This window comes from Bufo gargarizans, chromosome 1 (assembly GCF_014858855.1).
Source record: "Bufo gargarizans isolate SCDJY-AF-19 chromosome 1, ASM1485885v1, whole genome shotgun sequence".
NCBI lineage: Eukaryota > Metazoa > Chordata > Amphibia > Anura > Bufonidae > Bufo > Bufo gargarizans.
Window position 1 is genome coordinate 230,579,391 of NC_058080.1, and position 144,179 is coordinate 230,723,569.

Consider the following 144,179-nt stretch of genomic DNA (forward strand, 5'->3'; position numbering starts at 1 on the left):
TGAGTACACCAAGCACTACATATTTAGCCCCAGATCACCACCCCATCAGCCCAATTAACCCCTTGATCACCCCTGTCAATCACTAGTGAAAGGGAAAAAAGTGAAAACGGTCACTTTTTTTCCACCAGTATTGACTGTTAGGTTTAGGTTAGTTTAGGCCCCTTTGGTAGGTAGTTAGCGCCCAGCCCACCGCAGTCACTGATTCGCTGATTAGCGTATCGCTAATTAGCATTTGTACTTTATAGTATCTGTAAGTGATCAGAACTGATCACAGTCAGATCTATAATAGTATTAGTGTCACCTTAGCTCGCCCTCCACCCAAAACGCAGCATTTGCCCGATCAGGCCTGATCAGTCGCCCACACGTGCGTTCACCCACACCCGCACTGCCGCAGTGACAAAATATATATATTTTTTTGATCACTGCACAATCACTACATAAGCGCAGCGGCGCAAAAAAAAAATAAAAAATCAGTTTTGATATTTTTTATCAATCGCAGCGGCTTCCTGTACTTCGTTTTTTTTTGTGTGTTTTTTTTTACCTTCTAGGCGGACCAAGCGATCAACCAGCTGCAGCACTGATGTGCATTCTGACAGAAGCATTGGGCTGCTGTCAGATTACACAAAAGTGAGTATGCGGCATTGCAAGACGAGATTTCTCCTCTGCAGTAAAAAAGATACGTTTGCTGAGGCTTATGAGCTGAGGGGCGGTGTTCATATGCTTTGGCAAACACTTTGTATATAAAAAAAAATATATATATAACAAATCCTACCCCACAGAAGGGGATACGATCGGATTACACAATTAAAAAAACGTGAAGCCTTCTGGATCCACAAAATGGACTGCTTGGAACCAAAGGGACTCAATAGGGACTATGACTTACAGTGCTTCACATGATTTTCTTGTATAATATGGATGTGTTATAATGAACAATATTAACACTGTAGTCATATGTATACATACTACCAATCTCTGATAACATATCTTTCTATTCTTTCCCTAGGTTGTATAATGATTATGTGGCTGTTTTGATATCCTTTTATTAATATAGATACCCTCCTATAGCTGTACAGTCGTCCCAAGAGTACTTAGAATGTCCCATATTATATGAGTACATACCCCCGCCATATAGTCATTCTGCATATCCAGACATAGTCACCAGCTAGATTCTTGGGCCATCACCTATACACATTTCACAACATATAGACTATTAGTGATTTCCTAGTATCCACACTAACACCATTCACAGTGGCTCCGCTTTAGACCGCAAGCGGTGGAACGCACCGCTTCCGAATGGAACGCATCGTACTTCCGGTTGTTCACCACGTCACATCCTCCCCAGCCTGGTGATGCGTGACACGCAACTAGTGGAACGCATCACCTCCCGCCCGGACAACTGTCTCTGGCCTTCCGCGTGGAGACATACACGCCCCCCTCGCTACATATAGGCGGGCTTTTCAAAGACAGCGCACCTCCGTCTTAGTGTGTGGCTACACACCATCAGCTCCATATAGCGCTATTACAACTAACGTACTTCCCGACTGCGGCAGTAGGTAAGCTCCTTCTCCAGATAGACAAAGGCAGCTAGAGCGCTTTTGCCAATTATATTGCGATTTATTGAAATAGTGCTAATACTTTTGTCCACCATGGCCCATAGCTCTATGAGTACCGTTACAACAAACCACCTCCTGCTTCATGTATGTTGTTAACTGCTTTTTCCCACTGTCTCTGATGCGGCATAGCAAGTAGATAGTATTGGATTTCTTAAATTTTTCCTTTTGTCTCTCCCTTTTATGTGCTCTTCTCTCTTTCTCGCACTATTTTCCTAAGGCCTCATGCACACGACAGTTTTTTTTCACGGCCCGCAAAAACTGGGTCCGTGGGTCCGTGATCCGTGACCGTTTTTTCGTCCGTGGGTCTTCCTTGATTTTTGGAGGATCCACGGACATTAAAAAAAAGTCGTTTTGGCGTCCGCCTGGCCGTGCGGAGCCAAACGGATCCGTCCTGAATTACAATGCAAGTCAATAGGGACGGATCCGTTTGAAGTTGACACAATATGGTGCCATTTCAAACGGATCCGTCCCCATTGACTTTCAATGTAAAGTCTGGAGTTCTGTTATACCATCGGATTGGAGTTTTCTCCAATCCGATGGTATATTTTAACTTGTAGCGTCCCCATCACCATGGGAACGCCTCTATGTTAGAATATACTGTCGGATATGAGCTACATCGTGAAACTCATTTCCGACAGTATATTCTAACACAGAGGCGTTCCCATGGTGATGGAGACGCTTCAGGTTAGAATATACAAAAAAACTGTGTACATGACTGCCCCCTGCTGCCTGGCAGGTGCTGCCAGGCAGCAGGGGGCAGACCCCCCCCCCTGTTTTTAACTCATTGGTGGCCAGTGGGCCCCCCCTCCCCTGTTGTTAACTCGTTGGTGGCCAGTGTGCGCACCCCCCTCCCTCCCTCTATTGTTTTAATACATTGGGGCCAGTGTGCGCGCGCCCCCCAACCCCCCCTCTATTATTTTAATACATTGGGGCCAGTGTGCGCGCGCCCCCACAACCCCCCCCCTCCCTCCCTCTATTGTTTTAATACATTGGGGCCAGTGTGCGCGCGCCCCCCCAACCCCCCCTCCCTCCCTCTCTCTATTGTTTTAATACATTGGGGCCAGTGTGCGCACCCCCCCAACCCCCCCCCCCCCCCCCTCCCTCCCTCTATTGTAATCATCATCGGTGGCAGCGGAGTAGAAGATTTTCATACTTACCTGCTTCTTGCTGCTGCGATGTCTGCGTCCGGCCGGGAGCTCCTCCTACTGGTAAGTGACAGCAATGCGCCGCACAGACCTGTCACTTACCAGTAGGAGGAGCTCCCGGCCGGACGCAGACATCGCAGCAGCAAGAAGCAGGTAAGTATGAAAATCTTCTACTCCGCTGCCACCGATGATGATTACAATAGAGGGAGGGAGGGGGGGGGGGGGGGGGTTGGGGGGGTGCGCACACTGGCCCCAATGTATTAAAACAATAGAGGGAGGGAGGGGGGGTTGGGGGGGCGCGCGCACACTGGCCCCAATGTATTAAAACAATAGAGGGAGGGAGGGGGGGTTGGGGGGGGGCGCGCACACTGGCCCCAATGTATTAAAACAATAGAGGGAGGGAGGGAGGGGGGTGCGCACACTGGCCACCAACGAGTTAACAACAGGGGAGGGGGGGGGCCGCACAATGATATTCAAACTGGGGAGGGGGGGGGGGGGGGTCTGCCCCCTGCTGCCTGGCAGCCCTGATCTCTTACAGGGGGATATGATGGGGTTAATTGTACTATCATATCCCCCTGTAAGAGATCGGGTGCTGCCAGGCAGCAGGGGGCAGTCTTGTACAAAGTTTGCAGTGTATTCTAACTAGAAGCGTCCCCATCACCATGGGAACGCTTCTGTGTTAGAATATACTGTCGGAAATGAGTTTTCACGAAGTGAAAACTTAGATCAGAAAAAGCTTTTATGCAGACGGATCTTCGGATCCGTCTGTATGAAACTAAAACCTACGGCCACGGATCACGGACACGGATGCCAATCTTGTGTGCATCCGTGTTCTTTCACGGACCCATTAACTTGAATGGGCCCGTGAACCGTTGGCCGTGAAAAAAATAGGACAGGTCATATTTTTTTCACGGCCAGGAAACACGGCTCACGGATGCGGCTGCCAAACGGTGCATTTTCCGTCAATGGGTCCGTGAAAAAAAACGGAAAACGGCACAACGGCCACGGGTGCACACAACGGTCGTGTGCATGAGGCCTAAGTAACATGTTCTGGATTGCAATATGTTGAATTGATTTGTGGGACATATGTGTTCCCTATTATCCTGTATCTACTATAGATATTTTGTACACCATGTGTTGGATACCTGATATGATTGTAATTGTCACCCTCCCTTTTGTATGGTTTTGCCACACAGTTTGATAAAGGCCAAAGTGGCCGAAACATCACATCACGAGGCCGCATTTTCCAATAAACGAAAAATTATTTGACGCAAATGCACATTGCTGGAGTTTTCAATTTTATTTACTACACGGGGTGGGAACCCGACTCCAAGCAGCAACCCTCCAGAGTGCCAGGAGGTGTATATTTTTTGGCAGAGATTTTTTCATCCACATACGAATAAAGAAATCTGTGCCGTTCATTTTTTCTTTCAGCCCAGAGGCTGAACGGAAAAAACAAACAAACAAACAAACAATCTCATTACCTGTATGCTCAATATAAAGAGAATAGCAGAAACTCCTAATGCTGGCCATACACCTAATGATTGCGGAGACCCTCAAATGCCAGGGCAGTACAAACACCCCACAAATTACCCCATTTTGGAAAGACACCCCAAGCTATTCGCCGAGGGGCATATTGAGTCCATGAAAGATTAAACTTTTTGTCCCAAGTTAGCGGAAAGGGAGACTTTGTGAGAAAAAAAATAATCAATTTCCGCTAACTTGTGCCCAAAAAAAAAATATATAAAATTCTATGAAGTCGCCATGTCCCTCACGGAATACCTTGGGGCGTCTTCTTTCCAAAATGGGTCACATGTGGGGTATTTATACTGCCCTGGCATTTTAGGAGCCCTAAAGCGTGAGAAGAAGTCTGGAATCCAAATGCCTAAAAATGCCCTCCTAAAAGGTACTCATTGGAATTTGGGCCCCTTTGCGTACCTAGGCTGCAAAAAAGTGTCACACATGTGGTATTGCCGTACTGAGAAGTAGGGCAATGTGGTTTGGGGTGTATTTTTACATATACCCATGCTGGGTGAGAGAAATATCTCTGTAAATTGACAACTTTAATTAAAAAAAATTATAAAAAAAAAAAGTTGCCATTTACAGAGATATTTCTCACACACAGTATGGATATATGTAAAAATACACCCCAAAACACATTTCCCTACTTCTTCTGAGTACGGCGATACCACATGTGAGACACTTTTTTGCAGCCTAGGTGCACAAAGGGGCCCAAATTCCAATGAGCACCTTTAGGATTTCACAGGGCATTTTTACACATTTGGATTCCAAACTAATTCTCACGCTTTAGGGCCCCTAAAATGCCAGGGCAGTATAAATACCCCACAAGTGACCCAATTTTTGGAAGAAGACACCCCAAGGTATTCCGTGAGGGGCATGGAGAGTTCATGTAAAATTTTATTTTTTGTCCCAAGTTAGTGGAATATGAGACTTTGTAAGAAAAAAAAATAAAGAAAAAATAATTTCCATTTCAGCTAACTTGTGACAAAAAATTAAAACTTCCATGAACCCACTATGCCCATCAGCGAAAACCTTAGGGTGTCTACTTTCCGAAATAGGGTCATTTGTGGGGTGTTTCTACTGTCTGGGCATTGTAGAATCTCAGGAAACATGACAGGTGCTCAGAAAGTCAAAGTGCGGTTTTTTTGCACCATAGTTTGTAAACACTATAACTTACCCAAACCAATAAATATACACTTATTGCATTTTTTTTATCAAAGACATGTAGAACAATAAATTTAGAGAAAAATTTATATAGAAATGTAGTTTTAATTTAAAAATTTTACAACAGAAAGTGAAAAATTACATTTTTTTGCAAAAATTTTGCTCATTTATAATTAATATAAAAAAGTAAAAATGTCAGCAGCAATGAAATGCCACCAAATGAAAGTTCTATTAGTGAGAAGAAAAAGAGGTAAAATTCATTTGGGTGGTAAGTTGTATGACCGAGCAATAAACCGTGAAAGTAGTGTAGTGCAGAATTGTAAAAAAGTGGTCTGGTCATTAAGGGGGTTTAAGCTAGGGGGGCTGAGGGGGTTAAAATGGAAAATCTGCCAAAAACTTGAAATTTTATCTGCATTTTCCATTAATTCTTGTGAAACACCTAAAGAGTTAACAAAGTTTGTAAAATCTGTTTTGAATACCTTGAGGGTGTAGTTTCTAAAATGGGGTCATTTTGGGTGGTTTTTATTATGCAAGCCTCAAAAAGTGACTTCAGACCTGAACTGGTCCTTAAAAAGTGGGTTTTGGAAATTCTGAAAAATTTCAGGATTTGCTTCTAAACTTCTAACCCTTCTAATGTCCCCAAAAAATTAAATCGCATTCACAAAATGATCCAAACATGAAGTAGGCATATGGGGAATGTAAAGTAATAACTATTCTGGAGGTATTTGAAGTAGAGAAATATAAACTTTTGGTAAATTTGGTATTTTTTATAAACTCATGACTCAATTTTACTACTGTCATGAAGTACAATATGTGACAAGTAAATAATCTCAGAATGGCCTGGATAAGTAAAAATGTTTCAGAGTTATGACCACACGTGAAATATGGCAGGAGGTTAAAGTCCAAACATCTGTCGTACATGTACAGCAGAGGTCAGAAGGGTTTAATTTGAAATGGCCTATTCATTGCATAGTAACACTTAGGCCTGCTTTGAAGTCTAAGGCTAGGTTCACATCTGCAACAATTTTTGTTTTTTATATTCAAGTATAGGGGAAAAATTGACGATTGACTATAATAGGGTTTGCCAAATTTTTGTTAGAGAAAATGCTGCTATACCATGTTGGCTTGCTTTTTTTTGCATCATCTCCGATGGAGGTACCCACCAGAACCCTGCCATAGATATGAACCTAGCCTAAACATTACATCTTGATCCACAATGCAATAAATTACAAAACAAATATATTGCACTAATAATTATTGTAACGGAACACCTGGCACCCCGACCGGGTACCTCCGTCGATAGATGCTCCCAGTGCTTTCCGAGGACTCCAAGCACTCCACCTGACACCGTACGCACTGCAGACCCCACGAACCGCCGCAGCTTGGTTGGGGTCTCACCGTCCTCCACCCACGCTGGACCCAAGACCGGGCTTCAGCTTCCAGTGGGTGAATCTCTCCTACATCCAGAGAGCAGGAACCATGAACAAGCTCTTACAAGAGCTTATACTCAGGGGAGTATTGTGATATAGCAATCCCCAAGAGTGTAGTTATCGTATTCCCCAAACATGAGCCAAAACTTCATGAAGGTATAAAAGCAGCCAATAACCACGTATAATACACAGACACTCCCACACAAAATCCTCCCCTCTGCCCGTGATAGAATTACCTCACACTGGGTGGATGCAATCATCACAGACAGGCGAATACACAATATCCTCTGTCCTGGAGACAACCGAGAAGCAATTCAATTATCTCTCAGGACAAAGGGACATCGCCAATACACACAGAGACAATGGAACAGACCTCCCTACTCAACGTATACAATGTCCAACACTTTCCAATACACAGACATTTAACATCCCACAGTGGCATGAATTAGACCAGGGGTTCAAGTTAGTCCAAGTCCTTTGTGAACAAATGAGGCCTGGCTGATGAGGGCCCATAATCCTGGGGCAAGAGGCTGGTAAACAGGCCCCTCCAAAACCCAGTGGCGAGGTTGGTTTCACCACAATTATTAATCGTCTTAGGACCCCCTGCCACAGCAGTCCATCAACATCAGTGTTTTTTTGCACTTTGGAAATGAAATGGTTATAGTGTGTGTATGCAGAAGCTCAAAAACAGCATTACCAGATTGCAAAGTGAGGATTTTAATATTTCCAGAGATAATAGCTTGCTGTACACTGACTGAAAGAAGAAATACCAAGACTTTCAGGAAAACATTTAGAAAATCAATGTAATAAGTTGTACAGATCTAAAGCTAAAATGTAAAAAAACACAACCACGCATGAACACATTGTGACATTAGGAGATTTATTTCTTATAAAGGAAAGCATGCTTTACATTATGTCATGTACCTGAACATATTAGGCCGGACTCTGTCAAGTGCAACACCTATCACTATGTTGAAGATCTAATACTGTGAAAAGCAGCTGAGAAAGTGAGCGAGCAGTAAGTAAAAAAAAAAAAAAATCCACAGAAAAGAATTCCGTAGAGTGAAATACGCATCGGATATCTGAAATGGAAAGGTCTCAGATGACTGGAAATTGCAGCTACTGGCTTTAATGCAAATTTTATTGAAAAGGAGTAGAATAGCAGTTACATATAAATATTAACGTCTGCCTTCAATGGAATGTATATATATTAGCACCTGGAATATTGCCCCAGACTACACGTCAGGCTAGTTTTACACAGCCATAATATGGGCACAATTTAGCATCCACAACACCCAGAATCTCCCCCCCCCCCCCCAGATTCTATTGGTTCAGTCTAACAACCATGGGTCTAGATATTGCAGATGTAAATGGTGATTAACATGCGAAGAAACTTTCCTATGAATGTTCATTCTCTATCATTGCTCCATGTAAATATCTGGCCAATCAGATGACAAATGCTGATATAAATGCTAATTTGTCGATGAGAATAATAGAAAAAAAAGAGCAATAATAAGTAGTGAACAATCCATCATGCGGCCATTCGTTTGGGCAATTGTCTGCCTGTGTAAAAGGTCCTTAAACCAGGATCGATCGACTTGCTGTATTGTCAGTGGCGCTCATTACAGGCAGAAATCTTTGTATAAAAGGATCCTAATACAGGGGCTAACGTGTTGCTATTTGAATGCTGTAACACAGATGTTATAGGACAGTAGGGGTGGGGGAGGGGAAATATACTTAGCAAATATATATAGTAACTGTTCTAGTATAATATCCAGCCTTTATACATGGTTGCATTCTTGGGAACAGTAACATTACTCATCATCCCCAGCACATAAAAGGAGGAGGGTATTTCTGTAGTCTCCAGATGTGTCACACTGCAGGAAAAGCATAACAATTATAAGGCATGGATGAATACAGTCTTCAATGAGTTACATAGAATCCACAGAAGAGGAAACACAACTGGTTTGCATCAAGTCAGCTAGTGGTTACTTCTGCTACATTACTGCTAACACTAACAAAAACAGTTGCCATAGTTTCCCCCTTTAGGCAAAACTATAAATATTAGATCTCAAAACAGACACAAAATAGGGAACCCATTTTAACAATTTTGGTGTCAGTTTGCATATTTAAAAAATAAAAAGCAATAGTTAAAAAAAAAAAAAAAAAAAAGGACTTAAAACTGTCTCCACAGTTTTCCCAACATAAAACTCAAAAAAATTCTCTAAAAACAAAAAAAATATATATATATATATATATATATATATATATATATATATATATATATATATATATATATAATTTAATAATAATAATAAATAATAATAATCCCTAAGTGTTATCCAAGTAAAAAAAATAAATAAAAATATTTGCAAAAATTATTTTGACAGTCCAACAAATAAAGTTAGGACCATTAAACCAGCACGTGGACTAAATCACCATAGGGTAGGTCATCAGTTATAAAGTCTCAGAAAACCCCTTTAAGTTTTCAAATAACTTTAAAAAAAAAAAAAAGTCAAACAGTAAAAGAAATGGATAATATTTTACCTTAATTGCCTGGAGAAGAGATTTCCCAAAATTCTTACGGAACTCCTTCCTAACGTCAAGCAAATCAATTTCACTCCTGGAAACCATAACTCTAATCAGGGTGCAATCATCAGTGCCAGCTCCCTGCAGCGGGTGAAATGGAGACCAAAATGAATATGATCAAATGAATATACAGGGAGTACATGCTCATCAGGGGGACAATAAATGTTATTCTTTGTATAACAAAAAGTTATACAATTTTCCATTATAGGAAACAGCTTTCATAACTGCACAGCAAGAAATCCTGTATCCATCACTTAAACAGAGCAGATTTCATTTCCCTGAAAGCATACATTAGCAGTGACTACTGAATACTGCATGCAGAGGTCCTGAAAACATTTTTAAACACAGACAGATTTTTGCTGAAACCATCTTTAAACACGCCAGAGTGGTGTTACCACTTCTGCACCTTGCTACTTTCTTTATTGGCCTAACCTCATGTCATCTTATGTATTTATCCCAGGTCCTCCACAATGTGCATTCCTATTTTGTTATGTTCACATGTAATGTGCCTGGTTCACTAGCAGGTGGCAGCAAACACAGCAGATCTATACTTAGAGAGAATAGAACTTGCCATTCCATTCTAACCCCCTGTGCAGGAAGGGTGGGGCAGAAGTTTTAGTCAGCATAGCTTAGCCCCAGCTAGGGGAAGGGTGTACAGGGAAATGTCTCTGCTGAATGTGCCCACACCAGCGAGAGCACCCTAAGCTCTGCTGGCCATGGAGGCCAAAGCTTTAAGCCTCAGAAGCCAGGAGAAAAGTTCCCTGGCATAACCTAGAGTCAGACTACAAAGTGAAGTGCAGCATACAGAAGAAGCAGAGTTATACAGCCAGCCTGTCAGTACAGCAGAGTTAGAGAGAAACAGATCTAGCAGAGTGGCGGTTGCCTGCCAGTTTCATGCTAAAGCCTGCTGGAACCAAGACAAAGCCTGTAAACCATTTTGGTGAAGAAGGTTTATGCAAAGTAAAGCTGCCATTGAACTTCATCTCAAGATCTGGACTCCAGTTATTCTTCTATCCCTCAATTATTCCCCCCATTTATTGCTTTGGAGCCAAAGCCTGGGGTCCAGCCGTATCCAGGTAGGATCACCGTGACACACAATGATATTTTAGGCTGCACTATACCACTCGTCATTCCTACACTTTGGTCCAGTTAGAGGTCCCTAGGGGGAGGCGCCCGTTGCACCATCTTCCTTTGTAGACGCCTATATCTTGTTTTTTTATTATTTATTTTACTTCCTTCTATAGCGCCGACATATTCTGCAGCGCTTTACAGACATCATCACTCACTACCCCCAGTGGGGCTCACAGGCTATATTACATGCAGAAAAATCTTACCACTGGACGGCAACAAAAACAATCTTTAATACATGAAGAAACCAAAATTTTCCTATATAGACAATAAAAAAATTAAAAAAAACACACCAAGAAGGAGGCGTTGTTGGAATCTTATGAAACTTATGTCGGCCACCTCTAGCCTGCATACAATAATATATAAGGTTGGGCATGGAGGCATAAAGGTTCCTCATGGTATCCTGCGGCACATTTTCCCACAGATGTTACAGCTGGGCCTGTAAATCCTGAACGCACATAGGTGACTAAAGTTGGCGTCCCAGCTAGTCCCATAAATGCTTAATTGTCAATAAATCTGGTGACGGGGCAGTTCATTAAAGTGTTGCAATCTGTCTGAGACATTCCTGGGAAACCCTTGCTGTGTGTGATTGAGCATTATGCCACCGAAAAGTTCCACTTGGAAGCCCTGCCATGAGAGGCAACACATGTGGCCGCAGGATGTCCTGCACTATAATCTCCCCTATAAACCTGCTTCTAACAATCCTGTCTTTAGGCCTCCTGCACACGACCGTGCCGTTTTTTTGTGGTCCGCAAACCGCGGATCCGCAAAAAATGGAAGGCGCCCGTGTTGCCTTCCGCAATTTGCGGAACGGAACCTGCAATATAAATGCCTATTCTTGTCTGCAAATCGCGGACAAGAATAGGAGGACTTGTTATATTTTTTTTTGCTGTGCCGCGGAACAGAGCCACTGACACGGAGTGCTGTCCGCATCTTTTGCGGCTCCATTGAAATGAATGGGTCCGCATCCTAGCCGCCAAAACGGCAGCTCAGATGCAGACCCAAACAGCGGCTGTGTGCATGAGGCCTTAATTGTATGACTTCTCCTGAAGGTTATCAACGGTTTTTCATCCACTAACCCCATCAAACCTGTATCTTTTTTCATAACGCAACTAGCTGACCGTGAAGTGCGGTTGTTCTTGACAGTCAACTCATTTAAATCTTCTAAAGAGAGCAAGAGAGTCCCAAAAGGATTAAGAGTATACAAGGATCCGTTGCAGTATGACAATGATGAAGAATTTATGAGAGAGTGGCAAAGTTTACCTGCACAATTTTCTTTGCAAATTATGGAACTGTTCTTAAAAAGAGATAATGGTTGAATATGAAAATTAAAAGAGGAGTTGATTAAAGCAAAATCTGAATTAAAAATAAGACCGAGTCCCAGTTAGAGTTTTAAAAAACGATTAAATTAAAAATTAAAATTGTGATACAGGCGGAGGTGAAAGGATAGAAAAAAGATAAGTTCTTACATGATAAACAAAACTATGATTCCGGGAACATTTTTGACTGGAATATGAAATGAAGAAGATACAACAGGAGAAGATTTATTAGTCAGCATAGAAATGGGGGTTGGACTACAGATTCGGACTCTAGTGTATCTGACGAGATAGGTCAGGTGGGGAAAATTTGTGAAAAATTAACTGAACACCCTTTAGACGAGCTACCCATAGGGGCCGCAAGGAAAATCAAAAGGAGTCAGGAAATCTTCTCGCCAGAGGAAACAGGTATCATGGAGACATTAATGTCTTCCGTGGTAGCCGATTCTCCTGGTGGTGAGGAAAAGGTTATAAATTTGACAGGATACGAACGGACTCCAGATTGTGTCTCAGTCCTCAATCGGGGACTGGGATACAGTCTGGTTGAACAGTTTGACCCCACAATCTTTGAAATTGATTTATACAAAGCTGTTCGAAAATTTTGTGTAAAATGTTCCATGATAAAACTCAGCCGGATATAAAAAAAAAAAAAAAAAAAAAAAAAAAAAAGGAAGGTGAGATACCATTGCAATTTAACCAATTAGCCTTTAATATTAACACTCCGTTCGATGAGAGTGAGGTATGACATTTAGAGTTCCTTACTGGAGCTAACTACGATAGTTCTATTGTAACAGATATGGAACATTTTTCAGGAGGTATTGGATCCACGTTTTGCCCCCCTGTATCAGCAGGTTTTACAAGAAAACCTTGAAGATATGTCACACACGAGTGACGGGTTATCACTTGGAGGTGCTCCCACTGACAGATAACACCCAATCTGACAGAAATGAAATTAAATAAAATAAATTGTAGTGGGGCACCCTCTGTAGTAATTAAACCAGTAGAATTTAATAGTAGTACATAAAAGATAGGTAAAATCTGAATGGTAACTTATACAGTTAATATGACATTAATAATAATGTATTTTAGATTGATGGACTGTCTATGTAATTTTATAACAAAGGATCCAAAAAACTAGGTGGGATGATGGTCAACCAAACTTACATTGATGTCAAATGTCCACAATATAAAAGTTGTATCAAATACGATCGATAACCGCCAATTGTCCTCTAAAATCCGAATCACTATGCCAGGCAATCTCCAATCTTAAGCGCAATCAAGCGCTGACAATAAACAGAGCGGCGTCCCGCTCACTTGTCTACAACAGCGGCGTCCCGCTGTATCCTCCAGATAATGCGATCGCTTACTTTGACAAACTGTAACAATCTTACCGGGAGGACTTTTGTGGATTATTTTTCCCCTTCACGGTATACCTCCTGTGTAGTTGTGAGTTCCGGTCTCAAGGGCTCAGTCGTCAGGAAATCTCGCGCCAACGCTGGTTATACAAGTGGCCCCGCAATGGATGATGATTTCCTCTATATGGCAGGTATTATCTGCACGACTTGATGTTTTTTTGGATAATGGATTCCAATCCTCCTCAGGTGATCAATATATGCTCGTCTTGATTCCGATGCTAGGGGATAGTACCAAACGCGTTTCAGGGTTTAAAAGAATGACCCCTTCATCAGTGGCTAACCACTTTTTGTGCAGGAGGCACTAATGTTTATTCTGGATAATAATGTCTTCAAGTTTGGAATGAACTGGCATAGACAAAAAGTGGGCACGGCGATGGGGACTCCGGTTTCGTGCACGTTTGCGAATTTATATCTAGCGAGGCTAGAAGATAAATGTATTTTTAACACCAGTAATCCGTACTTCAAGTACATTAAATTGTTTCTCCGGTTTGTGGACGATATTTTTATAGCTTGGTCCGGAACTGAAACACTGTGCAAGGAGTTTGTACAGTACCTGAATGATAAAAATTGCATGGGGGTCTGTGTCTACGATTTCTGGACGTTTCTGTTGTGGTATGTGGTGGAGAGTTAGTCACGGAGGGGTACTGCAAGCCTACGGCGACCAACTCTCTACTACACTACGACAGTTTTCACTCCTATGCTGTGAAAAAATCTGTGCTGTACGGGCAATTTATTAGATTAAGGTGCATCCATAGCGAATTTAGCCCGATGGCCAATTTGATACGAACAGCAATTTTTAAACATTGGGATATTTTGAAGAAAGATACAGGTTTGATGGGGTCAGTGGATGAAAAACCGTTGATAACCTTCAGGAGAAGTCATACAATTAAAGACAGGATTGTTAGAAGCAGGTTTATAGGGGAGAAAAGGAGCAACTGGTTACAGGAGAGGTTGCCTAAGGGCAACTACAAATGCGGCAGTTGCTCTTTTTGTAAGTACAATTCCCAAAAGAAAGTCTTAGAGATAGGTTCAATAACTCAAATAGTAACCAGTTTCAGAAGTTGTAGAAGCACATATGTGATCTACCTATTGATGTGCGGCTGTGGCTGCTTTTACATAGGAAAAACCATTAGGTGCTTGTTCGAAAAGATTAGGGAGCACTTTAATTCCATAAGAACAGGAAAGGGCTGTCGCAGATTAATTGATCATGCTAGAGAGGCGCATGGAGGAAGCGTAGAAGCTCTTCGGTTTGCCAGAGTGGAGGTAATCCCTTCCCCACCTCAGGGTGGGATAGACCGCCTTCTCTTGCAAAAGGAAGCAAAATGGATAATACGAACGGGAGCACTAGGTCAGTTAGGTCTGAATGACCAAAATGACTTAAAATGTGTTTTTGTAATAGCGTACTTGTGTTTGTTCATTGTTTTTAATTGACCTTTAGATTTGGTGCGTTTGGTTGTTTACGGTTTCTATGACAACTGGATGCATAGTATAAGAGTTCAGCACGTAGATTCGTGCTGACGTCGTGGCCTGAGGAAATGCTACTTTTTGTGCGCAAAACAGCCGTCGCCGCTGTATGTGAAATTGGCTAACTGCAACCCAGCCGTTTTGTATATTTGATATAATGAAATAAAAAAAGAAAAGAACCAGTGGTAAGTGCTGCCTATTTCTTCGTCTTGTTTTGGAAGATTTGGACGACTGTACTTTAAGGATTGTGCACCGCTGTGACTGGTTTATAAGGAGGTATCAGGAGATACTCGTGGAGCATTCGGGTTTTCTGGAAAGTATCGGCAGTGCCACCTGTAACTATCTTGTGGATTGAATGATCGGTAACACTATAACCCCCAGATCCATAAAAATTCAACACAGCAGATTAGATTTTTTTAACATATGTATCTGAAGTCAGCAACAGGGCCAGACAAACTGCTCATGCACACAAGTGTAATCGCTCAGTGCCCATGCTGCGGACAGCAAATAGCAGTCCGCAATGCATGGGCACCAGCCGTGTGCACTCCTTTTGCGAATGTGGACCCATTGACTTGAATGCGTCCACAAACTACATGTTCTTTCTTTTTGCGGAGCGGAGGCACGGACCCGAAAGTCCACGGGGGCGATTTGTAGTTCTTCCGATCCGTGCCTCTACTCTGCAAAAGGTGAAGTTCTATCCTCGGTCGTATCTTGCAGATTGCGGCCCCATTCAAGTCAATAGGTCCACATCCACAGCACAGAGTGCACACGGCCAGTGCCCGTATATTGCAGACCGGCCGTTTACCGTCCACAATATGGGCACTGAGCACTTGCACTTGTGTGCATGAGCCCTTACACTGACGTTTTCTCAGATAATGCAATTAATAACCAGTTGTCAGGCTACCAACGCTGACCACAATCAGAATGCTTCAAATACAGGATAGACAACACTGAAATTTATTTTTTATTTTAGATGAACTTGCCTTCATTGCTTGATGGAGAGTTTCTGCAAGATAGCCAGGAACGCTTCGGACACTCTTCACTGAAAACACAAAGCATTCACTTCAGGTTTGTTTTACAGACAGGGCCCTGGGCAAAATCAAAAGTGGGGCCCTACATCTTGTAATAATGTACTAACAACACCGTTACATTCTGTTGATTCCGGCCCTCCCTCACAGATTGACACCCCATGAAGCTCCTCACACAGATCTGCACCCTCATGACCCCAGAATACACCACATGCCCCCTCCCCTCACAGCAATCAGTTCCCCTCACTCAAGGCATCTGAGAGAGTTAAAAAAAAACAAAAAACAGAAGTGTGGGCATCCTCTTAAGGCGTGCTTCCCCCCAGCGGAGATTAGGGAAAGCACCCTGTCCTGAAAATGAGCCGCAGCCTGTACTACTGTACTAGGCATCAAGGCTCATTGTTAGCACTGAACTGTGATATAGTGATTTCTATACAGAATAATGGAGCCATTTCCATTATTCTGTATAAGTTGCAATCTGATGACTGCAAGTTGTGGTCCACTTGGAGACCTAGCAAAAAAGTACTGTAATAATAAAATAAAAAATCATCCCACTTTCACCAAAATAAAAATAAACAAAATAGAAAACAACATTATGAGCATCTCCGCATGCGAAAACGCCCATACTATTAAAATATAAAAAAAAGTTAGCCTATATGGTGAAAGGCTGATTCAACGTTTTTTCGTCACTTTATCTCCCAAGAAAATTGAATAAAAACACACCCCAAAATAGTCAAAAATGACAGATCATCCTGCAAAATATAAGCCCCCACACATCTTCGTAGACATAACTATAAAAAAAAATTATGAGGGTCAGAATATCGCAATAAGAAGAAGATAATTTTCTACAAAGTGAGTCCTGATGACCCTTACTGAGGCTGGGCTTGCTGCAGTGAGCGGGCCTAAAGACATCCTGAGCAGGGGTGCTGTTAGGGTTCCCAACAAAAAATAGTGGTTAAAGTTAAAAAGATTGGCGTGGATTAATACGGGTGTTATTTGATAATATTTTACATTTTGCTTTATTTCTTTTCAATAAAATCAAACCTTTCACTGTCAGGGACACCTTGAGAATTAAATTTTAATTTTGCCTTTATTTTTTAAATGCTTCTGTGGGGATTGGAACTCGCAACCATCTACATTCAAGACATCTTTATTGCTTAATTGCTCTTGCACCGAAGTTACACTCTTCTGAGTCCAGCCCCTCTCTGGCTGCTTTCTCACTGCCTGGCCCCATCAAAGCAGTCATGGAGGGGCTGGCCACAGAAAGGAGTGGACTGTACCAAAGGCCTAATTTGCATATTAAGAACACCGGAGCTGTGATGAACCACAGCTATGTATCTATGCAAACCAATTGATAGGGAGGTTGCTGGTAACATACTTCCTTTAGGGGTCATCACACTCTGTCACCAGAAAATGACTTGTTTAAATCAGATTTTTTTTTTCTGATTTTTCCACTTCACTATTTATATTTTATAAATCTACAGTCCTGCAGTTTTTACACTGGCCATCGGGCCTAATAATAAAAACACTTTTTTTTCTGTACAAATCACTTTTCAGTAGTCATCTCATTACCCTCATAGGCAAGATTACCATGAAAGATAAGGAAAATATAGATAACACAGGATCTACCATGACACCGATTTCTGGCAGGTAAATTATCTTCCTCTATATTCTGCTGCCCTTTATATCCAGTTATAAATAAAGCTAAAAATAATTTGCAGCTTTTTTAAAATTAGATTATCCTATTAAACTCAACAAGTATACGGTGATAACTGCAATGAGGTCAGTATAAGAGTTATTTATCAATGCCCAAAAGTCTTTTTCTATAACACGGGTCCTCAAATGAAAAGGATAACAATTTGGGATAAGGAAAAATGTGCTTAGATTGTATAACATCTAATAGCCTCTTCTGGCTGCTATAAAACTGCACATACAGATGCAGCAGAGCTAAACATGATGGTTAACGCGTTAAGTAAACAATGGCAAGAATATATTAATTGACTTTTTCAATGGCTTGTGAGGAGATAACACTGTGTCATGTATTATCAGAGTACAATTTTAGCTCGGCTACATCTATAATCTGTCAGTCAATCATAGAACTACCACCGGTTTTGTGCTAGAAATACAAAATTGATGGGAAAAAAAAAAAAAAAAAAAAAAAAAATCAGGAAAATAAATCATGATATACAAGAATGTACAGCAAGGAAGAAGACAACAAAACTATAGAGAATAGATTAGATGAAAAAAAAAAAAATTCCACAAGGGGCAAGAATAGGGATCTATTTCCACAAGGGGCTCTTTAGGAAGAGTGTAGATGTCAGTCTCTTCCCAATAAATATATTTTGAGCCTCTCTTTATATAAATATAGCTGTCCTATTCGGTACTCCCGTGACATCTCTTATGTGCCCATGACTAGAATACACCACTGCATTACGCTCCAGAGTTTAGAAAATCAGACGGGGCCACTTTAACATCATTGATTTTAATGTATTTTACTAAGTTTTATTAAATGTTTTATTCAGTCAGGTGTCCATGTTTAGGTCGTTTGTGCTCATGGAAAAAAAAAACTTTAGATAAAAAGGAAAAACACCACCTAGAAGAATTTCTTGATAGCTGTTGGTAAAGGTACAGTTTAGGCGGCAGTTTTAATTTTAATACCAAAACAGTACATTAAACAAAAAAGCATTGATCCCTACCTATGGCAAGAAGAATCTTTTGAAGGTGACTAGATGTCTCTCGCCCAATGCTTTCTTCAATCTGAAATCCAGAGAGGGTCATGTACTTATCAAACACTGAAAGAAAAAGAAAAATAATTCATTGTCTCTCATGCTAAGGTTATTTATACCCTGGAGTCAGATGTTATGAAGTCAATTCATGCAAAACACTGCTAACCAGTGTCAAAGGATTATAATCATACTTGCAGACTTTTAGAAAGCAAATCCGCAATTTGCGGATCCGGAAAACATTACATTCATGTGAATGTAGCCCAATTCCAAGCACCATGGATCTCTGCTTATTATACAATATTGCATAGAAACGTGAGGGAACAGTGAAAGGGCATTGACTACTACGCCACTATACAGTTTTCCCTCCTGAGCATTTTTGCTAAGTGTTCAGTCTTGATACACGTTCACACACTGTGCAGTCTGACATTCAGCATAAACCATTCCTGTCTTCCAAATAAGAGGACTATTCTTTGTAGTCTATTGGTCAACAGGTCGTACATATGTGATTGATAAAACAGGATTGTTTGGTAAAACTACAAGAATACAAACAACATGTATAAGTATTAAGCATAGCGTAGCATGTACTATAACATTACATTAACACTGAATCATATGGTAAAATGGCTGCCTGTACATAAGATTGCATGGCTAGCTAACAGTAATAACTCCCTGAGTAACAATTACAACTAGCTGAACAGCTCTGCAACACACAATATCCCTGAAACAAAGGTAGATATCTCACCAGATATGATTTTACAAGGATGGTGGAGTTTGAGAAGGATACATGCATAGGACAGCTCTGCTGATGTGTCCTGGAGACTTCTTTCCCAGAATGCTTTGCACTCCCACAATGCAATAGTATTGTAACAGGCAAACAAAGTGTAATACAACTTAACACCACTAGATGGTGCTATAACCATACTAAACACTTCAGAATTACCCTGACCCTGGCAGAATGAACTAGAATAATTTTCTAAACCTGCTGGGCAGAACAGCGACTGTTAAGGTGATACTGGGTAATCGGTGTGGACTGTCTTCTGTGAAGATCCACTGGTATTCAGAGTTTGTGTGGCTGGCAGATTCTCTTCGATTTAATTCTTGTGTTTTACCCGTTTCACTTAATGTGTCACTAAGGTCCCTTTCAAGCCAGCATAACGAATTAGGTCCGGATGCGTTCAGTGAAACTCGCACCATTTTGCAAGTTCAGTCAGTTTTTTCTGTGATTGCGTTCATGCTTTTTCTGCGCGTGTGCAATACGTTTTTCACGAGAATGATAAAAAACTGAAGGTTTACAAGCAACATCTCTTAGCAACCATCAGTGAAAAACGCATCGCACCGCACCTGCTTGTGGATGCAATGCATTTTTCACGCAGCTCCATTCACTTCTATGGGGCCAGGGCTACGTGAAAAACGCAGAATATATAACATGCTGCTATTTTCACGCAACGCAGAAGTGATGCGTGAAAAGCAACGCTCATGTACACAGACCTATTGAAATGAATGGGTCCGGATTCAGTACGGGGGCATTGCGTTCACGTCACACATTGGAGCCGCACGGAAAACTCGCTCGTGTGAAAAGGGGACTTATGGGTTGTTTGCCATCTTAGCTCCTTTGTTCCCCTAATGCAGCCCATTTCCCTTTATGCCTCTAGATCAGGGGTGCACAACGTTTCCTGGTTGGGGGCCACATTGCCAGACTGAACCAATGACGAGGGCCGCAATTAAAATTTAAAGCTGTATTAACAACTGAAATATTGTACTTATGGCATATTGAACACACATTATATACCATTAATGTCTAGTTGCACTTCTAGGACTCCCACCTATTGGGAGAAATACATGAAAAATACATGTGAGCAGCCACAAGACATAGGCATACATGTCGGTTACCAGATGGTTGGGGGCCGCACAGAATGGTATCAAGGGCCGCATGTGGCCCCCGGGCCGCAGGTTGTGCACCCCTGCTCTAGATCTTCAGAGGCAGTTGTTGGTGGGAGGGTGGGGTTCCTCACAAAAACTCAGGATTTCTCACAGTCATTCATTTGTATAGACACCTGATTAAGGAACACAAAAGTATTTAACATCACACAGGTCCATCCTCAAAAATCCCATAAGTATTCAGCTTTAAAAGGTCACAGAGTTTTCATAAAACTTTTGATGCGTCATAGAAACATCAAAAGTTTTGTTTGGTAGGGGTCAGAGTGCCTCTCGCTGCAGGGAACGGAATGGAGACTAGCCCAGCAAGGAGAGAGGGCACAGTATGTGAGCGCTTTTCTCTCCTCATTCTAGGGATTGCTCGTGTTCTTAGCACTCAGAGCCCCACCGATGAAAACTTTTGATATGTCTACATGACATCAAAAGTTTAATGAAAAGTCAGTGACCTTTTAAAGGTGGATGCATATGAAATTTTCACGGATTGAAGTGTCCTTGGGAAAATGCTCAGCTTTAAGTTGATTTGTCCTGTGAAAAGATGCAGCGTTGTTGGGGAATTTTGTGTTTTTAGGCAGTCCACATCAGAAATTAGGAAATCCCTTCCGAAGGTTCTGGAATTCTGGCAAAGGATACTATACTGTAAACATATTTAATTAAGGGCTTTTCTGTGCATTATACCCCCCCCCCCATTATTATTAAAACACTTCAATGGAAAGTATATTTAACTCTGAGGCTGTATATGGAGTGTAGCGCCATAGACTTCAATATGTTTTTAAAGGCAGAAGTGAACATTTTAACTATCAGTTGCCAGCAGTCTATGCTGGAAAAATTTCCTGTAGTTGGAAAGTCGTGGTGATTTCACACATGGAAAAGATTAAAATAGCTATACGAGTTTCCCGTATTACACATTTTCCACGTTGTTAGGAATAACATTTGGAATTAGATCATTTAGAAAAGTGATAGTTCTTCATAGTGAGATTGGGCTTTACCTTATTAAGAAAACTAACGTACATACTATGGAATCAATGTTGATTTGATGATATTTTTATTTCCCTTTATAATTGTATTTTATCTGGCATGCTCCCTGGTTTTCATGGAGGTATTACCATCATAATCATTTATGGCATAGCCAAAGTATGTCAAATGCTTCATGCATGGAGGACTCGCTTCTATCTGTCGATATGCCACACATATATATGATCTCTATAAATCTTTCCACTAGGAACTCCCTCATAAACCAGATAACATCCCCCAAAAAACATGGCGTGTCAACAAAAATACAGCTGTAATAAAAAGTAAAAAAAAAAAAAAAAAACAAACACTTTAAAAAAAGGGCCACTCGAACTGGGAAGCCCCTTTTTATATGTTCAGGATGGGTGCAAAGGATAAAAAAATAAAATAAATAATGACTGACTTTGTCACCTGCTCTCTTGTTCCAGTGCCAAGCTTCCTTTTCCTCTGCTCCCGGTCCCCTCTGGCTGTCTACCCACACTTCACCACTGCTGGGCAATTGTGGGCCTCAGTGCTGGCAGGGGAACTCGCCACTGGAACCAGAGGATAGGCGATTCCTCTTTTTATAATTTTTTTTAATAACCCTTGCTTCGAACATGCACTTGAAGAGTTGCAATTTGCGGACTGCACATGCCGCCATCATAGAAAACGCCTATTCTTGATTGCGGACAAGAATAGGATATGTCCTATTTTATTTTGCGTGGCCGCAGAACGGAACTAGGGATGTGGACAGCACACATGTGTCGTGTGAATGTAGCCTAATGAGATAAGAGTGCAGTACATTCCCACACCACGGATAAAAGGAAGGTTTTACTGTACAATAAAAATGTACAATGCTCTTGCTTTAACACTCTTGCATATGGAATAAAACATTCCTTTTAGCCACAGAGATGTAACATCTGGCATTTTTTTTTCTTCATTCATGGACAAAAGTCCCAAAAAGATATGTTTTCCATCGCCCAACTTCATTGAACATGTATGAGCAGTTTAAAACAATATGGACAAAAATGTGTATGGTCGTGTATAAAAAAACCATCGCTCAGCCATCAACCTACTTCTGTCTAATGTGTATGACCACCAACCTGAGGGAACAGTGTAAATGCATGGACTGCTACACCACCATATAATGTTCCATCTTGTTTATTTTTATTAATGGTGGCGAGTGACTGTTGGAAGGTTACCGAGGAACTGGTGTGCCACCACAGGTATGCACAAGACCACCCACATTATTCTTTAGTAATTACCTATGCTGCTTTATATACGGTAAGCAGCAAAGACGCTATCAAAACTATTAAACATACACCCCCAAAGCCCGGGCCCCTCCTATAGATCATACTTACCCCGCTCCCTGGTACCCACATCACTCCCTATTCCCACACAGCCGGCACTGCATCTCCAATGAGAGGCCATGACGGGGACGAGCCTCCCTAGAATTGTGGGGAGATGTAGCGGTGGCGTGTGGGGATCCATAGCGACACAGATGCTGGGGAGTGGGGTAAGTATAATCTATATGAGGGGCCCGGGTATTGGAGGACATGTTTTATAGTTTGGATAACCCCTTTAAGCTTTTTAGGAAAAGGATTAAAATAAGACAAATTCAAGAGTAAATTTGTTTTCAGCACATTGGCATGTAATTGATTATAACTATAACCATTGGTCTTACACTGTATAAAAGATGAGAGAACTCCGTGCCAGTGTTGTAGAAGTATACCTTTTAGCAGCCAATATATGTTAGCAATGACTCAAATTGCTTGATTCAATTTCCCATATATTCATAAGGCTGGAAATACCTCCAAATTCCCCTAAAAGCAATGCAGAGGCACTATACTGTGGCACGCAGAGTGGCTAAAGTTTAGTATACACTAGAGATCTTTGACTTTTGCCACAAACAAGCTGGTCAGATGCCAACTGAAGGTGGCCATCTTGAAAAAGTTAATCTGCTGTGTTGGTTTTGTTGAGGGTTTCTCCGGTCAATTCATTAACAATACTTAGAGATGTCCAGGTCATATGACAAATGTGCTGACCATCAATGGAGGCTCATTCTAACTTTTAGCACTATCCTCAGACAAAACTCTGGTGCAACGGTTCAGATAAACCTCTAGCATATGGCCATCTGAAACCTCTAGCATATGGCCAGCTTAAGCACTCTGCATGCTGCTACATTACTATTAGAGCAGAAAATGTTGGATCTACACGCCTAGACCTTAACCCTCATCATACGGATCGGGACATTAAGCTAAGCTGTTCATTTACAGACAGACAGTCATATTTAGCCAGGCGTGTAAGATTTTTCTTATATAAAACAGCATTTTGCAACACTACTCTATTTTGTAATAAATTAAAGGGGTCGTACAAACCAGCACTTGGATCTAAATTACTTTTGTAATTGCATGTAATTAAAATGTTAGCATAGCCACCGAGTCATTCAATAAAACGTATTTGTAGTGAAACCTGCTGTTTGTTATTCTTCTTATTTCTTTGACCTGCTTACTGAGATGGCCGCACATGCTCAGTTTCATCCTGATCTGTGAAAGGGAGAGAGCTGCAGCAGAATGGACACACCCCCCCGAGCTGCAGCAGAATGGACACCCCCCCCCCGAGCTGCAGCAGAATGGACACCCCCCCCCCCCCCGAGCTGCAGCAGAATGGACACCCCCCCCCCCCCCCGAGCTGCAGCAGAATGGACACCCCCCCCCCCCCCCGAGCTGCAGCAGAATGGACACCCCCCCCCCCCGAGCTGCAGCAGAATGGACACCCCCCCCCCCCCCCCCGAGCTGCAGCAGAATGGACACCCCCCCCCCCCCCCGCAGCAGAATGGACACCCCCCCCCCCCGAGCTGCAGCAGAATGGACACCCCCCCCCCCCCCGAGCTGCAGCAGAATGGACACCCCCCCCCCCGAGCTGCAGCAGAATGGACACCCCCCCCCCCCCCGAGCTGCAGCAGAATGGACACCCCCCCCCCCCCGAGCTGCAGCAGAATGGACACCCCCCCCCCCCCCCGAGCTGCAGCAGAATGGACACCCCCCCCCCCGAGCTGCAGCAGAATGGACACCCCCCCCCCCCCCCCGAGCTGCAGCAGAATGGACACCCCCCCCCCCCGAGCTGCAGCAGAATGGACACCCCCCCCCCCCGAGCTGCAGCAGAATGGACACCCCCCCCCCGAGCTGCAGCAGAATGGACACCCCCCCCCCCCCCGAGCTGCAGCAGAATGGACACCCCCCCCCCCCGAGCTGCAGCAGAATGGACACCCCCCCCCCCCCCGAGCTGCAGCAGAATGGACACCCCCCCCCGAGCTGCAGCAGAATGGACACACACCCCCCCCCCCCGAGCTGCAGCAGAATGGACACACACCCCCGAGCTGCAGCAGAATGGACGTTCCATTTGAGCTACCAACTTGGTATAAATCTAGCAGAACAATGAATGGGGAGATCTTTGGATCCATGGGAGGAACATGGCTGATTCTAGCTTTGTTAGTTAGAAAGAGATTGTCATGTACTAGATGAGGTCTGGATATTAAAAAAAGAAAAGAAAAAAAAAAACACACACATAAAATGCACAATGACAGCACAGAAGCTGGACTCATGTTCTAGAGGTCACAGTAAAACACATGAATGGTGATTTACCTTTCCTTAGGTGGGCATTGCTGCGTGTGCCCAATATTGTGATGAACTTTTCTTCATCTGTACCCCACTTAAGCTCACCAGCTTTAAATAAATCCTGGCAGAAAGGAATTAAATTCATTGAGATATCAGGTAGAAACAAGTATAAAGGACAAATTTAACGAATCACTTCAGGGAATGATTGCAAAATTCATGTTAGTCATGTCATCAGTCGAAGATCACACTGACCTGGGCATCCTGATCAGCCAGAGCATCATTCACTTTGGAGTCCGGGTCCCTGTTTGCCTGGAAAAGCATATGGAGGAACACAAATAAGTGTGATCACATGAAAAGAAATATCAATGATGCCACTTCAATAGTCTGCAGAATGGGAATACACTACAGGGTCAAAATCTATACAATGAAGAAGATTTACATCAAATACATTTTAAGGATGGCTGATTTATTTCAAAGGGAATCTGTGATCAGAGCACCCCACCCCCACCCCCCTGAATGACTAATGCATAGATAGACGAAACAGATTCCATAAATGTACTTCTTTCAGCTCATTTGCACTCCCCAGCAGTAAGCTCAGACATGGTCTATGAACTGTAAACTAATGCGGTATCTCGGAGTCCACTGCACTGAGAGCTTAGTAGTTTGGGATAATTAGCATACAGAGCATAGACCGTTTGCAGGATTATTGTGATGAATCAAAGCGAGTCGAAAGATAAGAAATGCATATATTGTGTGGGGCCACACGTTATACTAGATTGGGCCACACGTTATACTAGATTTGGAGGGGAGGGTCACGATGAAAGATTCACTTTAATAATGCATGACTTCACCTAAGTTATGTGGCATGGCGGGTTTACACAGCCCGATTGTCAGGGACAAACGTTCCTACATAAGAATGCTTGGTTCTAACAATCTGTCCAGCAAAACTACAACTTCCATCATGCCTGGACAGTCCAAAGTCATGCTGAGAGTTGTAGATTTGCAACAGCTGGATGGCCACAGGTTGGGCATACCTGCTCCAAAAGGTACCGATCACCTGATGACCGAGCAAAATGCTTTCTAATTGGGTGAAATAGTTGTTTGTCCAGGCAAATAAATTATCGTTAGTCGCATTCACATGCGTGGGGTGTGGGAAATTATCAGGAAGAAACCTGCTTATCTGTGGCGGAAAGAATAGCATTTACATGCACTGTATGGGGATGGGTGGACGACTGCAATCCCTCTTCCTCATACAGACTCAGGCTACTTTCACACTAGCGTTCGATCGGATCCGTTCTGAACGGATCCGCTCATATTAATGCAGACGGTGGCTCCGTTCAGAACGGATCCGTTTGCATTACCATGAACCCAAAAAATAAAAATAAATTTTTTTTTTTTTTTTTTTTGTTCATGATAGTGCCAACGGATCCGTTTTGACTTTACATTGAAAGTCAATGGGGGACGGATCCGTTTGAAAATTGAGCCATAGGCTCCTTTCACACTAGCGTCCGCTGGTCCGCTCGTGAGCTCCGTTTGAAGGGGCTCACGAGCGGACCCGAACGCAGCCGTCCAGCCCTGATGCAGTCTGAATGGAGCGGATCCGCTCAGACTGCATCAGTCTGGCGGCGCTCAGCCTCCGCTCCGCTCGCCTCCGCACGGACAGGCGGACAGCTGAACGCTGCTTGCAGCGTTCGGGTGTCCGCCTGGCCGTGCGGATCCGTCCAGACTTACAATGTAAGTCAATGGGGACGGATCCGTTTGAAGATGCCACAATATGGCTCAATCTTCAAGCGGATCCGTCCCCCATTGACTTTACATTGAAAGTCTGGACGGATCCGCACTAGGCCATTTTCACACTTAGCTTTTTTTAGCTAATATAATGCAGACGGATCCGTTCTGAACGGAGCCTCCGTCTGCATTATTACGATTGGATCCGTTCAGAACGGATCCGATCGAACGCTAGTGTGAAAGTAGCCATACTGTGTCAACTTCAAACGGATCCGTCCCCATTGACTTACATTGTAAGTCTGGACGGATCCGTTTGCCTCCGCACGGCCAGACGGACACCCGAACGCTGCAAGCAGCGTTCAGGTGTCCGCCTGCTGAGCGGAGCGGAGGACAAACGGTGCCAGACTGATGCATTCTGAGCGGATCCGTATCCACTCAGAATGCATTAGGGCTGGACGGATGCGTTCGGGGCCGCTTGTGAGAGCCTTCAAACGGAACTCACAAGTGGAGCCCCGAACGCTAATGTGAAAGTAGCCTCACTGATCACACAGCACAGTCTGCTGCCCAGAAACCAGGATTTATTCTGCTGCATGAAAGATCATTTCGCTCCATGAACTAGTGTTTTACTCATTTATCGGGTGATCGGCTGCACAATTACACGGGCAGATTATTGGGAATAAGTGTTAGTAGTCATGTTCATTCCCGATAATCAGCCTAAGAATCATGTATAAATGCGCCATATGCTACAACAGAGGAATTCCTTGTTTTCTACAGAATTAGGTAGGTTTGCATTACATAGATTTACCATTAAAAGTAAACCAGTCACAAGGAAGATGTGACATATGAAAGGAGATTAACATTCATCATCAGTGTTTTTTAATTTATATAGCATCAACACATTCCACAGCAGTGTACAGAGATGGTCATTGTTCACTTAGGCACCTGTTGGGTCTCAATCTAAATTCCATATTAATCTATTACAGTGTGTGTAGACTGCAGTGACGTACCTACCATAGAGGCAGGCCATGCAACTGCTATGGGGACTGGAGGAGGAGAACCTGGCATTACCCCGCTTTTCCTGTTCCCGACACTGCATTTTCTGGCAGCTGCCACTAGGGGGAAGCTTAGTTCAAGGAGATTTTTACAACTTCCATGGCATTCTTCTCAACTATGTAAAGTTATATGCACTGAGCTCCCCCTAGTGGTGGCTGCAGGCAGCCAGTTTTATAATATACTACATGAAATGAAGCAGAGCATTTATCAATGTATTTATACCAGTTGATTGTAATACACTGAGAAATATAATGCTCAGAATAAGCATAAAAGTCATTTAAAAGTCTTAATTAAACAAACAACAAAAAACACGTAGATTTATCTTGGGAGTCACATTAGGCGTTACCTTGGGAGTGTTTCCTATGGGGCCCTATGAGATCTGTTTGTGCCGATTTGTAGATGACATTGATTTAGATATACAGTATTTGCACATAATGTATAAAAACACAAAAATGAAACCATCTCTATAACTGGCTACCAATGCAAGTTTTTTTTTTAAGTTTCCCTGATTGGTGACTTTCCTATTAAAATTCTTTATTTTGCAAACTATAATCCAGTAGTAGCTGAAATACATTATAATCCTTTGTTGCATTTGAGGGAAATAAAAGCCCTGACAATCTGATTAACTACTTGCACAAACTTAGTAGCAACTATAAAAAAAATAAATAAAAAAAAACTATTTGAAAAGACTAACCTGGACAAGAACCACCAACATTCTCTGAAAGAAGCCAGATGTATCGCCAGTGATGCTATCTTCCAGCTCACACCCATACTCTACAGCAAAATAAAATATAAAAATATCATCCATAACAGGGTTTTCTTATGTCATAGATTCATGGGATAACCACAAGATATGCCAGAAGTGTCTGATGAATGTGGGTCCCACCACCACGTATCCTGCACTGTTCTGAGTCATCCTGTCATGTTAGATCCAGGCTGCGAGTTTACAAAAACAGCTCTAGAAGTGAATGGGAGTTATGAACAGGGCATAGCAGAGTGAGCTATGCCCTTTCCATATCTTTATTAAAGGGAACCTGTCACCGGGATTATGCAAATTAACCTGAGATGAGTCCTGACCCCGACTCATCTCACATACAGGACTGATCTCAGGTTAATTTGCATATGTAGCTATGGGGACTGGGTATTGCGGATGTGCTAGCAGCCCATGCCCTCAGCTCTATACCCAAAATCCAGATGACAGGTTCCCTTTAACTACACAAATAGCTGTAGTTGTAAGGATACATCTACAGTGGCATGCAAATGTTTGGGCACCCCTGGTCAAAAATTGCTGTTACTGTGAACAGTTATGTTGAAGATGAAATGATCTCCAAAAGGCAAAAAGTTAAAAAGAGGATCTGTTGCCACACAATGCTATGCAATCTGACAGCCCCATGTTGTAGAGCAGGAGGAGCTGAGCAGATTGATATATAGTTTTCTGGGAAAAGAGCCAGTAAAACTTGTAATTTATAAATTTGTATCTCTGCTTTTTTCCCCCACTTCCTGTGAACAACTATCAGTACAGGGGGGTGGTGTTATCAGAGATTGATAGCAGGGTATGTATAGGTGTGTTTACAGAGAGAGCTGTCAGTCACTGATAACCCCTCTCTCCTGTACCAATAGATCTTCACAGGAAGTGAAAACAGATATAAATGTGAACATTACAGGTTTTACTGAACCTTTTCCTACAGTAATATACATCAATCTGCTCAGCTTCTACTCTAAAACATGTTGCTTTCAGATTGCATTAGATTTTGTGGTGACAGGTCCTCTTTAAGTTCACACATTCACTTTGTAATTTAACATTTCACCATTTACATTTTTAAAATAGCAAAAAAAGGTAAAGGGTCTGAAGCAAAACGTTGGGCACCCTGCATGGTTAGTACTTAGTAGCAACCCCTTTGACAATCATAGCTTGTAAATAGTTTTTGTAGCCAGCTGCTTAGAAGAAACCATGGCTACCGTTTTTCGGACAAGTTAGGAGGAGTCTGGGAATTTATAAAGCTTTGAAACTTGGATCACCTGCCCTTTCCCCATGTGGATTGTGAACAAGCCTTAACTAACAGGCTATTTAAGGTCTGTGACTATGTGTGCTCAAATCTCCTTGGGTTCTTACTTCTGCAAGGTACTCCTTTCCTTTTTTCACTTTAAAATTGTACAAAACCAAAACTAACACACTGATATTGCTTAAAATGTTGAAAAACATGTTTCATCTTTAAATTTTGCCTTTTGGAGATCATTTCATCTTTAATATGTTTAACTGTTCACAGTAACAGTAATTTTGACCAGGGGTACCCAAACTTTTCCATGTTACTCTACGTTGGGTTTTCATGACTGAATTAGCTATAGTACATAGCTAGTGTGGGCACAGGTTACATGGGCACATTATAGAATTTATCACCACGCACCGATTTACCATGTTAGGTAAATGGTATATACTTCTATAGTCACTTATGGCTCTTTCAGTGAATTTTAATGTGGGAGATTACTTTTTTTACAAAGTTACCTATACCTTATTACTTGTATGTAATGTAATTGTACTCCCCCCCCCCCCCCACCCCCCGATTCCAGCTCCATAGAAGTTAACAGCAGCAAAATTAAATATTTGTATCTTCAGATGTGCCAGATATGCTGCGAATCATTGACCTATGTGAATGCATTTCAAAGACCTTATTAGGGCTACTGTCACACTAGCGTTTTTTACGGATCTGTCACGGATCTGCAAAAACGCTTCCGTTACAATAATACAACCACATGCATCCGTCAGAAACGGATCCAGTTGTATTATGTCTTCTATAGCCATGACGGATCAGTCTTAACCACCTCCCGACCGCCTAACGCACCGATGCGTCCGGGAGGTGGTTGATTTGTTCCTCCTGGACGCATCGGTGCGTCATCTCGCGAGATTGCATCGCGGGCCGGCATTTCGTAGCCAAGTATTTCGTCAGCAGCCTGCCGGCCACGATCATTGGCTGGCAGGTTGCTGATTTTTTAAAAATCCAATCAGCAGCCATTTAACCCCACATATTAGTAAATATGATGGGGTTATATGGCTGCTGTGCTCCTCTGCTCCTTCTTTTGGTCGGCTGGTTCCAGCAGAGGAGCACACATCACTGTGAGTACCCACTACACCACATACTAGCCCCAGATCACCCCAATTAACCCTTTGATCACTCCTTTGATCGCCCCTGTCAATCACTAGTGAAAGGAAAAAAGTGATCAGTGCAAACTGTCACTTTTTTTTCACTGGTATTGACCGTTAGGTTTCAGTATAGTTTAGGCCCCTTGGTAAGGTAGTTTAGGGATCGGTTAGCGCCCAGCCCACCGCACCGCAGTCCGTTATTCGCTGATTAGCGTATCGCTAATCAGCATTTGTACTTTTATAGTATCTGGAAGTGATCAAAACTGATCACGGTCAGATCTATAATAGTACTAGTGTCACTTTAGTTCTCCCTCCACCCAAAACGCAGTGTTTGCCCGATCAGGCCTGATCGGTCGCCCACACGTGCGTTCGCCCACGCCCGCCCCACCGCAGTGAAAAAAAAAATTTTTTTTTGATCGCTGCACATTCACTTTACACGCACTGCGGCGATAAAAAAAATCTGTTTTGATATTTTTTATCAACCGCAGCGGCCTCCGGTACTTCGCTAGCCTCCCATTTGTAAGACAGGCTTGCTTTTTTTTTCTTGGGTAGTCTCAGGGAATACCCCTAAATTTAGTTGCCCACATGTCTAACAGGGGGTATTCTTCTGAAGAGGCCTACAGGCTTCTGACCCAGTCGGATGAGGAGTGGGAACCCTCATCTGATGAATCCAGCGGGTCAGAATACGAACCTGTAGAAAGCAGTGGCTCTCTGACCCAAAGTTCGGACGAGGAGGCTGAGGTCCCTGATAGCAGCAGGCGTACCCGGCCCCGTGTCGCTAGACCACAGGTTGCGCAGGATCCGCTTCAAGAGCAGCAGAGTGGGGCTGGTGCTGTCGGATTACGTGGTGAGGCATACACCAGCAGCCCAGCCCTTCCTGGACCTAGTACCAGCACTGCCGTAGAACATGGTGAAGTAGCGAGCACCAGAAGGGCAGTTGAAGCTGGTACGGTGGCACGTGCAGTAGTGACCCCGTCGCAGCCACCGCAAAGACGTGCCCGTAGAGCCCCTAGAGTCCCTGAGGTGCTGGCAAACCCCGATTGGCAGTCCCCAACTTCAGCCGCACCTGTAGTTCCCCCTTTCACCGCCCAGTCTGGAGTTCGGGTTGAGACAGCTCAGATCGGTTCTGCCCTGGGATTTTTTGAGCTGTTCTTGACTGCGGAGCTCTTAGACTTAGTTGTGGCAGAGACAAACCGGTATGCCACACAATTTATAACCGCTAACCTGGGAAGCTTTTATGCCCAGCCTTTCCGGTGGAAACCAGTCCAAGTTTCCGAAATTAAAACTTTTCTGGGCCTCCTCCTCAACATGGGCCTGACAAAAAAGCATGAATTGCGGTCATATTGGTCCACGAACCCGATTCATCACATGCCCATGTTCTCTGCTGCTATGTCCAGGACACGATTTGAGACCATCCTGCGTTTCCTGCACTTTAGTGACAACACCGCCTCCCGTCCCAGAGGCCACCCTGCTTTTGACCGGCTCCACAAAATTCGGCCCCTCATAGACCATTTCAACCTGAAATTTGCAGATATTTATACCCCAGAGCAAAACATCTGCGTAGACGAGTCCCTTATACATTTTACCGGGCGCCTTGGCTTCAAACAATACATCCCAAGCAAGCGCGCCCGGTATGGGGTCAAATTGTATAAGCTCTGTGAAAGGGCCACAGGCTATACACACAAATTTCATGTCTATGAGGGAAAAGATCAGACCCTGGAGCCGATCGGTTGCCCTGACTACCTGGGGAGCAGTGGGAAGATAGTCTGGGACTTGGTGTCACCCTTATTCGGCAAGGGGTACCATCTTTATGTGGACAATTTTTACACAAGTGTGGCCCTCTTTAGGCATTTGTTTCTAGAACGGATTGGCGCCTGTGGTACCGCGCGAACTAGTCGCGCGGGCTTCCCCCAACAGCTCGTTAGCACCCGTCTTGCAAGGGGGCAGAGGGCCGCACTGTGTAACGAAGAACTGCTCGCGGTGAAATGGAGAGACAAGCGTGACGTTTACATGCTCTCCTCCATTCACGCAGACACGACAATACAAATTGAGCGAGCAACCCGTGTCATTGAAAAGCCCCTCTCAGTCCACGACTATAACCTCCACATGGGAGGGGTGGACTTCAATGACCAGATGTTGTCTCCGTATTTAGTTTCCCGCAGAACCAGACGCTGGTATAAGAAGGTGTCTGTATATTTAATTCAATTGGCTCTGTACAATAGTTTTGTTCTCTACAGTAAGGCTGGGAGAACTGGATCCTTCCTCAAATTTCAGGAAGAGATCATCGAGAACCTCCTGTATCCAGGAGGTTCCGTGGCCCCATCCACCAGTGTAGTTAGCCGTCTACACGAGCGACATTTCCCCAATTTCGTTGCTGGTACCTCAACCCACCCGTCACCCCGAAAAAGTGAGTGGAGTAAGGCGTGACACCCGCTATTTCTGTCCTGACTGTCCTGACCACCCTGCCCTATGCTTAGGGGAGTGTTTCCAAAAGTACCACACACAGGTACACCTAGCATAGGGATCATCTCACCAGGATAGGCACACAGGGCTATTAGGGCCCATTCACTCACAGCTGCTGCAAACGTCTTTCACATGGGACAAAGTGCATAATGCACTTCGCCACATCTTTGGGCGATTTGCGCTTTGCACATTGACCCATGGGGAAGGAGAGGTTTGTTCTATAAAAGGTAAAAAAAACAACAAAAAAAAAAAAAACACCAGTAAGCAAACACGTTAATGTTTAGTTCAAAAAGTTAAAGTTACATGTTCTGCTCCAAAGTTAATAAAATTATTGCGTTGTGGCCTGGTTTTTTCTTTTTTTTTGTCTTTTTACCTTCCAGGTGGACCAACCGATCTACTAGCTGCAGCACCGATGTGCATTCTGACAGAAGCATTGCGCTGCTGTCAGATTACACGCAAGTCTGTGTATGCGGCGCTGCAAGACGGGATTTTCTCCTCTGCAGTGACAGATACGTTTGCCAAGGCATACGAGCTGAGGAGGAGGCGGCGTTCCTATGCTTTGGCAAACACTTTGTATATATATATATATATATAAAAAAAAAAATATATATATATATATAAAATCCCGGCAATGATTTATTCATCCACATCGATTGATGCGAATGGAGAAATCTGGTTTGCCAGGGCATACGAGCTAAGTGGGTATGGATGTAGGGCGGAGCTCCTATGTCCTGGCAGACGCCTTTCCCCTCCATTTTTTTTTTTGGCAGAGATTTTTTCATCCACATTGATTGATGCGAATGAAGAAATCTGTGCCTTTCATTTTTTTTTCTTTCAGCCCAGAGGCTGAACGGAAAAAAAATAATCTCATTACCTGTATGCTCAATATAAGGAGAATAGCAGAAACTCCTAATGCTGACCATACATGTAATGATTGCGGAGACCCCCAAATGCCAGGGCAATACAAACACCCCACAACTGACCCCATTTTGGAAAGAAGACACCCCAAGGTATTTGCTGAGGGGCATATTGAGTCCATGAAAGATTGAAATTTTTGTCCTAAGTTAGCGGAAAGTGAGACTTTGTGAGAAAAAAAAAAAAAAAAAAAAATCTATTTCCGCTAACTTTTGCGAAAAAAAAAAAATAATTCTATGAACTTGCCAGGCCCCTCATTGGATACCTTGGGGTGTCTTCTTTCCAAAGTGGGGTCACATGTGGGGTATTTATACTGCCCTGGCTTTTTAGGGGCCCTAAAGCGTGAGAAGAAGTCTGGGATCCAAATGTCTAAAAATGCCCTCCTAAAAGGAATTTGGGCACCTTTGCCCACCTTGGCAGCAAAAAAGTGTGACACATCTGGTATCGCCGTACTCAGGAGAAGTTGGGGAATGTGTTTTGGGGTGTCATTTTACATATACCTATGCTGGGTGAGAAAAATATCTTGGTCAAATGCCAACTTTGTATAAAAAAAAAAAATGGGAAAAGTTGTCTTTTGCCAAGATATTTTTCTCACCCAGCATGGGTATATGTAAAATGACACCCCAAAACACATTGCCCAACTTCTCCTGAGTACGGCGATACCAGATGTGTGACACTTTTTTGCTGCCAAGGTGGGCAAAGGGGCACATATTCCAAAGTGCACCTTTCAGATTTCACCGGTCATTTTTTACACATTTTGATTGCAAAGTTCTTCTCACACATTTGGACCCCTAAATTGCCAGGGCAGTATAACTACCCCACAAGTGACCCCATTTTGGAAAGAAGACACCCCAAGGTATTCTGTGAGGGGCATGGTGAGTTCCTAGAATTTTTTATTTTTTGTCGCAAGTTAGTGCAATATGAGACTTTGTAAGAAAAAATCATCATCATTTTCCGCTAACTTGTGACAAAAAATAAAAAGTTCTATGAACTCACTATGCCCATCAGCGAATACCTTAGGGCAGGGATGTCAAACTCGTGGCCCTCCAGCTGTTGCAAAACTACAACTCCCATCATGCCTGGGCATACTACAGCTATCAGGGAATGATGGGAGTTGTAGTTTTGCAACATCTGGAGGGCCATGAGTTTGACATCCATGCCTTAGGGTGTCTACTTTCCAAAATGGGGTCATTTGTGGGGTTTTTCTACTGTTTGGGCATTGTAGAACCTCAGGAAACATGACAGGTGCTCAGAAAGTCAGAGCTGCTTCAAAAAGCGGAAATTCACATTTTTGTACCATAGTTTGTAAACGCTATAACTTTTACCCAAACCATTTTTTTTTTTTGCCCAAACATTTTTTTTTTATCAAAGACATGTAGAACAATAAATTTGGCGAAAAATTTATATATGGATGTCGTTTTTTTTTGCAAAATTTTACAGCTGAAAGTGAAAAATGTCATTTTTTGGCAAAAAAATCGTTACATTTTGATTAATAACAAAAAAAGTAAAAATGTCAGCAGCAATAAAATACCACCAAATGAAAGCTCCATTAGTGAGAAGAAAAGGAGGTAAAATTCATTTGGGTGGTAAGTTGCATGACCGAGCGATAAACGATGAAAGTAGTGTAGTGCCGAAGTGTAAAAAGTGGCCTGGTCATGAAGGGGGTTTCAGCTAGCGGGGCTGAAGTGGTTAAACACCATTGAAAGTCAATGGGGGACGGATCCGTTTTCTATTGTGCCAGATTGTGTCAGAGAGAATGTCTCCATTGACTTACATTGTGTGTCAGGACGGATCTGTTTGGCTCTGCATCGTCAGGCGGACAGCAAAACGCTGCAGGCACCGTTTTGGTATCCACCTCCAGAGCGGAATGGAGACTGAACGGAGGCAAACTGATGCATTCTGAGAGAATCCTTTTCCATTCAGAATACATTAGGGCAAAACTGATCCGTTTAGGACCGCTTGCGAGAGCTCATGACGGATCTCACAAACGGAAAGCAAAAACGCTAGTGTGAAAGTAGCCTAGCACATACATAGTGGAGAAATCGGGTATTTGACTGAATGATGAAATCACCTATTTAGTGCATACATAATATAGTGCTTTTGGTTGTAAAACCCCCTTAATCCATCATATACGTTTTGAGAGCTCAGAGTTGTAGAATTATGCTAAAATACTGAGATCATTTCTAACTAGGGGTGAGCGAACTTCATATTTTGAAGTTCGTGTTGGGGTATATGCTGAATTGCGTTATGGATTCCGTTACCAAGGACCATAACAGAATGCATAATGGAATTCCTTTAGTGGCATTCCGTAATTCATTCCGTCATAATGGAAGTCTATTGCCTGCATAACGGATCCATCCGGTTTCCGTTATACAGAAGAGGACTCCAGCATAACGTAAAACCGGACAGTGATAGAATGTCCAGCAGGGGTGTCTACTGCTGGAGCTCAGAAAGAAGAAGGACCTTGGTAACCTACCACATGGCAAAGTTAAAGGGGTTTTCATACTCCATATCTGTTTTTGACACTCCTGAGATGGGTTGTCATGTGACATCCTTCTTGCAATATTGTGACATGTGACTGCTGCAGCCAATCACTGGCCAGGCTTACAGCAATGAACTCAGTGGTGTGAAAAAATTACCTCTATAGCCAGTGACTGGCTGCAGTGGTCACATGTCGACAACAGTAGTCAGATGCCACAATGATACCATATTGCTAGAGCCTAGTAAACAAAGACCAGCAGGGGACCAGAGAAGCATCAGCATGGAAGCAGCAGGTGATTGGTAAGGAGAGTATTAATCTTTTTGCCATTTTACAGCATTGTCAGCTGTTTGCAAAGATTTCATGAGGCTGGAAACCCCATTTAAACCTTATAGTAAGCCCTGTAGTATATGACTATTCATTTATAACTTGAGGTACAGTAGGCCACTCTTTAGTCACTGCAAAAAAATAAACACACCACAATATGTGAAAGTTTGGTCAGTACCTTCTTTGTAGACTTTTTTGATGTGATTGATTTCAGCTGGGGTTCTTGAGGCAAGAATTTCAATGAGCACATTCTCATCAGTGCCAGCACCCTGGAAAACATGGAGATGTGCGTTAGGCTGAGGTTCCCCGGGGCTGCCACAATGCAGCTGCCATTGGCGTCAGAAACCCCACCTACTAGGGATGGCCAATAGCTGCACAAATATGAGGACAATTAACTTGCCAATTCATGCTTCCATTTGTCATTGCCATAGGACTAGGTTGCCACATCATGGAGACCCAGCCATAGACTTGGTGTATTTAAAAATATATTGGAGCCCCAGATGCATATATGTGACCGTGTATTCCTACAGGAACAATGAAACAAGGGTTTACAAATACAGATTTATTGAAACTGGTCCTTCCAAGCTGCAGTGTAGTCCTCCCATAATTTCAGCCTGACCTGTTGGTAATGCCATGTTGCCAAGGAGCCATAGACTTAGAGTGCTCGTCTTCACTTTAATAAGGCTTGCTATTGCTGCATAGAATACTAGGAATCGATTGGACAAAAAGATGCAGCGGTATTAGTCTGGCAATTCTCGGCATATTTGCCAGGTTTTGGCCAGATCTCTGCTTGACCCAAATAAATGGTTCCTGGACGGCAGCGCTCAGCAGTGGCCAGCCGGAACAGCTTGCCGAATCGGTCAACGCAAGCGTGAAACAAGCCTAGATAGTAGTTTCAAATACATAGCATAAGCTCAAGAGGTTTCTTACAAAGGCCCTCACTCAAAAAAGGAGATCATGGTTTTGGGAGTAGTTGGCTAAGCACCATATAATAATTGATCTTACTTCACTTCTCTAGACTGATCCCTTTAGAGAAATATTGAAAAACCATACAACAAAGAAAAGTTTTGGGTGTGATAATCCCTTAATATATAAATGTACAAGTACAGGTTACAACAAGTTCAGACACTGAGATTCATAGATTTGTAACCCTGAAGGAGGTGTAATATTATCTTTGTTTGTAGTTTTTTCTTTTCCAGATTTGACCGATTGGCGCTTCCCACATTACAAAATCCCACATTATATCTCAGATCTGTGCTGGAAACTAGTGCCAGATTTTAAAACGTTCCATCTTGATAGATGCCAGATTAAATGAAAGCCATTGTATTTTCATTCAGATGAGGAGTAAACCACTTACCTTGATAGCATGTCTAAGTTCATATGCATCATACAGTTTGGCTGGCATCATTAGTGCAACTATCACCTTCTCAAGTTTCCCAGTAAGTTCTGATTTCAGGTCACCAAGAAGATCCTGTTGTAGTATGAACACAATTTAACTACAATCATGCTAAAACCACATGAAAGAAAGACAATAGATTATGAAGAACAAACTCATCTGAAGCTCCCAGGGGTGGGATACAAATGTTTAACAACGGGTTCCCTAGTCAAAGCAGAGTCACGACACATTTACATACACCATAAATATTCAACACACACACACACACACCACTCAAACTTTATAAAGCCTAAGGAGCTAAACTATGGAATGAAAGCGCTCCAGCTGCCTCCGCCAGAGGCGGAAACACGGTTCTCTGATCCGGCTGTAATGTTAACAACCGGATCTGAAGAACGTGAGGGAACTGGCTGAATACCATGCCTGGAAGCGCCTCATAACATACGGTATACCCAGGGGTGGGATTCAAATGTTTAACAACAGGTTCCCTAGTCAACGCGGAGTCACAACACATTTACATATACATACACCATAAATATGCAACACACTACACACACACACACATACCACTCAACCTTTATAAAGCCTAAGGAGCTAAACTATGGAATGAAAGCGCTCCAGCTGCCTCCGCCAGAGGCGGAAACCCGTTCTCTGATCCGGCTATAATGTTAACAACCGGATCTGGAGAACGTGAGGGAACTGGCTGAATACCATGCCTGGAAGCGCCCCATAATATACGGTATACCTGTATGTGTCAAGAGTTTGGACATCATATTTACTGATGTGTCTATGCCAAAGATCTGTCTAAGAAGTGGTGCAAATTGGCACAATTGTGGCCCATTTATGGCTTTACATTTTTTTCTGACTTACTCAGTAAGAGAGTGGGGTATAAGATGTGCTAGTTTGAGGCAAAATCCTTTCGTAAAACTCCATCTTAAAGTAAGACAACCAATAGCTGGTATATAGTCAGAGAAAAGGGTCTATTTTTGCACCAAATTTATCATCCATCCTAAGCCCCTCTAATAAATCTGGTGGAGGTCTAGGCAGCCCGTCTAAGGCTACTTTCACACCAGCGGTTTTGCTCGTTTCGTCATGGATCAGCAAAAACACTTCCGTTACTGATAATACAACCATGTGCATCTGTTCTGAACTGATCCTGTTGTATTATCTTTAAAATAGCCAAGATGGATCAGTCATAATCTCCATTGCAAGTCAATGGGGGGATGAATCAGTCCTCTATTGTGTCAGAGAAAACGGATCTGTCCCTATTGACTTACATAGTGTGTCAGGACGGATCCGTCTTGCTCCGCACCACATAGCGGACAGAAAAACGCTGCTTACAGCACTTAGAAATCGTTTTGTTGCTTCGTCGTTATTTTCTGTAACAAATTACAGCATGTGGACACCACCGCACAATTGACGCGTTTCGAACTATAGCGTTCTTAGGCTACTTTCACACTGGCGTTTTGGCTTTCCATTTGCAAGATCCGTCCAGGGCTCTCACAAGCGGTCCAAATTGGATCAGTTCTGCTCTAATGCATTCTGAATGGAAAAGGATCCGCTCAGAATGCATCAGTTTGCCTCCGTTCAGTCACCATTCCTCTCTGGAGGCGGACACCAAAATGCTGCTTTCAGCGTTTTGGTGTTAGTCTGACGAAACTGAGCCAAACGGATCAATCTGACACACAATGTAAGTCAATGGGGACAGATCCGTTTTCTATGACGCAATCTGGCACAATAGAAAACGGATCCATCCTCCATTGACTTTCAATGGTGTTCAAGACTGGTCCGTCTTGGCTATGTTACAGATAATACAAACGGATCCGTTCTGAACAGATGCAGTTGTATTACCTGAACGGATCCGTCTGTGCAGATCATGATGGATTCGCACCAAACACGAGTGTGAAAAGGTAGCCTAGTCGTAACTGTATGGACTGCCAAACCTCCAGGATTAAATAGATAGACAGATCCACTCCCCCAACCAACAATGGGAAGGGGAGGGGGAGGGGAACCACCTCCCAGATGCAGGGCACTCCATAGCTCTGTCATGTGCTACCCTGAAATCTGCATTTATCAGCATAAAAAAAAAATACATGTGTGTATATAAGTCCCACAGCAAACAAAGTATAAAATACATGATAAAGTACAGCAACACATTTCCAGGGCACAATCTACTTCTATTCCGGCACTTGTTCCGAATCAGGTCTTTAGCCTCAAATATTTTTGCCCTAAAAAGCTGCACAGTGTGAATGGGATACATAAAAATCAACCATGAATCATTATTGAGAATAAAAAAAAAGAAGACATCTAAATTACTAAGACATCCTCATATAACTATCAGTGAAACAAAGTAATGGCCGATATCCACTTATGCGCGTTCTTTCCTCAAATTGAGACCCTGTGGATATCTGGTATTCAGTCCGAATATCCAATATGCCTCCCGCTGCAAAACCTTTTCATATTACGGTACCTCCTCTCAAAGGAACAACTACCTTTTCCATCGCATAGGTGTGAAAACTAGTTAAACCACGGTTATGTACCGTTATAAAATGATTGGCCGCATTTGAAGTACCCATCGCTGAGGGGTAAGTCTTGTTTTAAATTTCCTGCTGGAACCCCCTATAGACATCAGATCACACACTGTACATTCAATGCCCATTGTATTACAATTAACATAGCTTTTTATCGGAAACGTTTCCGTATGTGTAGAATTGTGAACATTTCTTGTTGGTGTGGCATATCTCCACGCTTTGCATGGGTGTCCTCCATATTTGGTAAAACCTAGGTATTTTATCCAGTCACCCGATGATTTATTTGCTGTGTGTAAACAGGAGAGAGAACAGTAACCAACATACTGGGTCGCCTTAATACTATTCTGCATCCGTTTTTTAAGGTGCGATACAGAATATTGTCCTCATACGAAATAGGAAGACATTTTCTGATAGCTTGTTGAATTGGTGTGCACTGGCGACTAGATGTAAGTACAAGTGTAGGTTGTTCTAAGTCAGGGATGCTGTTAAATGCAGATTTCAGGTGTAGCACATGACAGAGCTATGGAGTGCCCTGCCTCTGGGAGGTGGTTCCCCTCCCCCTCCCATTGTTGGTTGGGGGGAGTGAATCTATCCATCTAACTATCTATCTATCTAAAGGGATTCTGTCATGAGATTTTACCCCTATAACCTAAACATATGTTCATGTCCGGAGTAATAAGAATAATCCTAAGCTGGCATTATTAAACTTCACTGTGGCTCTATGCGCACTTCGCTCAACGAAGCCGCTGCCAGGAGTCCGCGGCGCATCAGGCTGAGCCTAGTGCGTAGGCGCGGGATCTGGCAGAGGGACGGGTAGGATTGCGGAGGCAGCGCTGAGCTGTAGAAGGCGGCGCAGAAGACAGCGAAGACGCCGCTGGGCACCGGACGGCAAGGGGTGCGGCCGGGCACCCTGTATTAACGGACCTCCCCTTGGGCACCTTAAAGGAAACCTGTCACCAGGATTTTGCGCATAGAGCTGGGGACATGGGCTGCTAGATGGCCACTAGCACATCTGCAGTACCCAGTCCCCATAGCTGTGTGTGCTTTTATTGTGTTGAACAGTTTTGAGTGATATGCAAATGACCTGATATGAGTCCTGTATCCAGAGAGGAGTCAAGCTGAATGGAGCCCAGCACCGCCCCGCGTCCTCCGAATCTCCTCCTTGCTGGCTGGCGTCACAGAGCTGGAGCGCCGAAATCTCGCGATGCACGAGCTAGCGCATGCGCAGTGTCGGCATCATGTTCATTCCCTGTACTGGCATCAGCACAGGGAACGAACTACGCATGCGCTAGCTAGCGCATCGAGATTTCGGCGCTCCAGCTCTGTGACGTCAGCCAGCAAGGAGGAGATTCGGAGGACGCGGGGCGGTGCTGGGCTCCTTTCCGCTTGACTCATTTCCGGATACAGGACTCATACCAGGTCATTTGCATATCACTCAAAACTGTTTAACACAATAAAAGCACACAGAGCTATGGGACCTGGGTACTGCAGATGTGCTAGCGGCCATCTAGCAGCCCATGTCCCCAGCTCTATGCACAAAATCCTGGTGACAGGTTTCCTTTAAGTAAGTGATTGACAGGTTATAAAAAACTGTTTTTTGGGCAAATAGAGCCACAGTGAAGTTTAATAAGGCCAGCTTAGGATTATTCTTATTACTCCGGACATGACCATATGTTTAGGTTAGAGGGGTAAAATCTCATAACAGAATGCCTTTAATCCTGGAGGTTTGGCAATCCATACAGTTACGACTAAGAATGCTATAATTAGAAACGCGTCAACTGTGCGGTGGTGAAAGGTGGCGTCCACATGCTGTAATTTGTTACCGAAAATAAACACGAAGCTACGAAACGATTTACAAGTGCTGGAACTTTTTTTTTACATTGAGGAAAATCGTTGCCTGCAAGTAGCACAGTGTGAAACGTGAAAAAAAAATAAAGGCATTGTTGTCAACACAAAAAAACATGACCGGAATAAAACTGGCACAACTATAGTGATAAAAATGGCTTAATGTGCCCTATGGGTCAGATATACAGGGCACATTAATTACTACATTATTCATTTTCTATAATACCATAATAATTCCCATCTTACCCTGCCAAACAAGGTCTTAAATGAAACGCCAATTTGCTGACGCTGAGCATTGCTTCTTGCTGTGAGAATCTTCATAATAGTGTCTTCATCAGTACCTGCAATTTATTGGAAACAGAATAAAATATAAAGCGTTTTTTTTTTTTTTTTTTTTAACATTTCCAAAGAAACTGCAGTAAATGGGGGGGGGGGGGGGGGGGGGACTACTAAAAGATTAGAATGACACCTTTCTTATAAAATGCATTTTATACTATTGATTTATGCAGAAATTTACCAAACTATATGACTTTAGGTAAGCGAGAAGAAATAACCAGACATCAAATCGAAAACTCATCTTGTTGCCAAAAATTTAAACATTTGAGACACATTTAAATGAACTCTATTCAGAGAAATGCAAAAAAGTTTCTGAAATTTCTGCAACAAAATTTACCCTTGAAGGAGGCTATGGACACCTTTGAGGCATTTTTTTTTCTGATTGCATTTTACTTATTTTGGGCTAAAAAAAAAAAAATCTTTCAATAGTTTTTTTTCAGCTTTTTTTGTGATACATGCAGCTAACGATCAGTCAACTTAGGCTAGGTCTACACAACGACAGTTGTCGCGCGACAGGTAGGGCACAACTACACTGCAACATTTGTAGCGCAACATTTTGTTGCACCAATGTCGCAATACCATTTTTATAATGGTAGTCTATGGTGTCGCACTGCAACATGCAACATGCTGCGACTGTCGCAGAAAAATCCATCTCGACATGTTGCATGTTACAGTGCGACACCATAGACTGCCATTATAAAAATTGTCGCGCGACATTAGTGCAACAAAATGTCACGCAACAAATGTCGTCGTGTAGACCTAGCCTTAGACTCTCTCTCTCTCTCTCTCTCTCCTGAGAGCCGTCAGCTGACGGCTTATGTGCAGTCTTATCTCCGATCCCCGAACTTCATAAACACCAATTACAGCTAAACTGTTATCAGACTGATAGGAATATAGCTTAAATGAGTGTTTTTGAGGTCAGGAGATCAGAGATATGGCTTAAAATGCGCTTTCTGCTGATGGAACTTAGGAGGGATAGTCTGCAAATAGATGGATATTTAACTGCATGTATCACAAAAACTGCTGACTTTTTTTTTAATAAAGACCAGTAGAAAAAAAAAAAAAAAAAAAAAGGTTGTCCAAAAGGAGTAAGATTTAAAACCTAAAAACACTGACCTGAAGGTATCCATTGCCTAGGCTAAAACCCGCCCTGATCCTATTGTCACATCACCTGTGCATAGTGCATCAGCCTAAAGTAAGACACATCCTTATTCAACTGCGGTGTAGCCACAGCATGGCCCAAAAAAAATAAAAAAAATATTCCATTGTCCATGTGGGCTTTGCAGGTACAAAGCCATGGTTTTCTGCTGTGATGCGTGTCTCTACTCTAAGGCCCCCTTCACACAGGCATGCGGGTGAGGGCTGGATGCGATGCAGGTTTGTTCAGGGAAAATAGTGCGAGTAGGCACGCAATTTCAGTCAGTTTTGACTGCGATTGCGTTCCGTTGATCAGTTTTTTTCCACGTGAGTGCACGCATGTGAGAAAAAAAACAGAATGTGGTACCCAGACCCGAACTTCTTCACTGAAGTTTGGGTTTGATGTTCTGTAGATTTTATTATTTTCCATTATAACATGGTTATAATGGAAAATAGTAGCATTCTTTAATACAGAATGCGAAGTATAATGTTATTGAGGGTTAAAAAAATAAAAAAAACTCACCTCATCCACTTTATCGCGCAGCCAGCATAGTCTTCTTGGTCCTTTAAGAAGAACATTCGCTGACGTCATTGCGCTCACCACGTGGTGACGTCAGCGCAGGTCCTGCTGAATGAAGATAGAAGGACCTTCTATCTTCATTCAGCAGAACCTGCGATGACGACAGTGAAGGTCCTTTTGCAGGTCCTTCAAGAAGAACAAAAGAGGATCCCGGCTGCGCGATAAAGTGGATGAGGCAAGTTATTTTTTTATTATTTTTTAGCACTCAATCGACATCATACTTAGCATTCGGTATTAAAGAATGCTATCATTTTCCCTTATAACTATGTTATAATGGAAAATAAAGTAAATGAGGTCCCGGGTCATACATCCCTCCTCTCCTTAGCAACCATGCGTGAAAATCGCACCGCATCCGCACTTGCTTGCGGATGCAATGCGATTTTCACGCAGCCCCATTCATTTCTATGGGTGAAAAACGCAGAATATAGAACATGCTGTGATTTTCACGCATCGCACAAGTGATGTGTGAAAAACATTGCTCGTGTACACAGCCCCATTGAAATGAATGGGACAGGATTCAGTGCGGGTGCAATGCGTTCACATCACGCATTGAACCCGCACGGAATACTCACCCGTGTGAAAGGGGCCTAAGGAATTCTCAAACCCTTTATCTGCCATGTCTCCAAGCTTACAACCTTTACCTACAATAGTACATTGGGGCAGTTTAATAATGCTCTAGAAGTCGTAAGCTTAGACAGGCTGTCTAAACATATACCAGATTTATCAAGGGCTGGTGCAGGGATAGATACTTTTGTCCAACTTTATGCCATCTATTGGTTAGCTTAGTTTGCACAGAATTTTATACGAGAATTGTGGTGCAATTTTGGTGCGAACTGGCGCATCTTAACCACCTCAGCTCCCTTAATGACCAGACCACTTTTTACAATTCTGCACTACACTACTTTCACGGTTTATTGCTCGGTCATACAACTTACCACCAAATGAATTTCACCTCCTTTTCTTCTCACTAATAGAGCTTTCATTTGGTGGCATTTCATTGCTGCCGACATTTTTTTTGTTATTAATCAAAATTTACCAAATTTTTCGGGAATAAAAAAAAAAAAAAAAAAAAAAAAAAAGGACACTTTCAGTTGTAAAATTTTTCAAATAAAACTACATTTCTATATAAATTTAATTTTTCTCTTTGATAAAAAAAAATGCAATAAGTGTATACTGTGACAGCTTTATCTCAGTGATTTCGTAGTAAAGAGATCACAGAGAGGCACGGAGCATTATCAATCATGTTACTGCTCCGTGCTTCTGCAGTCCGCATCGGGTCTTGGCTGTCATTCACGCAGCGGATGTCACGCACGGCATCCGCTCGTGTGAAACTGCCCTTACATTATACTGGACAACCTTATTTAAAAGGGGTTTTCCAGGATCAACATTCCACTAACTTGTGACAAAATAAAAAAACTTCCATGAACTCACTATGCCCATCATGAAATACCTTGGGGTGTCTTCTTTCCAAAATGGGGGTCACTTGTGGGTATTTATACTGCCCTGGCATTTTAGGGGCCCTAAAGCGTGAGAAGAAGTCTGGAATCCAAATGCGTATAAAATGCCCTGTGAAATCGTAAAGATACTCTTTGGAATTTGGGCCCCTTTGCGCACCTAGGCTGCAAAAAAGGGTCACACATGTGGCATTGCCGTACTCAGGAGAGGTAGGGCAATGTGTTTTGGGGTGCATTTTTACATATACCTATCCTGGGTGAGAGAAATATCTCTAAAAGTCAACTTTTCCCTTATTTTTTTTTATACAAAGCTGTCATTTTAGAGAGATATTTCTCTCACCAAGCATGGGTATATGTAAAAAGACACCCCAAAACACATTGCCCAACTTCTCCCGAGTACGGCGATACCACGTGTGACACTTTTTTGCAGCCTAGGTGCGCAAAGGGGCCCAAATTCCAATGAGTACCTTTTAGGCATTTGGATTCCAGACTTCTTCTCACGCTTTAGGGCCCCTAAAATGCCAGGGCAGTATAAATACCCCACAAGTGACCCCATTTTGGAAAGAAGACACCCCAAGGTATTCCGTGAGGGGCATGGCGAGTTCATAGAAAAAAAAATAATTTGGCCACAAGTTAGCGGAAATAGATTTTTTTTTTTTCCTCACAGTCTCCCTTTCCGCTAACTTGTGACAAAAAGTTCAATCTTTCATGGACTCAATATGCCCCTCAGCGAATACCTTGGGGTGTCTACTTTCCAAAATGTGGTATTTATACTGCCCTGGCATTTCAGGGGCCCTAAAGCGTGAGAAGAAGTCTAGAATATAATGGTCTAAAAATTTTTACGCATTTGGATTCCGCCATGTCCCTCAAAAGTGATCTTTTTATAGCGCCGCAGCAATTTTACTGTGTTTTTGCAGTGATCAGAAAAAAAATATATATATTCTGTCACTGCGGTGGGGCGGACTGAACGCAAGTGTGCGCACAAGATCAGGCCTGATCGGGCGAACACTGCGTTTTTTGTACAGCCTATAGAACATGTCCTGTTCTTGTCCAAAATTGCAGACAAGAAAATACATTTTCTATATAGTTCTGGCAATGTGCGGATCCGCAAAATGCCGGTGTCCGTGTTTTGCGGATCCGTGGATGCACAAAACACATACGGACGTCTGAATGGAGCCTTACAGAGCGGTGATCAAGGAGTGTAATATGGGGTGATCAGGGGTTAATAAGTGACGGGGGGGGTGTAGTGTAGTGGTGTTTGGTGCTACTTTACAGTGCTGCCTGTGTCCTCTGGTGGTCGATCCAAGCAAAAGGGACCACCAGAGGACCAGGTAGCAGGTATATTAGATGCTGTTAACAAAACAGCGTCTAATATACCTTTCAGGGGTTAAAAAATAAAAAAATAAAAATATATTACGCATCTACAGTCTGCCAGCGAATGATCGCCGCTGGCAGGCTGTAGATCAGCTCGTTTACCTCCAGTTCCTGTGAACGCGCGAGGAATGAATAGACCGCCTCCAGAACGCAATCCTGCGTTAGGCGGTCCGGAGGCGGTTAAGCAATGCGCACTCATCTAATGATGCCATTCTTCCTTGTCAAGTTAAGTGCAGAGGATTTTCCCAAAAGCACATATGCCAAATCTTACAGAATTTTCAACCAAATCTAAGTGCACTCATTTTAGCAATCCGAGTCATTGTATCAGACTGCAATTCTTTGTAAGTAAGACTAGGCCAGAGTAGGTGGTCTCCATTTACTATCAGCACTGTGACAGAATAAGCCTGTTTTCATATCTTGTTTGTCATGTCCATTTAGCGTGTACACTGAGAAAGTTCCCCATACATACTAAATAAGTCAATAGTGTTAAATTATCCATATGTTTGGCCTCAATCTGGCTGGTATACATCAGTAAACTGCATAGAAAGACTATACTAGTCCATACAATGGCATCCAGAAAAAAAAAATAGAAATAAAATATGTTAAAAGCATTTTTTTGGGCAAAGAAATCCAATGGGTTACTGTATGGCTCCTGTCAGAGGCATCCAATTAAAGTATACTTCATGGCCTATATGTTTATGGGAGGCCTTAACACTGCTTTTATGTTCAATTGTAATAGTATTGCAAAAGTTAAATAGTTTAAAAAAAAAATATTACCATGAGATGGTGAATTAATACAGAAAGTGTATTTAAAAACTTTGCATTGTACCGTGATAAAGCTTTATTTAGGGCCGTTTCACACGAGCGGATGCCGTGCGTGACATCCGCTGCGTGAATGACAGCCAAGACCCGATGCGGACTGCAGAAGCACGGAGCAGTAACATGATTGATAATGCTCCGTGCCTCTCTGTGACCTTTTTACTACGAAATCACAGTGACAACTTTATCTCACTGTGATTTCGTAGTAAAGAGATCACAGAGAGGCACAGAGCATTATCAGTCATGTTACTGCTCCGTGCTTCTGCAGTCCGCATCGGGTCTTGGCTGTCATTCACGCAGCGGATGTCATGCACGGCATCCGCTCGTGTGAAACGGCCCTTACATTATACTGGACAACCTTATTTAAAAGGGGTTTTCCAGGACCAACATTGATGGCCTATCCTTAAAATAGTATGAAGGAAAAAGATAGACACTCACAGAAGTAGATGCGATGCTTGTATTTTATTGCTTGTATTTTATTGCCACATAGAGGAAGCAAATGTGACGCGTCAAAGACTCGATAGTTGAGTCGAAACGCGTCACATTTGCTCCCTCAGTGTGGCAATAAAAAAACAAGCATCTCATCTACTTCTGTGAGTGCTGTCTTTTTCCTTCATACATTGACGGGACGCCAGCCCCGGACACGTGCACCGCGCAGCAGCAGTGAACACAGTGGGGCGACTGTTACTCTGTGGATTCTATCCTTAAGATAGGTCACCATTATCAGATCAGTGGGGGGGTCTGACTCCGAGCAGCCCCACCAATCCGCTGTTTGAACGGGCTATTGCACTCTAGAACAGTATACCTCTAAACGGCAGGGCCTTGAATGCTACTGAATTTCTGCTCCCATTCACTTAAAGTTATGCTCTTCTCCTGCTAGAGTGAAAATAGCTGGTGGATGTGGGTGCCTGGAGTCAGACCCCTACCAATCTTATAGTGATGGCCTCTCATACAGCCCCGGAAAAAATAAAATAAAATATAAAACACCTTTATGGGACCTAACAAAAAAATAAATAAATGCTTGTTTCTTATGATAAAGGGAAACTGCCACACCCGATATGCTGCCATCTGAGGACCACATAAAGTAGTGACAGACATTTCAGTAGTTTGTCATATATGTGTTAATGTGGTATATGCTGCACACCTATTAAATTAACACAGTAAAGAATGTGCCTCAAACATGCAGATTAGGACCTCCCTTCTTGTCATCTGATGTGCACTACAATAACGGTCCATTCACGTGTCCGCAACTGTTTTGCGGACCGCACATGGCCAGCACTATGATAGAAATTACGTTTCTTGTCCGTGGCTGCGGACAAGAATAGGACAGGTTCTATTTTTTTTTGCGGGGCCGTGGAACGGAAGTGCGGATGCCGACAGCACACTGGGTGCTGTCCGCATCTTTTGCAGCCCCATTGAAAATGAACGGGTCCGCGCCCATTCGGCAAAATTGGATGGATGCGGACCCATTTTGCGGTCGTGTGAATGGACTCTTACTGTCGCACCAGAAACAATCCCCTGAGACAGATGGTCTAATTCTAGTGTCATTACAGGACCTGTATATTGCTGGCACATATTCACATTTTTTATGGTGGAGGGTAATTCTCTTTACATATCCCCCACATAGACTGGGAAAACGTATAATGTTTTCCATGCAGCAAAATGTGAGCACTGCCAGAGAGGAGTCCACTGCATTAATGACATGACGGTTCCCCCCACACTCACCACTGATTGCCAGTTTTCTACATATCCACAGTATTATGGAGAAAGCCGTTAATCAATGGTGGAGGGTAGACCACTGAGGTTAACACGTCCTATTCTATAGAGATCACTTTTCAGTACTCATCTCATTATCATCACAAGCAGGATTATAAATGTAAGGCAATACCTATAAATAGATGAAGTAACAAAATTTAGCTTCTCCTTTTTCTACCTTTCTGAAAAGTATTTTTTGGCCTATGCCAGTTTAATTACTTTAGTAAAAAAGACTGACTACAAATTAAAACTTCCTGTAGTTCTACTGAACTGACCGCGGATCACTGTAGAGTTGTGTGTTTGTGTAACTGTAGCTCAGTAGAACTTTTATATAATATAGTACGGTATATAAACCTACCTAATCCCTTCATAGCTTTGCGGAGAGCCTCGGCATCAGTATTGGCATTGAATCCATTGAAATCTTTGATGGTTCCTCTTGCAGGCTAAAAAGAGAAGAAAAAAAAAACATTTAAATTGCTATATAATTTCTACTGGAACATTGTTACTTTTACTAGGTGAAAACCTAAAAATTTTAGAAAAATGAAAGTTAAAAAAAGAGAGAGACATAAAACACAGACACATATTCAAGAGATTGGCCCAGCATGTTGAAAAGGTTTTTAAAATTTGATAAAAAGATACACTGACCAATTGTTATCAGGCCAGAGGTGTAACCATAGATCATAGGGCCCCATAGCAAAATAAGATGGGGTCCCAATACTTAGTGTAAGAAAATTAAAACCGCAGCATAAGTAGCAATAAAGATATGTATAATAGCACAATATGAGAAAACCCACATTATGGCAAAAAAAAACAAAAAAAAAACGATTGTTATTCTCCACAAAAAGGTCAAAAGGGTACAATGTTCTTGCATTTGATTGGGCCCCCTCAACCTCTGAGCCCCAGAGCAAGTGCTATGGCTACGCACATGGATCTGGCAAAATATATATATATATATATATATATATATATATATATATATATATATATATATATATATATATATATATATATATATATATATATATATATATATAGAAAAAGCAATGTGGGCAGCACCACTATCCGTATTCTGTAATGGGAGTGCCAGCGGCTGAGTCGGCGATCCACCTCCAAATTATAAAATAAAGAAATTCCGCAGCACATCCACGTAGTAGAAAAATAAAAAGACTTTATTCACCCAGCTGGGTGAATAAAGTCTTTTTATTTTTCTACTACGTGGATGTGCTGCGGAATTTCTTTATTATATATATATATTTCTTTAATATATATTATATATATTTCTTTAATATATATATATATATATATATATATATATATATATATATATATATATATATATATATTATGACCAGCCCTCTGGAGTCTGGATAATCATTGATTGGTGGGGCCGGAACATCACCGACCTTCATACTATCCATTAAAGGAACATTGTAGCTCAAATTTTAAAATGAAATTAACACCTTGGCTTTTTTTTTTCACCTTATTCTATTCTTCTAATTACCAACATGATGAAAATATTATCATCATCAAAATTACAACAACAGACTAAAGTTGGCCATACACATTTGATAAATGTTGGCCCAACCATGTCTGAAGGAGCTGACATTTTGGACTTGGACATGCTCAATCATGTGTCCCCATGAGTTAATCAATGCCAAAAGTTTATCAGCAGCTTATATTCCTCTATATTCAAATTGACACGCAATGATGATCAGAGTATGTATGTTTCTTTGGAAGCTGGGAGAGATGCATCTCGACTAGTGATGGCCTTGCGGTTCGCCCGGCATTCAGTTCGTGGTGAACTTTGCGCGTTTGCGATCCGCTGATCTCCTCTCTCCTCTCATTTGTCCTCCACTCCACCTTCGAGTTCATCTGGCACAAGGCAAGCATCCGTGACACAAATGTTTGAGCGTAAAAAACAAACAAAAAAAAAAAAAAAACACACCACACACACACACACACACACGACGCTGGAAAATCCTCTTGCCCAACGGCTGACCGCTGGCTTGTCGGAACTGCTAGCCCGCCAACTACTGCCCAAGTTATAAATTGTTGGACACCGAGGCCTTTAGAAGATTTGTGGCCACTGGCACACCACAATGGAAGGTCCCCAGAAGGAAATATTTCTCCCAGAAGGGCATCCCTGAACTATATGGCCATGTTTAGCAGCGTGTAACCCGTGTGGATTTGGCGTTACAGCCACGGATTCAGTCCACATTGCAAAAAGATATAACATGTTCTATTATTTTGCGGCGCGGGGGCACGGACCAAAATCCTGTGGGCTTCCACTCCATATCAAGTGAATGGGTCCGCATCCATGATACTGAGCGCATGAGCCCCAACTCAAAGGAAAATAAGAATTCAAACTACTGTTTAATACAACCAGGATGTCTCCGCTATAGTTACTACTACAACTATTACTAGATACATGGTCATTTTAATGCAGACGGCATCTCCTGCAGCTCAGAGATCCTCGGTAAACATTTTACTGGTAATTGCATCACCACTCCAGTCATATCCTCTCTGTGGAGCTGAAAAACATTAGGCTCCAGGCTCAATGCAACTGGGAAGGCAGCGATTAAGAAATATTACAGAGCAAGGTCAGTTTCATGGGTGGAACCCAAATATGACAATTATGATCATAAATGAATGTAAATTAATTACAAAATTCGAATAGCATGCAATAGATTTTCCTATAAAAAATAAAATTCTTGTAACAAAACAAGGATTATAGTTCACCTTTGAGGGAACACTGTTAAACCACAGAAAAAATAATTAGAGCGTGCGGCTGCTAAAAGCGCAGTTCTATGCCTGCAATCACAAACACATCATGGACTGGTGGGAGAGATATTGTCATGTGTCTGATGCAAGGTCGGCCTCTCAATATCAAGGTTTCTGCTGCCTTCTCAGCAGTCAGTGCTATTATTACTTTTACACTTTTTACTCTTATGTTTAGAGCAGGCCTTAGGCTAGGTCTGCGTGACAGATAGGGCACAACTATACTGCGACATTTTGTCGCACCAATGTCGCGTTACAATTTTTATAATGGTAGTCTATGGTGTCGCACCGCAACATGCGACAGTCGCAGAAAAATCCATCTTGAATGGATTTTTTGCGACTGTCACATCGCAGTATGTCGCATGTTGCAGTTAGACACCATAGACTACCATTATAAAAATTGTCATGCAACAAATGTCAGGTGTAGACCTAGCCTTAGTGGGGTCAGTATGAAAAACGATCTTTTATCCTCCGTCCGCGCTATTTTCCAGTCAGGCTTGTAGTCAAGGGGGCAGCGACATACTTGCTTCAAGTCAAGGTAACCGCGCCCCCTTCCCTGCCCCTTTGCTCTGACTGACAGACGGCTGTTCGGCAAAGCCAGCCGGCTGTCGGGCATAAGTGCGGTCAGTCACAGCGAAGGGGCAGGGAAGGGGGTGCGGTTACCTTGACTTGAAGCAGGAAGGCCGCTGCCCACTTGACTTCAAGCCCGACTGGAAAATAGCGCGGACGGAGAATAAAAGATCGTTTTTCATACTTCTGCCTCATCAGAATGCAGTAAGAAAATAATCATTCGAAACTTGAAAGTACTGCTGGCGGTTTGGGATGGGTTTTGCTGCTTACAGCTTCCCTTTAAATATCGTGATTTTTGCCATGAACAATTCAAACATAGCAAACAGTCAGCTTGTGGCTTTCTGATGAGAGTTGGAATGGGCAGATTGCTACAGAACCCTCCCTTTTAGTCATTTGGATAAGTCTCATCCACGACCACAGTACGGCTGGAACATTCTTTTTCTATAAAGATGCTTCTGAGAGATAGGTCTGGTTATACATCGTGCTGCACAGTCAATATCTGTAAACAGGAAGCAACAAAGCATTACTAAACTGTAACAAATAGTAATGCATGTTTATGGAAAGACTAATCCTAATACCGGGTGTAGTGCACCAAAGTCACAGTAAATCCAGATGTGTATTCAGGATCTGATCTGACTGGGTTGGCAAGTCCTTTAGGCTTTTTAAAGTTGGGAGGCATGCATAAGGCTTCATGCACACGACCGTGTCGTTTTTTGCTGTCCGCCAAAAAAAAAAAAAAAAGCCGCCCATGTGCCTTCCAAAATTTGTGGAACGGAAAGGGCAGCCGTCAATATAATGCCTATTCTTGTCCGCAAAGCGGGGACAAGAATAGGACATATTTTTTTTTAGCGGGGCCGCGGAACAGAGCAATGGATGCGGACAGCACACGGAGTGCTATCCGCATCTTTTGCGGCCCCATTGAAGTGAATGGGTCCGCAAACAACTGTCGTGTGCATGAGGCCTAAAGGAGGGACAACGTCAATTGCAGCGCAATTTATTTATTTTAATTTAAAGCTCCTCCTACCAGCGTTTGTTCCCCCACACAGTACAGTAATTGTGCCCTACGCTTAGTTAGGAATGCCCTCTTAGTGTCACAATTGTGCCTCTCAGACAGTAAGGTTGCACTCAGACATGGGATTCAGCCAGTTCCCTCCAGTTCTCCAGATCCGGTTGTTAAAATGACAACTGGATCGTAGAACCGTGTTACCGGCTGAGACCCAATCCGGTGCTCTGGCGGTGGCAGGTCAGATACAGATTAGAGATGAGCGAATTACTTCGTCACGAAGTGAATTTTTTTGTAATTAGCGGGTGCAATGACAGGGAGCTGCTATAGCATCTTAGTGTAAAATTCACAAAAATTTTTTTTATAAAAACTTACCGCCTCCATTTGTTTACGACGGGCCGGCCACCGCCATCTTGCTTGAAGATCTCGGCCTAAATCCTGTGCAGCGCGAGATTACGTCATCATGCCAGCCGGCGTGATGATGTAATCTCGCACCACACAGGATTTTGGCCGAGATCTTCAAGCAAGATGGAGGCTGGCAGCCAATCACAAGCAATTGGAGGAGGCAAGTTTGAATTTTTTAGTTTTTTTATACTATTTTAGGTTAAAAATCGATTCGCTGACACGAAGTACGAGGATATTCGGCATCTAGGCGAATCAAATTTATCCTGAAATTCGGATCGAATTCCACTTTGTGGGATTCGATCATCTCTGCTGGAGATGCTCGCTTCCATTGCTTTGCACGCCGCTGATAGATTAGCTCCTTAGTTGGGTGGTATGTGTATATATGCATGTATATGACATTTATGTGCATTTGCATTGCATATATATGTTGTATGTATATGTAAACGTGTCGTGACGCCGCATGTCCACCGTTGAGTAGGGAACCTGTAAAAAATTTTAATCCCACCCCGGGTTGCACTGTTTGTGCCTCAGACATATTATGATACCCTTGTAGTGCATCCCCACGCAGTATGATCCCTTAGTGCTCCATATGGAGTATAATGCCCCCATGTGTCCCCCACCCAGTATGATGCTCCTATAAGTTCCCCATACACAGTGATGACCCTTAGTTCAAATACTCACCTAGCCCCCAAGGAATGGTTCAGAGTAAAAGAGCTCTGGTCTCCAGTCTGTGCTGTCTGTGGCTCGGTGCAGCAGGCACGATGACATCACTGTATCATGCCTGCCCTGAACCATCAGGGGGGAAACAAAACAAACAAAAAAAACACACAACTAAAAGTGGCCCCATGTTGTATTCGGTTCCATATTGACAGAAGGAAGGTGGGGCAATACAAGTAGGTGGAGTCAGTAATAACATAGGAGAAAATACCACCCCCCAAAAAAAAAAAAAAAAAAAAAATGAAAAACCACGATGCAGCACAATATATTGCCCCAAAAGCTGTCCCTCTATGCCGGTCATCAATAGCTGCCATTTTCTGTTCTCCTCCTCCAGTTGTCTCTGATTAAGATATGGAGCAGGGGGGCTTAAGAGGTAAGATGCGGCCACAGCAGTTGAATTCAGGAGAGCGTGTGCGGTCATTGGCTGGGTACATAGGTAACTCATTATTTACATGGAAGAGTCTGGGTGGTTCCCTGGGGCATCAGACCACCCGAAAATTTGCCTGTAGGCAGGCTCGGACTGGTCCACAGGGGTACAGGGAAAACCCCCGGTGGGCCCCTAGTCTATCACCCCCTGCACAAGTGGCACATAACACATTAAACTTACTGCACTACATACATTTATTCAATGTACAGCACCTCAACCAGCCTATGTTCATATAACAAACTTGTTAGATTATTTATTATATTTGAATGTATCTGTAGGGTGGGCCCCCAAAATAAATTTTACTGGTGGGCCCTAGGTACCCCAGTCCGACACTGCCTGTAGGGTCTATGACCAGTCCGCCCCGGTTTACCTTCGTTTTCAGTCCGGGAGCTTCAGAGATATTGTCTGGGCCTGGTGTGATTGGTATTACTGATGACACTTTGTACTTATGGTTGGCAGTCCTCTAAGTGGTTCAGTGTCTACATCCCCTTTACTTGGTGGAGGCGAGCTGTGCCAGCACCCACCGAAACAATTGTTGTACACCTCATTGTTAATTTCCTGTGTACTGGAGGGGAGGTGCATATGTACTTACTATTGCTGTGACAGCAATGTCACAATACAGGACTGTGGTGGATGGAGAGCATCTTCTGGACATTGTTAATTTATAAAAATATTTAAAAAAAAAAGACTAAATAAAAAAAAGTTACATGGTTTCTTAAGTTAGGTTGTTGTTTCACATAGTTTTCATAACTCCTGTTCAGTGCTATGGGACTTATAGAAGCAGCACAGCAAAGTGAGCTCAGCTGTTCTGCTAGGCCACCTCTCACAGCCCAAATCCAGTGGACTGCATGCCCCTCCCTATTCTACAGATAAGTGCAGGTGGGACTTGTATCCATCAGACATTTATGGCATATTTATTTTTCAAATTCTTGTATTTCAAAGCAATCCTCCGAACAGAAGGAGGCCAGTATGCATAGTATGTGACATGACCGAAATTCTGCCACAGGCCATTGGGTCTAGATAAAGGAGTGGTGTCCTCAAAGAGGTTACTGTGCATCTCAGTATTATAGCATGGCGCTGCTTGATTTTAAAGGTTCAAGAGTGCCTGGTCTTCCTGCATTAAACTTGTTTCATAGTCAGTGGAAAATTAAATTATGCCAGTTCTATGTAGTGGACCAACTCGTCTTGGACTGATGTGGTCTGCTGTATACACTGGGGTCAGGAGCTCTGACAGACATGATGCATTATCCCTTCCCATCTCCCTGTAGTAACGATTCTTCATGCATAATATATATACCACTATCTGATGCTAATTTACTGTCAAAGACAGATACAGTATATGTAAAAACAAGCTAAGGAGGCCACAATGAGTATAGTATGTGTTCCAACTCATATATAATACTGAAGAACAGGACTGCAGAATGAGTACTCAAGGGATTCCCAGTCCTGACACATAGTCCCATAGTAACGAGCTCAAATATCACGTAGATCTGGACAATTACCAGTACTGCCCAAAATAGTAACATGTTACTTTTACAGAAAACATACACAGTGGAAAATGCTTCTGACTAAATGGCTTTTCTAACAAGACTTCATAAACTCCCTGCCTAGGACATGCCATAAAGAAATCAGTGCATCTTCTCACAAAATACAGACAGGGGGCTTTATACCGTATGTAGTAAATTCTAGATAATAATAATAATAATAATAATAATAATAATAATCTCAAATACACATTACCAAACATTCTTAAAATATATTTTTGAAGGGGTTCTCTGGGATTTTGATATTGATGGCCAATACATAGGATAGGTCATCGTTATGAAATCAGCGGTGTCCAAACCCCAGGCATCCCCACCAATCAGCCATACGAGGATGCCGCAGCACTCACTGGAGCTCCTATGAGCGCCTCATCCTCCTACGTTCACTGCATAGCGCCTGTGCTTGGAATTGCAGTTCAGCCCCATTCACTTGAATGAGACTAAGGCCTCATGCACACAACCGTTTTTTTTTTTTTAAGGTCCGCAAAAACAGGGTCCGTAGGTCCATGATCCGTGACCGTTTTTTCGCCCGTGGGTCTTTTTTGATTTTTGGGGGATCCACGGACATGAAAAAATGGAAAAAAAAATCTAAGTCAAGTTTGCCATTGAAATGATAGGAAAAAACGGACACGGATGACAATCTTGTGTGCATCCGTGCTTTTTCACGGACCCATTGACTTGAACGGGTCCGTAAACCGTTGGCCGTGAAAAATATAGGACAGGTCATATTTTTTTCACGCCCAGGAAACATGGATCACGGATGCGGCTGCCAAACGGTGCATTTTCCGATTTTTCCACGGACCCATTGAAAGTCAATGGGTCCGCGAAAAAAAACCCTGAAAAACGGCACAACGGCCACGGATGCACACAACGGTCGTGTGCATGAGGCCTAAGGACGATGAACATAACATCACATGGCCTAGAAAGAAGTGCTCACGTACTGCCAGGAGTCGGACCCCGACTAATCTGATATGGATGACCTATTCTGATAGAGAAAAAAAAAAAAACACCCACACACCACACAACACCCAATAACCCCCAAAAAGTTTGACGAACACTTAAAATATATGCAGTTTTATTAATACATAAAATACACAGAAAAACAACATAAGGCACACGGTCATGGGAAGACGGGGTACCCCGTGTAGCAGGGAAATAATCCTCACCCTCACACGTACCGCACTAACAAGGAAACAGACCAGAAAATCCGAAAACAGTCAACCACGCACAATGGGTCCAATATAGAGTACCTAAATATAACATAACTAGATACATATCCAAATAAATGGGTGCGAATTGTATCCACTGCCACCACTGCAGTGTCAAGGTGGCACATAAAAAAAAAATGGCCAGCCCATCATTACTAAAGAGCAAGAGGTCTGGTCACAGCTGTGCAAAAATATGGTAGGCAATGGTAGGCATACTGTGGCCCGGCAATGGTAGGCATACTGTGGCCCGGCAATGGTAGGCATACTGTGGCCCGGCAATGGTAGGCATACTGTGGCCCGGCAATGGTAGGCATACTGTGGCCCGGCAATGGTAGGCATACTGTGGCCCGGCAATGGTAGGCATACTGTGGCCCGGCAATGGTAGGCATACTGTGGCCCGGCAATGGTAGGCATACTGTGACAATCACAGATACATGATCACACAAAAGACAAACGCAGGAATGCATCAATGATGTGTGGAAGCGCCGGATGTCTGGGCAGAGCAGTGACCTATTCTGATGATAGGCCATCAATCCCCCAGAGAACCCCTTTAACATAAAAGAAAAGGTCATTTCCTGATGACATAGGACCTTTAAGTGGGGCATAGTGCGAGACCTTTGTGTTGCCCTTTCCAGACCTTTTCTGTCTGGATTCATCCATTCAGTTCTTGATGCAGTTTTTCAGCTGAATGGGGCTGAGCTGCGATACTAGACACGTGGACGGGTTTGGTGCCGTTTCTTGAAATTCATAGAAACTGGCATTGAACTATGTGATCCCTCAGAGTGTTCATATAAAACTGCTACACAGTGACACAGTTAGTTGCTAGAGTCAAACACAATTTCATTATGAGATGAGTGTATTAGTTGCACTGCTAATGAGGAACGCTCATGGACACCAGCACCGACGGGGTTACTGAGCACAGCCAGCAGCTGGAGGCAACGGCTCGCTCATATGACCAGGCACATTGCCCTAGTTACGTAGATCAGCCTCCAAGAAGTTTTTTATTTATTTTTGGGAGGGGAGGTGGTTTCACTACAGAGAGTGAAAATAATACTGGAAAGAAGAGAAAGAGCTGAACACGTCAACATTTGTAGAGCTCCGCGGACGTCTTCGATACAGGAGGAAATCCTCTGGTTATGATAACATATCACAGAGCTAAGAAGCTGCATTTTCAGCTAACATCCAGCATTAAATACAAGTCCTGGAGTTGTCTTTTTCCGTCAAAATGAGAAATATTTAATAGAAAAATGTGTAAATTTTTCCATAAAACATTAGGAGAAAGCAACCTAGTAACAAAGGGGGGAGATTTATAAAACTGGCGTAAAGGGAAACTGGCTTACTTGTCTATAGCAACCAATCAGATGACACCGTTCATTTTTCAGAGCTCCTTTGGTAAATGAAAAGGGGAAGCTGATTGGTTGCTATGGGCAACTAAGACAGTTCTACTTTACACCAGGTTGATAAATCTCCCCCATAGTTTGTAAGGCTGAAGACAGACATCTGTCCATCCAGTTCAACCTCATTATAAAGTCTCACTCACACGACCGCAATTTTGCGGACCTATTCATTTCAATAGGGCCGCAAGAGATGCGGACAGCACACCATGTGCTGTCCATATTCGTTGCTCCGTTCCGTGGCCCAGCAAAAAAAAAAAAAAAAAAAAAGATAGAACACGCCCTATTCTTGTAAATTCCGTAAATTGCGAAACACACAGGTCATATCCTTGTTTTGCGGATCCGCAAAATATGGATGTGTGCATGAGCCCCACAGGATAGGGGATAACTATTAGATTGGGGGGGTCCTACTACTGTGCCCCCACAAATCATGAGAACAGGGGCCCTGTACCCTATGGAGCCCCCTAAAGGAACAGCCGAGCACCGTACTCGGAAACTCCCATAGAAATTAATGGAGCAGCAGGGCGCATGCCCAACCGGCCACTCCATACATTTTATGGGGGCTCCAAAGGGATACAGGGCCCCATGATCAGTGGGGGTCCCAGCAGGAGGACCACCACAAATCTAATAGTTATCTCAGATCCTGTGGATAGCGGATAACGGATAACTTTATATAACCAGAATACCCCTTTAAATTCAAAATTAGTCATTCTAATTGAGAAAGCCAGTTGGATGACTAGTGAAATGTCCAACTTGTGTCCAGTTGTTCTGACTCATTACCTACGAGTTACCTATGATTGTGACTGAAAACAAGAGACAAGAAACAGGGGTTTTGCAGTAGCTTAAAGAGGACCTTTCACTAGAATAAAAAAATCTAAACTAACTATACAGACATGGAGAGCGGCGCCCAGGGATCTCCCTGCACTTACTGTTATACCTGGGTGCCGCTCCGTTCTCCCGGTATAGCCTCCGGTATCTTCATATGTTAGGCTCCACCCAGTTGGACCTGCCGGCGTCTCATTCTCCCATGCTGTAGCGCTGGCCAATCGCAGCGCTCAGCTCATAGCCTGAGAGAAAAAAAAGCCTCTCAGGCTATAAGCTGAGCGCTGCGATCGGCCAGCGCTACAGCCTGGGAGAATGAGACGCCAGCAGGTTCCCCTGGGTGGAGCCTAACTATGAAGATACCGGAGGCTATAATGGGAGAACGGAGCGGCGCCCAGGTATAACAGTAAGTGCAGGGAGATCCCTGGGCACCGCTCTCCATGTCTGTATAGTTAGTTTAGATTTTTTATTCTAGTGAAAGGTCCTCTTTAATATTAACAAACTTTAGGTTATTAGAGTCAGATGGGCAGGGGTCCGACTCCTGGCACCCCTGCCAATCAGCTGTTTGTAGGGGTAGCGGCGCTTATGCAAGGACTGCTTCCTCTTCAAAAATACCTGCGCATCTTCTTGTAGAGGCAGCGCAGTGCAATTACAACTGCTCTGTCCTATTGAAGTGACTGGGACAAGCAGTTGTAATTACATTGCACTGTCACTGCAAAGGAGACAACGCACAGGTAATTTTGAAGAGAAAGCAGTGCTTGCACGAGCACCGCTACTCCTACTAACAGCTGATCGGTGGGGCTGCCAGGGGTTGGAACCCCGCTGATCTGATATTGATGATCTATCCTGAGGATAGGTCACAATATTAAGCCACTGCACAACCCCTTTAACTATGGCCTCATGTGCACAGCTTTATGACATCTACATAAAAGTTCCATGTTGCAGGGCGCCATATTACGATACAGACAAAGGTCTATGGGGCCCTTTTTTTGCCTCTGCATGTCTTTGATTTCACACAAAGGCCTTTTCTCTTTGATTGGTATGGAATCTGACAAACATGAATCATGCCCTGTTGCATCAGATACGGTATTACAGAGAAATGCTTCTAGGGGGGAATAAGTACATAATACAGAGGTAAACAGAAGAACCAGCACTCCGAGTTCCTACAGCCCCATAGTAGGGGGCCAAAGGACGCCACATGCCAAAGAACAGGTTGTGTGCATGAGCCCTAAAGCCATCCATACACGCAAAGGCATTCTGTTCTAGACTGCAATAACTTTTTAGGACGTTCACATTCATCAAGGTATTTTCAATATGCAATTGGCAAGAAAAACCCAGACCGACTCTGGTCCAACTCTGGTCTTCTAACACGGGGTGACACAGATTTTATAGCCTTATTTTTCTGACCGAGAAATACACAAACCCGTTTGATCTGACTTTCTCATTAATGAAGTAGAGACAGCTCACCATTTTGCTTCTGGATGCTTTTTCCGGAGCTGCAAAGAGAAGAACAATAGAAGTTAGATGAAAATATGCTACAGCCATTGTCTTAAATCAAGGCCATGGATGTAAACCTACATCACTGGCAGATGACCAGCTGTGAGACAAAGAATGCAAAGTGCAGACTTGCTTATTAACAGGAAACTCCAACAATTATTCAAGAAAGCAAAGTATGTATAGTGTATTAATATACTCACAAGCTTGCATCGGGTGGAGGCATAGTGATGCTTGACCAGCATCATCTTTTCTGGGCAGTAGATCACCCTGTGTAAACAGCCATCTGCTGCCCAAAAACAATGAATCTGTATGGGGATGAGCGAATGCAGTAGTGATCGCTCATCCCCCACAGAGGAGATGATTGCCGTGTGGAAATGCAGCTCTCACCTCCGCTGGCATAAAGGCGATTATCGGGAAAGAATGGTTCAGTCTCGATATCTTCCTTTGTAAAGGGACCTTTAGGCCCCAGCAAAGCTCACACCCGAGGTAGTCATTACAGAAATCATTTAATCCTCCGCTGTATTGTGTTCAGATGCACCTAGGTTTAAATTACAGTAATAGGACACCTACACGGAGAGCAGTCAAACGACCTTGCTTTCCAGTCAGATGTATTGCACCGACTCCTGCTAAAGCTGGATGAAGAATGTATTAAAATGACTATCTACTTTCTGGTCCACAATATGCGGATCAACGAAAAATACAGATGACAGTAGTGTGACGTCCACGTTGCATCGTTTTTTGCAGACATTGCAACAATGACTATTCTTGTCTGCAAAACAGACACGAATAGGGCATGTTCTTTTTTGCGGGTCTAAGGAACGGACGTACGAATGCGGACAGCACACGATGTGCATTTTTTGTGGCCCCACTGACATGAATGGGTGCGCATCCGATCGGCAAATAAATGCAGAGCCAAAGTACTCTCATGTGAATGGGGCGGAAATATTACTATAAAGGCTGTGGCTAAAAGGACAGACTTCAGCACTGATAACTGTAACTGTGAGGCAACTTCCTGACATACTGTAGTCTGATCTTGAGAACTTCACAAGGGGAAGAGGGGCAGTATTTATATACACAATCATATATGGATATGGGAAAGATTGACAGGATCCCAGGTAGGCAACTATTGCCCATCCAGTGGATTCACAGTCCCCATAATTTGGAATTGGGACCATATTTTGAATCTGGTCCAACAAAGTAAGATTTAGTCACAATCTGGGTGTAGTAGTGTCCCACTACATCAAATACTTTAAAGGTTTACCTAACAGTATATGCTATATGGACAAAAGTATCATTGAATTCAGGTGTTTTATTCACTCCTATCCAGCACCTAGCCCTGCAATCTGCCTTTACTTACATTTGTGAAAGAATGGCTCGTTCTAATGAATTTGAGCATGGTGCTGTAATAAGCCACCATTACAAGTCAGTTCATGACATTTCTTCCCTCCTAGATATTCTATGATCAACTGTAAGTGGTGTTATTGTAAAGTGGAATTAAGAACCACTAGTAGACCACATAATGATACAGAGGGGGAGTCACCGAATGCTGACGCGTATAGTGCATGAAAGTCGCCAAAACTCTGCCCACTCCAACCGATGAGTTTCAAACCTCCTCTGGCATTAACATCATCAAAAAAAAAAACTGTGTTGGGAGCTTCATTGCAGGTGTTTCCATGAGGAGCAGCTATATGCAAGCCTTACATCACCAAGCATCAACTGACTTGGTCTGAAGCACACTACCACTGGACTCTGGGGCAATGGAAAAGTATTCTGTGGAGTGATGAATCACACTTCTCTATGTGGCAGTCTGATGGGAGATTCTGGGTTTGGCAAATGCCAGACCGTTATTTGCCTCACAGCATTGTGCCAACTTTAAAGATTGGTAGAGGAGGGTTAATGCTAAGTATGGGGTTGTTTTTTAGGGGTTGGCCTAGGTCCCTTATTCCAAGTACAGGGAAATCTTAATGCTTCATCATACCAAGACATTTTGGACAATTGTATACTTCCAACATTGGGGAAAGCCCTTTTCTGTTCCAGCATGACTGTGCCCCAGAGCACAAAGCAACATCCATAAAGGCAGGGTTAGGGGAGTTTGGTGTGGACGAACAGAGCCCTGACTTCAACCCCATCAAACACCTTTGGGATGAACCAGAACAGAGATTGCTAGCCAGGCCCTGTCCTCCAACATCAGTGTCTGACCTCACAAATGCTCTTCTGAATAAATGGGCATAAATTCCTAAAGACACCCTCAAAATTCTTGTAGAAAGCCTTACTAGAAAAGTGATATTTGTTTTAGCTGCAAAGGATGGATGGGGGGGGGGGGGGGTACAATGACTCTGTATTAATGGCTATGAACTTAGAATAGGCATAAAATCTCCTGTGGGTGTGAAGGGTAGGTGTCCTAATACTTTTGTTCATCTAGTGCTGGCACTCCGACTGTGGTAAAACTACAACTCCCAAGATGCACATTTGCTTGGCTGTTCTCAGAACTCCATATAAATGAATGGAGCATGCTGGGAGTCGTAGTTTCACAACAGCTGGAGTGCCGGAGGTTAGCCATCACTGATCTAGTATATATATCAGTATTACATGATACACTTTTCTTTAGAAAGTATTCCATGACAACAACAAAAAAATATCCAAGTCTGAAAACTTGTAGCCTAAACTCTTCCGAACAGCAGAAAGCTCTACAACTATTAGCGTACAGCATTACTGCTCGTTTCTATGCCAGAATTCTACCTTAGCCAAAGTGCCTGCCTAGTCAGACGGACATCTAACACCCTGAAACAGAAGCTGTAAAAGGGTACTTACTGCTATTTCTGAGAAGTAACAAGCAGGGAGATGCTCCTGACCAACCTAGTCTGCAGGCAGCAAGCAGAGACAGACACAGCCCAGAGTGGTAGAGAAGTGATCCCTCTCTGACACACCCTAGATCACTAGTACTGCCCCCACTGCTCAGCCCATCAGACTCAAATTTCCTGCCCTTTTTAACTATTTAAGTAACATTTGTCAGTTTTCATTGGCGGCTGCTCCTTTGTACAATACATGTCTGTCATGGAGTGATTTGTGTTCACAGGTTCATATTTCCTGAAGAAGTCGAGTATAGCTGAGAAACAATGCAACTATCACATCCAGAACACCGGAAACTACTACAAATGACGCGCCTCCCCAGACCTGTTTCCTTAACCTGGCCCCTTCTACCAGGATGTCTGCCTACCAGCGCAGCCACTATACACCCTCACTAATAGGTTATACGCTCAGCTGAGCAAGAATACATGTTCACGAGTTACACTTATAAGGGCTCATGCACACGGCCGTAGCCCGTTTTGCGGTCTGCGAATGACGGATACGCAAAACACGGATACCGGCCGTGTGTGCTCCGCATTTTGCGGAACAGAACGTCCAGTACATAAATAGAACAGTCCTATCCTCATCCATAAAACGGACAAGAATACCGTAGGACATGTTCTAATTTTTTTGGGTGCCATGAAACGGACATACAGATGCAGACGGCACAAAGTGTGTTGTCCGCATCTTTTGCGTTGCCAATGAAATGAATGGGTCCGAATCCAATCCGCAAAAAAAAAATGTTGTTGTGCATGAGCCCTACCACATACTCTTAAAGGGATATTCCAGAATTTTAATACTAATGGCTAGGGATGAGCGAATCGACTTCGGATGATACTGTACGGACTTCATTCTAATACTGTATGGAGCAGGAGCTTCGTACAGTATTACAATGTAATGAACCGCAGTTAATGCTTCGCGAAGTCTCACGAGACTTTGTGTAATAACTTAATAAATTAATTTGTACCGTAAAAAAAAAGATTTCCCGAACTCGGGTTTGGTACAGTATTAGTCTACTTTCACACTGGCGTTTTGGCTTTCCGTTTGTGAGATCCGTTCAGGGCTCTCACAAGCGGTCCAAAACAGATCCTAATGCATTTTGAATGGAAAAGGATCTGCTCAGAATCCATCAGTTTGCCTCCGTTCTGTCTCCATTCCGCTTTGGAGGCAGACACCAAAACGCTGCTTGCAGTGTTTTGGTGTCCGTCTGATGAAACTGAGCCAAACAGGATCCGTTTTCACTGACACACAATGTAAGTCATTGGGGACGGATCCATTTTCACTGACACAATCTGGCACAATAGAAAACAGATCCGTCCTCCATTGACTTTCAATAGTATTCAAGACAGATCCGTCTTGGCTATGTTAAAGATAATACAAACTGATCCGTTCTGAACGGATGCAGATGGCTGTATTATCTGAACGGATCCGTCCATGACGGATCCGCACAAAACGCGAGTGAAAAGTAGCCTTAGAACAAAGTTTTATGCGAATCGACTTCGGATGTTTCAACCGAAGTCGATTTGCTCATGTAGTGTCCCACTAGGTAGGGGTGGGCACTACACAAGGGTCAATTGGGTCACGTGTTACTCCTACTCCTAAGCGACAGTGGCATTATGTTTATCTATTCAGTTTAATGTATTTTCTATGTACTTTTACATGTGTTGTTTCCCCTGTTACATGCATAGCAGGCCTATTATGGTGTAGTGTAGCATCCTAGACACTAGAGGGAGATAGGGAGCCCCTAGTATAAATGTCCAGGCCCAGACAGGGAGGAGTTAGGGCTCTTTCACACCTGCGTTATTGTCTTCCGGCATAGAGTTCCGTCGTCGGGGCTCTATGCCGGAAGAATCCTGATCAGTTTTATCCTAATGCATTCTGAATGGGGTGAAATCCGTTCAGGATGCATCAGGATGTCTTCAGTTCCGGAACGGAACGTTTTTTGGCCGGATAAAATACCGCAGCATGCTGCGCTTTTTGCGCAGGCCAAAAATCCTGAAGACTTGCTGCAAGGCCAGATCCGGAATTTATGCCCATTGAAAGGCATTGAAAGTGTAGGGGGAGCGGGGGAGCCGCACGGACTGTAAGTATACCGCTCCCCCGCTCCCCGCTCCTACTATGGCAACCAGGACTCTAATAGCGTCCTGGGTGCCATAGTAACACTGAAAGCATTTTGAAGACGGATCCGTCTTCAAATGCTTTCAGTACACTTGCGTTTTTCCGGATCCGGCGTGTAATTCCGGCAAGTGGAGTACACGTCGGATCCGGACAACGCAAGTGTGAAAGAGGCCTTAGTCTGTAGTCAGGAGTCTGTGGAGACAGAAGTGAGAAGTCACCAGCCAGAGACAAGCTGAGGGCCTCCTCCTGACATGCAGCTAGACAGTCCAGGCTTCTAGTTGCCACCAGGAGGCTAGTGGAAGAATCCCAGCCTGCCTGCAGTTAATGAGCCTATGTTAGCTCAGAAGATTCACCCCAGTAGAAGAGATGTGCCTCCTGGGAGAAACCTGCAGTACCCTCAAGCCAAGCAGCGCCAGTGAACACAGCTAGACGCAAGTAAGCTGAAGGGCAGAAGGATTACAAATATAGTGCAAGGATAAATACGGGAGGAAGATTTATTTGCCAAGGATAAAAGCCAGCATTTAGGCGTCCGGGCCTTGGAATAGAAACCAGACAGGAGTTCTAAGGAACAGTGTACACTATATCTGAGGAGAAGGTACAGCCTGGTCTGAGTGTATGTGTTATTATTGCCCTCCGAGTATCTTGCCAAGATTATACCTGCCAGTATTGGAATTAAGCCTGCTTGTGAAGTATTTGATGCAAGGGACTGTATTACCATGGTATTGTATAAAGTTGGACTGTTCCAAGTAAAGCAAAGTTCGGTTCACCATACCATCTGTGTACCTCACTTATTACAACTAGAAATCGGTGTGCCACCGTTACAGGCACTGGCGTCACGATCCTTAAAGGGACCTTGCCCCAGGCACTCAAAACACCTGCAACATCCAGGGCACCTCACACACCATCAGGCCTGGTCCCTACATACAGAGTGTGCCCCAGAGGAACTTGTGTAAAATCAGTGATGCAGTCCTAACTTCAATATCTGAGGAAAGGGATTTAGGGATCATTATTTCAGAAGACTTAAAGGTAGGCAGACAATGTCATAGAGCAGCAGGAAATGCTAGCAGAATGCTTGGGTGTATAGGGAGAGGCATTACCAGTAGAAAGAGGAAGGTGCTCATGCCGCTCTACAGAGCACTAGTGAGACCTCATTTGGAGTATTGTGCTCAGTACTGGAGACCATATCTCCAGAAGGATATTGATACTTTGGAGAGAGTTCAGAGAAGAGCTACTAAACTGGTACATGGATTGCAGGATAAAACTTACCAGGAAAGATTAAAGGACCTTAACATGTATAGCTTGGAAGAAAGATGAGACAGAGGGGATATGATAGAAACTTTTAAATACATAAAGGGAATCAACAAGGTAAAAGAGGAGAGAATATTTAAAAGAAGAAAAACTGCTACAAGAGGACATAGTTTTAAATTAGAGGGACAAAGGTTTAAAAGTAATATCGGGAAGTATTACTTTACTGAGAGAGTAGTGGATGCATGGAATAGCCTTCCTGCAGAAGTGGTAGCTGCAAATACAGTGAAGGAGTTTAAGCATACATGGGATAGGCATAAGGCCATCCTTCATATAAGATAGGGCCAAAGGCTATTCATAGTATTCAGTATATTGGGCAGACTAAGGCCTCATGCACACGACCGTTGTGTGCATCCGTGGCCGTTGTGCCGTTTTCCGTTTTTTTTCGCGGACCCATTGACTTTCAATGGGTCCGTGGAAAAATCGGAAAATGCACCGTTTTGCAGCCGAGGCCGTGATCCGTGTATCCTGTCCGTCAAAAAAATATGACCTGTCCTATTTTTTTGACGGACAACGGTTCACGGACCCATTCAAGTCAATGGGTCCGTGAAAGAACACGGATGCACACAAGATTGACATCCGTGTCCGTGATCCGTGGCCGTAGGTTGCTTTCATACAGACGGATCCGAAGATCCGTCTGCATAAAAGCTTTTTCAGAGGTGAGTTTTCACTTCGCGAAAACTCAGATCCGACAGTATATTCTAACACAGAGGCGTTCCCATGGTGATGGGGACGCTTCAGGTTAGAATATACTGAAAAACTGTGTACATGACTGCCCCCTGCTGCCTGGCAGGTGCTGCCAGGCAGCAGGGGGCAGACCCCCCCCCCCCCCTGTTTTTAACTCATTTGTGGCCAGTGCGGCCGCCCCCCCCCCCCCCTCCCTCCCCTGTAGTTAACTTCTTGGTAGCCAGCCCCCCTCCCTCCCCTGTAGTTAAGTTCTTGGTAGCCAGCCCCCCCTCCCTCCCCTCTAGTTAACTAATTGGTGTCCAGTGGGCCCCCCCTCCGTCCGCTATAGATAACTCATTGGTGGCCAGTGGGCCCTCTCCCCTCCCACCCCCTCCTAATTAAAATCGCCCCCCTATCATTGGTGGCAGTGGTGAGTACCGATCGGAGTCCCAGTGTAATCGCTGGGGCTCCGATCGGTAACCATGGCAACCGGGACGCTACTGCAGTCCCGGTTGCCATGGTAGCTTAGCAATTTGTAGAAGCTTTATACTTACCTGAAGAGCAGCGATGTCTGTGACCGGCCGGGAGCTCCTCCTACTGGTAAGTGACAGGTCTGTGCTATAAGCAATGCGCCGCACAGACCTTTCACTTACCAGTAGGAGGAGCTCCCGGCCGGTCACAGACATCGCAGCTCTTCAGGTAAGTATGAAGCTTCTACAAATTGCTAAGCTACCATGGCAACCGGGACTGCAGTAGCGTCCCGGTTGCCATGGTTACCGATCGGAGCCCCAGCGATTACACTGGGACTCCGATCGGTACTCACCACTGCCACCAATGATAGGGGGGCGATTTTAATTAGGAGGGGAGGGAGGGGAGAGGGCCCACTGGCCACCAACGAGTTATCTACAGCGGAGGGAGGGGGGGCCCACTGGACACCAATGAGTTATCTATAGCGGACGGAGGGGGGGCCCACTGGACACCAATGAGTTATCTATAGCGGACGGAGGGGGGGCCCACTGGCCACCAACGAGTTAACTACAGGGGAGGGAGGGGGGGCCCACTGGACACCAACGAGTTTACTACAGGAGAGGGAGGGGGGGGGCGGCCGCACAGGGGAGGGAGGGGGGGGGGGCGGCCGCACTGGCCACCAATGAGTTAACTACAGGGGAGGGAGGGGGGGCGGCCGCACTGGCCACCAATGAGTTAAAAACAGGGGGGGGGGTCTGCCCCCTGCTGCCTGGCAGCACCTGCCAGGCAGCAGGGGGCAGTCATGTACACAGTTTTTCAGTATATTCTAACCTGAAGCGTCCCCATCACCATGGGAACGCCTCTGTGTTAGAATATACTGTCGGATCTGATTTTCACGATGTAGCTCATATCCGACAGTATATTCTAACATAGAGGCGTTCCCATGGTGATGGGGACGCTTCAAGTTAAAATATACCATCGGATTGGAGAAAACTCCAATCCGATGGTATAAAAGAACTCCAGACTTTACATTGAAAGTCAATGGGGACGGATCCGTTTGAAATGGCACCATATTGTGTCAACTTCAAACGGATCCGTCCCTATTGACTTGCATTGTAATTCAGGACGGATCCGTTTGGCTCCGCACGGCCAGGCGGACGCCAAAACGACTTTTTTTTCATGTCCGTGGATCCTCCAAAAATCAAGGAAGACCCACGGACGAAAAAACGGTCACGGATCACGGACCCACGGACCCCGTTTTTGCGGACCGTGAAAAAAAACTGTCGTGTGCATGAGGCCTAAATGGGCCAAATGGTTCTTATCTGCCGACACATTCTATGTTTCTATGTGTCAGCTTCTCCTTCACTGCCGCATGCCTGCCCAGGGTTCTCCTACAAACAGTGAGTAACCCTCGTTTGCCCATAACCGTGACCTCACTTTGCAATACCCTGCAGGTCTGGCGTGCTGCACTCATCCCTACTAATGGCCTGTCCTCAGGACAGGCCATCAATATCTGATCCAGTGATTAGCTGTTTCAGAACAGCTCTGAAACCGGAGTTACACAGCTCCATCCGTCCTATAGTGGACAGAACTGGTAACTGCAGCACTGCTCCCATTTATGTGAATGGGAGCAGCAATCAAGTAGCCAGTTCTATCCACTGCACAATGGATGGAGCTGTGTAGTCCCAGCACAATCTCAGGAGCTACTCTGAAACTGGACAACACTTTTAGGCAATATGCACACGACCGTTGTGGGTTTTGCGGTCCACAAATTGCGGATCTGCGGACAGCCTTTAATATAACTGCCTATTCTTGTCCGCCCGGTCTACAAAAGGGGGCGTGGCATAGGCAGGGAAGGTGGTCGAGCCGGCAGGCCCATCTCATTTATCATTTTCTACGCCTGTTTCAGGCTTAGAAAATGTTCTAAATATACACAAGAGAGCTGACGTCGATTTAGACCAGCGGTGGATGCACCGAAGTTATGTAGAGGCCGGTACCTCTACATAACTTTGACGGATCCACCACAAGCGCAAAGGGGGATTAAGACCGGCGTCAAAAATGTCGGTCTTAATAAATGACCCCCACAAATGTCTGCACACCCTGGGGCACATTTACTAAGGGACTTATGACTATTTTAGGCTGAAAATAGTTGCAAGTCCCCTTTTTTACGCCGTGTCCATAAGTGGGGTGTGATGGGGCAAGGGCATCTCGAGGGCCGAGCCGTCACTGGGACTCCAGCCCCAGCAAATTCACTAACATTTACACCTGGAAAAAGTGCCAGAAAACTGGCATGAATAGGTTTAGAGATCCCCCCAATGTGTGTTGAGAACTTCACAAGATGGTACCGACCAACAGCAAATATGTGGCTACAGCGGTTTTTTTGTTAAAAAAAAGCCATAAAAATGGCTCTAAAATAGCCATGCACAATTTGTTCTGTGGGACCCCCAACCACCTGTACGCAGAAATCCCTCCCTGTGTGTGGCTCCCATGTAATATCCATGTCAGAAAAATGATGGTATGTTCACATGGCTAAAATTCATGGCCAAAAAAATCTGCAGATCAATAGCTGGAAACAAGTAGACGTGTATTTTGGTGTGTATGTCCGTTCTGGAAAAGATAGAACATGTCCTATTCTTGGCCGGGACCTGCGCCAAGACTGTACAGAGTGAGTCTGCACAAGGAGTTTTTTCTGTGCTGAAAAAAGAAAACTGATGTGGAATCTGCTTCAGGATTCCTCATGGTTTTCTAGGATGCGTTTTTTATTGCGATGTGGTTTTCTACATTTTTTAATGTTGTTTAGATGTGTTGTTTTTTTTATCCTGCCCATTTCAATAGGAATTCTGGACGCGGATTACAAAGCATAATTTGCATAAAGACCGCAAGCGGGGGAAAAAACCCATATGAATGAACGAGCCATTTCCCCATTTAACTAAATGAAGACAAATTTCAATCATTTTCAGCGTGCAGAATCTGCGCCAAATTCCACATCAAGAGTATATGTAAACATACCATTTAGCTAAAAACTGCACGCTGGAAAGGTCATGTCAAATCCACGTTTCCACATATATTTCTAATCCACCCTGCCTACTGTCGCTTTAAGGAGGACCTGTCACCACTGCTGACTGCCTAAGGCCTCATGCACACGACCGTTGTTTCATTCCGTGTCCGTTGTTCAGTTTTTCGTGATTTTCTGTGGATCCATTGACTTTCAAAGGATCCGTTGAAAACTCGGCTGATGCACCGCGGGCGCGGATGCGGGTTTGTCATCCGCGTCCGTGGTTCCAGTCCATCAAAAAAATATAACCTGTCCTATTTTTTTTCACGGAAAACGATTTGCGGACCCATTCAAGTCAATGGGACCGTGAAAAAACGCGGAGGCACACAAGATTGTCATACGTGTCCGGTTTTTTGCATGGCAAACTTGACTTTTTTTTACTTTCCTTCATGTCTGGTGAGCCTCCAAAAATAAAGGAAGACACACGGAAACGGAAACGGATCACGGAACAACGGAACCCCATTTTGCGGAAGGGAACACAACAACGGTCGTGTGCATGAGGCCTTAATCATACATTTCCAGCAGAAGTAACAAGAGGAACTGTTATTTCACGGAGAATAGACATATTTACTAAAATAGATAAGTCAAGAGTGGTGACTGGTCCCCTAATGAGACAGTGACACTGTGATCTGAGAACTACTCAAAGCAAGTCTTCCATCTCATTCATCATGGCCGTGGCACATGTAACGGCACCGTTTCAGCAGACAAGGGGTTAAAATCCGTTCAGGCGATATGCCCCTTTCCGAGATGCAGGCACAGCTACTGCAGAACACCAACCTCCCGAACTGGATACAAAATAGCACTCCAAACTGGAACCTCGCAAATAGCTGTCAGCAGACGAACAGGAAAAGCATCCAATCGGCTTACACTCCTGGCAATCAGTCTCTAACAGCATATAGGGAATCCCCCCAATAACGAGACAAGGCTCCGTCTTGAGGGTCAGCAGTGGTCTGACTGTACTTCAAGTACAGCCTCTTTTATTGATAAAAACCAAACATAGTACTGCCCACAGGGTTTTGAAATCCAACCAATCAGTAATTCACAACACACACAATGTAAATACAGCAACCAATCGTTCCCGCCCCCTAGAGGACCAGAAGGGAGACTGCGACACAGAACAGATACAACATATCCCCACAATGCATCATGGTTTCCTCCTCTCTGCCTGGGAGACGACCGAAGACAATCCAATTATCTCTCAGGACAAAGGGGAGATCACCAATACACATGTGGAGACAACAGGACAGACATCACCATTTAAACACACAATGGGACAATGGGACAATAGAACCACACCCAGCATATTCCTCCCAAGCTGACAAGTTACACTTATTATAAGTTGTTACAACTTTGTGAGGTTACATTGTCCATACATATAACTTACATCAATTTAAACAGTATAACTTGGGGACAAACCTATCCAAAATTCCCTGGAATAGGTTCAGGGGTTTAAAAGTTACCATGGGCCATAATCCTGAGGCAAGAGGCTTTTAAACAGCCCCCTCCAAAACCCAGTGGCGAGGTTGGTTTCGCCACAGCACACATCTGCCCTTTACACCAACAGCGGTTCTATGGAAAGCTGAACTTGTGTTTTTCTAGGTTTCAGCCGCTCTCCTTTTACTACAACTGTTACAAATGTGCCTATATACGGAACATTGTGAGAAGAGCACTTAAATATGCTAAAGCAATATGCATCTATGAATTCCTTGTAAGTTCACCATGAACTAAATGATTTTGAAGCCAAAGGAGAAAGCATGATTCTGAGTGGTCATGAGTCACCACACACAATTCATCTGCTGCAACGGGTGTGTCCTGCCTTTATGTGTAATCAGAGGGAAAAAAATAGAGGAAATGTAGAAATAAGCAAGTCGTTTATAACTGGCAAATTTATTCAAATTTAAAGGGGCTGGCGTCCTTTTTTACACCAGGCGCAAGGACTGCCACAGACGTGTCTAACTAATGACAGGGCACAAACCTCGTCATAAATTAGACGAATCTAATGGCAGCACAAGGGAGAAACTAAGACCAGCGTAAAAAGCCAGTCTTAGTAAATGTGCCCCATTAACTTCAATAGAAGTACTGCAGTAGTAACAAGGTCCAAGGTTGATGGTGCTGTGTAGTATCGGCACTGACTTCCAGCAACAGAGCTGCACCCGAACAGCGGATTGGTGGGGTTCGGCATTGAGGAGCTGGCAGTGGAGCACAGAGTGGCTTGGGCCTACCCTTGGGGCACTTAAAGGCTATGTACACCTTTTGGGGGCAATTTCTTTTTATTATTGCATATTACTCATTTTAAGCAAAAAAGATTTTTTTCAAATTGGTCTTTATTAAAAATATGCTCAGCTAGCAGCCTTTGGATTTTCAGTCTTTTCCGTCAGACCAGGAGCAGACGGGCTCCTTATCTCTGCTCCCTGACCTTATAAACACTCATTATAGCTCAGTTTTTATCTCACTAATAAGAATATGGCTTAAGTAAGTGTTTATGACGTTTCAGTAGTTTTAAGGTTTATTAGATGACGGCACAAAGTGAAAGTACCAGTCACACAGCTAGAAAAACAGTTAACCCTTTATTATTTACTATTAAAGTACCATTCATTCCTTGGTGCGGTACATATATTAAGGGGTATACATACATAATACAGACAACTGAACTAAGCATGAACAAGACGAGTTACAAACTTGTACAAAAGGAGAGAGGGCCCTGCCCATGAGGGCTTACAATATACACAGAACAGCTCAATATTTTTAATAAAGGCCAATTGAAAAAATTATTTTTATCCAAAAGTGAGTAACATGCAATCATAAAAAAAAATTGCCTCCGAAGGTTTACATAGCCTTTAACTAATCATGTGCATATGGATTAAAAGTAATTTCTCTTCAGAATGAAGCAAAAGATTGCTGAGTGAAAGGTATCATTATATTCAGCTGAGTTAGTCCTACAAGACATTGATGGTCATTTACAAAGACTGGTCTTTCACGCCGGTCTTTGTTTCCCATTTGCACCAGATTTATGACAAGGTTTGTGCCTTCTCATAAATTAGGTGCATCCGCCTGCTGTGAAAAATGACTCCACTCTCTGAACTGAACTCCTAAAACTGCGTGAATGTAAGAAAATATATGGGTGTAGCCCCCAACACGCAACTGCCACTTCCAAGTGGTGAGGACAGAGTTTAAGAAGTTGCAAAAAGGGGTCTTGTGACTTTAAAAAAAAACAAAAAACATAGAAATGGAGAAAAACTCGTGCATCAGAAAACTTCCTCCATTACAAATTTAGGGCTCATGATCACCACCGTTGTCGGCCAGTTCCGTATTGCGGCCCGTAAACAGGCACCCATTCACTTGAACAGAACCCCACATGGGTTTTCTGTCCGTGCCTCCGCACCGCAAAAAAGTATTGCATGCACTACTTTTTTGTGGTGCGGGCCATCAGATGTGGATCGCGGACCCCATTCAAGTGGTGACCCTACGGTCTGTGCCCGTGCATTGCGGACCGCAACTTGCAGTCGGCAGCACAGGCCCGGCCGGCACACATTCGTGTGCATGAGCCCTTATGTTGAAAATTTAAGACTTTACCCTCCATCTTGCAAAACAGAGCTTTTTGACGACCCTAATCTCCTCATTATCCAATAACCCTTTCCACTCCATCCTCAGTCCTAAAGTGCAGGTACCTATTACAGACCTCTGTGCTGAAGATCTGGCCACCTACTTCAAAATGAAAACTGAAAACATTCGGAATGAAATTATCTCTGAGCCTCCAAGTGTCATCGATCCCCTTTCCTACTGTACTTCACCTGGTTCACTTTCCACATTTGGCCCAGTCACAGAACTTTCCAGGATCCTCACTTCTTTTCGCCATACCACATGCACTACTGACCCTCAGGCAGTGGAGTATTTTTTTGACTAAGTTTATGCCTAAAACTGCGTGAATGTAAGTAAATATATGGGCCCAACCGCCAACATGCCCCTGCCACTTCCAAGTGGCGAGGGCGACGTTTAAAAAGTCACAAAAAGAGGTCTTGCAACTTTTTTAAGACCAGTGGTTGCTATCCACTTGCAGACCTGCCTAAGGGGTGAGCACATTACACGATCACAGACACTGCCAGCAGATGTCCGCTCTGTAAACATCAGGAATCTACTAGTTATGACTCCTGCTCTGCTCCTGAGCAAGCGTCATCTTTAAAGACCCAACATCCCCTGTACATGTATGGCAAATATCGGGAAAAGGGTTAATGTTTTGTTCTAAGAAAAAACTAAATTAATAAGTTTTGAAATGTTTTAAATATAGGAATCTGAAACAAGTGAGAGGACAAGATGAGGAATGTAGATAAGGTAGTATCCCATAAGCATATAAATGCACAAAAAAATGCAAAGAATCCATTGTATACTTAGAAGAAACTTCATGCCATTAAGATACGATTACCTGTGAATGATGGTGCAGAACCTACGTCCCAGAAGTGGAATTGCGTAAGATACTATGCCATACTCATTCACACGTTGGTACTCCTGATAATTTAGCAGTTCTTCAAATTTGGACCTGTTCTTCTTAAAGGGCTATTCTGGTTGTTAGAGGTTATCCCCTCTTCACAGGACATGGGATAACTATTAAATTGGTGGGGGTTCTACCACTGTGTCCCCCACTGATCATAAGAACAGGGGCCCAGTATACCCTTCAGCCCCCCTGAAATAAACGGAGTGACGGATCGGGCATGCGTGCGGCCGCTCCATTCATTTCTACGGGAATTCCGAAGCTAGCCGAACGCTGTATTCGCCTATCTCCAGAACTCCCATAGCAATGAATGGAGTGGCCATGCGCACGTGCAAATGGCTTCTCCGTTTATTTCAGGGGAGTTGCACTAAACTCCCAAAAAGCAAGTACAGTTTTGCCTGGTCACATGAATCTCTATGAGCGGCCACCATATGGACAGTCCCTTTGTGTGGACAGCACAGAAGACATTGTAAATAAGGAAGTATACCTGACAAAATATAGAAAATGGTGCAGAATTTTAACAAATGCTGTATAAGTAAGTGACATATAAGCCTCCCCCAAACACATAGGTCAAAAATAACCATCGCATCGCGAGATTATGGCGATCTGACTTTGTGAGCAAGGAGGAGATTCCTGGATACAGGCGGTGCTGGACTCCTTCACAGGGGGCGTGGCTGGGCTCCAGAACGGTTAGTGCAGCCCCTTGGGCTCCTTACCAGGCTGATTTACATATATAATATAATTATTTTTTACACTCCATAAAAAACTCCCAGAGATATGGGACAAATATATAGCGAACATGCTAGCGGCGATCTAGCCGTGCATGTCCGCATCTCTATAGGGTAAAAAGAGGTGACAGAATCCCTTTAAGATCAGAAAATCCATTCCATGAATCTGAATAGGGTTGTTTCTGCATTATGTGAATGGATTATATGGTTCTCCAATTGAAGCAATTTATTGTGTGTCCAAAAGTTCTGCAATTTTCTAATCTATATATATACTAATGTAAATGTGTTCGTATGTTTGTTCGTTTGTTCTTTATAGGCTTCCAGGTGCCTTGATGGATCTCAGCCAAACTTTATCCAACTCTTCATGATCCAACTTAAAATACTGGAGGGTTCTCAAGTCCAGCCAAAAGAGTTCTAGAAGGTTCTAATAAAGTAATATATTTATGTGCATTAAAATGCATACAGTAATGAAACTGTTGAGGTAAAGCTTCTCACTGCCCACAGCAGCCAATCACAGCACAGCTTTCATTTTACTACAGAGGTTCTCAATCTGCCTCTCCCTGCATGTTGTCAGAAAATAATGTACTTTGCAATTTAAACTGGTGAATAATTTATACATTTTTCTGGATCTGAATTGCCTCCAGAAAAACGGAAACCCATAGGACAAGTCCAGCTGAAGGCAAAGAAAGTAAAATATCTGCAAGCAACTGACACAAGTGAGCAACAAGACTTCCTTCTCTCCTCTCCTCTTATTGACTCTTCCCACAATCGCCTCCAGGATTTCTCCCGTGCATCCCCCATACTCTGGAACCCGCTACCCCAACATATCCGACTCTCACCTACAGTGGAATCCTTCAAAATAAACCTGAAAAGCCACCTCTTCAGACAAGCCTACAACCAGTGACACTGCTGCCTCTATACCGCCATGACCAGCTTCACCCTCACCTACTGTGTCCTTCTCCTATACCATGTAGATTGTAAGCCCTCACGGGCAGGGCCCTCTCTCCTTCTGTACCAGTTTGTAACTCGTCTTGTTTATGATTAGTGCAATTGCCTCTATTATGTATGTATACCTCTTCTCATATCTACAGCGCTATGGAATGAATGGCGCTTTAATAATAAATAATAATAATAATAATAAATAATGTGACCATCGACTTAAGAATGTGCAGAAAAGAGCCAGGACATCAAGGAAGTGAAAAGTACAAATGAAAGTATTGCGAGAAAAAGCCAGTACATCAATGGCTACAATGACCCCGGAACAGCATCAGGCCTGACTTCAAAAGGAGATGGAAAGAGTCATTACATCCAGGGCTACAGAGACAGCATCATTCCCAAATTCAAAAAGAGAGCATCAAGGGCTGGAAGGAAGTCCACTTTGTTGCTGAAAGGTTTTCAATATGATCCCACAAGGACTATGAAAAACATCCGAATGTTTTATTGGAATAATGCAGGGATGGCCAACCTGAGGCTCTCCAGCTGTTTCAAAACTACAACTCCCAGCATGCCCAGACTGTCTACAGCTATCAGCCTACAGCAGGGCATGGTGGGAGTTGTAGTTTTACAGCAGCTGGAGAGCCGCAGGTTCGCCATCCCTGGAATAATGGACCAAATATATAGGCACTGTAACGTCAAAAAGTTTAAAACAGAGCCTCCTGGTGCTGTAGTAACAGCTTTAGAACGCATGTGGACAGATGAATACAAAGTACTAATCGGGCTGATAAAAGAACACAAACGTCGCTTTAATGCTCCTCATATAAACAACGTTGCAGTCGTCGTAGCAGTTGACGAATTAGTTCAATGTGAAATCATCATCCAAAGGACAAGTCATTCACTGCAACGCATTTCAGAAACTCATCGGTCCTATAATGGACTACAATACCAGCTGATATTTTGGCACGGTGAGGATGGGTATCACTTAAACGTCATGCAAATCAACTCCACTTCAGGTGTAGCAACTAATAAAAAAGTTTCAGCGATGGACTCCTATGCATACAGAATAATGAAGAGATCATATTTCCAACCACATCTTACATTTCTGTCAACTATTAAATTAATTTATTGTCGACATGTACGCTAAAAATGAGACTCATCCACATACAAGAAAGTCGATAACAATGGGAAATTGGTAATCCTACCTGCTACATTGTCAGGAAGCCTAAAAACTCATGCATGTATATTCCCAAGTGCCATGTTATATGATAGAATTTATGGATGCCCCGTCTTATTTATTACCTTCACATGTAATCCGATTTGGCCACAGATAAGAGAACATTTATATGGACAGACAACCAGCCATTGTCATGATTTAATAGCCAGCAGAGGCGTAGCTATAGGGGGTGCAGAGGTGGCAGTCGCTACCAGGCCCAGGAGCCTGAGGGGGCCCAAAGACCCTTGTGCCGCATAGGAAGACACTGGCATTATAGAAAGTGCATGCTGGTCAAGTTACCCCTCTGGCTGGAGAGAAGGGGTTAGGTCAAGAATTTGGCATGAGGCAGTTGCCAGCGAAGTGTTGGGTTGTCTATACAGTTCACCCAAACAACGCAGAATGTATTTTTCCTCAGAATGCTTCTTTATACAGTTTGAGGACCAACTTTTTTCACAGCTGTGAAAACTGTAAAAGGTGAAGTATGTAAGACATATAAAGAAGCTTGCCAAAGGCTTGGTTTACTCGAGGACCATAAACACTGGGACATTACACTGTCATAAGCAGCATAGCACCTCGGACCCAAAGCCGCGTTCGGCTTCAAGTTGTTTTCCACTTTAAAAATCAACTACCAAAGTTATTTAACAAAGTCACGCGCGACTTTGCGAATAACTAACTTTGGCTCATCGGAGCCCATACATTCTAACACTGTACAGAGACGGATCTCCGTACAGTATTATTCCGAAGTTTTGAACAAAGCGACTTTGGATGAAGCATCCTAAGCTTGTTTTGCTCAACACTAGTCACTTCAGCAAATAACCATGGGAACGAGCCATGTATAAGGTGATGGAAAAATGAATCCAGCCAGCAAAGGAAGTAATATGGACAAGCACAATACATTAGTAAGTGCCTTGTATTAACTTTCTCTTCATGATAAATGTCCCTTGATGAAGTGATACAGCCTCTTTAAACAAGCTAATAGACAGAATGCCACATACAATATTAGCATACAATATAACATTATAAATATTACTTTAAGAACAAACACGAGAGTACAACTTCTATGGGATCCAACTGCCCAAGGTTTTGCTGACAAACTTATTCAGATTCGTAAAGGTGGAAAAATTTCCTTTCCAGGTGATTTTTGCAACATGGTGACATTGGTTTAAGAAATTACAATAGTATATCTGACACCCACCCATCACCCCTGACGATCAGCGGTTTGAAGAGGAGGTGGCTCTCCGCGCAAGCACCGCTTTCTCTTCATTACACTGCATGTCGTCTCAGAAGTGCAGCGAGTACTAGTAATTACACTACGCCTCTGCTCCGCAGGAATAGAGTGCCTCTGCAATCAGATATTGATGACCTAGCCTGACCATATATATGGCAGGACAACCCCTGTAAGTGATAACAGTCCCCGGTATGGCTGGCATTCAGTATCACCATCTACAAGGCATAGGGATAGTCCATTAAATGCTGTGGGATTAACTTGCAGTCACTATCTTTTTCCCCATAGGCAGTTATACAAATCATGTTCAAAAGTAGGCTCCCAAAATCATTTCTTTATCTATGTTCCAGGTGGAAAAACCCAAAATGTTGATTACAAACCAGTTTTACAAGGAACACACCTGCCGGGAGGCATCATGTATCAACATCCATAAAGCACAATAGCCCAGAAAAACAAGTATGTTACCCATTCCAGAGGTTTGCAAGAAGAATGAAAAGTTATTACACACATTTAAAAAAAAGAAAAAATCTTGAAAGATTAAAGACAGTTCAGTGTTAAAGAAAAAAAAATTATTTTAAAAAATTTGAATGTTTTTTTTACCTCTTTAACTGAGCCAAAGACAACGAGTATTCCTAGTGTGAGACAGTGACAGGTCTCACGCAGGTTGGAGGCAGGGAAGGGGTGGATAGTGCGGTCCACACCCCTGTTCCACCACAGGTGAGACCAGCTGGAGGTAATAAGGCTGGCATAAAGCACCTCCCTGGGTGTCAGAAGGGGGGGAGTGTGTCACCTGTGGACAGAGGCCTGGAGGCGCTGTCAGTGTGCTATCAGCTGGGCAAGGCTGAGGGACCACAAGGCTGGGAGATAGCCTGGAGGTGGGGGACAAAGCGACGCCTGGGAGGGTTGCAGGGCTATAGTCAGGCGGACTACTAAGCCCCAATCCCCCACAAGAGACACTGGTCTGGTGGACAGAGGCCTGGAGGCTCTGTCTGGGTGGTCTCAGCTGGGCAAGGCTGAGGGACCACGAGGCTGGGAGATAGCCTTGAGTTAGGTGACGAAGGGACGCCTGGGAGGGTCACAGGGCTATAGTCAGGCGGACTACTAAGCCCCAATCCCCCACAAGAGACACTGGTCTGGTGGACAGAGGCCTGGAGGCTCTGTCTGGGTGGTCTCAGCTGGGCAGGGCTGAGGGACCACGAGGCTGGGAGATAGCCTTGAGTTGGGTGACGAAGGGACGCCTGGGAGGGTCGCAGGGCTATAGTCAGGCGGACTACTAAGCCCCAATCCCCCACAAGAAATACTGAATTGGAGACAGTGGGCGTACTGTGTCTGGGACATTGGCTGACAAAGCCACATGGATTCACAGGGTGTGAACTGTGACTTAGGTGAGTCAGGAAACTCTGTGTTGGTTAGAGCCTAGCCGGGCAAGTGTTTATTATTTTATGTGGATGTCACATGTGTTTAGGTGAAGCTGCGACTTCATGATGACCTGTATTGGTTGGAGAGTGTAAAATAAAGCACGAGTTTGGACATTATATCCGTGTCTGGTGAAGTAACCTGTGATGACGACCCCCGGAAGTAGAGCTGACCCCCCACACTAAGTAATATTTATATAGATATACAGTATGTACACCAGGCAACACTTGTTATATAGGGTTACTATACTTTATACAATTCATCATTGTTCTGAAGATTTTAGTGCCTGTAGTCACCAGAGAAGAAAATCTGTCCTGAACTCTGATAACTGTACTGTATTCATAATGATCCCTAAAACTGTGCGATCGTCACATGAGCAGATTTGCTTAGAAAGTAAGCACTTATTATACCCATTCACTTACAGCAAGCAGATATCCCGAAAACAGTTCGACCTGATACACACAGAATATTGGAAAATGGATGAATGCCCCATCATACAATGAGTGTGTTGCTGAAACTAGTAAAGTCATTTCAAATTACATCAGGTGTTTTAAGCGTACCTGAGTTAAAAAAAATATATAGTTTGCATAATGGCTGTGGTTCTTTGTGCAATCATAACTGGGAAAGAACACTTATGTTTGGGCTTCTCTAATGTTTTTTCAGCCTTATTATTTTTCAGCTGCACAGCTAGATACATTTCAATCAGAAGCAGGGGGCATCTCCCTTCTGCCAGCACTTTACTGCTGTAACATCCTTTCCTTTTCTTCCTACTATGTTCATTTTCTGACCCAGAGCTCACAGAACAGATGAGGGAGAAATCACACGAGCCTCCTGTGATGTTCAGAAGCAGTGTAGACGTAGTTCTTTTATCAGGCTTAGGATCTCAGTTAGCTCTGACCCCCCCCCCCCCCCCCCCCCCACTTCCTCTCAGCCGTTTCTGTGTCTCTGTTACCAGGGCAGTGGGCTGCAACTTAGGAGGAAGTGAGACCCCCTAGTGACCATGACGTTACAGCTTTTTTCAGGTGGATACAGGCATATTTTTTAAATGAAGCGATTTACAAATGTACTATTTATACCATTCTCTGTTAAATGAAATTAATATTGTGCGAAAGCACAGTGACTCTTTAATGTATATACGCCAAACATTAATAATGATATTAGAGACAAGACCTAGATATAAGATAACTATAATTATTCATATTAATGCAGAAGACGAGAGTGGACATACCTTTATAAATGTTACCTATGTGTCACCAATGACATAGTTGCATTTCTGTTTTCATATGAATGGTCATGAAGATATCGTCCAGCAAAGATCATAATAATAAAGATTATTTGGCAAGTTCATTTTACTAGTGACCATCATCCATCTTTTCCCCTTTATGTTTACATCTAGTTAATGTCTATTTGTTATAATCTACGTATCAAATTTATATAGTGTAATATGCTATTATAATTTACATATCTATTCTGTTAGTGTATCTCTTGATATACTGTACCTACAGCTGAGCATATGCTGGAAAAAGGCAGTGTTCTATAAGAGATGGATATTTTGCCTTCTGTTGATCAGTCCATAACTGACCAGTATGACCAGTTCCATTCACGTAGATGTATTAGGCAGGTGGAAAGTACATGTAAAACAGCCACATCTTGTCCCTATACAACAATAGCTGCATCCATACAGATGAACCTGTGTTGTGGGAGATCTGCTTTCAGTGGGCTCAGGATGTCTTGATCACATCACCACTTTGCTATGGAGTGAATCCTTCAACTGACATACCAAGGCAAAAATGAGAAGTAGCAGAAGGAAAAGCAAAATAAAAAATAAGGTCACATAGAGAAGTAAGAGATTCATATTCCCAAGGCACGTCAGTCCCAAAATACTGATCAGAGCTTTCCATTGGCGAATCTAAATTCTGCTATCTTATCTTTCCATAAATAATACATCCATCCTCGTTGAGGTTTATGGAATTTGCCCGTTATCCCAAAAAAAGATAATGAGGACACAGAAAGTACATAGATCTCCTCACTTGCTGCTAGTTAAGAAAAGTCTGCACATAAGACTCAAAGCATGGAGTCTGTGACACAAATTCAAGTACGGATTATATTTCTAATTATATATGTATTTTCTTTCATTAAGGAATTGGCAAACACGTCAAATGCCCATAGGCAGGATTCTGCAAGGACACTTTGCAGTTTCTTATCACATGTGTGGAGACATCTGTCAGTATTTGCAATGTGACTGCCAGAAATAAGATGCAACATCTTGGTCACATCCTTTACATGGGCCAACGATCAGGACAATTATAAGGAAGGAGTGCTCATAGGGCCAATAACTGTCAAGTTTAAAGGTGCTGAAAGAGCTGCCAGTTCATTACCTAAATCAGGGATGGCCAAGCTGTGATTCTCCAGCTGTTGTAAAACTACAATTCCCACCATGCCCTGCTGTAGGGCGGATAGGTGTAGGCAGCCTGGGCATGCTGGGAGTTGTAGTTTTTCAACAGCTGGAGAGCCGCAGGTTGGCCATCCCTGACCTAAATCATCTTTTCCGGCCAGCAGATGGTGCTGTCTAAAAAACAATCTTCTCCCCAGCAACGATGATTCTTTATAGGGACAAGTAATCACAGCAGCCACTCCTTGTCCCCATACAGAAAAGATGATTGATAAATGCCTGCTGTGTCAGCCCATGCAATGGGGCCTTAAACTGTCACTGCACTTTAAAAAAACTTTTCATATGTCATGGCAACATATCAAAAGTATGGATCGGTGGGGGTCCTAGTGCTGAGACCCCCAATGCTTTCTGAAATAAGGAGAGAAAAGCTCTCGCATAGCGCTTACTGTGGGAGACAGAAGTGAGATGGACTCAAGAGAATGTCTAAGGACTACATTAGTGCTTGGGGAGTCTCAGCACTCAGACCCCTAGCAGTGAAAACCTTTGGTCACCATGACACGGCAAACGTTTTTTCAAACGTCAGTGACACTTTACGAGTTCATTCATTTATTTTCTGCCATTAGTGCTCATAAACTGGGCACCTTGGAGCTAGAGGTGCGGTTGGTAGATAATATGTTGTATTACGCCCCCTTCTTGTTACTTCCAGAAATTGTTCCCCTTCATGACAGAATTATAGTTAATGTTGTTCTTCCTTCAAAACTGGCATGTTTAAAAGGGCATGAGTTTTAGGCACTTTAACGAGGACCTGTATTGAGAGCCAAGTCTCTAGGAGTGATGGCAACAGCCCCATTGCTCCTAGAGGCTCATTTCCATATATTAAAATAGCAGATTTGCACGCACATATGAACACGGAAACAACACAGATGCCTTCAGCTGCCAAGCGCACATGTAACAGGTCAGCAGCCTCATAGGGACAAATCTGCTGAGAGATGCCCTTTAGGACTCATACAGACAACCGTATGAATAATTGTGGACACATTCCGCAGCTCCGCAAAAAATATAGAGCATGTACTATACTTGTCAGCAATGGCGGAAAAGAATAGACATTTCTATCATAGTTCCGGCCATGTGCGGTCCGCAAATTGCGGAAGACACATGGGCCGGTGTCCGTGTTCTGCACTACGGCCATCTGAATGAGCCCTTAAAGAGGACCTTTCATCGGTCAAAACATTGCAAGATAATTATCAGGCTACATAGAGCGGCGCCCAGGGATCTCACTGCACCTACTATTATCCCTGGGCGCCGCTCCGTTCGCCCGCTGTGTCCTCCGGTATCTTCACTGAATTGGTTCGACTAGGCGGAGTCTGCCCTGTTTCACCCTGGGCGTTCCAGGGTGAAACAGGGCAGACTCCGCCTAGTAGAACCAATTCAGTGAAGATACCGGAGGACACAGCGGGCGAACGGAGCGGCGCCCGGGGATAATAGTAAGTGCAGTGAGATCCCTGGGCGCCGCTCTATGTAGCCTGATAATTTTCTTGCAATTTTTGGACCGATGAAAGGTCCTCTTTAAAGCGAACCTGTCACCAGGATTTTGTGTATGGAGCTGAGGACATGGGTTGCTAGATGGCCGCTAGAACATCTGCAAAACCTAGTCCCCATAGCTCTGTGTGCTTTTATTGTATAAAAAAAACGATTTGATACATATGCAAATTAACATAAAAGAGTCATATCTTGCTTGTGTGACCAGAGAAGAGTCATATTTTCAAGCTCTGACTCATCTCAGGTTTATTTGCATATGTATCAAATCGTTTTTTTTACACAATAAAAGCACACAGAGCTATGGGGACTGGATATTGCGGATGTGCTAGCGGCCATCTAGCAACCCATGTCCTCAGCTCTATACACAAAATCCCGGTGACAGGTTCCCCTTTAAATGTTTAAAATGGACATTAAAAGGAATATGACTCTCTTACAACCTCTGCACTGATATGAGCTTTACTGGTAATTATATATTCACATGGTGTAGTCAAATTCCATCCATAGTACGCTCTAGACTAGGGATGAACGAACCTGCCAGTATGTTGGGAATTACGTTATAGATTGCGGTATCTCAGCACATTATGTAATTCACTGAATGCCTTTAGAGGCATTTCGTTTTGCATTCCATCATAATAGAAGTGTACGGGAAGCATAACGGATCCGTAATTCATAACATACCCGAACCTGCCAAACAGCAGGTCCGCTCATCCCTACTCTGGACCTGAGTTCCGTCCTACTGCTTGTTCAGTGTCTGCCACCTGTAGGGGCTTAATTAAAGCATCACACATTGCACTAAAGTGTAAAGCTGTTCTGTGGGCAGCCTATCAAGAGAACAGCATAGCGGTCATCCTGAGGCTGTATCTTCTATTATAAAGATGATAACCCTCAGTGTGGCCGAAATGAAGAAGGAAAACTAAAAATGTTTACATTATATATATTTAACTACTGAAGCTGTGTGAACCTCCAGAGTAGGTAACGTGGAGGTTCTCAGAGATGGAAATATGTAATATTTATCGGGCAGACATTTTCTGGACCTCCTGGGCGACTCTCCATGAAATGCCTGATTGCAGTGAACACTAATGAGGAACCTGATCCGTACATAAACAAGCCATGAGCGAGACTGCTGCATGATTTATATGCTGGTGCATAACTCGCGGATGTCGCCTGATCGACAACAAAATGGCCGCTACTCGAGCTCACACACTCCTCTGAAAGCACCGCCTTCACAAAAACACCTCCCAGCTGTCAGTCTGACAGCGTATGCGTGCACCCCCCTCATTTGTCGAGTGACAGCTGAGGTCTGACGTCACTAGCGGAGGCGGAGACAGACAGGAGGCGCGCGCTATGATGACGTCTCCTTCTGACCTGTCACTAGAGAAGGCGGAGAAAGACAGGAGGCGCGCGCTATGATGACGTCTACTTCTGACCCGTCACTAGAGGAGGCGGAGACAGACAGGAGGCGCGCGCTATGATGACGTCTTTATCCCTCACGTGTGTATTGGAGACTAGAAGTGAAGTTAGTGGCCTCTAATTCTCAGTGTAGCCCATACATTTTAGGCATTACCTGTAGTGAACATATATGTGGTTAGAGAAACCGCGGGGAGAGAAGCCAAAATGAGGGAGACCCCGCTGTCCAACTGTGAGAGAGCCTTCCTGCTGCAGGCAATCACTGAAAGGAAGGTAGGTAATCCTAAATGAGCTGTATAGTCATCTCGCAGACATGGGAATGCACAGTGTACACGGGATGATATTAGGTAACAGGTTTTCCTGGAAAATGTATTTTTCGACAGAAATTAAGAACCAAAACGTAAAGGGGGATGTCTCACTTCAGCACGTGGCATTTATCATGTCGAGAAAGTTACTACAGGGCACTTACTAATGTGATTTTCCATATTGCCTCCTTCACTGGCTGGATTCAATTTTCCATCATATAATACACTGCTTGTTTCCATGGTTACAGTGCAGATACGAGGTGGCTGGTACGGGCGCTGCTGCACATGCATGTCTATGTCTACTCCCACAGTCCCGGCCACCTGGATTACAGGGTGCTCATAACCATGGATATGAGCAGTGTATAATGTGATTAAAAAAATAATTTAGCCAGTGAAGTCAGTATGGTCAATCACAATACATTATTAAGTGCCTTGTATTAAAATGCCCCCCCATATGCCGGGCCCCTCACATTGAATATACTTTCCTGGCTCCCTGCACTGGTCCCCGCACAGCTGCTGCAGATTCTCCCTGTGCGCGGATGAAAACATCCAGTGTTGGTAAGGGGGGGGTGAGCAGCAATGGCAGATGGGGACGAGCCTCCCTAGCATCACGGGTGACGCTAGGGAGGTTTGTCCCCGCCTGCCTTTGGCTACTCCAAGCCGAAGCCGCCCCCCCCCCCCCCCCCGACACCGGATATTTTCATCCACGCACGGGGGGAATCTGCGGTTCGGGGACCAGGAGCAGCGCAGGGAGTCAGGTAAGTATGTATAATGGGGGGGGGGGGGGCATTTTATTCTCTCGGATAACCCCTTTAATTTTCTCTACATGATAAATTATTTTTACTGAAGTGAGACAACCCCGTCTGCTCTCCTTATATTGACTGGGGGAGATGTTTAAAAATTGATGCAAAACAAAAGTTTAGTAGTTGCCCATGGCAACCGAATATGTAGCCACTTTAATTTTACAAAGTGCCTTTGAATCTGATCTGAGAGGTGGACAATAGTGATGAGCGAACTTCTGTTTTAAGTTCGGCGTCTAAAGTTCGGCTTCCGGTTAGCGGGGAATCCCGATATGGTTCCCGATATGGATTCCGACTTCCGTTGTGGTCCGTGGTAGCGGAATCAATAATCGGCCATTATTGATTCCGCTACCACGGACCACAACGGTAGTCGGAATCCATATCGGGAACCATATCGGGATTCTCCGCTAACCGGAAGCCGAACTTTAGACGCCGAACTTAAAACAGAAGTTCGCTCATCACTAGTGGACAACTCTCCCAGTTTTCCGCTACACCTGTGATGGCTAACCTCTGGCACTCCAGCTGTGGTAAAACTACAACTCCCAAGATGCACACTTGCTTGGCTGCTCTCAGAACGCCATAGAAGTGAATGAAGCATGGTGGCAGTCTTAGTTTCACCACAGCCGGAGTCCCGGAGGTTGGCCATCACTGATAAACACCTTGATACATCTGCAGTGTAGCTGCAGTGTGAGGATCCAGCACCTGGTGGAGATATATATACCTGCTGTATATATATCTGAACAGGTTCATACAGAGGCATATTTATCAATGCAATTACCCCAATACAATTTCTGCTTTTAATTGCATTGAAGAGGATTTTGCTCAGCACTTTTTTGGGAAACATATGAATTTCTCGTCTGCATCAAAAAAAGAAAGTGCTGTTGTGGCTGCGACTGGTGATGAGCTGTGTGCGTGACAGGTTGTGCAATACAGGACTACACACAAGTTCCAGACTCGTCAAGGATAGGCCATCAATACATAATCTTTAACAATCTCTTTAAAGAGAACCTGTCATCAACTTTATGCTGATGTGTCACTTATGTCAGCAGTGTGTCACTTATGAGCTAAGGCTACTTTCACACTTGCGTTCAGAGCGGATCCGTCTGCGGATCTGCAAGCAGCGTTCAGGTGTCCGCCTGCGGAGCGGAGGCTGAACGCTGCCAGACTGATGCATTCTGAGCGGATCTGCATCCACTCAGAATGCATTAGGGCAGTACGGATGCGTTCGGGGCCGCTTGTGAGCCCCTTCAAACGGAGCTCACAAGCGGACACCCGAACGCTAATGTGAAAGTAGCCTAAAAGTAAGTGGTTGCTGAGAACCAGTATCATAATCATTGCAGTCCAGGTCTTGGAAAGAGTCCCGGCCACCTGAGAAGAGTCCTGGTTATTCATAATCTCCTGCTCTCCCGCCCACCTGCTGATGATTGGCAGTTCTCTCCTAGAGAGAAAGGAAGAAAACTGGGTAGAAGACCGTCAGTCATCAGCAGGTGGGCAGGAGAGCAGGAATTTATGAATACCCATGACTCTTCTCAGGTGGTCATGGCTCTTTTCCAGGCCCAGTCTGCAATGATTGTGATGTTGCTTCTCGGCAGCCACTTACTTTTAACTTATAAATGACAGACCGCTGAAATCAACTCGGCTGTCTCTACTTTATGCTGCCGTTAGTATGGGCAGCATAACGGTGATGACAGGTTCCCTTTAAGGGGTTAGGATTCATTTTGTTTAGGTATGTTCATCAGTACCTTGTATAATTCTGCATTTCTTAGCACTAAGTATGTGTGTTTTTTTTTTTTTTTTTTTTTTTTTTTTTTTTATTATCTGCAGCGTATTGATGGCCGACAAACCTACGATTACAGAAATATTAAGATTTCCTTTGGAACAGAGTATGGCTGCTGTATTGTTGAGCTTGGCAAAACCAGGTAAAATAATAAAAAATCTTTGTATGTAACGTGGATATAACCTCATGGACTGCCAGTGTACTGTTTATAGGGTTGTGCAGACAGTATGTATTAATGACCTATATTCTAAAATCTGATCGTCGGGGGTCTGGCATCCCTGGTGACCAGCTGTTTGAAGAGGAAATGGCGATCCATGGGAGCACTACTTCCTTTTTATTATGCCGCTTGTGGTCTCGGAAGTGTCAGCCATGCAGTGTAATTACAAGTACTTGCTCCATTCACTTTGCTGCAAGGGAGATGACGCGCAGTTTAATGAAGATGAAGCAGGATAGTTCATCAATATATACTGCCTACACAACCGCTTTAAAGGGGCTGTCCAAGAGCTAAAAGTTAAAATTAGGGGTGTTCGGACACGATTAAAAAAGAAAACCTGGTCAGAATATTCTAGTGCCGTGGCTCCCATCCCTGCTGCTTCTGGTCCCCAGTGGACCAGAAGAATAAGGCCTCATGGGTGATGTGTGCAGGAACAGCATGAGCACGGACACTTTCTAATGAGTAGCATGTTGTAGTTGCCTCCCAAAGCCAAGGTCTCAGGGGCTACTTGGACATAACTATATCTGTATCTGTTGCTATCATGCTGGGCATAAAGTGCTCTTCTGCACTAAAATGGTTACATCTATGTAGGAGGGAATGGAATACAGTATGTGTTGTGGTTTATACATTCAATACTATTCTTTTAGGGTTCTTGGCCAAGTGTCATGTGAACTTGTTGCCCCCAAGATGAACAGACCTACTGAAGGAATTCTTTTCTTCAACCTTGAACTCTCGTCTATGGCATCACCTGCTTTTGAGTCAGGAAGGTAAGATAATGTAATAATGTTACTAGATTGTGAACTGTTAGTCTTTTTTCTTTTATTTGATTTTGATTCATTTGATGTTTATGGTGAAGTATATTTCACCATTTGAAAATGTACTTGACTGGGGATTAGGTTTTGGTGTCTCAAACCTCCCCCCACCCCTTAGTATTGTGTAGTTCTTCTAGCTCTTGCAAAAGGGAAAAGGTGGTCCATGTCAGTGTCAGAAAAATGATAGTGTTCATTAAACACGTCCAACTCCACATAAATCTTGAGCTTACACTCAAGAGGTATGTGGTAGTTTCATTACATTGCAGATAGTGTAAATGTTGGGTACAGTTTTCGCAGAACTTGTGTGCTATAGCTTGACACCTGGTAGTCGCCAAACTTTCCTGCTTTTTTTTTTTTTTTCTTCCCATGCGCAGACCTTTAAAAGTGAGAAGATAAATAAATACCGGATCCGTTTTTCTGGATGACAACTAGAAAAACGTATCCGGTATTGCAATGCATTAAATGCATCCGTTTGCGTCCGAATTGCCAGACTACGGAACTGCCTGCCGGAATCCTCTGCTGCAAGTGTGAAAGTACCCTTAATTGTAGATATTGAAAAAATGGGGTTCTAGGTAGCCCAAACTCCTCCTGCAGCTGTGTGAAATATTTCATCACCCCCTCTGATTGAACTTGACATGAAAATAAAATACCTTTGTCTTCCCAAGGGGAAAAGCCCTCCAATCTGAACAGTTCCAGTAGTTGATGGTTACGCCATAACTGCGTGTTGTCGGTAAACCCCACCAGGCCTATTAATTCCTTAAATTTCAATTAGACCTTTTGTTATTAATGTGATTCTAGGGCAGTTCCCAGCGTAAGACTGCGGCCTTCCTAGCTCTGCCAATGTGATAGGTGTTTTCTGTTTCATGACCACGGAGGCAATTCTGGCAGAGGGGCCCAGCTGTACATGTCGACCCCATCCTCTAAAGTGTTGTAGCTGTGCGGCCATGAAGTACAGCCATGGGTTTGAGATGGAGAGGCCACCTTCCTCCTTGCCTTTTTGAAGCGTTTCCATGCGGATTCTGGGTTGCAGATCTCCCACATAGAGAAGCAAGTCATCTTCATATAAAGAGACTCTATCTTCCTGGGAACCCAGTGGGAAGTGCGCAAAAGGGCAGGCCAAGGGCTCAATAGCCACCGCAAACAGGGGGGACAAGGGGCAGCCTTGCCTCGTTCCTCTATGTAGTGAAAATTGGGTAGAGAGTATTCCATTTGCTTTTTTTTTTTTTTTGCTACTGGTGAGTTATAGAGTAGTTTGACCCAGGACTTAAAGCACGGTCCAAATCCCATAGCCTCCATAACTTCCCATAAATGCTCCCATTCCACGCTGTCAAAAGCTTTGGCAGCGTCCAGGGGATAGTACAGCCCGACAGCCATCAGTGTCCATCGACCTCTGAAGATTCAGAAATAGTCCGGCATGAACCCTGATTGATCTACGTGTATATGGGACGGGACGACCTTGTTGAGCCTGTTGGCCAAGACTTTAGCTCATACTTTCACATCAGTTGGTAAAAGGGAAATGGGTCTATAGGAATCGGGTATAGTCGGGTCTTTACCAGGTTTTGGAATCGGCACAACTACCGCCTCCCTCATAGACGCTGGTAGTTTCCCCACTGTCAGAGCTTCATTGAAGGTTTCCAAGAGGTGGGGAAAGTGCGGGAAGTCTATTAGCTAGAGTGATTTGTTCACAGGAAAGTACGGCTAGAATATTAACCATTAGGACTAGACGGGGGAGCCTCTCAGCAGACGATTCGATAATTCTTGATTAATTCTATAACTACTATAATGAACTCTACTCCTCAAAATGGTCAACAAATTCTGATGATATTAAATCCTACCTTGCCAAGATATCAATGCCTACGCTGTCTCTTGAATCATCTAAATGTTTAGATGAGCCCTTAGATTTGGAGGAACTTAAAATGGCCATTATCTCCTTCCCTAATGAGAAGACCACGGGCTCGGATGGTCTACCAGCAGAGTTTTACAAAAGATATCAGGACTTGCTATTTCCCCCCCGCCTCAAAATACTTCTGCTTTAAGAAGTAGCGTTTATTGTCAGCTATTTTTAGCAGGCGGTCGTTAAGTTTAGTTTGCGCCTCCCTCCACACGGAGTCAGTGCGCAGGGAAGGTGCCCCTACATAGGCAGCTTCACAGTCTTTTACCTCCTGTTGTATAGCCTCGGTGAGTTCCCTAGTTTTCGCCTTACGCTGTTTAATTTTCTCTATATACAAACCCCTTATGTTTTCTTTCATGGTATCCCATACCATCCCCATGGCCGCTGAACCTATATTAGTGCTAAAGAATTCCAAAATCTGCTGTGTAAGAGGATCCCCTTCATCCAGTAGTTGTATCCAAAATGGATTAAGTTTCCAGAGAGAAGATGTAGGACGACCTCCATCCCTGTTAAATTGTAATCCTATATGAATAGGAGAGTGGTCTGACAGGCTACGCGGTAGTAGTCCTATTAGGGAGATGTAGGACGATGCCTCCAGCGACCCAGTTGGCAAGTCTATTCTGGACAGGGAATTATGTGAAGTAGAGAAACAGGAGAATGGACACACCTGTGGGTATAGGATTCTCCATAAATCGTGTAAATCTAATTCTTGTAATTTTTAACAAGCCGACTGCAAGAGCAACAGCTCTGTAATACGTACTGATGGCTGACAAATAGGCACGGTGTATCAGCAGTCTTAGGCCTCGTGAACACAAATATATTTTTCATCTGTGTGCTATCCACACATCTTTTGCAGATACTACACTGATCCATTCATTTCTCTGGGGCCATGCACACATCCATATTTCTTTGCAGGTCGGTGTGGCCATTCCTCATATTATAGAACATGTCCTATTTGGACAAGAATTGCTCTTTCTTTTGATGGGAGTGAGAAAAGGCCGAATGCACACAGAAGGCATTAGTGTTTTTCAGATCCATTGAGGGACATTTATCAAGGCGTATACACGCCTCAATTGTGGCATAAAAAAGATGCACTGAATGTGTGCACCATACTTTGCGACTTTTTGAGCTTCTCTGCACTTTTCAGAAGTGCCTAGAAAGATTTGGCTGAAATAGGAACACAGGCGTGTGCATAAGACCTAAGACAGAGTAAATAGTATGGGAACATGATCAAATTGATTCCATCAGATCCAATGCCTTTGGTGTTTTCTAAAACATTTGGCACTTCTCCTCCTCCTCCCACTCTTGGACCTGCCCTAATCTGTAGATGTCTACTATGCTTCGAAGACCAGTTTTGAGATAGGATCATGAACCCTGAAACTGAGATGTTCCAGCAGTTCCCAGTATTTCACTGGCAGTACTGACTGACTACATAGACTTAATATTTGCCTTGGCTCTAGTTAGGTTTTATTTTCGCTTAGTTCTTTGTATTCCCTTCACAGGGTTTATAAGGACATTTTGTACTTTAACCTTCACTGTTAGAGTATGAAGTCCCTTGAATGGAGCAGCCAGTTGGTTATCTCCAGAACTCCCATAGAAATGAAGTTACCAGAGGGAAACTTCATGGGGTACAGGGCCCCCGTTCTCATGATTGGTTTGGGTCCCAGCAGTAGGACTATAATCTAATAGTTAATCCCTACCGTGTGCATAGTGGATAACTGTATAACCAGATTACCCCTTTTAATACAATTTTGAAATAAAAAAAACTCTGGAAAGGGATGTAGGGCACAACCCCTGTTCACGATTCATAATTTAAGTCTACAGAAAACCTTTTGGAACTTGAAAATGTAAAAGACCTATTTTTCAACATTAATATCCATTTTAACTGAATCTGCTTCTCTACTGGAATCCCAGGTCATCTGAACTGCTGGTGAAGCTCAACAGACTGCTGGAGAGGTGCTTGAGGAATTCCAAATGTATTGACACTGAATCACTTTGTGTTCAAGCAGGAGAGAAGGTGAGCGAGCAGCCCTGAGAAGGGCAGGTAATTACTGTTATTATCAGGCAGTTACTTTTTCTTTAGCCTCATGAAGTAGTTCTTGTAGCTTAGATTTCTGTTCTTGCTGTAATGCAAATCAGTTTTCATGCCTTGATTCCATGGTGAGCTTGTGCTTATGTAGAGCAGCCAATCTAAACAGGCGGGGGGCATATAAAGTAGACCTGCATTACTCAAAGGTCATTTTTGAGTCCACAACTGGATATCCACACACGCACAATGGGATTTATATTTTTATTTTTTTTGTATTATGCAACAGTGACTCCATTTGATAAAGGACTGTACTGGTATGAAACTTCACACAAATCTACATTTCTAGAGCACTTTAATATAAAAAGCACTGTAAAGGAGTTGTCCAGTGTATAAAATTGGGGGCCTAAAGGCTGAGTGGACTCTTTAACCCCCTTCTGGACCTTCGCCGTATGTGTACAGCGCGCTGTGTGGGTGGGCGCAGAAGCTGGGCTTGCTCCATCTGCGGCAGGGGCCTGGCTGGTACTAACAGAAGAGGACTCCCTCTCTGGTCCCATCGGCCCCCACGCCACAGTGACAAGGGGCAGATGGCTGCTAAGGCAGCCTAAGGCTTCACACTAGCCTCGGAACCTGCCAGCTTTGGAGGCTTATGAGGCCCAGCCCCCAGGCTGAGTCTCATAGGCACACTGTCAGTGTAAGGGCTCATGCACACTAATGTGTGCTGGCCGTTCTGTGCATTGGCTGCCGGCTTCCTCACTGCAACGTATTTGGCGCAGGCGCAGTGAGGCAGTCAGCGAGCGTCCTTCCCCGAATAATGAACTGGGCGGCGCAGGCGCGAGATTTTCCCGGCAGACAGGGCCAGCAGGAGGAGACAGACGCTGGCCTGTTCCTGTCAATCAATTGTAGAAGGGCGTGGAAAGAGGTGGGCGAACAGAGCCTCTAGGAGCAGGAGCAATGCCCCCCTGCTCCTAGAGGCTAATTAGTAAAAATTTAACAAACTGGGGCACACAGAAAAAATTAAATAGCCGTTAAATTCAGGTGACATTGGCACATGTATTATGTCAGCCTGTTTAATAGTGAAAAATGTTGTGACAGAAACCCTTTAAAGAAGATTCCAAAGCATCTTGACATTCCTCCGCCATTAAAGATAGAATATTTTCCTTCCATTTAGGCCTTTGGGCCCTGTGTGGTGAGGATTCCTATCTGTCTCCTAGAAACTGAGCGTGGAGAGTGTGGTGCTCCTGCAAATATCTATCAAAATGGTTACGCATCACTCTAAATTTCTCCTGCAGTTGCATAAAGGAGAGCAAAACCCCATTTTCATAATGGTCTCAAAGTGCAAATCCCATATTCTTTCCAGAGCTCTACACCTTCTAGATTTTGTAAATGGGGGGGGGAAATATAGGATTATTCCATAATGGAACTACATCTGGGAGATCATTATATTGGTGGAGCTTTGCTGCTCTCCAAACCTGGTGAGCCAACGGGTGTATTGGGAGTGCCTGTCTAGGGAATAAATACTCTAGAATTGGCCAAAGATTTGATAATTGTAGATATTGCCTCAGGTAATATTCAGAGTTGAGTAATGTGGTATTAGTCACCCAGGGAGAAAGAAACCTCAACTGACCGGCCAACTAATAAAGACTTTTGGGATGCTGTAACGTGAGTAAGGCAAGTTTACGCACAGCTGTTCCCCAGACAAAATTTGCTAAAATAATAAATAAAAATACATTTTTAAAAATTGCTTTTCAAATTCTAAAACAAAAAACCTTCCTCTAAAAGGTAACCTTTATTACTACATTACTAAAAGATCCCAAAAATATAACCAAAGAAAGCCCCAAAAAGTCCCTATTGCACCCTACCCTCCCTATACGTATTTGAGTACCGTATTTTTCGCCCTATAAGACGCACCGGCCCATAAGACGCACCTAGGTTTTTGGGGAGGAAAATAAGAAAAAAAATATTTTTAACCAAAAGGTGTGCTGTGTGTTTGGTGGGTTTGGAACTAATGGTGGTCTGTGGATGACGGACACTGTTATGGGGGGGATCTGTGGATGACTGACACTGTTACTGGGGGGGATCTGTGGATGACTGACACTGTTACTGGGGGGGATCTGTGGATGACTGACACTGTTACTGGGGGGGATCTGTGGATGACTGACACTGTTACAGGGGGGATCTGTGGATGACTGACACTGTTACAGGGGGGATCTGTGGATGACTGACACTGTTACAGGGGGGATCTGTGGATGACTGACACTGTTACAGGGGGGATCTGTGGATGACTGACACTGTTACAGGGGGGATCTGTGGATGACTGACACTGTTACAGGGGGGATCTGTGGATGACTGACACTGTTACAGGGGGGATCTGTGGATGACTGACACTGTTACAGGGGGGATCTGTGGATGACTGACACTGTTACAGGGGGGATCTGTGGATGACTGACACTGTTACAGGGGGGATCTGTGGATGACTGACACTGTTACAGGGGGGATCTGTGGATGACTGACACTGTTACAGGGGGGATCTGTGGATGACTGACACTGTTACAGGGGGGATCTGTGGATGACTGACACTGTTACAGGGGGGATCTGTGGATGACTGACACTGTTACAGGGGGGATCTGTGGATGACTGACACTGTTACAGGGGGGATCTGTGGATGACTGACACTGTTACAGGGGGGATCTGTGGATGACTGACACTGTTACAGGGGGGATCTGTGGATGACTGACACTGTTACAGGGGGGATCTGTGGATGACTGACACTGTTACAGGGGGGATCTGTGGATGACTGACACTGTTACAGGGGGGATCTGTGGCTGACTGACACTGTTACAGGGGGGATCTGTGGCTGACTGACACTGTTACAGGGGGGATCTGTGGCTGACTGACACTGTTACAGGGGGGATCTGTGGCTGACTGACACTGTTATGGGCCATAACAGTGCCATGCACAGATTGCAATCCGAACCCCCCCCCCCCCCTAGTTATTAAGCATGCCCCCCAACTCCTATTACTACCTTACATCCTAATCGCTTCTGTAAAATTCAGGCCGGACGGCCGGCGCGTCTCACTGACGTCACTTGCCTGCGCCGCCTACTTCATTCATAAAGTAGGCGGCGCAGGGTGACACGAGTTACGCTGCCGCCCGCCCGGCCTGCTGGAATTCTACAGCAGCGATTCGGATGTAAGGTAGTATTAGCAGTTGGGGGGCATGTTTAATAACTATTACTTGAATATGAGATCTTATATTAGTATACCGGAGCGGCGGTGCTATACTACACTGACTGCACCGCCCCGCCGCTATTGCCGGCCCCCAGCTCCTCCTCCCAGTCCCTCCCCGAGTCCCCGCTCTGCTCATACATCGCAGCTTGCGATGTAAAACTGGCAGCATTCGCCCCTTAAGATGCAGGGGCATTTCTCCCCCATTTTGGGGGAAGAAAGAGTGCGTCTTATGGGGCAAAAAATACGGTACTTCTCCCAGATCTTTGGGCCCACCGAGGGTGACTTCTCAGGTCTGTGATACATTTCAAATTCTAAGCCTTCTAGCATCCTAAGAAAATAAAATGACATTTACAAAATGATGGCAACATAAAATAGACATATAGGAATTGTTAAGTACTAACTATTTTATGAGGTATCGCTATCTGTCTTAAAAGCAGAGAAATTTAAATTTTGAAAATAGTAAATTTTCTATACTTTTTATATTTTTTTAAAAATAAAGGTAAAACACTGACTCAAATTCACCACTAACATGAATTACAATTTGTCATGAGAAAACAGAGAAGATGAATAGACAGTTGCATAACTGGAACAAACTGGGCCCCACAGCAAACCTTTGAATTAGTTACCACCAACCAACCCCTCTGCCCCTCAGCAACGCCCTCCTCCCATGCAACCTTCACTCCTGCGGCTGCTCAAGATAGTTCTCTCAGGCCCAGCAGCCGCTCTGTCTGTTTCCTACACGTATATACTGTCTCTGTATATAATATCATTGCATAGTACTGTTGACTGGGCCCTGCGATAAAATATTCCAGTCCTCCTCCTGAGTGGGCCCCTTCTAGTTTGGGCCCCATAGCAGATGCTTCCACTATATAGCTTTGTTCCTGGGAACAGAGCTGACCAGTTGCAACACTGCACTGGCAGTGACTTAAATGGATTAGTATTTGTTATTCTGAATTAAAATATACATTTATACACTGGGACAACCCCATTAAGCACTGAAGCATTGTTTCTGACCTTATACTACTGTTTTATTTTAAGTAATATTTACATGTGGCTGATTTTGTTGCAGAAATTTAAAAAAATAAAAATTGATTTCCATTCATCTAATGAGGTTCCTTTCAGTGGCAAATATATGCATTTCTCCAAGCCACAGTCAGATGAATAGGAGAGTTTTCCTTATATTCAATTACTTCTTTCTTACTCTAGGTGTGGCAGATTCGTGTTGATCTACATCTGTTAAATCATGAGGGCAACATAATCGATGCAGCAAGTATAGCAGCCGTGGCAGCCCTATGTCACTTCAGGAGGCCGGATGTATCTGTGCAAGGAGAAGAAGTCACAGTGGTATGTTTTCTGTCCAATAATGAAATCTCCTGAACACTCTGAATAGGGATTTGACGCAAAGTGAAATCAAAACTTAAAGCGTACCTTCACTATCGGGTCACCTGTCAAAAGAGGCTGCCATATGTGTATACATGGGTGGACACTATCCGTAATAATATCTGCCCATAGACTACACCTGGAGACACTAACTGTCCCACAGAACATTATATAGGAATACTGAGGAGTATAGAAGATGTGAATAAAGCACTGTGGGTGAGATATAACACTGGCTATTAGCTGTGTTATGACACTGAGGAGGAAAGGAGATGGGACGCTACTACGTTTGTTAGTCCACCTGTAAATGCAGAAGACAGCAGACCAGAAGGATAAACAGCATGGGTGCTACCATAAAGAACAACATTGTTATTGCATGTATATTTTTGTGGAATAACACCTGTAAAAGGGTTCTCTGGGCTGAAAAAATATATTGATGACTTATGCTCTGGAAAAGCCATAAATATCTGATAAGTTGGGGTTTGATAGCCAGCTCCTTCTGTTTTGGGCAGCTGCCACAGTGGGGTGCTATATAGTGCACGCACCTGGAGGCAGGCAGCTCTGCGTACTGTGTAGTGGCCATGTCGGGGTACTGCAGCTCAGCTTCACTTGAATGGCAGTTGAGCTTCAGTATGCCTGCGCCGGAAACTACACGTCTGCTCCATACACTGTTCACTCCGGACAGCTTGAAACACCTGATTGATGGGGGTACTAGTTGTCGAACACTCCACTGATCTTACATTGATAGCCTATCCTGAGGATAGGTCATCAGTAGTGATGAGCGAACTTCTGTTTTAAGTTCGGCGTCTAAAGTTCGGCTTCTGGTTAGCGGAGAATCCCGATATGGTTCCCGATATGGATTCCGACTTCCGTTGTGGTCCGTGGTAGCGGAATCAATAATGGCCGATTATTGATTCCGCTACCACGGACCACAACGGAAGTCGGAATCCATATCCGGATCCAGATCGGGATTCTCCGCTAATCCAAACCCGAACTTTAGACGCCGAACTTAAAACAGAAGTTCGCTCATGTCTAGTCATCAGTATCGGTAGCCCAGAGAACCCCTTTAAGCGTTTTAGAAATTGTAACTTTATTTTTTTCTTACTTTATTTATTTAATGCAGAACCTATTTTCTCCTTATTTTGACTAGTACTCTCCAGAAGAAAGAGACCCTGTTCCTCTTAGCATCCACCACATGCCCGTTTGTGTCAGCTTTGCCTTCTTCCAGCAAGGGTATGAGTTGTTGATCTTTTTCTTTAAATCCTAATTGCTTGGCGCTTGTGCTTTTATTGTCTTGAAGCCTTAATAAGCTTGTGGCATCAGTGTCAGAAATTTGCCATGTGCTGCTTTTTTGCTGTATGTCCTATATTTTTTCCTATAATCTGTTATACAGAGACTGTACTGTTACATGGAATTTTACAGTGAATCATTTAGTGCTAAGGAGAAGTCCATCCAAGCAAATTTCAACAATGACATGGTCTTGACAAAATAAAGAGGCGCCTTCCCTCCATGAGGCAGAATAAAGAGCCACTATGTACAAGCAATTCTTTACACTTAGTCATCTGACTATAGAACGTCCCTTTACACGTGCTTCAATATTTAAAACGTAACTTTTATTTTGAAATCATAATTGAAACTCCTACATGACATAAACTGTGAGACTGTTTAAAACTTGCAGTAGTCAGCAGATTGTACCCTACATTCTATTAGGGTACTTTCACACTAGCGTTAAAAATTTCTGCTATTGAGTTCCATCCTAGGGGCTCAATACTGGAAAAAAATTGTTCAGTTTTATCCTAATGCATTCTGAATGGAGAGCAATCCGTTCAGTATCCATCAGGATGTCTTCAGTTCAGTCACTTTTAAGGTATTTGGCCTGAGAAAATACCGCAGCATGCTGCGGTATTTTCTACATCCAAAATTCCGAAACACTTGCTGGAATGCCGGATCTAGCATTACTTTCCATTAAAATGCATTAATGCCAGATCCGGCACCAAGTGTTCCGGAAAAACTGATCTGATCTGAAAAACTGGATCTGTTTTTCCGGATGACACCAGAGAGACTGATCCGGTATTGCAATGCATTGGTGAGACGGATACGGATCAGTCTACAAATGCTATCAGTTTGCATATGGATTTCCGGATCCGGCAGGCATTTCCAGCGACGGAACTGTCTGCCGGAATCCAACAACGCAAGTGTGAAAGTTCCCTTAGATATACAGTAAAGAACAGAAGTATTTGAACACCCTGTGATTTTGCAAGTTCTCCCACTTAGAAATCATGGAGGGGTCTGAAATTCACATTGTAGGTGCATTCCCACTCTGAGAGACTTTTTTTTTATTTTTTTTAAAAAAAAATATTTATTTTTTATTTATTTATTCGGGAAATCACATTCTATTATTTTTAAAGAATGTATTTGTCTTGCACTGCTGAACATAAGTATTTGAACACATCTTAGAAAATCAGTGTTAATATTTGGTACAGAAGCCTTTGTCTGCAATTACAGAGGTCAAACGTTTCCTGTAGTTCTTGACCAGGTTTGCACACCCTGCAACAGGGATTTTGGCCGACTCCTCCACACAGATCTCCTGTAGATCTGTCAGGTTTCGGGGCTGTCGCTGAGCAACACAGATTTCTCGCCCATTTTCCTTGGGGGACACAGACCTTGGGTATAGCTCAGCTCCCTAGGAGGCGTGACACTAAGTAAAACTGTTAAGCCCCTCCTCCATCAGCTATACCCTCAGCCTGGAGATAGAGGCTACCAGTTTTAGCTTAGTGTCCAAGGAGGCAAGACACTCCCTGCTACTGCAGGGCTGTTTTCTCCTTGATATTTTATTTTTCTAATTTTGTTATTTTACTTTTTCCTAGGGATACCAGAGACGCATGGACCTCTCTGCTCTCCCGGGGTTGAGCTGCGCCAGTGCCAATTTATCTGCACTGCTGCCTCCCCCACAGAAGCAATAGGAGGATCTGGGCAGCAATGGCTCCCCTACATCCCGCCAGCTAGGGGGTCGCCCGCACGCCAAGCCCCTCTACCAGCTTCCTGCCACTGCGGTGCCAGTGGCTGAAGGGGCGACCCTGCTGGAAGGAACTGAGGGTGAAGACGTCGTTCGGTGAGATGGCTATTCCAGCCCATACCCCGTCCCTATTTGCAGCACCTACCCCTCTGGGTAAGGGGGGCACCCGTGGTCGCTTATTCTGAGCGCTCAAGCAGACCCTCCCCAGCTCCCCTCAGGTTATCCTCAGCAGGGGGGCCGCCTTCCTCCACGCCGTTCCCCCCACGCTGCTTTCTTCAGCCCGGCATTCTCTCTCCCTCTCTCCCTTCCCGCCGCCGCCCGCTCCGTTCCGATCGGGGGGCGGGGCTTATGCCCGACATGGGCAGATCGCGGTGGAGCTTGTTTCTCGGCGAAACAGGGGACTTGGTGGCAGAGGGTCACCCACCTGGGCAAATCGCCGCACTCCAGGGGCCTGCGGGCCCTTTATTTTCTGGCATCTGGCTTCTTCTTAGCCCTGAGAGCATTTTCGGCAGCAGGGGGCGTGGCTTACGCGCGCGTCCTGTTGGGGGCGGAGCAAGCGCTGGAGGGGGCGGAGCTTGTTTTCCCCGCGATTCTGCTGAGATTTCCCGCGCTTCCTCACTCCTGACAGGAAGCTGAGACACTGTGGGGATCTCTAAACTCCTGTGTACATCGCTCGGCTTCTGTGGGCGCTATCTGCTGGCTCACTGCTGTTGCTGCTCTCTGCTGCTGCTGATCTGCTCCATCTCTACTCCTGACGTTCTTCTGAGGCACTGGTAGGACAGTTAACCCTCTCCTAACCCTCCTGGCCATAGCTGCTATAACCCTTTGTGGTCTCTGTATTAGAGTACAACCACCTTTCAGCATGTCAGATCCCACGGGTGCCCCCAAACCCTGGTACCATGCCTGTACCGCCTGTAAGGAACTTTTTCCGCGTGGACAATCTGAGCCGCATTGCCTTGCATGTCAGGCCCCGATGCAGGGCCCGCTTCCCGCTGCGACCCCCGGTGCCTCTGAACCCCCTGACTGGGCTAGGTCTCTGTCTCAGGCAGTGGAAAGCCTTACACACGTAGTGGGCCGTCTCGTGGATAGACCGCCTCTCCCGCAGGCTGCCACAATCCCTGTCGCACCCGCTGGGACTACCGTTTCTGCCGCCCCCACTGGTTCCCTGCCTCCCAGCGAATCTTCCAGGGCCCGGCATACTCAGAAACGTTCAAGGGTTGAGCGCACATCTTCTCCAGATGCTTCGCTCTCTCCGCCATGCGTGCGAGCTCAGTCGAGTCTATCCTCTCAAAGGGATACGCTTTCTGAGGGAGAACTGGCGGATTCGGACGTGGACATGGACTCAGAGCTTCCGTCCAAATTGGCGTCCGCGGTGGGGCATCTTATCGCTAGCATCCGTGATACCTTTCAGATACACGATGACCCCCCCCAGCTCCGAACAGGCCGGCGTGTCCTTTCTCCGCCCCAGACAGGCCTCCAAGGTTTTTCCCATACACGCTGATTTTTCTTCTGTGGTATCCAAGGCTTGGACCCGGCCTAACGTCCGCTTTATTACACCCAAAAAGCTGGACATTTGCTATCCCTTTCCAGCGGATTCTGTGACCACGTGGACATCCCCGCCTAAGGTTGATCCTCCCGTGGCTCGCCTGTCCAAAAGCACTACTATTCCGGTACAGGACGGATCTTCCCTCCAGTCTGTTGAGGACCGTCGTACGGAATCCCTCTCCAAGGCCATATTTACTGCCTCTGGTTCGGCCCTTAGACCGGTCTTTGCCTCCGCCTGGGTTGGTAAAGCGGTCTCTGAATGGGGTTTGCAACTGGAACGGGAGTTAGGGTCGGACGTCCCTGTTCAGGACCTCCGCTCCTTAGCCCAACTAATTGTTCAGGCCGGAAAATTCGTCTGTGAGGCCTCCCTTGATGCGGGTGCCCTCATTGCCCGTTCCTCTGCCCTGGCAGTTTCTGTCAGGAGGGAACTCTGGCTGAAGGTTTGGGCGGCGGACGCCGCTTCCAAACGCTCTTTGGCCGGCCTACCATTTACGGGTTCCCGCCTGTTCGGGACCCGTCTGGACGAACTTATATCAGAGGCCACGGGTGGGAAGAGTACTCTCCTCCCCCAGTCCAGGCCAAAGGGCGCCCCCCGTGGTCGCGCTGGTTCGTCCCGGTTTCGGTCCTTTCGCAAGACCACCGGGTCTAGACCCGCGGTCAGTTCTTCTTCCTCTGGCCCAGTCCAAGATAGGCGCAAGAAGCCATTTTTTCGGACGCAACCTACCTGGCGCAAGTCCCAGCCTGCACGGGCTCCCACAGGCCAGCAGCCCTCTGCCTGAAGGTGCGCCCCCACCCACCCGGGTGGGGGGCCGCCTTCTCCTGTTCAGGAACGTATGGCGGGCCCACATCTCAGACGCATGGGCGCTCGAGATTGTATCTTGCGGATACAAGATCGAATTTGCGTCCATTCCGCCAGACCGTTTCTTCCGATCCCGTCCTCCGCGGGATCCCGTACGAGCGGCCGCCTTCTTCGCGGCTATTCGCTCTCTAATGGACAAGGGTGTCGTCGCCCCCGTGCCTCCGACGGAAAGGTTCAGGGGGTTCTACTCGAACCTCTTTGTGGTTCCCAAGAAGGAAGGCTCAGTGCGACCGATCTTGGACCTAAAACGCCTGAACCGTTTTCTCCGACTACAGAGATTCTGGATGGAGTCTCTCAGGTCCGCAGTGGCCTCCCTGGAAAGAGGGGATTTCATGGTTTCGATCGACATTCAGGATGCATACCTCCACGTTCCGGTTGCTCCATGTAATCACCGCTTCCTGCGCTTCGCGGTGGGGGACGATCACTTCCAATTCGTCGCCCTTCCCTTGGTCTGGCGACGGCTCCTCGGGTGTTCACCAAGGTCCTGGCCCCTGTCTTGGCCCTTCTACGTTCAAGAAGTGTTTTTCTTCTCCCATACTTGGACGACATCCTGGTCAAGGCACCCTCCTTCTCTCAGGCATCCGGCAGTGTGGACCTCACCCTGGAGACCCTGACGCGTTTCGGTTGGGTTATCAACCACCCCAAGTCTTCCCTTATCCCCTCCAGACGGCTGATCTTCCTGGGGATGCTCCTGGATACAGAGTTGGCGGAGGTCCGCCTCCCGTCGGACAAGCGTCTGGCCCTTCGCGGGTCGGTTCACAGTCTCCTCCGTCATCGCCGCCCTTCCCTCAGATCCAGCATGCGGTTGTTGGGAAAGATGGTTGCCTGTTTCGAAGCGGTGCCGTTCGCACAATTCCGATCCCGCACCTTTCAGAGGGCAATTCTGTCGGCCTGGGACAAATCACCGGGGAGTCTGGACAGGACCTTTCTTCTGCCTCCCCTGGCTCGGGCTTCCCTCAGCTGGTGGTTGCATATCCCTCTAAGGGGGAAGTCCTTCCTCCCACTGAACTGGCTGGTGATTACCACCGATGCCAGCTTACGGGGGTGGGGGGGGGTTTTCCCTCCCCGGTCCGTCCAGGGCGTTTGGTCTCTATCGGAGTCCAGACTTCCAATCAATATTCTGGAACTGAGGGCGATTTTTCTGTCCCTCAGACACTGGACCCATCTACTGAAGGGCCACCCTGTTCGGATCCAATCGGACAATGCCACGGCTGTGGCATACATAAACCATCAGGGAGGCACTCGCAGCGCTGCAGCGATGCAAGAGGTGTCCCTCATTCTCCTCTGGGCGGAGACGCACGTGCCGGCCTTATCTGCGATTTACATCCCGGGGGTGGACAACTGGGCGGCGGATTTCCTCAGCCGGTCCACCATCGACCCGGGAGAATGGTCCCTGCACCCAGAGGTGTTCGAAGCCCTTTGTCTTCGCTGGGGTCGCCCCGACGTGGACCTCATGGCTTCCAAATTCAACCACAAGGTCCCCCTATACCTGGCCAGGGCACGGGACCCGAAGGCATACGGCGCCGACGCGCTCGTCCTTCCGTGGCGCGAATTCTCCCTTCTGTACGTCTTTCCTCCTTTTCCCCTCCTGCCACGGGTTCTTCGGAGGATCGCGGCAGAGGGCGTTCCCGCGATTTTAATCGCCCCGGATTGGCCCCGCCGGTCTTGGTACGCCGACCTAATGTTGCTGTTGGCAGACGCACCGTGGCCACTGCCCTCCAGGGAAGACCTTCTCTCTCAGGGACCGATCTTCCACGAGCATTTAGGCTCGCTACGTTTGACGGCGTGGCTATTGAGACCGCCGTCTTAACGCGACGGGGTTTCTCCGCGGACGTAATCCGCACCATGATCCGTGCTCGTAAGCCTGTATCCTCTAGGATCTACTATCGGGTTTGGAGGTCCTATCTGGGGTTCTGTGAGTCCCGGAGCATCCCTCCTCTCCGATTCTCCCTTCCCACACTCCTGTCCTTCCTCCAGTCGGGTCTGGACCTGGGGCTGAGCCTCAGTTCTCTGAAGGGACAGATTTCGGCGCTGTCTATTCTTCTCCAGCGTCCCCTGGCCCCTCTAGGGCCCATTAAGACCTTCTTACAAGGGGTGGCTCACTCTGTTCCGCCGTACCGCCCTCCAGTTCCTTCCTGGGACCTGAATGTGGTGCTCTCGGCGCTCCAATCCGCCCCCTTCGAGCCTTTACGGGAAGTCTCCCTTCGTCTTCTGTCCTGCAAGGTCATCTTTCTTGTGGCCATCACGTCTCTCCGACGGGTGTCGGAGTTAGCGGCTCTTTCTTGCTCCGACCCTTTCCTGGTCTTCCACCAGGATAAGGTTGTGCTTCGGCCTGTCCCGACCTTCCTGCCAAAGGTGGTTTCCGCCTTTCACATCAATGAGGACATCGTCCTTCCGTCGCTCTGTCCCTCTCCTTCCCACCCCAGAGAACGGGAACTGCACCGTCTGGATGTGGTCAGGGCGTTGAGGATTTACTTGGAGGTCACCGGATCCTTTCCGCGCACGGACTCCCTGTTTTTGGTTCCGGAGGGTTCGCGCAAGGGTTTGGCGGTCTCCAAGGTGGCTATTGCCCGTTTCATTAAACTGGCGGTGTCTGAGGCTTATCGAGCCCAGGGCAGAGCTCCGCCTTTCGACATCACTGCTCATTCCACCAGAGCAGTCGGTGCTTCCTGGGCGCAGAGGCATCGGGCCTCGGCTGAACAGTTGTGCAAGGCAGCCACTTGGTCCTCTCTGCACACTTTCACAAAGTTCTATAGAGTGCATACGCATGCATCAGCGGATGCTGCTTTGGGCCGCCTGGTTTTGCAGACAGCGGTTTCCTGATGCTCTGGTGGTGTTCCGCCTTGGGTTTGTGGTCCCTCCCTTCTTGGACTGCTCTTGAACGTCCCAAGGTCTGTGTCCCCCAAGGAAAATGGGCGAGAAAAGGAGATTTTTGTATAACTTACCAGTTAAATCTCTTTCTCGCTCTTCCTTGGGGGACACAGCACCCACCCTTCTGTGTTTGGTTACAGGGTTATGGTTTGGCGCCCCGTTGGGTTGCTGGTTGGTTGTTCCTGTTCTTGGTTGTTTTCCTTTCACTACTTGGACACGCAACTGGTAGCCTCTATCTCCAGGCTGAGGGTATAGCTGATGGAGGAGGGGCTTAACAGTTTTACTTAGTGTCATGCCTCCTAGGGAGCTGAGCTATACCCAAGGTCTGTGTCCCCCAAGGAAGAGCGAGAAAGAGATTTAACTGGTAAGTTATACAAAAATCTCCTTTTTCAGCTCCCTCCAAAGATGTTCTATTGGATTTAGGTCTGGAGACTGGCTAGGCCACTACATAACCTTGCTATGCTTCTTACGGAGCCACTCCTTGGTTATCCTGGCTGTGTGCTTCGGGTCGTTGTCTTGTCGGAAGACCCAGCCACGACCCATCTTCAATGCTCTGACTGAGGGAAGGAGGTTGTTGCCCAAAATCTCACAATAAATGACCCCATTCATCCTCTCCTTAATACAGTGTAGTCATCCTGTCCCCTTTGCAGAAAAGCACCCTCAAAGCATGATGTTACCACCCCCATGCTTCACAGTAGGGATGGTATTCTTGGGATGCAACTTATCCTTCTTTTTACTCCATTCACGATGAGTGAAGTTTAGACAAAAAATTTCTACTTTGGTCTCATCTGACCACATGACTTTCTCGCATGCCTCCTCTGGATCATCCAGATGGTCATTGGCAAACTTCAGATGGGCCTGGACATGTGATGACTTGAGCAGAGGAACCTTCCGTGCAATGCATGATTTGAAACCATGACGGTGTAGTGTTCTACCGACAGTGACCTTTGAAACTGTGGTCCCAGCTCTCTTTATGTCATTGACCACCTCCTCCCTTGTAGTTCTGGGCTGATTCCTCACCTTTCTTATTATCAGTGATACCCCACGAGGTGAGATCTTGCTTGGAGTCCCAGTCCGAGGGAGACTGACAGTCGTCTTTAGCCTCTTCCATTTTTTTTTTTAGCCTCTTCCATTTGTCTGACTGACTGTGGGGTGGACAGGGGTCTTTAAAGAGCTCAGACAGGTGCTACTAACTTAGATTAATGAGTGGAGTAGAGGTGGACTTTTTAAAGGGACAATAACAGGTCTTTGAGAGCCAGAATTCTTGCTGTTTCTCAGGTGTTCAAATACTTATGTTCAGCAGTGCAAGACAAATAAATTCTTTAAAAATCATACAATGTGTTTTCTTGAATTCTTTTATTTTTATTCTGTCTCTCAGAGTGGGAATGAACCTACAATGTGAATTTCAGACCCCTCCATGATTTCTAAGTGGGAGAACTTGCAATCGTTTCCCAAGTATCTAATGTTGCCCTGTTATTAATTCTGTAGAAGGGATTGCCTGCGTCTACTACTGCTCCTAAAACACACAAACACACACACTGCCTCCCGACATGTTTCGCCGGCAAACCGGCGTCCTCAGGTGATCGGGCAGATACAGGGCAGAATTAATAACAGGGCAACGATAGATACTCGGGGAAACGATATGTAGCCAGTTCTAGCGCGCATGTAGCTAGCTACTTTGTTACCTTGTTACTTAGGCAGCATGACGCTGTGAAAGATACAGTAGTGATCTCATTAATTCCTCATATATCTAATAGAATGTAGGGTACAATCTGCTGAATACTGCAAGTTTTAAACAGTCTCACAGTTTGTCATGTAGAAGTTTCAATTATGATTTAAAAAATTAAAGTTACGTTTTAAGTATCAAAGCACGTCAACTTGGCGGGATGACGTGAGTACGTCGCGTCTCGCTCTCCCCTCTGTGCTGGCCTCCTCCCTGCAAGCGCTGATGCCCTGACGCTGAACAGCTGACGCCGGCGTCCTCCTCCCAAAGCTCCGACGCCCTGTGCCGAAACAGCTGATGCTGGTGCCCTCCGATGCGCCGAGCTCCGATGCGCTGAGCCGGACAGCTGATGAGGAGAGCAGAGCTGCGTGCCCGGTTTGACTCTCGCACAGCTCACGTCTCCGCATGTTAAGTGGAGGACGCTGCTGCCGGCCGCGGCTGTCTCACTCTCTGGTCTGCTCTAGACTTGTTTGCCCTGCGTTGCTTCATCCGTTTTACCTGTTTGATTTCGATCTGCTTGACCTCGTGATTGCCCGTTTGGCTCTTCTTTGCGGCCCCTGTCTGCTGCTGCTGCCTCGCTGCTCTGCTTGACGCTGGATTATTGGATTGCCTGTTCGTCCGGATTTTCGCCTTGCTGGGTTTCTCCTGCCTCCTGTCTGCTGGCGTGCTGGTGTGCCTGCTGCTGGACTCCTTGACCCCCTGCTATTCGCCTGCTATCGGTCTCTCTGCCACTCGGACGGATATAGCATATCTATACCACGGCTTGGACTTGCTGCTACGGCCACGGCGGATACTGGGACTACAACGTCGTTCACGTGAGAACTGAACTTTGATTTCGTACTTATCGTACTGTTAATGTGGCGCGGAGATAGCTTTTGCCAAAAACTGCTCCCTGCTTGTGGTTAAAGGGAAAAAAAAAAAAAAAAAAGAGGGGGGAAAAAAAAAGGAAAAAAAAACAGAACTAAAGAAAGAGAGAAAAAAAAAACAGAACTAAAGGAAAGAGAGAGAAAAAAAAAAAAGAAGGGGAAAAGGAAAAAAAAAAAAAATATATTATAAATAAAAACAAAATAAAGGCGAGGGGAAAGGAATAAACAAGGGAAAAAAATAAAAGGAAGGAGGGGGGAGAAAAGGGAGAAGGGGCGATAAAAAAAAAAAAAAAAAAATATATTTATACAATATAAAGTGTTGGAAATGGCCCCAAAACGACGGTCAATTGACTCTTCCACTACTAAGCTGGGGGCTAAGACTCCAGAGAACAAAATCGATAAATTTTTAAAATCGCCCTTCTTAGCTGAAAAAAACCCAGCCAAAACCAAACCTCCAGCCAAGATGAAAAAACTGGCGAATACTCGTCAAAATGCTGATCTCTCTGAGGATGGATCAGAGGACGTTGACCAGGAGGGAGGCGAGGAAGGTTCCTCTACACAAATACGAACGGAATACGACCCATCGGTTTTGGACAAAATCCTTTGCGCTGTGGAAAATAATGGCACTCTGGTGCAGGGAATGTCCACGCAATTGGGGTCAGTGCAGAGCGATATTTCCTTAATAAGAGAAGATCTAGGAAAGATAAGGGAGCGAGTTCTTAGCGCGGAAAAAACCATTGATTCCCTGCAAACAGGCATGGGCATGCTAAAATCCAAAATGATAACCCTGGCATCAGAAAATCAAGCACTACAAAATAAGCTAGAGGACCTAGAAAACAGGTCAAGGCGCAATAATGTGCGCATAATCGGTTTCTCTGAAGGAGCTCAGGGCCGACAACTAGAGGAAGAAATTAAAGATGTAGTCATGCACAGCTTTGGGAGTGAGAACTTTTCCCCTATGTTCCAAATAGAAAGAGCACACCGAATACCAGGAGGGAAGCCCATACCAGGGAGACCGCCGCGTGCAATTTTAATCAAACTGCTATTGTCTGCTGATAGAGACATGATTTTGAAAAGAGCAAGAGAATGTGCACCCATTGAATATCAGGGTACTAAACTGCTCTTCTTTCCTGATTTTGCGCGGCAGACTCAGGAGAAAAGAAGAAACTTTATAGAGATAAAGAAACGATTGGCGGCTAAGGAGATCAAATACTCTCTACAGTATCCAGCGAAATTGAGAGTAATCCACAACGGGACTTCACTTTATTTTGAGACACCACAGCAGGCGTTAAACTGGCTGGAGCAAATGGGCATCTGAAATTTTGTATTAGCAGGAATGAAGGGAAGGAAGGGAGGGAGGGGCGCCCAATGATATTAAACATTTGCTATAGCATCCAGCGATCCAAGAGTGATCCATAAGGGAACTGCTCAATCCTGTTTAGAGAGAAAGAAAGGAAAAAAGGAAAAAAGCACAACAAGCGTCAGAGCAGCTGGAGAAAACGGATATTATTATGGAAGGGAGGGGCCAGGGCAAGGGAGAACGGCCGGGGGTTTAGAGGTTCGCTGACCAGATCGGGCGGATCAATGGAGAGGGGAGCGGGATGGGTGGGCGGGAACCCACCTTGCAGGTTTGGGGAGGGTTGTTTTTTTTTTTTTTTTTTTTTTTTTTTTCTCTTTATGCACAGTGAAGGATGTCTACTCGGATTGTAACCTGGAATATCAGAGGGCTCGGTGAAAGGGTAAAAAGGCAAGCCATTATGGATGCACTTAAACGATATCTTCCAGCAATTATCTGCATGGTAGAAACCCATCTTACCAAAGAAACCGTGTCCCGCTTGACAACGGGATGGCATTTGCAGTCCTATCACTCCACTTTTAGTAGCTCTTCTAGGGGTGTTTCAGTTTTGATCCATAACTCTGTGGACTTTATCCTTATTAAATCCTATATAGATGACCAGGGTAGATTTATTTTTTTGCATGGTAAGCTGTATGGCCATAGCTATATTCTCGCTTTTTTTTATATACCTCCGCCCTTTTCAATGTACCCATTGGTCCAGCTAATACTCTTTTTTGAAGGGAGATCAGAATGCCGGCTAGTTTTGATGGGGGACTTTAATGCAGTAATGGACCCCAAGAAAGACAGATTTACATTAGATGCAGAATGTGGGAGGAATCTATCTGCCTCCCCGCTGCCACAATTCTGCCGGGAAGTTGGACTGGTGGATATATGGGAACATCTTGGCGGAGGCAAGCGAGTATACTCTTGTGTTAGCAGGGGCGGCAGAGCTATGTCCAGAATTGATTTAGCATTTACCAATGAGAATAATCTCTGCAATATCCGTAAGATACGATATGGTGTAAGAACAATCTCGGATCACTCACCGGTATTGATTGAGGTTTGCACTGGGAAGAACAAGGATAATAGGGGGCTAGGATTTAAGTTGAACCCATATTGGTTTTCTATTATGGATAATTTACAGTCCACTAAATCATTGATATCCTTTTTTTGGGAAGTGAATCGCCCCTCTGCTAACATCAACATAGTATGGGATGCCCTGAAAGCATATCTGAGGGGGGTCTTCATAAGCGAGATCGCTGCAGCAAAGAGAACATTTAAAAAAAAAGAGGAGGAATTGACCAGGGCTGTAGCAGGCGCAAGCGAGCGTTTTATCGCCCAACCTACTGAGTATAATAGGGAGGAGATGCAGAAGGCCAGCTGTTCCTTGGATAAATACATAACAGAGAAAGCTACTCATAGAGTATTTTTCAAGGGTTTAAAATATTTTTCGGAGTCTGGACGCCCCGGCAGGTTGCTGGCTAGGATAATTTCACAACAAGGCAAGAAAAATCAGTCTATTGTTTCGATCCGTAATATAGCAGGGGAAACTATAACAGATTCAGAAGGAATTAGGGACACCTTCCTACAATACTTCACCCAGATATATAGCCCCTCTCCTGGCCTGCCGCCTGACCTAGCGACGCGGTTTCTTGAGAGGATCTCACTTCCTGTTTTAAATGAAGCCCAAATAGAATATCTGGAAGAGGAGTTATCCCTTTTGGAACTTCAAGAGGCTTTGGGATCCATCACGGGGAACTCGTCGCCGGGGATGGATGGCCTTCCATATGAGGTTTACCGCAAGTATAGCGATGTGATTCTCCCTCAACTTCTAGATGTCCTTTCTCAGGCAACACAGAGAGGAAATTTACCATGCACTATGATGGAGGCTCTTATTGTTTTAATTCCCAAAAAGGATAAGGATCCGTTAGAAACGAGCTCCTATAGACCGATCTCGTTACTAAACACAGATGCTAAGCTACTATCTAAAGTTTTAGCTAGGAGGCTTTCACAGGTTATATCAACTATTATTCACTCAGACCAAAATGGCTTTATGCCAAAAAGGGGCACTCACCACAATCTGCATAGGTTATTTATTAACATTCAGTCTCCGGGGTGTGGGGCCCGCTCCATCCTGTCGCTGGATGCCACCAAGGCCTTCGACAGGGTGGAGTGGACTTTTCTCTGGGCGGTAATGAAAAAAATGGGCTTTGGCCCCAGATTTATGGCGATGGTTCAGCTACTATATAGCTCCCCAACTGCTAGGATCAGGATTAATGATACGATCACAGAGAGCTTCTCCCTAGGAAGAGGCACCCGTCAAGGCTGTCCTCTTTCACCTCTTCTTTTTAATATTTATATTGAACCTTTAGCAGCCAGCATAAGACAGGATCTGCAGGTGGCTGGCTTCGGTTTAATGGGGAAGCATGACCGTGTATCCCTCTACGCAGATGATATTTTGATTTTCCTTCAGCAAACAGAAACTACTCTCCCTCGTATAATGGATTTGGTTTGTTTTTTTTCTGCTCCGTCTGGCCTAGAGATCAATTGGGAGAAGACTGCTCTCCTTCCTATAGACGAGCTGCGAGGTAATTGGGATGATCAGCTAACTGTCTCTGAATCAATAAAGTACCTGGGGATTTCAGTTTCTGCCAAACCTTTGGAATATTTACAACTTAACTTGATTCCCCTGCTGATAAAGCTGAGGGCCAAATCCAAGATATGGCAAAAAATTCTGCATACGAGAGCTGATAGAATTTCTTTAATCAAAATGGTAGTACTGCCCCAGGTTCTTTATGTCCTGCGCAACTCGCCTGTATGGATCGCAGATAAGTACTTTAGACTAATTGAGCGGATGCTTAATGATCTACTGTGGGGGAGGAAGCGCGTCAGACTGAAGGCGCTCTACTTCTCTATGCCCTATAGTCAGGGAGGCCTTAACCTCCCTTACTTCAGGGGCTACTTCATGGCCTCTCAGCTTTGCCTTTTTAGTGATTGGGAGAATAGCCATTTCTGCAATAAAGTGGTGAAAGACTCAGGCTTTACGGATTTCTTTACTGTATTGGAGTCCGACTATCTATTAAATTCACAGATCGGGTATACACTTTTTTGCAGAATGGCTATAAAGACCTGGCGGGTCATCAGGAGCTGGTGTGGAGTTGAGGCATCGCTTATTTGTACCCCATTGTGGCATAACCTAAAGCTTGTGAATATAAGGGACTTGAAGTGCTGCCAGTATTGGAGGACGAAGAAAGTTCAGTATTTACATCAGGTGGTTAGTGGTGGACAAATTCTGTCCTCAATGGAAATAGGGCAGAGGGCAGATATGGGTGAGGTGGCTTGGTATGCATATTTCCAATTGAGGTTTGCACTCTCTAGCACTTTGAATAGTCACCTTCTTTCTATAGATTCTCCTGAATTTTTACACAATCTTATTATTAAGAAAACTGCTACAAAAATCAAAATGTCATATTGTTATAGACACTTAATGAAACACTTTTTTATGGGTCTTCTTTCTCCAGGACAGAAGTCCTGGTCTTTGCTACTTTCAGAGGTGGGTCCCCCAGATTGGGAGACTATAGGGGAAAGCTTAAAATATGTTTCACACAATTTTAATCACACTGTTGTACAATTTAACATTCTGCACAAAATATATGTGACACCTATGTGGTTATATAGAAGAGGACTTAGGACCTCCTCTGATTGCCCACGCTGTGGCGACCCCGGGGCAGATCACCTACATCTGTTCTGGGATTGCCCGATGATGGGTAGTTATTGGAGATCAGTCCAGACCACCTTGGCTTGCAAACTGAATATGCTTGTTCCTTTGTCCCCCAGGATATGGGTCCTGGGAGACCTATAGGAGGTTAACTATCAGCCCATAAATCGTCAATTACTGATTAAGGTTATGTTCCTGGCCAGGCTTATTGTTGCTAGATTGTGGTTTAGCTCCACCATTCCAGATTGCGGTAACTGGATGGCTCTGGTTGAGAAGGTGAAAAACTACGAGAAGATTTTGTACAAACAAAGAGGAGCCTACTTAAAATGGATTGGTCTGTGGGAAGAGTGGGTTACGGTTTAATTAATTAATTTTAAATTTTTTTTTTTTTTTTTTTTTTTTCCCTGCAAGGCTGGGAGGGGGGGGGGGGGGTGGCTGGGGCGGGTTGGGGATGATCTATATTATAAATGTCATGCTGATATGTATTTTTGTATTATAAATAAAATATGGAGATTAAAAAAAAAAAAAAAAAAAAAAGTATCAAAGCACGTGTAAAGGGACGTTCTATAGTCGGACGAGGAAGTGTAAAGTATTACTAATATTGTTAACGTCCTACACGAGCTGAGAGGTCTCTTTTGGAATTAACTATGTCCAAGGGGCTCTGATTCTGGAGGATTTTGGCCATCCTATAAGTACATGGATGGTCATTTATCTGAATTTACAACAGGTCCTGCTTCTTGTAAACAGGTAATTGCCCTAGCAGAGCCTGTTTGCTAATTCCTTTACTGAAAGTGGCCTTTCACTTTTGAATGCATTTGACTGAAGGGCTCATTGCTACTGAAGTGTCTTCAAAGTAAATAATTTAAATTTGCATTGCAAATTACAGAACATGTATTTGTTTTTACCACTATAACACTTTACAGATTTTTTTATTGGGGAATCTCTTATTTAGAACGTTTTTGCTGGTGGACCCTAATGAACGCGAAGAGCGTGTCATGGATGGTCTTCTGGTGATTGCCATGAATAAACACAGAGAGATTTGTACCATTCAGTCAAGTGGAGGGATCATGCTGCTGAAAGATCAGGTGATGTATGAGTCACTAAATATAAGTTGTTATGGTATATTCTGTCGTCCGATGCTGATATCAACAAATTTGCCTTGTTGCTTGCAGACATCAGGTTCTTCACATGTAAGCGGTTTGCATCAGATGATGGTCACTTTCCGCCATCAGTGTGTTTGATTTGGTCTCATTTACTATATTTTTATCTACATCTGTATGTTTCTTGCCAATGAGCTTTAGGCTTTTATTCACTTTTTTTTTGTGCTGGCAGTACTGCGGGGAATTAGTTACTTAGTCTTACTTACCACACAGGTTGTTAACCTTAAAAAAATCTGGGTTTTTATACTGCGGTCACTTAATGTACCCTAATATACATCTAGGTATTGAGATGCAGTAAAGTAGCCGGTGTGAAGGTAGCTGAGATAACTGAGCTAATCCACAAAGCCATGGAAAATGACAGAAAAGTCAGGTCAGTGACCTAAAACATGTGGTTGATGGAGAAAATAAGAACTTGTTCTATAGGTTTATCTATCTCTTTTTTTTCCCCAGAAAAGAGGGAGGCAAATTTGGTTTTGCAGAGTCCTTGCCTGACCAAAAAATAACTGCCTTAAAAATTGAAAAAATTCTCGTGGATACATCAGATGTTGAAGTGAAAGCCGAGGAAATTATTTCTAAATCGGAGCCACCGTCTGATGTGTATCCTTTTGGAAGTCTGTACAAAATGAGAAAGAGATGAGTTGTGAAAAAAATCTGATGATTGTGATAGAACGTAATCCTTCAATAAGTTGTATTTCCCTAATATACTATACATCAGAGTGTCAAAGCCAGTTGTGTGGGCTGCTGGTACTGCCCAAATTGGAGAAGGCATTGGAAATGCATGGGGTGAATTGGAGATGTCAGAAGATGAGGAAGATGAAGATGTTGACACTGCCTCATCATCTCCGGAGAGCCACACAGTTCTTGAAGAACCTGCAAAGAAAAACTCTGAAGGTACAGTTTACTTTTTATGTGTGTTTTATATTCGATATACATTGTTGCTTTAATGCTGTTTAATTATAATAAAATCTACATAGTAACGATTACAGCATGAACCACAAGTAGCCTATGATGCTATATGTTATTACCAGATTCTTCAGTTTATGTTCATGGTTACTGTAAACCTTTAAGAAAAGAACAAAAACCGCAGAAAGACATACTGAGATTTAAGAGTTAAATGTATTGTGCAGAAATACAACCTGTGTTTATTGAGTTTATACAGGTAACTGCTGGATGCCAATGCTCTGTTCGGTCTACATTTTTATGTCCTGCAGAAGCTCAATATACTTCTTTTTGGAAAGTAGTAGAAAAGCTCATGTGAACCCAAGCAGTGGGAGAACATACGAACTCAAGAATTGCAAGAATTCTCTCATTGTGACATAGGAATTGCATTTATCACATTTGGATAATTATGATTATATAGATCTAATGCTTCCTTATTTTGTGTGGGTAATGTATTTGATACTTTATTACAGAGATCATAATTTCTGACAGTGAGGAAGAAGATGTAGTAATACTGCAGCCAGAGTCTCTAGCTAAAGCCAGGTACTGTATTTGTGTGATATTGTACTTATATTTAAAGGGGTTTTCCTAGACATTATAACTGAGAAGGCAGCCGCGCTCACAGTAGCGTCACAGCCTTCATAGCTTTTCCTAGACCATTGACGACATGATCAACGGTCACATGGCCTAGGCGCAGCTCAGCCCCATAGAAGTGAATTGGGTTGAGGGTGATGCCAAGCACAGCCACTATACAGAGTACTGCCTTGTGCTTGGTGAGCACGAAGAAGACTGCGGCTCTTACAGGGGCGCCAGTGCCTTCTCAAACAACTGATTGACAGGGGTCTCTGGTGTCATTTTGGGCTAAAAATATGTTTTCAACTTTTTTGTTAAAAAATTTCTGCAGTTTTTGACATACAGGGGTTAAAAATGCGTCTGTTTGCAGACTATCAATTCTGAGTCCCATCAGCTGACGGCTTATGTGAAGCCTTATCCCTGATCTCCTGACCTCATAAACACTCATTATAACTAAACTCTTATTTAAGCTATGAGTTTGAGTGTTTAAGGGGTCAGGAGATCAGCGATAAGGTCATTGCGGATAATCTGCCATGTCTAGACCACTGACACCAGATCAACCTCTGCTCCCATTCCGACAACAGCCAGCATAAAACATTGTATGCCCTGCTAGGCTCTAAAGGGCCTGTGGACTGCTGGAGCCCAGTTGAAACTGTGACCGAAGCAAACCCTATAGTTACACTTCTTACCAGTTTGAATACTATATTAAGGTTATTTAGAACAAAAATAAGCCGAGCGCAACACAGAATAATACCTGTGTGGTAATGAATTATATGTTGTGATAATTGTCGGATCTAGCCTCAGGTTTGTTTTCCGGTTTATTACAAGTTTGAGGTCAGAGCTATATCTAGATCAGGGGTAGGCAACCTCCGGCACTCCAGCTGTTGTGAAACTACAACTCCCAGCATGCATACTTACTCTGCTCTTCTAAGAACTCACATAGAAATGAATGGAGCATGCTGGGAATTGTAGTTTCACAACAGCTGGAGTGCCGAAGGTTGCTGATCCCTGATCTAGATTAGTCAAGTTCTTCCAAATGAAACTCTGCAAAGCATCATTCCGCTTCTGCCAAACTTTACAGTCAAAACTACGGAAAAGAGCAGAAGTCTTTCTACTGGTATAAGCCAATCTAGTCATCACTCCAGAGTACGGTGTAGTGGAAGTGTACTTTTACACCACTGCATGGCGATGGCTGACCTTTGTGTGAATGCCCGCCTATGGAAACTTTATAGATAAAGCTCCCAGCAAACTGATCTTGTGCTGACATTGCTTTCATAGTCAGAGTTTAACATGGTTGTGTGGAAACTGATTCTTTCCCTTTCGCCCATGACAGCACCCTTGAGAGACCGCCTCCATCCAGGACAGGAAACAGGAACTTTCGTGGAGAGCTCATAAGGAGGAGCATGGCCCCGAGACCACCAGTTCCTGTTTCCTGTCCTAGACAGAAGACGGTTCGTGGAGAAGAGGAGAGAAAGCTAGGCTGCAGGGCCCCGGAGGAATTTTTCTAAGTGGGGTTACCTGTTCCGGCATAAGTCTCCTCTAGGAGCCGCTGGCCGGAGTCTGGTGTCTGCTGCTGGGGTCTGGCTTACGCTGCGCTGGCGATACTCTGCAGTCCCGGGCTCACCGAGAGGTGCGTTCGGCACGCCGGTCCTTCCTGACAGTGCTCAGGCGGGCCGGGGCCTTCTTCTCACCTCGCGCAGGGGGAACCAAAATCTCGCGATCCCAGCGAGATCCGGGTCTCGGTAGAGACTTCCGGTTTTTGGAACGCACGTAGCGTGCGTTCCGGAAGTAGGAAGTGCCTTCTCCTACTTAGGCCGCAGAGGGTTTCCAGCAGGACCCGACCGAGGAGATTGGACCCACAGGCGCACGGTCAGCAGCAGCCCAGCCAGCCAGCCAGCCTTACAGGAAGCCAGATTTCCTTTGGATCCGGGGAGTCACTCTCTATCCCACAGCAGTATGGAGGAGGAGAGTGCCCAACGCGCCGATCAACAGGAGGGTCATGAGATCAGACCGGTACTCCTGGTGGGGTAAGGGGGATCATTCCCCACCATTTATTTCATTTTTAGTTAGGCTAAATCTCCTTTCCCTCTTTTTTCTTCCTGCATTTAGACTACAAAAGAGGGCCCTAGAAAGGCAATTTCAAAGACCAGAGGGAAGGAGTGTGCCGTCTGTAAAAAGAAACTGGCCCCCTCTTGGTTGAAAAAGCTATGTCAAAGTTGTATTGAGAAACTAGTGGAGGAGGAGTCCCCATCCCTTCTACAGAGTATTAGGGAGATGGTGAAGACGGAGGTCTCGGATTCCCTGAAAGATTTCAAAAAGAGCTTTCCCGCTGTAGCCTCTACCTCCCTGGGAACCAGATCAAGCACGGCTAATAGATCTGACTCAGATCCCTTAGAGGATAGTGATACGGGAGAAATCCTAGATAGCCCAGACTCGTCCCAGGATGAAGAATCCACGGGCAGGCCACTTTTTTCCCCCGATGATACGGAAGCTTTACTAAAAGCAGTTCGTGCGACTATGAAAGTAGACGAACCCAAAGACCCAAGATCCGTTCAGGATATCATGTTTGGTGATCTCGGGCAGAAAAAAATCTAGAGTATTTCCCGTTAACGAGAATATAAAGTTTTTAATACAGAAGGAATGGAAAAGACCCGATTAAAAAAAAATTTGTGCCAAAAAATGTAAAAAGGAAATATCCCTTTGATGAGGCAAACTCAGTAAACTGGGACAGACCTCCTAAATTGGATGCACCTGTTGCAAAAATTTCAAAAAAATCGGCCCTTCCGTTTGAGGACTTGGGTTCTCTTAAAGACCCTATGGATAAGCGAGCAGAGGTTTACCTAAAAAAAGTTTGGGAGACCTCAGCTCAAGCGTTCAAACCAAATATTGCCGCCACATCCACTGCTAGGTCTCTGAAATTATGGCTAGAAGAATTAGAATCTCACATTCAGAACAAGACCCCGAGAGATCAATTGTTAGCCGTTTTCCCCACTCTACTTAAAGCAGTAGACTTTATTTCTGACGCATCAGCAGATGCTTTAAAATTAAATGCTAGGTCAGCTGCTCTTTCAAATTCAGCCAGACGAGCTATTTGGCTAAAAGGTTGGTCGGGAGACACGGGATCTAAAAATAAGCTTTGTGCAATTCCTTGTCAGGGCGATTATCTTTTTGGATCTGTCTTAGACGACCTTTTGTATAAAGCCTCGGACAATAAAAAAGGATTCCCTGTCTCCAGACCCCCGAAAAAACAACGTTTTTTTCGCAAAAACAAGAAGGATTTTTTTAGGGGGCAGAGGAAAGACTTCAGAGCTGACAACAAGAATAGGAAAAGCAAGGGGTTTCTCTTCAGTTCCCAATCCTCCTCAACCTCTAAACCATCACAGCAATGACGGTTTCTCTCCCGTGGGGGGCAGACTTTCTCTCTTCCTCTACGCCTGGGAAAAAATCTCCTCAAGTCCCTGGATTTTAGGCGTTATAAAGGAAGGGTTTTGTCTAGAGTTTGTCTCCCGCCCACCGGACAGATTCAAAATCACGAATTTTCTAGGAAACCCGGGGAAAAATCTAGCCTTACAACAAGAGATTGCATCCCTACTTCGGAAAAATGTTCTAATTCCTGTGCCGGAGGCAGAGAAGGGCGAGGGTTTTTACTCCTCCCTTTTTCTGGTCCCCAAACCGGATGGAACATTCAGAACTATTATAAATCTAAAGGATTTAAATCAATTCCTCGCTTACAAAAAATTCAGAATGGAGTCGATCCAATCAGTCATAAAACCTCTATTCAGGGGCTGCTTCATGGCTACGATAGACGTAAGAGATGCGTACTACCACATTCCCATTCGGCTAGACTGTCAAAAATTCCTCAGAGTCGCGGTTTCTATAGGAGGTCACATCCAGCACTTACAATACACAGCCCTTCCCTTTGGGATTTCTCAAGCTCCCAGACTTTTCACGAAAGTCATGGCAGAAGTCATGGCTCATGTAAGGGAAAAAGACATTTTACTAATTCCTTACCTAGACGATCTCCTGGTGGTAGCAGAGTCAAAATCCATTCTAGAAGCACACCTCAAAAAAGTAGTGCAGATCCTAGAAGACCTCGGCTGGCAAATAAACGGAGAAAAATCCCATTTAATACCTTCCCAAGTTTGTATCTTTTTAGGGATGATACTGGACTCAAAGAAACTACTCTGTATTCTACCCCAGGACAAGATTCAGAGATTAATACAACAGGTTCAGTCCCTGATATCGACAGAGAACCCTACCATCAGACAAGCAATGGCGGTCTTGGGCAGAATGACCTCCACTATACCAGCGGTCAGTTGGAGCCATCTTCACTCCAGACCCCTACAGTGGCAAATTCTGAAGGAGTGGCAGGGTTCCCTCCGCCCATTAGATACACCTTTCACACTCACCCCCCAAGTGATCCAGTCCCTTCACTGGTGGCTGAACCCCGTAAACCTGTCCCAGGGGCTCCCTTGGATCCAACAAGATTTTGTTACCCTTACCACCGACGCAAGTCCTTCCGGTTGGGGGGCCTGTTGCCAAGGGTACTTAAGACAAGGTGTTTGGGAAAGAGAGCAGAGTCTAGACTCCCAAAACATGAGAGAACTGAGGGCGGTCTTTTTCGCCTTAAAAGAGTTTCTTCCTTTACTACAGGGAAAATCTATAAAGGTTTTTTCAGACAACGCCACAGTGGTCTCCTATCTGAACAAACAAGGAGGAACCAGATCAGAAAATCTTATGCAGTTAACAACGGATATCTTTTCCCTTATAATTCCTTCTGTGCCGTCCCTTATGGCAATACATCTAAAAGGTACAGAAAACAAGGTGGCAGATTTCTTAAGTCGAAATACACTAGACCAGGGGGAATGGTGTCTGAACCAAATGGTGTTCGATGAAATAATTCGACTTTGGGGTCGTCCTCATCTGGATTTATTTGCCACCAGAGAAAACAGAAAGTGTCATCGTTTCTTTTCCCTCAGCGCGAGAGATTCACTAACAGGGATAGATGCCTTCTCCCTTCCCTGGCCGAACCAGCTCCTCTACGCCTTTCCTCCATTAAGACTTCTTCCAAGATTCTTACAGAAGCTGAGACAAGAAAGAACAACAGTGATCTTAATTGCTCCTTTCTGGCCCAGAAGAACCTGGTTCACCTGGTTGAGGAAGCTATCCTTGACGGACCCTTGGATTCTCCCGGAGAGGCAAGATCTTCTATCCCAAGGACCAGTCAATCATGCGAGTGTGAAGCAGTTACACCTAACAGCATGGCTCTTGAGGGGGAAATCCTAGAAAGTAGAGGACTCTCCAAGAGCGTAGTTTCCACTTTACTATCCTGCAGAAAGGATGTCACCTCCTCTATTTATCTCAGGATTTGGAACACCTTCCAGAAGTTTGCCAAGGATCCAGTGAATCCTTTAAATCCCCCACCTATGTGTAGGATTTTAGATTTTTTGCAAGCTGGACATGAAAAAAATTTGAGGCCAAGTACTCTTAAAGTACAGGTATCCGCTTTGAGTGCGTTCTTTGATTCTCCCATCGCTAGCCACCCGTGGGTCCGAAGATTCTTTAAAGCCATCAGCAGGCTTAGGCCTATATCTGGACCTTCAATTCCCCCCTGGGACCTCAACTTGGTCCTCACTAGCCTCACAGAACCTCCCTTTGAGCCACTTAAACAGTTACCTATAAAGATCTTGTCTTTCAAAACAGCGTTTCTTGTGGCAATTACCTCAGCAAGGAGGGTTGGTGAGATTTCAGCCTTCTCTACCTCGCCTCCTTACACTAACATCTTAGATGATAGGGTTCTCATTAAACCAGACCCTTCCTTCTTACCGAAAGTGGTTTCTATGTTTCATAGAACGCAGGACATTATCCTTCCTTCCCTGTGCCAAGATCCGAGAAATGAAAAAGAGGAAAAACTGCACTGTTTAGATGTAAAAAGATGCCTATCTCATTATCTGGAGGTTACTAGTCAGTGGAGGAAAACCTCAAAACTCTTCATTCAGTTTAGTGGGAAAAATAAGGGCCTCCCAGCCTCTTCTAAAACCCTTTCCAGATGGATCGTGAGAGCCATTAATTTGGCCTATTCTTCAGCTGGAAAGGCTCCCCCGGGGGGCTTTGGTGCTCATTCTACAAGATCAGTCTCCACCACTTGGGCAGAAAGGGCTGACGCTACCTTAGAACAGATTTGTAGAGCAGCCACATGGCAGTCGCCTGGCACCTTCTTCCGTCACTACAGATTGGACCTAGGCAATAGAGAACAGCTAGCCTTCGGTAGGAAAGTCCTCCAGGCGGTAGTCCCACCCTAAGAAATAAAGGGATTTCTATTCTAGTCGTCTCTCAAGGGTGCTGTCATGGGCGAAAGGGAAATTTAAGATTACACTTACCGGTAATCACTTTTCCATAAGCCCATGACAGCACCCGGGTTTATTCCCACCCTGTATAGAATTAGAAAAAAAAAAAAAAAAGTGTATGTGTGTGTGTGTGTGTGTGTGTGTATGTATATGTGTATGTGTATATATATATATATATATATATATATATATATATATATATATATATATATATATTATATAAAAAAAATAATAATAATAAATATATATACATATACAAAAAAAAGAAAAAAAGTGTGGTCTAGGACAAGTTCTTGCGATTAACTGGTGGTCTCGGGGCCATGCTCCTCCTTATGAGCTCTCCACGAAAGTTCCTGTTTCCTGTCCTGGATGGAGGCGGTCTCTCAAGGGTGCTGTCATGGGCTTATGGAAAAGTGATTACCGGTAAGTGTAATCTTAAATTTCATGCAAGCGAGATTTCCGTCCAGATACGATGCATGTAGTGAACACACCGCATCCGGACTGAATCCTGACCCATTTATTTCAATAGGTCTTTGTACACAAGTCATTTTCCACGCATCATCTTTGCCTTCAGGAAAAATCACAGAATGTTCTTTATTGTGTGCTTTTCACACAGCTGTGGCCCCATAGAAGTGAATGGGGCTTGTGTGAAAAACGGAAGGCATCCAGATGCAGTGCGTTTTCACCAATGTTTGATAGGAAATGTAGATCGTTATTCTCACGCACGTGAAAAACGCATGCAGATACAAAAATGAGAACACTGAACGCAATTGTAGACAAAACTGATTGAACTTGTGGGCAAAACCATCCGTTTTTTTCTGAACATGAAAGAGGCCTAAGGGTGATTACTTGGAATCATTTACCACTACTTTGCAGATATACAATTCTATATCATCTCATACATTGGGGAGCATATCGCTAGGATATGTCTCCAATATCTGATAGGTGTGGGTCCCACCTCTGGGACCAGCACCTGTCTTTAGAACGCAGCACACAAAGTGAAGGAGGACGCATGCATGGCTGACCTCCATCTATTTCTATAGGACTGCCGAATATAGCCGAGCGCTGGCTTTGCCATTTTCGTCAGCCTCTCAGAAGTGAATGAAGCAGTGGCCGCACTTGCACGATGCGCTTCCCATTCATTTCCATGGGACTGCCGAAAATAGCTGAGTGCGCCTGCTTGAACTGTTTCTGTCTTTGTAACAAATACCTCACCAAGTCAATAGCACTAAACCTACAGACATGTAATCTCTACAGATCAACGTTACTAGAAGAATGGTTAATTTCACAAAAGAAAAACCTCTGTGACCATAAGGCACTGTTATTAAAGTTTTGCCGTGCTACAGAGGAGTTATTGTTAAAGGGGTTGTATCGTCTCATACATTGGGGGCATATCGCTAGGATATACACTAATCTCTGATGGGTGCGGGTCCCACCTCTAGGACCCGCTTTTATCTTTAGACGGAGGGCGCACCACTCGTCTGCTTTCGGCAGTCCCATAGAAATGAATGGAGGGTGGCTGCATATGCGCAATGCGCCCTCCTTCATTTTACGAGCTCTGTTCTAAACATAGGAGCAGGTCCCAGAGATGGGGCCTCCAATGTATGAGATGATATAACTCCTCTCAGTGGTGTATGGTCACAGAGGTTTTTATTTTGTGTAATTACCCATTCTTCTGGTAATGTTGATGTGTGGAGGTTACATGACTGTAGGCTTGGTGCCATTGACTCGTTGGCTGTCTGTGCTTGAAATGGCAAGGTATTGGTTACACAGACAGAAACCGTTCAAGCACTTTGAGATGTTTAGCCATTGAAAAATGATAAATTCTTGAATATTTATTAATACCACTCTGACTTATCCTCTTTGTCTACTAGCTTACAGGCCACAGATTCATATAAATCATCTTTGAGCAAAACAGCTAGCGGTAAGAAGAAAAAGAAGAGATCTGCCCACTGAGGGTGCTACATTATCGTGCCACATAATTATGCAGTGACCTGGTGCGCTATTTCAGGACTTTTTTTTTTTTTTTTAAATGTATGTAAAAGCCTGACGAGTGGCATGTTTCAGAGGCCAGAAGAGCTAATGTGTTGGATATAAACTGCTATTTTTGTACTGTTATCTTAAAAATACATATACCCTTTGTATTATTAATTAATTTTTATTTATTTTTTAAGAAATTACCCAGAGAAGTAAACTAGTTCTCTCTCAGCTCTGATTTTGTATATCAAACTACAGTAGAGGTAGCAACTGCACACAGCTGGGCTTCCCATATAGAAGAGAGGGATACTTTATTTGATTTTATTGTCCCTTCCTTCTCCAATGTTGTATATACAGATCAGGAAGCGGCATGTCTGTCCTAGCAATCGTGACGACTGGGTGTATAACTGTTGGAAGGTGAAAACAAAAACTGTGTCAAGAATTTAAACACTCTTCATAAAGGAGGGGTACTTCCTAAATCCTCCTTATTATACCAAGGAGCCAGTTTTTAATTTTCGCATAAATCACAGTCTTTACATTTGGATTTGGCTGGCCTCAAAATTGAAGACAACTAAAAACATCACTTCTGGCACTATTAACTCATTCTTACAATAAGGCACTTCTGGAGACCATCCTTACACCCTGCCATTCTTTCACTGAAGGCATCCAGAACTTCAGTCTGGACTGGAAATGGGCAGGGTGGAGACCAGACTAGAGCTACATCTGATAATGGAGTCTTACACTGAAAGAGCCATGCGTACCTCTGCAAGTTTGGTGCCATGGAGGATGGGAGGGTCTGGCAAAAAGGTCCCCGAAGGTGGACAACACCTTTGAACTGAACCTGTTACCATGAAAAAGTGAATTACTCTGCAGAAAGCATGTTTTGGTGCAGGAGGAGCTGAACAGACTGATGTATAGTTTTGTGGGAAAAGATTCAGTAAAAGGTGTAGTTTATTATTTTATATTTGTGCTCATTCTGGGCTTTGAAGTCCAGGAGGCGGTCCTATCAGTGATTGACAGCTACAGTCCTGATCAAAAGTTTAAGACCACTTGAAAAATGGCAAAAAAATCATATTTAGCATGGCTGTATCTTAACAAGATTCCAAGTAGAGCTTCAACATGCAACAAAAAGAAATGGGAGTGAGACCAAACATTTTTTGAGCATTCAGTTTAATGAAAACAACGAATAAACTGAAACAGGCAGTTTTTCAGCTGATCAAAAGTTTAGGACCACACTTCCAAAAAAAAACTAAAACCCCCCCCGAAACAGAAATCCAACTTCCAACCATGATATCAGTAATGAGTAGCTCCACTGTTATTGTTTATCACTTCAAAAATTTGTTTCGGCATGCTTGATGCAAGCGTTTCCATGAGGTGAGTGGGAACATTTCTCCAAGTGGTGAAGACGGCCACACGAAGGGCATCTACTGTCTAGAACTGTTGTCCATTTTTGTAAACTTCTCTTGCCATCCATCCCCAAAGGTTCTCAATTGGATTTAGATCAGGGGAACACTCAGGTTGGGCCAAAAGAGTGATGTTATTCTCCTGGAAGAAGTCCCTTGTCCTGCGGGCATTGTGTACTGTAGCGTTGTCCTGTTGAAAAATCCAGTTGTTACCACACAGACAATGGCCCTCAGTCATGAGGAATGCTCTCTGCAACATCTGGACATAGCCAGCGGCCGTTTGACGCCCCTGCACTTCCTGAAGCTCCATTGTTCCACTGAAGGAAAAAGCACCCCAGACCATTATGGCACTCCCTCCACTGTGGCGCGTAGAAAACATCTCAGGTGGGATCTGCTTGTCATGCCAGTAACGTTGGAAACCATCAGGACCATCAAGGTTAAATTTTTTCTCATCAGAGAATAAAACTTTCTTCCACCTTTTGAAAGTCAACGAGCAGTTCTGTGGCGTTCAAGTAGACGAGGTCTTTGAAGACGTTTTTTGTTTTTGAAGCCCTTCAGTCTCAGATGCTGTCTGGTTATGGGGCTGCAGTCAGCACCAGTAAGGGCCTTAATTTGGGTCAAGGATCGTCCAGTGTCTTGATGGACAGCCAATTGGATCCTCCGGCTCAGTGCTGATGAAATTTTTTTGGGTCTTCCACTTGACTTTTTTGTTCCATAACCCTCAGGATCATTTAAGAAATTCTAAATGACTCTTACTGCGTCCCACCTCAGCAGCGATGGCGCGCTGTGAGAGACCCTGCTTATGCAGTTCAACAACCCGACCACGTTCAAAAAGGGAGAGTTTTTTTTGCCTTTGCCATCACAACGTGTGACCACCTGACAGAAAATGACAATGAATCCACATCTTTGCACAGATTTGGCGTTTTAAAAGCATGTGGTCCTCAAATTTTGATCAGCTGAAAAACAGTTTAATCGCTATTTTCAGTTTAATCGCTATTTTCAATTAATTGAATGCTCAAAAAATGTTTTGTCTCCCTTCTTCTTGTTGCATGTTGAAGCGCTACTTGGAACCTTGTTTTTTTGCCATTTTTCAAGTGGTCTTAAACTTTTGATTAGGACTGTATCTCTGTATACAGTCATAGAGGGAAGGCTGTCAATCACAGATAGGACCGCCTCCTGGACTTCAAAGCCCAGATATAAAAGGATAAATTACAAGTTGTACTTTTCCCACAAAACTATGTATCAGTCTCAGCTCCTCCTGCTCAATAAAGCTTATTTCACACAATTTGATACAGAATTGGTCAAGGTTTGTTCAGGGAAAAAAACCAATGGTTTTGCACACAAGTTTAATCAGTTTGGTCTGCTGTTGTGTTCCGTGTTTGAGGGTTTTTTTCCACACAAATGCAATCAGTTTTTGTTGCGTTTTTTTTTTTTTTCTTTTTCATGTGCGAGAAGAAAAACTGAAGAATAACACACAACATCTCCTAGCAACCATCAGTGTAAAACGCATTGCATCCAGATGCCTTCAGTTTTTTATGCAAGCCCCACTGATTTTTGCGGGGCCAGGCTGCTTAAAAAAGCATAATATAGGACATGCTGAGATTTTTTTTCCTGAACAGAAAGATGATGCGTGAAAAACCACGCTCAAGTGCACAGATCCATTGCAATGAAAGGATCAGGATGCTGTCCATTCGGAACATGCATTACATCCGGTTGGAAAATTTGCTGATGTACAAGAGACCTAACATGCTACCTCAGGCATCTTGTTTAATGTGACAGGTTCCGATTAAGATTAGTAGAAAACACTGAAGAAAAACAGAGAAAAACGTCAGTTTTTTTTTTAGTGACCGACCTCATGCGAGTTTAAATTTTTAGTTTTTTTTAAATTGCAATAAAAATAGTTCATCCTTTGTATGTACATTACATTGTTCTCTGAAAAATGACCATTTACATACTGCAGGTGACGCTATCATATTTATACTGTATCATGAAGGACTAACACAACAGTTAAAAACTTAAATATCGTATTTTACTTTGGTGATGAGTTCAGATCACAGCCTGGGAAGCGCCATCCACAACTTCTTATTGCCCAAGAGAATCAGTAGTCTCTCATCAGAGCAGTCTGTTCCAGTTGAGGCTGTCAAGGTAACAAAACTTAGGGTCTTTATACTAATTTATTAATGAGGTCCTGGTTGGTGCAGCAAGCTGAATGGCCACAAATAGAAGCATGGGTGGAGGAATTTTTCAGTAGTAGCCAAGTGGACCTAGCCAACTGGACAAACGTACTAAATACAAAAGTAGTGATTTATGGGACTAGCCAGCCAAACATATCCATAAATAATAAATTATTTTTATTATAATTTTTTTGTGTGACTCGCCTGTAAAACACAAGACAGAAAAAGCATGCAAGCAAAAGTGTTAGCTCCGCCTGTTAGCTATACTCATCCTACAGACAGTACTAATCAGTTTGCACATAAGGTGTAGGAGTAAAGGCTCCTCAATTGAGAAGATGATTGTTGTAAAGGAAGCATTCCTTCCCGGCAATCCTCTACTAGTCAGTGAAGTAGACTGCTGCGATCTCCTCCACAGTATGGGGAGGCGCGATTGCTAATGCCATCACTTGTTTCCATACATAATCATTGTTTGCCAGCAGCAGAGTGCTGCTTAGGGATTATTCACACTGCCGTTGTGGTTCCGTGCATTGGGGGATGCAATTTGCGGCCCCCAATGCATGGGCAACATTCGTGAGGCGGCTGGGACAGATTGAGACCTCTTCAATTTGAATGGGTCCGTGATCTGTCTGCACTCCGTAGTGCTTCCGTGGGGTTCCGATCCGTGCTTCCATTCTGCATCTCCGTGATTGTGGACCCATTCAAGTGAATGGGTCCGCATCCGTGATGCAGAGTGCACACAGGCCGGTGCCTGTGTATTGCGGACCCGCTGTATGTGTGAACAAGCCCTTAGACAGCACAATCTGCTGCTGGCAAATGATTTTGGTGACTTTTCAAACTTTATTAACCGATGAACGAGCGTTTCACTTGTTCACCAGCTAATTGGCGGCACTTTTACACCGGCAGATAATCACTAATGAGCGTTCCTATGAACTCTTGTTAGCGATTATCTGCACAATTCTCAAGCAGTGTAACAGGGCCTTTAGCCAAGTTCACACTTCAGTGATTTGGTCAGTGATTTCCATAAAGGATTGTGAGCCAACACCCTGGGACTGTCAATAATAAAATAAAATAAACCAAAAATAAAAAGTTCACCACTGCGTTTCTTGATGTCAAATCGGCTTCTCTGACCTCCGTGCGATGCAGGTAAAATCACAATGAATCAGTCTTTATAAAAAAGGTGGTTGTGCTGCCAGGAACACGTCTCGGTTCACAAGCTCAAGAGAAACGTCAATCTTCTTTGACACAGCCAGCACACCTGAGTCCCGTCAGATAGTAGCCTTTTCTCAAAGCAACCTTCCTTACGGAATCAAAGTTTCGGGTACATAGTGAAGGGCCGCAAAGTTGAGTAAATGGAACTCTTTTATTATACTCACAATAAAATTGTGAATAACACGCCTTATAAAATCAGGTCCATCAAATCCAATGCCCGGCCTAGGTTTCGCCGATAAGGCTTCCTCAGGGGCGATCATACCACCCGTCTCTGCACACTGCATTATATAGGGTTAATCTTCATCCCCTCCCATTCCTGCAGGCAACACCCACCCTATAAATTATATTCTTTAAAACATTTGGTACATAGATCATAGCACGTTATATATTCTTCCTTAGTACCATAAATCATCATAAAACATACATAAATACTCCTTATAGAAGTACATCTGAACAGGTCATATCCAATATCCCTCCTATATTCCTTAACTTCATTCATAACTAATTCCCTAATCACATGATGTCATTCCACCAATAGCTAACCACTAATGACCACACCCACTTCACACCTACTTATTTCTCGACCGATAAGCAGAGATCCCACACTATTCCACCAGGCAGGGCTTCAAATCAAAATCAATGTTTAAACCACAGGGTTGTAATGCCTAATTTTGAATATCCATTCCACCTCTCATTGATCTATCTGTCTCACGGGGTCACCTTCTCTCCAATCCAATTTCACCTTTTCCACTCCTGCAAACCACAAACCTCTCGGGTCCTTACCATGCATTTTCTTAAAATGCATAGCTACACTGTGACTTTCCAGCCGTTTCTTTATATTGTTAATGTGCTCCTGTATCCTCGTCTTAAGTTTGCGCAAGGTTCTCCCTATATAAAACAATCCACAGGGGCATTTCAACAAATATACTATTCCCATATGTTTGCAACCTATTTCCCCTTTTATTTTATATTCTTCTCCACTTCCTGCTATTATTTTCTGGATGTTTCTCACTTTTTTTGTCATCCTTGCTGCGGTTTCTGCATGTATGATTTTACTCTGTTCTTTATAATCCCCTACATCGGTACAGTTCCTATGAATCCAGGTAAACTGATATTATTAATCCAAGGACGGTGGTGGCAACTAGTGGTGTCTATATAGCTGTTCACATCTTTTGGTTTAAAAAAAACTTTTAGTTTTAATTTTACTATCTAAAATTCACACTTTCTGCACTGACCTCACTCGTGAAGGAAAGGTTCCAATTATTCCTATTTAGCTCTTCCATTAATTTTTCTAATCCTTGTTGTTCCCCTTCCCATATAATAAAACAATCGTCAATGAATCTCTTCCACAATTTCAATGTCTCCCCTTCCTGCAGTTTCTCTAAAATTGGCTGAATTTTTTCTTTCTCCCAAGATGACATGTACAAGTTTACACAACTTGGGGCACACTTCACCCCCATAGCTGTACCGGACTGCTGGAGGAAAAAAATCACTTTGGAACCAAAAATAATTATTCTTAAGGCAAAATTCAAGACACTTGTAAATAGATGCACCTTGCGTCTCTAGCATGTCAGTATCCTCATCCAAAATTTCTTTATTACTTTCATCCCTAAATTATTTGGAATATTCGTGTATAGGGACGCCACATCTGCAGTTGCTAGCCATGTATCTCTAGATGGAGCCCCATAGTTCCTTATAGCTTCCATTACGCTGCCACTATCTCTCAGATAGGAAGGGGTTTTAGTCACGTATTTTTGTAGAAAAAAGTCTACATACTCAGTCAATCGACTGGTCAGGGATCCAATTCCTGACACAATTGGTCTGCCCGGGGGATTGGATAGACTTTTGTGTACCTTCGGTAAATAATATATCACAGGAATTTTCGGATACCTCACATTTAAGTACTCATACTCTTCTTCTTTTTTTAAAATTAATGATGCCCTTCTTATAACCCTCTTCTAACAAAAAAATCAAATTTTTGTCAAAATTCAGGGGTGGGATCTTTTTTCAACCTCCTATATGTTTTATTATCGGATAGAAGTCTGGACATTTCTTTCTCATAATCCTTCCTGTCCAGTACCACTATGTCCCCCCCCTTATCAGCTGGTTTTATAATTATTTCACAATTACGTTCCAAATCTTTTAAGGCTTTATTTTCTGCAATGGTCAAGTTATATTCCCTTGGTTTATTATCCATCTCTTCCAGCCCTTTTATTAATTCCCTCTTAAAGGCATTTATGCAATCATTTTCCTTGTTTACAGGAAATAATTTACTTCTCTCCCGCAAATCTGAGTGGATAATCGGGTCCGTCTCTCCTACCTCCACAACCACCCCTTTCGGGATATCCACACACGTTTTTTGTTTGGTGATAGCATATTTAGCCATATTTAATTGTCTCACATATTTATGTATATCTAAAAAAAAATACCAAACTTGTTTTTTTCTTTATAGGGGCAAACTTCAAACCCTTGTTCAATAATCTCTTCTGAATCTGTCAGCTGATGGGAGCTCAAATTATATATCCCTCTCATATCTCCCTGATTTTTCTTTGCCTTCGATCTGTTTTCTCCTTCCTCGGCTAGATTTGCTTTTTTGTGGATTGTTCTTCCCTGGACTTAGTCCTATTTGGTCCACTTCTCTCTGGATCCCTTATACTGTTTTGTGGGGAAAATTCTGTGGATCTTTGACTACTGTTTTGGCATTAATACCCTCCTGTTACAGGGGTCGAGTGGAGGGGGAACGCATGGGAACGGCGTTCCTGCACTTTTTTCATGGCAGGAACGCCGTTCCCTGTCAGCCTCAAGCCAGGAGAACGCGGCTGAATCAGATTCACAGGGGGAGACGGAGCGCACTGTGCAGGGCAGGCTAAGGGAGGAGGGGCGGCTTCAGTTGAGAGGAAGCTGTCTGTGCGGTGCCGCTGCCTGCGACTTCTCTCATGGCGCCCCGCCCCCTAATGACATCATCTCCTTCACTACGAGATCATTTAGAATGTCTTTTAGAAAAGTTTGTCCTGGGATTCGAACTCACGACCTCTACACATCACTTGAAGGCATTTACCCTCACAGCCATGAAAGCTGTCTAGGTAGTTGCTTCAAAAAAAAAAAAAAAAAAAAAAAAAAATAAGACTTCCACTTATACCTAGTGTACTGATACCTAGTGTACAACCATACACATGACAGCTGCCCACTGTGTATGGATGTAGCAGAGCTGGGTGTGTTGGGGCAGCTGTCATGTGTATGGTTGTACACTAGGTATCAGTACACTAGGTATAAGTAGAAGTCTTATTTATTTATTTATTTTTAAAGCAGTTACCTAGACAGCTTTTATGGCTGTGAGGGTAAATGCCTTGCCTCTGATGTGTAGAGGTCATGAGTTCGAATCCCAGGACAAACTTTTCTAAAAGTGTTTTTTTTTTTTTTATAAGACTTCTACTGATACCTAGTTTACTGATACCTAGTGTTCAACCATACACATGACAGCTGCCCACTGTGTATGGATGTAGCAGAGCTGGGTGTGTTGGGGCAGCTGTCATGTGTATGGTTGTACACTAGGTATCAGTACACTAGGTATAAGTAGAAGTCTTATTTTTTTTTTTTTAAGCAACTACCTCAACAGCTTTTATGGCTGTGAGGGTAAATGCCTTGCCTGTAATGTGTAGAGGTCATGAGTTCAAATCCCAGGATAAACTTTTCTAAAAGTGTTTTTTTTTTTCCTGATACTTCTACTGATACCTAGTGTACTGATACCTAGTGTACAACCATACACATGACAGCTTCCCCAACACACCCAGCTCTGCTACATCCATACACAGTGGGCAAAGTTACCTACAGTAGAAGTCTTATTTTTTTTTTTTTAAGTAAGGAGCTAGACAGCTTTCATAGCTGTGAGGGTATATGCCTTGCTTCTGCTGTGTAGAGGTCATGAGATCGAATCCCAGGACAAACTTTTCTAAAAGTGTTTCTTTTTTTTTTTTTAGTCCGCAGCGACACAAATTACAGCATGCTAGATTTTCTGTGCTTTTTTATTTTTTGGAGAGGGGGGGGGGTTGCAGTGGATCTTGGGTGAGTTCCCACACTTTTTTTCCCAGGACTTGACCCCTGCTCCTGTACTTGTGCATTCTTACCCTTATTATTCTTAGTAATATTCTTCTTATAATAGTAGTTCTTATAATACCGCTGCCTGCTATTATAACACCTCGGATAAAAACCTTGATAGTGGTTTTCCCTATAATATCCCCCTGGTCTAAATGAATTCCCATTTGGATATGTATAATGTTGTTGTGGATATGTTCTTCTGTTCTGATACGGTTGGTAATAGTCATTACTCGACCTGCATCCCTCTGATGGTTCCCCCCTTTCCCTTCGCTCAGTGCAATCTCCCTTATTGGGTAAGGCTATGTCTTGATTCTCCAGCTTCTCCTTATCTCTTGTTTTACTCTCATATCCCTTATTCCTCCACTTGTATACCTTTTTATTATATTTGTAATCCTCACATACTTGTATATTTCTTGTATTTTTTTATCCTTTACTTATTTTTCTGATCTTATCATATTGTCCTGACATTTTTGGGACAGATCCCCATATTCCCTTCTATCTCTATACGGATCCAGATGATGATTAAATTTCTCAAAATTTTCATTAATCTGTACCAATTTTATTTTCCTCTTACAAATGATAAATTTTAGTACTCTCATGCCACATTCATTCATTAGAAGCTCCCATTCATCACACCAACAGATTATTTGACCAATTTCTATCTAATCAGGCCAATAGTTGGTGTGTAAACGGCCATCTGACCAATGATTGGTCAGAAAATCTGTCAGATAATTTGTTGGTGTAATACAGAGTGGAGCCTACAGATAAGAAGATAAGAGATAAGGGAAAGATTTGCACTTGTTCTTGAGCAAATTGATAGAAGTGGAAATGTTTTAAAACCATGAACAGGTCTAACACATCAATAAAACCCAGCAAAACAACTGGGTGGGTGCTGTGTCCCCCAGTGAACTATGTGAGAAAAGGATTTTTACAGGGGAGTCACACAAAAAAAAAAAAATCCTATCTTCTCGCTCGTGCCATTAGGGGGACACAGAATACCATGGGATGTCCCAAAGCAGTCCCTAAGGAAGGGAACAAAAAAACTACCACAAAACAAAAGGTAATGCTTGCCACAGATTTTAAAGAAATGCATCTAAGTGACTAAGGCGGCCATAGAGGCCACACAGTAGCTTAACACCCAGCTGAGCGGAAGTCTTATGGTGCTGGATAAGACCTGACTCAAAGTTAATTAGGAAACTAGAAAAGCTCTGGAATTAATGCAGCGCACACCAGTGGATGAAGGATAGCAGGAAAAGATAAAGATGAGGGAGCAAACCTACTGAAAAAAATTGAGTGCCCTTGAATATGAAAGGGAACGTGTAAGGGTCAGGAGCCCTCATGTGATACAGATACCAGGTGGACTACCAGCAAAAGGAGCATTGCCAATACGGCCATCATCCCTGACACATACTGAGGACCTCAATGGGAAACTTTGGGTGTATCATCGGACTATAGAGATGGCACTGTAAAAAGGTGAATACTATTACAAAAGGAAAATGGTCCTAGGAGACAGGATAGAAACAGCTTGCTTAGCTGAAAAACTTAAAAGGGCAGAAGAAATGCGGCCCTAAACGTCATAAGCAATCTTTCACTGGAAAATAGGCCTGGAGGGGGCTTAACTAGAATAAGGTCAAGGACACATATTGGCAAGCATAGTCTAAAATCTAAGGGGAATCCAGTGGAGATACATGGAACCAAGTAAAAACCTGAGGGAAGGCTGATAAAGAAGAAATGAGTCTGCTTATACCTTGGAGCCTTACTGGGAGAGTCCTGCCAAACCCAAGTCTGAGGATGAAGAATGATAGCCCAAGTGATGGCTAGAAGCCTGAAGAAAACAGATTTAATCTATCTGCTTCATATCATGGGAGTAAACACTATGGTTCAAAGGCCTGAACAGAGAAAGGAAACAGCAGAAGCCAAATAAAAAGACACCTTCTCCAACCTACTCCAGTTGTTGTTTCCTGTCCCTCAGGACGGGTGGAAGTCTGGCCAGTGCGCTGGCTGAAGATCTAGTGCACTCAGCCTAGGAACCTTCCCCTTCTTGGGAGGGCTGAGCAGTGGACAGAGGCTCAGGGTGGACTGTGGGCTCTCCTTCTCTGTCCCACGCTGGGCATCCCGGGGTGTGACTACTGTCTAGTAGAGGGGATCGATGCCTCGTGCGTCTCGCAGGAGGATTCCTAAGACATGGCATTACCCTTCCTCATCTGGGTTCGCACCTCCGGCGGCTGACGTCATTGCGCATGTCGCGCCGGCCGTAGGGGGTGTGGCCATGAGGAAGCAGCGTGCTCTTAGAGTCGGTGTAGGGGCGGAGCCTATAAGAGCAGGATACAGAGTTTAAAAGTGGCTCTGCTATCCCAAGAAGAGGGGTTTTAGCTACAAGGTATCCAGGATGACTTCCGCTGATGCTGACAATCCCTGCAAGGCCCTCAGCCCGGTAAGAGACCTCCTCCGTTTGCCTTTAAACAAAAATATCCATTTGCATATTCAGATTGTGAAGCATGGGAAAAACTGCTAGAATTGATGCCCTGATAGCTAAAATAAAAAAAAAAAATCCTCCCTCCCCTTTGAGGACATGGGGTTACTGAAGGACCCATGGACAAAAAATGTGAAGGTCTTCTTAAGAAATCTTAGGATATCATGGGGTCTGCCATGTTTAGACCTGCTATCACGGCCACCTGCATGGCTAGGTTCCTTTCTGTCTGGATCAATCAGATGGAAAGTCATTTAGCAGCTGGTACCCCTGGTTTTAAAACAGGCTTCAACTTTTTTGACTGATGCTTCTGCGGATTTGGTGAGGCTCTCAGCCTGGTCTACTGCTCTATCAAACGCCACCTGTAGAGCCATATGGTTAAGATCCTGGTCGGGGGATGCGGGCTCAAAGAGTCGCCTTTGTGCTATTCCCTGTGAGGGGAATAGACTCTTTGGGTCCGCATTAGACGATATATTTTAGAAAAAGCAGAGATAAAATTTTGGGTCCAAGCCAGGTTTAAGCAGACTCAAAACAAAAAGGAGTCTTCAAGTAAGTGGCAATCCTCTAGGGGTCAGGGTTAGGGCTCTTTCACACTTGCGTTCTTTTCTTCCGGCATAGAGTTCTGTCGTCGGGGCTCTATGCCGGAAGAATCCTGATCAGTTTTATCCTAATGCATTCTGAATGGAGAGAAATCCGTTCAGGATGCATCAGGATGTCTTCAGTTCAGGACCGGAACGTTTTTTGGCCGGAGAAAATACTGCAGCATGCTGCGCTTTTTGCTCCGGCCAAAAATCCTGAACACTTGCCGCAGGGCCGGATCCAGAATTAATGCCCATTGAAAGGCATTAATCCGGATCCGGCCTTAAGCTAAACGTTGTTTCGGCGCATTGCCGTATCCGACGTTTAGCTTTTTCTGAATGGTTACCATGGCTGCCGGGACGCTAAAGTCCTGGCAGCCATGGTAAAGTGTAGTGGGGAGCGGGGGAGCAGTATACTTACCATCCGTGCGGCCCCCGGGGCGCTTCAGAATGACGTCAGGGCGCCCCACGCGCATGGATGACGGATCCGTCTTCAAATGCTTTCAGTTCACTTGCGTTTTTCCGGATCCGGCGTGTAATTCCGGCAAATGGAGTACACGCCGGATCCGGACAACGCAAGTGTGAAAGAGGCCTAAGGGATTCTTATTCAATCCCAACTCCTCTTCCAAGAAGTCCCAATGACGCCAGAAGTCCGGTAGGGGGCAGGCTTTCAATGTTCAGCCAAGTCTGGGTCGAAAAGCTAATCGGGTCACAAATTAGAGTTCCGTTCATTGCCGCCCGGAAAGATTCCTTACAAACAAGGTTTATTCAGATCCTCTCAAACAAGAGGCACTAGAATCAGAAGTCTCTTCCCTGTTTGAAAAACGCATCATTACAAAGGTTCCAATAGACCAGCAGGGTCAGGGGGTTTACTCTCTCTTATTCCTTATAAAAATAAAAACAAGCGGGAAGTGCAGAACAATCTTTAATCTAAAAAACCTAAATTACTTTGTAATTTACAAGAAGTTCTAAATGGAATCAATAAAGTCAGCAGTAAATCTCCTTTTTCAAGATTACTACATCGTAACAGTCGATCTGGCGGATGCCTATTATGAGATTCTTATCCACAGCGAGAGTCAAAAATATCTCAGGTTCCCGGCCTACATAAAAAGGCGAGCTCGGTCACTTCCAGTATCGGGTCCTACCCTTCAGCCTCTCCAGTGCACCACGTCTTTTCACGAAGATTATGGCAGATGTAGTTCGTTACTTTCATCTAAAAGGAATAATTGGGGTCCCCTATATGGATGGCCTTCTAATTGCCACAGATTTGTATTCTCATCTGCTTGACCATCTCAGAATTGTGAAAGAGACCCTGGCTTCCTTAGGGTGGATGATCAACCAAGAGAAGTCGAGACACTAATTCCTAGTCAACATAAATTATTTTTAGGGGTTCTCCTGGACACCCAACATCACCACAAGAGAAGCAAATCGACCTGGTGGCTTGGGTAAAAATCTTTTGTTCCGGAAAACCAGCATCAATAAGAGACATCATGCATTTGCTGGGACTTTTAACATCAACAATATCCTCTGTGAGTTGGGCTCGGGGCCCACACCAAAAAGCATAGTTCCCTAGAAAAAAAAAGTATAAAAATTCCAGGGTAAGTAAAAAAAAAAAAAAATCCCTAAGTTGGTAGAGAAACATTTACAAACAGGGGTGCAGTGGCGACCGAAGGATCAGATTACGGTAACCACAGACGACACAAGCAGCAAGGGTTGGGGGGCCCATGCTCTGTAGAAGATGGTACAGGGGATCAGAAAAAGATGTTTCACCATCTAGATGCCAGACGTTGTCTTCTAGAGTACCTTAGGGCTACAGATTCTTTTAGAAAGTCTGGTCATCTTCTTGTCCAGTTTCAAGGGAAAAATAGGGGTCTTGGAGCCTCTAAGGCTTCTATAGCCGAGTGGATTAAGCTGACTATCATCCTCTGTTATAAGAAAAGAACGTTTCTCCTCCTTTAGTTGAAAGGCCCATTCTACGAGGGCTCTGTCCACCTCTTGGGCTGAAAGAGGGGCTGACTCTGGATCAGATATGTAGGGCTGCCACATGGTCTAACCACATGACTTTTTTCAGGCATTATAAACTTGATATTATGGCTAACCAGGATCTGGCGTTTGGACGGAAAGTCCTTTCAGCTGTGATCTCTTCTCTGTTAATCTCCAATAAGTGCTGGTGTGGAGGCGTTAGAGAAAGATGACAATTACTCTTACCGGTAATTTGATTTCCCGTAGCCTCCACAACAGCACTGGGATTCCCCCCACTCAAATTTTTTTTTTCCTTATTTTTATATATATATAAAATCACAAATATTGCAGCAGCACAGTCAGACGTTGTGCACTGGGTGCAATTCCTCACAGAGGCTGGCCCCTCCTCCAAGATGTATACAGGACAAATGACGAGGCAGCACTTCCAGCTTTCAGTGGCAGGGTGAAGACCCCAAAACAACTTTAATCCAGCAACGTTTCGGCTTACTCAATGAGGCCTTTATCAAGCTTTATCAAGACCAGTTTGATGCAAGTCAATGGGGACGGATCTGTTTTCTATGACACAATCTGCCACAATATAAAACGGATCTGTCCTCAATGGAGTTCAAAACTGATCAGTTTTGGCAATGTTAAAGAAATTTTAAAGATAATACAACCGGATCCGTTCATAATGGATGCAGATGGTCATATTATCAGTAATGGAAGTGTTTTTGCTGGACCCTGCCGTATCCAGCAAAAACACTAGTGTGAAAGTAGCCTAAATTATGTTTTTTTATTTTGGTCTATCAGGGATTTGAAACAACATATAGAGAACATACATGAAAGCAAATAGATCAAGTTAGGTATGTGCATATCAGCGTGTTAGGTACAATTACACTTTGTTCAGCAACGACAAAAATCGTTATACTCGGGTGGGAGGTTGATGCACTGAGTCAGGTCAATTGAAGCTTTGTTCTATATTCTCCCCAGCTTTGCCATGCTTTATTAAACTTCAAGGAGGGTGGAAAGTTATATGCCAGGGTCCTTTCATACGAGTGGGTTTTGTCTACCCTGTCAATTATTTCTTTAGCCGTGGGGATTGTCTGTGACTTCCAATATTTGGCTATAGTTATCTTAGTTGATATAAGAAGGTGTGCTACACTCACTCGGTGAGATGGTGGGAACCTTCCCATATCAATCAGGAGCAGTGCTAGTTGTGGGGTTGGTGATGTTGAGATTCCGGTCAGGTCAGAAATTATCGCAAAAATCTGTTTCCACAGATTATTTAGAAGAGGACACTGCCACAAAATATGAAGCAATGTACCTTTGCATACACATCCTCTCCAGCAAAGGTGGGTATGTTATGCGAAGTCTATCCGGGGTGTAGTACCAACGTAAGACTGTTTTCATATATGACTCATAATGGAGAGTGCATCTAAAACATTTGGCAGCAAATTGAAGGGCATGCGACCATTGAGCCTTATCAATCGGTAGTTGCATTTCAAGCTCCCATGATTTAAAAGGGGTGGTTTTCACAAATACCTCCTTATCACCTAATGCGGCATATAAGGGTTTTATGCCTTTCTTCGCTGGAATTGTTTGAGACCAGGATTTAAATATCTGGTGATCAGCTTTTACAACAAGCGGTGCATTAGAAGTCAGGAGGTGTCTAATGCAGAGGTATTTATGAAAATCGCGATTGGAAATATCGTATACCTGGTGAATGTGTTCGAAACTGCACATTTGGTCACCCATATACAAGTCCGAAATCTTATTTAGCCCTTTTTTCCTCCATGAGGACAGGTCTATGTCTGCTATGCACAGTTCTATAGGGGCCCATTTGCATATAGATTTTTCCCCATCTGACCCCTCTGAATGATACTCTTTCCAGTTGATCAGGGAAGCTGAGATGCTGCATGGTATATCTTTGGGTATTTTAAATGGTGTGTATAAGGTAGCCAGGAGAAGGCCTTTTAGATTATGCGATGGGAACAAGGCGGATTCGATAGACACCCAGGGGTATATTTGGGCATTCGCCCACCAATGTCTCAAATGTGAGATCTGGGTGGCAAGATAGTAGTGTTTGATATTGGGAAGACCTAGGCCTCCAGCTTTCCTATCCCTTACCAGAATGCTATAGGCCAGTGATGGCGAACCTATGGCACGGGTGCCAATGGCGGCACTCAGAGCCCTCTCTGTGGGCACCCGCACTCTGGAAAAAGTCTATGGTGTACCAATAAGCCTTAGACTTTTCCTGCCATTCACCAGCGAAGGGCGCGCTATGAACGGCACAGGCAGCGCACTGAATGTAGGCAGTTATTATAGCTAAATGATAAAGTACAGTACATGGTAGATACACT

At 44.1% G+C, this 144,179-nt stretch overlaps 2 protein-coding genes across 2 annotated transcripts; one reads left to right on the top strand and one right to left on the bottom strand.

Moving 5' to 3' along the window:
• Window positions 1–7,732: 7,732 nt before the first annotated feature.
• On the bottom strand, window positions 7,733–65,704 carry ANXA5 (annexin A5). Its single transcript, XM_044302039.1, has 13 exons — window positions 65,577–65,704; window positions 62,736–62,764; window positions 50,762–50,846; window positions 43,195–43,289; window positions 38,537–38,650; window positions 37,358–37,448; window positions 28,551–28,630; window positions 25,328–25,384; window positions 25,103–25,196; window positions 18,507–18,602; window positions 15,769–15,827; window positions 9,421–9,543; window positions 7,733–8,750 (listed from the first exon to the last, which is right to left on the bottom strand). The coding sequence occupies exons 2-13, from the start codon at window positions 62,736–62,738 to the stop codon at window positions 8,688–8,690; spliced, it is 960 nt and encodes a 319-aa protein (XP_044157974.1). The 5' UTR covers window positions 62,739–62,764; window positions 65,577–65,704; the 3' UTR covers window positions 7,733–8,687.
• Window positions 65,705–88,579: 22,875 nt separating this feature from the next.
• On the top strand, window positions 88,580–128,102 carry EXOSC9 (exosome component 9). The gene is made up of 12 exons (XM_044302052.1): window positions 88,580–88,839; window positions 91,496–91,590; window positions 92,310–92,429; window positions 96,280–96,382; window positions 100,828–100,965; window positions 102,149–102,231; window positions 117,885–118,017; window positions 118,374–118,462; window positions 118,543–118,689; window positions 118,808–118,983; window positions 119,505–119,574; window positions 127,826–128,102. Exons 1-12 carry the CDS (start codon window positions 88,774–88,776, stop codon window positions 127,905–127,907), a joined length of 1,302 nt encoding a protein of 433 aa, XP_044157987.1. The 5' UTR covers window positions 88,580–88,773; the 3' UTR covers window positions 127,908–128,102.
• The last annotated feature ends 16,077 nt before the right edge of the window (window positions 128,103–144,179 follow it).

Excerpts from the sequence above, each read along its gene's own strand:
- ANXA5 (XM_044302039.1), bottom strand. Across the intron at positions 37,449-38,536 it reads AACTTAGACATGCTATCAAG|GGTGCTGGCACTGATGAGAA; the intron begins GTAAGTGGTTTA and ends CATGTTTTCCAG. Across the intron at positions 25,385-28,550 it reads TGTTGGTGGTTCTTGTCCAG|GCAAACAGGGACCCGGACTC; the intron begins GTTAGTCTTTTC and ends ATGCTTTTCCAG.
- EXOSC9 (XM_044302052.1), top strand. The coding sequence starts at position 88,774 with ATGAGGGAGACCCCGCTGTCCAACTGTGAGAGAGCCTTCCTGCTGCAG. Across the intron at positions 96,383-100,827 it reads GTGTTCAAGCAGGAGAGAAG|GTGTGGCAGATTCGTGTTGA; the intron begins GTGAGCGAGCAG and ends TTCTTACTCTAG. Across the intron at positions 118,690-118,807 it reads TCGGAGCCACCGTCTGATGT|AGTGTCAAAGCCAGTTGTGT; the intron begins GTATCCTTTTGG and ends ACTATACATCAG.